General features: G+C 42.0%; 4 protein-coding genes across 6 annotated transcripts; 3 read left to right on the forward strand and 1 right to left on the reverse strand.

The window, feature by feature from the left end:
• Positions 1-2,281: 2,281 nt before the first annotated feature.
• On the forward strand, positions 2,282-29,134 carry RRN3 (RRN3 homolog, RNA polymerase I transcription factor; the record flags this gene model as incomplete). Of its 2 annotated transcripts, XM_079718718.1 has the most annotated exons (18): positions 2,282-2,370; positions 3,649-3,754; positions 4,896-4,952; positions 9,675-9,764; positions 9,877-10,006; positions 10,395-10,454; positions 10,854-10,917; positions 11,910-11,979; positions 14,484-14,582; positions 16,621-16,713; positions 17,711-17,849; positions 19,048-19,178; positions 21,189-21,319; positions 22,273-22,457; positions 23,844-23,952; positions 26,532-26,684; positions 27,945-28,032; positions 28,938-29,134. In XM_079718718.1, 18 exons carry the CDS (start codon positions 2,282-2,284, stop codon positions 29,097-29,099), a joined length of 1,956 nt encoding a protein of 651 aa, XP_079574844.1. In that variant the 3' UTR covers positions 29,100-29,134. The 2 variants fall into 2 exon arrangements, with proteins under 2 accessions (XP_079574844.1, XP_079574845.1); XM_079718719.1 differs by lacking the exon at positions 9,675-9,764.
• A 3,487-nt stretch (positions 29,135-32,621) lies between these two features.
• NTAN1 (N-terminal asparagine amidase) lies at positions 32,622-46,590 on the forward strand. 2 transcript variants are annotated; one of them, XM_079718720.1, is made up of 10 exons: positions 32,622-32,793; positions 38,295-38,397; positions 38,474-38,539; positions 38,824-38,932; positions 40,803-40,876; positions 42,415-42,468; positions 43,226-43,279; positions 44,292-44,389; positions 45,727-45,840; positions 46,241-46,590. In XM_079718720.1, the coding sequence occupies exons 1-10, from the start codon at positions 32,713-32,715 to the stop codon at positions 46,418-46,420; spliced, it is 933 nt and encodes a 310-aa protein (XP_079574846.1). In that variant the 5' UTR covers positions 32,622-32,712; the 3' UTR covers positions 46,421-46,590. The 2 variants fall into 2 exon arrangements, with proteins under 2 accessions (XP_079574846.1, XP_079574847.1); XM_079718721.1 differs by lacking the exons at positions 38,295-38,397; positions 38,474-38,539 and having other exon boundaries at positions 32,624-32,793.
• PDXDC1 (pyridoxal dependent decarboxylase domain containing 1) lies at positions 45,784-84,578 on the reverse strand. The gene is made up of 23 exons (XM_079718717.1): positions 84,508-84,578; positions 83,480-83,545; positions 80,804-80,884; positions 78,942-79,088; positions 77,573-77,762; positions 75,796-75,864; positions 74,893-74,971; positions 69,580-69,664; positions 68,644-68,692; positions 68,390-68,491; positions 67,387-67,512; positions 62,904-62,954; positions 57,618-57,681; positions 55,864-55,952; positions 54,310-54,415; positions 52,656-52,827; positions 51,939-52,057; positions 51,548-51,669; positions 50,478-50,570; positions 50,293-50,389; positions 49,307-49,411; positions 48,565-48,791; positions 45,784-45,894 (listed from the first exon to the last, which is right to left on the reverse strand). The coding sequence occupies exons 1-23, from the start codon at positions 84,555-84,557 to the stop codon at positions 45,835-45,837; spliced, it is 2,349 nt and encodes a 782-aa protein (XP_079574843.1). The 5' UTR covers positions 84,558-84,578; the 3' UTR covers positions 45,784-45,834.
• A 32,528-nt stretch (positions 84,579-117,106) lies between these two features.
• On the forward strand, positions 117,107-124,033 carry MPV17L (MPV17 mitochondrial inner membrane protein like; the record flags this gene model as incomplete). Its single annotated transcript, XM_079719032.1, has 4 exons — positions 117,107-117,416; positions 120,190-120,260; positions 123,711-123,740; positions 123,824-124,033. The coding sequence occupies 4 exons, from the start codon at positions 117,107-117,109 to the stop codon at positions 124,031-124,033; spliced, it is 621 nt and encodes a 206-aa protein (XP_079575158.1).
• Between the last annotated feature and the right edge of the window lie 19,656 nt (positions 124,034-143,689).

Consider the following 143,689-nt stretch of genomic DNA (forward strand, 5'->3'; position numbering starts at 1 on the left):
AGCACCAGCTCTAGGTAAGTGGGCTCAGTAGTTGCGGCTCTGGGGCTCTAGAGCGCAGGCTCAGTAGTTGTGGCTTATGGGCTTAGTTGTTCTGCATCATGTGGGATCTTCCCGGACCAGGGCTTGAACCTGTGTCCCCTGCATTGGCAGGCAGATTCTTAACCACTGCGCCACCAGGGAAGCCCTCCATTATGTTTTATCAGAGGATACTGAATACAGTTCCCTGTGCTATAAAGTAGGACCTTGTTGTTTATCCATTCTATATATACCAGTTTGCATCTGCTAATCCCAAACTCCCATGGAAAGCTCTTTGACTGTGTCTTGTATACCCCCCAAGCCAGCAACTCTACCCTAGAAAAATTCTTGCACATATGAATCAGGAGACTATTATAAGAATATTCATAGCAATGTACATAACAGTGGGAGGGAGTGCGGAAAGGAAAAAATCTAAATGTTGGAGATAAGAAAATGGATTTATAAATCATGGTATGTTCATATAATGGAACACTACAAAGCAGGGAAAACACAATTACATACAACAGGGATGGATTCTAGAAGCATGTTGATTGAAAAGAAGCAGCAGCATAATACAGCATGGAAGTAATTTTATCATTGAAAGACAAGTGAAAATAAACAGTATATTGTCTGGGAATATATATGGTAATTGCATAAAGAAAAGTTGAAATGATTTTTAAAAAATCAGGATAGTGATTACCTTGAGAGGAAGCAGGGAGAAGGTGGGATATGGAAGGAGCACACAGGAAGAATCAATAATACAGGTTGTTTCATAAGTTGGGTGTACATTCACAGGTGTTCACTTTACTATGTTTGATAACTTACATTAATATATATTCTTTTTTACATATCAGACTTTCTAAAAATGAAAGAATAAAGTAATTGTCAAATTGCTTGACAGTACAGAGTTCTACTGGCTGAGAGTGCAAAGAATTGTTTTGTTTTGTTTTGTTTTGTTTTTAAGCTCTGGGGGTGGAGGGGTAAAGATTCCCACTTAAACAGCTGTCTTGAACATCTTTGTGAGCTAGGGCGTAATTTCCTCTGTTTTGGGGACATGAATGATTTCTGCCCAGCATTCCGCAGGAACTCTAAAGCAGTGAGCGAAGAAATGGTGAGACCATATGGAGACAGCAGAAGGACAGTTACACTGTTGCAAAAACAGAACAGTGCTTTATATTCAACAAGTTGCTGTAGCTGGTTTACGTCCTTTTTATATAGTTCTATACAGTTTCCAAAGGTTGCAACATTTTCCCTTCTTAGAAACTGAGGGGAGGGACACTCCCTCTTTCCTTCTGCCTCCATCCCACCCACCCTGCCTTGGCACCTGTTGTTCCCTATGCTTGGAAGACCCTTCCCTGCTTTGTTGATCGGCCGACTCGGTACCTCCTTTAAAATTTTAAGTTTAAGGGCTAATGCCTTTTGGGAACTGTCTTCTCTCACTCTGATTTCTCATCCCAGCATCATCACAGCTCTGAGATTTCTGGGTAACTCTCTTCGTCAAGCCTGCTTCCGGGAGGGTAAGATTAGCTTACCCAAACTAATCTGTGAGGATAGCGCAGTGGGGACGGAGAAGCGGGTTCCTGGGTCAAGCCGACTTGTTCAAACCCCGACCCACCTATCTCTCTGCGGGTTTGGATTAATCACAGGGCTTCGGGTTCTTCAGTTTGTGGTACGCGGGCCTCTCACTGTCGTGGCCTCTCCCGTTGCGGAGCACAGGCTCCGGACGCGCAGGCTCAGCAGCCATGGCTCACGGGCCCAGCCGCTCCGCGGCATATGGGATCCTCCCAGACCGGGGCACGAACCCGTATCCCCTGCATCGGCAGGCGGACTCTCAACCACTGCGCCACCAGGGAGGCCCCCCGGGTTCTTCAGTTTGATTGAGGAAGGCTTTGACTCCAAAAAGTTAATATTCGACATGCCCAGCCACCGCTTAGCACCTCCCGTTGTCCTCGCCCTTTCTCCGGGAGCCTCAGGGCTGGACCGAATCATCCTACAAACGTCTCCAGTCTGAATACTGGAGGTGCCCTCATCGCCGCACCTCGCTGGGCGGAGAAAGTCCTCCAAGCGGAAGGAGGGGCCTGATGCAGGGGGCCGAAGAGACCGCCTTGGCGGCACTCTAGCCCGCCGAGGTCACTCAGCTCTCCCCACGTGGGGTTCCTGATTGGCTGAAGGCCGTCGCTCGCACTCTCGTTTTCCGGGATGGAGGCGGTCCTAGAAGGAGCACGACTTCCGGCGTAAGGTGTAGTCGTCGCGTGTGTGTGGTCAGATGGCGGCACCGTTGCTTCACACGCGGTTGCCCGGAGATGCCGCCGCTTCGGCAGCTGCAGTCAAGACGCTGGGCGCGTCGAGGACCGGGTAAGAACCCAGGACGCTTCCTTCTGCGCGTTTGGGACTAAAGCCCAGGACCGGGATTAGGGGAGCGGAGCTGAAGGGTCTGGGACAGAGCTAACGGAGTGGGGTGGGAGCAGAGGGAAGAGGGTCACTTCAGGTCCTCAAGAGTGAGTCCATGCCCCTTAGATGGGTAATAAAAGTGGGAGAGGGGATGGAAAAATGAACCTATTCTCTGTTCCATAGTCCCCCCTTTCTCCCCACTGGTTCCTTTATAGCATCCCAGGCCTGGGTACTGCATTCTGCTCCTTTACTCTTCCCTCCTGCTTCTTCGACTAGCTTTGGAAAGAGGTCCCTGGGCTATTTGGATTATTAGCCAAATGCTGCCACTGACGGAAAATTGCGTCTTACGTTTTGTTTGTTTGTTTTTTTAAAATTTGTTTTGACACACGTTTGTTTAACAGTGTTTCTGTCTAGCTCAGCTTTTAAAGCCCCTAACCCCCGTAAAACACTTCGGGGTTTAACTTTGAGAGTCCTTAGCAGGATGCTGTGTTTTTTCACTAATCTGCTCTGTATAAAAGAAGCAAACTTTGCGGAACACTTGGCATAATATCATTCATAATATTTAAGTGCCTACTTTTGGCGTTAGGCATGGGGGACAGTATTTCAAAAGAGACAGTGTCCCTGGTCTCAACAGACCTTCAGTCTAAGGAGGGAAAGACAGTAGATAAGTAAACGATGATTTCAGATAGCGGTAACTGCTGTGAAGAAATAAAACAGTGTGGTGGTAGGGGAGAGGGAGAGGATGGGTACTTTCGATTTCTGATGGGGAAGGTCTCTGACATTTGAACTTCAACTTGAATGAAGACAAGGGTCCATCCACCTACACATCTGGAGAGTGAGTGTTTCTGACAGAGGGAATAGTAAGTAAAATGGGAATCTGCTTGGCAGGTTTGAAGAACAGAAAGGACCCTGGCTGCAGTACAGTAAGTGGTTAGAGGTGAGGTCAGAGAGGTAGGCAGGGGCCAGATTAATGTAGGACCTTGAAGACGATAAAGAGTAGGAAACCTTTGGAGAATTTAAGCAAGAGAGTAGAGTAGCATGATCTGTCTTAAGCTTTTGAAAGATCATTAGATCACTGAATGAAGAGTGGGTTGCTGGGGGACTCAAGTGGAAGGAGGGAGGCCAGTTAGGAGGCTTTAGCAGTAGTCCCACTGAAAAATGTTGGTTCAGTAAGTGTTGGCTATTATAGCTTTTATTTTTCCCTGTCATGCACTTAATGTTTTGATAATCTTGGTTCTATAGGCTTTCAGATATGCTTGCATTAGAAAATGATTTCTTCAATTCTCCCCCAAGAAAAGCTGTTCGGTTTGGTGGAACTGTGGCAGAAGTGTTGCTGAAGTACAGAAAGGTAAGAGGTGATAATGTGAGGTTGGTGGGTTTTTTTCCCAGCTTTATTGAAATATAATTGATATATTGAGGTTTGATTTTTGCTGGTCAGAATATAATTATAGCTGTTATACTGAAACCCAGTAGATAAATAAAATGGATTTTAGATATCAATATTGAAATCAAGTAAATTTAACAACAGCACGGTGCTGTCAGTTCAAAATTAGAGTAGTAACCCCTTTGCTGAGGTTTCACATCTTCAAGTGCTTTATTTACCTAGTGTCTTAAAATCTTTAGCAAGTAGTAGAATAAAAAACCATTAGATCAAAGCATTTTTTAAAAAAATAAATTTATTTATTTTTGGCTGTGTTGGGTCTTTGTTGCTGTGCATGGGTTTTCTCTAGTTGCGGCGAGCAGGGGCTATTCTTCGTTGCAGTATGCGGGCTTCTCATTGTGGTGGCTTCTCTTGTTGCAGAGCACGGCTCTAGGTGCACGGGCTTCAGTAGTTGTGGCACGTGGGCTCAGTAGTTGTGGCTCGCGGGCTCTAGAGCACAGGCTCAGTAGTTGTGGTGCACAACTATGTTGTGGCTTAGTTGCTCCTCTGCATGTGGGATCTTCCCGGACCAGGGATCGAACCTGTGTCCCTTGCATTGGCAGGCGGATGCCTGACCACTGCGCCACCAGGGAAGTCCCGCATTTTATTTCTTAAGGAGTTACCAAAGCATTGCTTGGGGACAATAAACCAGCTCTATTAATGGGGATTTTTTTTTTTTTTTTGGCTTTGTTTTTGTGTTAGTTTAGAAGTGATTCTGCTGTATCTCAGCAATGGTGGGAAAATATGCATTACTGTCTATTTTTATATGTAACCTGCATTTATATCCATATATATGATTGGATAGTGTCATGGAATATTGACCTTATCATATTCAAATGTCAGTACACAAGTATAGCTAAATATGAATGGCCTGTTGTCATTTTCTTTTTTCAAGCCGCCTAGCTACACTAACATGAGTTTTAAAATTTTCGTAGTCAGGATTTTATAATCCGCAACTGATGTGTATGTTACAATGTTCTTTTTGTAAAAGTTAAAAATCCTGCCGTTGGTCTTTAACTGGAAACCCAAGCAAGGAAAAATTCATTTTTTTTCCCTCCTTCTTGTTAAGGGGGAAACAAATGACTTTGAGTTGTTGAAGAACCAGCTGTCAGATCCAGAGATAAAGGTAATTAATTTTGTGTTTGATTATTAGCAAAGTTGTTGCCACTTTGTAGAGACATTGGTTTGCACTTTTGGTCCTATTCCATTCTTTAGAACTTGCTCTATGATCCTTCTTTAATGGTTCTCAACCAGGGGCACTTTTGCCCCTGAGGTAATTTGGTGATGAACTGGAGACATTTTTGATTGCCACAACTGGGAGAAGGGAGGAGTGCTACTGGCATCTAGTGAGTGGATGATAGGGATGCTGCTAAACATCCTACAGTACACGTGGCAGCCCTTCACAGCAATGAATGATCTGTCCCCAAATGCCAGTAGTCCTGAGGTTGAGAAACCCTGCTTTAATTTTTCCTTTTCAGAACCTTTCTTCTATGCTGCATGCAACTCTCATGTCTCTCCAGTTCTAAAACAACAAAACAAAATAAAGAAACAACAAAAAATGACTTGTCTTTCAAACTACTATTTCAGTGTTTTTGGAAATGGTTCAAGGTATATACCTGTCATGTAGTAACACCTCAGTAAATGTTATTTCCCTTTTCTTCCTTTATTGCCCAATTTTGGAAAGAATAGTCTATTACTGTGGGCAGTGGTAGTCAGATTGCCTGGCATTAAAATCCCAACTCCATTGTTTCCCAGTGTGTGTTATTGGGCATGTTGTTTAACCTCTTTGCCTCTGTTTTCCTCCTTGTAAAACCAGAGAAATAAGAGAAGTACTTTAAATGTAGCTGTTTTAAGAGGATCCAATGAGTTAATATACAAGAAGCATTTAGAACAGCCTCTGACTCAGAGGACTTTGTAATTGTTAGTTGTTGTTCCTGTTGACAGTCTGCATTTTCTCATTTCTCATTCATGTTTAAATCCACTGTTAAGTCCACTGCTGTATTTACTATGACAGAAGTTACCAGTGATTTCTTATGTGTTGATTTCAGTGGACTTTTTTTTTTTTTTAAGCCCCATAGTAATTCCTTGTAGCAGTTTATACAGTTGACTACCCATTTCTTAAAACCTTTCCTTCAGGACTTCCCTGGCGGTCCGGTGGTTAAGACTTAGCACTTCCACTGCAGAGGGTGCAGGTTTGATCCCTGGTTGGGGAACTGAGATCCCGCATGCTGCGTGGCGTGCCCAAAAAATAAAATAAAATGAAAAAACAAAACAAAAAACCCCTTTCCTTCGGTTTCTTTGATCTTCCTGCTTTTTATCACTTATCTCTAATCATTCTCTTGACAGGTTCTTCTTAAATTTGGCATTGATTGGATTTCCAAACTTAACCCTTTCCTCACTTTACAGATTCTTCCTTATGCCCTCATGGCTTTGAAATTTATCTGTGTCCTGATAACTTCCAGATTTGCATCTATAGCTCAGATTGTGTCTTGTGGGCTCCAGACCTGTTTCTTTCTTTCTTTTTGTAAAAATCTTAAAATTTTCATTTCATTTAATTTATTTTTTATCGAAGTATAGTTGAATTACAATGCTGTACAGATGTCTTAACTGCCAGCCCACAGGTGTTACAAGTGCCCTGAACTTAGCATTCTCTCTCTCCCAAACCCACTTCTGCATCTTTCTTTATGTGCTTAAATGATCCGTTGCTTATCTCTGTCTCAGCCTAAGTCATCTCTAAAACACATTCTAAACATGTCATTGCCCTACTTCATGCCCACTGAAGAATAAAGGAGCAGCTTCTTAGCATGGTTTGCAACAAATTTTCAGTGTTCAGTCCCACTGGATACTTTATTTCTTAAATTTGCCATTTCTGTTCATCTTTAGGGCTTTGCATGTGCCTTTTTTTTTCTGGCTGTAAGAGGTCCTCTGTGTCTACTTTGTTTGCTACCTATTTGAGCATGGGCTCTGGTTACATAGCCTCCCTCCCTTACTGGCTTTGTGACTGAGGGCAAGTTACTGCATTTCAGTGCCTCAGTATCCCCAGCTATAAAATGGGAACCAATGGTAGTACCTATCTCATGGAGCGGTTGTAAGGATTAAACGAGTTAATATATGTTAAAGTCTTAGAATAATGCCTTGCACATAGTTAGTCTTATATTAGTGTTTATTATTATTTTTACTGTAATTATAAAACTCCTACTCTTTGAGATCCAACTGCAATATCATCTTCACCAATGAACTTTCTCAGGTTCTGTCTAAGCACATGGTTGTTCATTCAGTCCATACCCTACACTGCCAGCAGATCTTTCTAATTGTAAATTTGTCTTACAAGGACTTCACTGATTTGTCTGGCCCCTCTTTGCTCCCCAGATTTATCTGTTGGCTTGTTTGCTCACGATATAGTCCAGCCATACTGAACTACATTTGGTTTTCTGAAGACATGCTTTTACCTCTGTAAGGTATAGAGCCCCCAAGAATACTCACTCTGTTTAAAGACAGTGGAAACATCACTTCTTTAAAGCTTTCTTTAAAGACCTGTGCATTCTTCCACAGGTACAAAGAACCACATTCTTTGTGTTCTGCTGTATTTTATATCAGCACGTCTCCTTGGGATTTTGACAGACCAAGAATCACATCATTTGTGTCCACATTAGTTCAGAAGAGTGTTAAAATCATTTGTTTCTAATAATAGTTCAGTACTAAAGCACCAAAGTCTCTGATTGGTTTACTTTAAAAAGTGGAGCAGTTTAAATGTTGTCCTTATATTTTTGTTGCACTTGTTTTAGTGGAAAAGTGACAGGATAGAGCTAACTTATTTTTATTTGTGTGTAACTTAGCTTGTCTTCTCTGTTTCAGGCCTTGTTATCCTCAATGACTGTGGACATTATGAAGTTACTGTAGTGCAAATGAGTTGCAACTTACTTTATTTTATTACCAGGTTACTTAGGGTTCATCAGTAAATAGTCAGTGTCATTGAGGTTTGTCACATAGATAATGCATAGGAAGTACTCACTGGTGAACCGGTGGGGAAAACGTGGGGAGCTCCTTCATGTGGGGCAAGGCATTGTGGGAAAGTGGGCAGAGCGTTGATCTAGACGGACAGGTTTTTTTTTTTTTAAACATCCTTTTGGAATATAATTGCTTTACAGTGGTGTGTTAGTTTCTGCTTTATAACAAAGTGAATCATCTATACATATACATACATCCTCATATCTCCTCCCTCTTGCGTCTCCCTCCCACCTTCCCTATCCCGCCCCTCTAGGTGATCACAAAGCACCGAGCTGATCTCCCTGTGCTATGCGGCTGCTTCCCACTAGCTATCTGTTTTATATTTGATAGTGTATATATGTCCATGCCACTCTCTCACTTCGTCCCAGCTTAGCCTTCCCCCTCCCCGTGTCCCCAAGTCCATTCTCTACGTCTACATCTTTATTCCTGTAGGCGGTCAGGTTTGAACCTAGTTTTTTACTGGTTTGGTTGGGCAAATTGCTTATTAATCTTTCTTAGGCTCAGTTGCCTCAACGGTAAAATGGGAATAACAGTAATCCATTTGCAGCATTGTTAGGATTCGGAAAAGGTATATATGTACGGTGTTGAGCACCATGCCTGGCACATGGTGTGTTCTCACTAAATGACACTTCCTATAAATAGTCTACTGCTGTAGGTCCAGCCCTGTCTGCTAATAGTTTATCACTGTAGGTTCAACACTGTCTGTTTGTAGTCTGTTGCTAAAGGTACAACACCATATGTCTCTTTCCCCTACTGAGTCTTAGCATTAACCATTTTCTTTCAAAAATTAGGGCCTTTTTTTTTTTTCTTTTTTGGCTGCGCTGCCCAGCTTGCGGGATCTTAGTTCCCCAACCAGGGATTGAACCCACACCCTCAACAGTGAAAGCCACTGGGCCACCAGGGAATTCCCCAAAATTAGGGGCTTTAATTTTTTTCTTGTGTATGCTGTATATATGCATGAATACAAACAGTATCTTTATTAAATATAACTGATATCTTATTCTTTACATGGCTTTTTTGTATTGCTATTTAGGTTTTCCCATGTCACTAAAAGTATTATGAATAGTAATTTTATTGTCTGAAAAATATTTAATGGAGTAGTGGAACCATCACTTATATAGAACACATTTTAATTCATTTAAACCCATTTGAAGGTTGGGTTAAGAAAAAGTTACATTTATTGATGACTCTAGTTAATCAGCTTAGGTGAATGTTGTCAACATGCTTGCAGGTCAGCATGAGTATAGAGGAAGTAGAGGTACGTGTTGGTCCTTGTGGTCTTAGAATATTTGAATCTGTTACAATTCTTTAGTTTAAAGAAGTCCCAGGTGTCAGCATTTGAGGTGTTCTCACTTTTCTAGGGCAAACAGAAGTGATTAGAACTAAGTATTGCATTTGATTCTTTTTCCTGTATATCAGTTATTATATTACTTTAAAAAAAGGAAAATTTATTGTAACATCTTTTTCCATTTTGATACAAACTAAGAAATTTTCATCCCAACTTTGGCTTAAGTCCAAGTTTGTGACATTTTTTTTCCCCCAATTTAAATTTTTTTTTTTTTGATGTGGACGGGTTTTTTTTTAAGTCTTTATTGAATTTGTTACAATGTTGCTTCTGTTTTTTGTTTTGGTTTTTTGGCCACGAGCCATGTGGGATCTTAACTCCCTGACTAGGGATTGAACCCACACCCCCTGCATCGTAAGGTAAAGTCTTAACTACTGGACCACCAGGGAAGTCCCTAAATATTGTTGATAGATGATCAATGCCAGATAGATACCATTTCTCTGTTATTTGTGAGAATTTGTGATTTTGAACGTACTTTTCTTTGTTTAACTTAAGGATGACCAGATTATTAACTGGCTGCTGGAATTCCGTTCCTCCATCATGTACTTGACAAAAGACTTTGAGCAGCTTATTAATATTCTGTTGGTAAGTTCGCCATTTATTTCATCAACTATTATATGTAATTCAGTACTTTGAAAATAGTATATATTGTATCAGTAAAATGTTCCTTTTGTCTTTCTCTCCCTCCCACCTCTAGAGGTTGCAGTGGTTAAATAGAAGTCAGACAGTGGTGGAGGAGTATTTAGCTTTCCTCGGTAATCTTGTATCAGCACAGACTGTCTTCCTTAGACCATGTCTCAGCATGATTGCTTCTCATTTTGTACCTCGTAAGTGGCTGCTCTTTGCTTGCTTTGATTTTTAATTTTCTAAATATCTCTATTAAAAAGTTACCCTCCCACTATATTTTGGAGATTATGCCACCATGGAATATTCCAGGATGCTTATTGGCAGCAGTTCTGGTACATGTCTGTCCCCTATAATGACCTCTGTGGAAGTGTCTAGATTCATCTGTTGCTATGATTTTTATGGATTGTAATTTGCTTTAGTGAGCTTCTGACGAAGTCTTGGAACTCGGGGATTTTTAGCTACTTAAACCTCCTGCCCCCATTGTAAATTTTATTAAGTTTGGGCAATGGAAAAATCGCTTTTTTATGTAGGTGTTGATTGTTTAGATCAATATTAGAAGAATAACATATTTCCTTTTTTCCTCAAAAGCCCGAGTGGTCACTAAGGAAGGTGACATAGATGTTTCGGATTCTGATGACGAAGATGATAGTAAGTATAAAGAGGACTAAAGCAAAGACTTCCTCCTGTGTCCTAGTGACCGTGTGCTGAACTGTCCTAGTGAACGCGTGCTGAACTGTCCTAGTGACCGCGTGCTGAACGCTGAAGTTTCCTGGCACCTCCAGGACTTAATCTGATATGTAGGCTGCAACAAAAGGCAACCTTTGATGGAATCATTTTGTTATATTTAATGTTAATGTGCAATCAGTTGCCCTTAATGGCATTATTTATAGTCTTCATTGATAGTCGGTCATGGAGAAAACTCTTGAAATTATTATTTTGCTGACAAATGATTCAGTTTTGGTTAGCAGGCATTTTTAGACTTAGGTAGATAATTGTTCAGTTTTCAGTTTTATCTTGATGCTCATACTCTCCCTTTTCACCTTGTAGATCTTCCTGCAAATTTTGACACATGTCACAGAGCCTTAAAAATAATAGCAAGATATGTCCCATCGTGAGTATACTTTGGTTACTTATTTTGAATTGCGGTGTTTAAGTCTCAAGAAAATTATGATTGGTTAGTAGAAAATTGTAAAATATTCATAGCATCAAAACTGAAGTTATATGCTGCATATTTTTTGTATCCTGTTGATATCAGATCACATTCTATAAAAAATGGCATTTCAGTTCTCTATTCATTGTCTTTAACTATTTTTCAAAACTTGTATGCAAATTCTCCCCTCCAGCTTTTTATGGTGGTTGGAATTTTGCTTTTATCTTCAACAGACACGATATCCAAAACTTTTCAGTTAGAAGCCCCTGCGTTTGTGTCATGCCATATGAATAAAAATTAGTTCTAAGAAAATCTTTTAAGGTGTGTAGGTTTCTTTTGGAGGGGTGAACTTCAAATTCCCCCAGTAAGTTTAGCAAATAAGCTAACTTTAAAAAGTCTAGGGCTTCCCTGGTGGCGCAGTGGTTGAGAGTCCGCTTGCCGATGCAGGGGACACGGGTTTGTGCCCCAGTCCGGGAAGATCCCACATGCCGCGGAGCGGCTGGGCCCGTGAGCCATGGCCGCTGAGCCTGCGCGTCTGGAGCCTGTGCTCCGCAGCGGGAGAGGCCACAGCAGTGAGAGGCCTGCGTACCGCAAAAAAAAAAAAAAAAAAAAAAAAAAAAAGTCCAAGTTGATAATTTTTTCTCCTTTTTAAAATAATATATATGTGCAGTGGGAAGTGTTTAGATTTTAAACTGAAGCCTTCATTAAACTTTTGTGGAAGAAAGGATCCCCCTTTAATTTACTGTTGATATCAAACTTAATAGAAGCTTATTTTTCCCTCAGTTGTTACAGATTTTCTCTGAAGCCATGCATTTATTTTCAGTTCCAATTGCTTGAAGTAGGAGTTACCGTTTGCCTCCTGTATCTATATTTGCTCTTAGGATGGAAATGTTAACCTTCCAAGAATGTCCAGTTAACATGGATTGACTGCATGTTTTTTCTTTTTAAAATAGAACACCATGGTTTCTTATGCCGATACTGGTGGAAAAATTTCCGTTTGTTCGAAAATCGGAGAGAACGTTGGTAAGAAATCTTTTCATGGGGGAAACTAATGGAAAAGTTGTTTTTTGTGATGTAGTTTTAGGTGAGTTTAGGTCTTTTTCTTAAAAGTTGTTTTGTCTGCTGAATTTTAAACTCAAGACTAAGAATTTGACTCAGATTCCTTTCTAGCAAGTGACTGACTGAGGGTTCTCGGTGCCTTTTCTCTTATTCCTACGTGCAAGTCAAAGGCAGAGTCCATTGCAGAAATATCTAAATAGGCTTAATGCTTACACAGATGGGAATTACTAGAAGATAATAGTTCATTTACTACCAATTATAAACATGCTTTATTTGAACATGAAGGCAGAGCCTTCTATAGATGAAGTCTTAAGTTATTTGTGTAATATTTAGATCATCTGCATAACTTTCAATAGTGGTTCCCTTTTAAGCATAGATTATTTTTTCCTAAATAATATATTACAGGTATTAAATAAGGAGTTAATAACTTTTGCTGCTATTTGTGATGGTGTGCTTCAAGTGGAGTATTACAAATTCTGTATCTCTTACGAACATAATTGCAAAAATTCTCAACAAAATACTGGAAAATTGAACCTAACAACATATAAAAGGAATTATGCACCATGATCAAATGAAATTTATCCTAGGAATGCAAGGTTGATTTAATACCCCAAAACCAATTAGTATACTGTATCAGAATAAATGATAAATACCACATGGTCATCTCAATAGATGGAAAAACACCAGAACCCTTTTATGACAAAAATAGAAGGGAACTTTCTCAACCTGATAAAAGGCATCTATGAAAAATTCACAACTAACTTTATACTCAGTAGTGAAAGACTGAAGGCTTTCCCCTAAGATAAGGAACAAAACAAGGATGTCCACTTTTGCCATTTCTGGTCAGTATTATTCTAGAGGTTCTAGCCAGGTGAGTTAGGCAACAAAAAGAAAAAGGCATCCAGATTGGAAAGGAAGAAGTAAAACTATCTCTGTTTGCAGATGACATGATCTTACATATAGAAGAATCCTAAGGAATCCACAAAAACAGTAGAGGTAATAAATGAGTTCTGTATAGTCACAGGATATAAGATTAATGTATAAAAACTTGTTGTACAGGACAATGGGGAAAAGAATAGTCTTTTCAACAATTGGTTCTGGGACAAGAGTATGTTCACATGCAAAGAATGAAATAGGACTTGTTACACCATATACAAAATTGAACTCAAAGTGGATAAAACTCTTAGAAAATAGGTGAAAATATTTGTGACCTTGGATTAGACAACAATTTCTAGATATACCACAAGCAGCCATAGAAGAAGTTAAATTGGATTTCATCAAAATTAAAAACTGTTGTGCTTCATAGGACACCTTCAAGAAAATGAAAAGATGACTTAAAATGGGGAAATACTTGCAAATCATGTATCGGATAAAGGCCTTGTATCTAGAGTATATAAATAACTCTTACTAACTCAATAATGAAAAGTCATATAACCCAATTTAAAAATGGACAAAGGGTCTGAATAGGTGTTTCTCCAAAATAGTCATACAAATGGCTAATGAGCACATGAGAAACTCAACATCATTAGCCATTAGGGAAATGCAAGTCAAAACCATGAGATACTGTTTCTTACCAACTAGGATGGCTGTACTCAAAAAGATAGATAATAGCAAGTGTTGGCAAGGATATGGAGAAACCAGAACCCCCCTACCCTGCCAGTGGGAATGTAAAATGGTAAATGGTGCAGCTACTTTGGAAAACAGTCTTACAGTTCCTCAAAAAGGTTAAATGTAGAATTGCCATATGACCTAGTATTTCCACTGCTAAGTACATACCCAAGAGAAATAAAAATATATGTCCACCTGAAAACTTTTACATGAATGTTCAAGGCAGCATTATTCACGGTAGCCAAAATATGGAAACCAAATGTTTAGCAGCTTATGAATAAACAGAATGTGCTATGTCTATACATTGGAATATTATTTGGCAATAAAAAAAGAATAGTTTACTTTCTACAACATGAATGGACCTTGAAAACATTATGCTAAAACACCACATGTTGTAAGATTCCACTTATATGGAATGTCTGTACTAGGCAAATTCATAGAGAAAGAAAGTAGACCAGTGGTTACCTAGGGCTGGGAGGAGGTACATTATTAGAAGATACAAGGTTTTTTTTTAGAGTGATGAAAATGTTCTAAAATTGATTATGGTGATAGTTACACAACTCTGTGAATATACTAAAAACTATTGAATTGTACACTTTATAAATAGGTGAATTTTATATGAATTATATCTCAACAAACCTGTTTTAAAAACACTGTAGAAGTATACAAATCACAAACTTAATTTACTGGGGGTAATTAAATTATTCTAATATTGTGTATATAAACAGTGTTGTTTCTATGTTGCTTGATAGTCTTTTCTGTTTGAATAGTTGAAACTAAAGATTGTGTAATTGATGTTTTGCTTGCATAATTATGAAACATTTATTCTCTGTTGAAATGTTCATCTTTTTATGTTTTAGGAATGTTATGTTCATAACTTACTAAGGATTAGTGTGTATTTTCCAACCTTGAGACATGAAATTCTGGAGCTCGTTATTGAAAAGCTGCTCAAGTTGGACGTAAGTATTGGGTAATCTGTTTTTCTCTTTGATTTTTATTTATTAAATAATGTTATAGTGTTTGTTATCATCATAATATTTGAAACAGTAGTAGCAACAATGGAAAAAAATCCACAGTTCCACCTTTGATTCATTTCTTTGAACATTTCTTTGAGCATTGATGTGCTGGTGTTTATAGACAGTCCCATCTCTCATGGTTGAGGAACAAGGCATTAATTAAATAGTCACGTAAATGGAAAAGTACAGTTGTGGTAAATGCTGTGAATGGAGCACATGCGTTATGAGCTAGAAAACCTGATGTAGTCAGAAGAAGTTGGAAATGCATACCTAAGGAAGTTATTTTGGGGTTCTTTATACTTTTTTTAAAGAGGCTTGCAATAAGCTGCAGTGGGAATGAGAAAGTGATAGATTCTGGTGACACGGGGAGGAAAGGTCCTTGAGACTGGATTGGAAGTAGAGGAGTAGAAGGTAAGGGAAAGGAACCCTTCAAAGGTAGCTCCCTGTGGAAGGAAAGTTTGGTGTTGCGGTAACAGTAATGAGAAACGTCAGGAGGAAGTTGCAGGATGATGAGTTCCATTTTGGATGGATTGAGGTGCAGGTGGGGAGCTAATGGAGAATATTCACCAAGCAGTTGTAGCTGCAGGTAGGGCACTGAGAATGAGGCCAACAGGAGAGGGGAAGTGAGATCGGAAATGAGAGGAAAACCAAGAGTCTGGACACCCAGGGAGGATCTGGAGGGGGGAAGGCTTTAGTAGGTAGCATGAGATATTGCTAACCTTTCTTTCTTTCCTTTCTTTTTTTCTTTCTTTCTTATTTATTTATTTATCATTATTTATTTATTTTTTGCCTGCGTCGCGTCTTAGTTGGCAGCATGAGGGATCTTTTGTTGCGACACATGGACTTCTCTCTAGTTGTGGTGTACAGATTTTCTCTCTCTAGCTGTGGTGTGCGGGTTTTCTCTCTCTAGTGATTTACGGGTGTTCTCTATATAGTTGTGGCGTGTGGTTCCAGAGTGCGTGGGCTCTGTAGTTTGCAGAATGCAGGCTCTCTAGTTGCAGCGCACAGGCTCAGTAGTTGTGGCGTGCGGGCTTAGTTGCCCCGTGGCATGTGGGATCTTAGTTCCCTGACCAGGGATCGAACCCACGTCCCCTGCATTGGAAGGCAGATTCTTTACCATTGGACCACCAGGGAAATCCCCTATTGCTGAGCTTTTTAAGGAGGATGAGAACAGCAAAGTCCTTGGGTTTGGTGCTTAGGAGGTAGTCTGTTGCTGGAGAGAGCATGGATGGTTAGGAAGTGGGGCTGCTAGAGACGCGGTGAGGGTTTGTGGTGTAAAGAGGGGATGAGGCAGGGTGAGAGACATGTTTCAGGGTTGGGGAGACTTGAGGTTTGTGGACTAAGGAAATAGGAGTTGATGGGAAGAACACTGATTCTGTAGGAGGTCTAGGAAGGGCTGGAGGTTGGGTGGGCTGGCACATTGCTCACTTGGAGTTAAACCTCTCTGGTCAACTGCATAAATATATGCTTATGGAACGTTTTAGAGTATATTTAGGAAAAAGGTCATTTATAGACAGTTGAAAAGGCATGATTTGAGTGGTATGTTAAACAAGATATCTGAAGGGTTATATAGCCAAATAAATACTCATTAATTCAAAATTGATTGCATTTAATAATTTTCTCCTCAGTTGATTGATGATATGCTTCTTATACACCATGCGTGTGTCTTGTGCATAGTAAGAATTGGAATAAACGTTGAGTTTGTTGAAGCTATCTGTTTTAGACCAACATAGCACAGTTCATATTAATTTTATGTACATATGTAGTACAGGGAGCTTAATTTATAATCCTGTAAATTTCTCCACGACCCAGACCCATTTATAGGTTTGCATTGTGATTGTTTATTGAGTTACAGTGCTATATAGGGTGCTAATATGGACATCTTTAAAGCATGTGTATCAGATGAATTTCAAGTCCCTGAATAATGTAGTTATATTTTAAATGCTTTTATTCTTTTTTTTTTTTCTTTGTTGTAATGTAGGTGAATGCATCCCGGCAGGATATTGAAGATGCTGAGGAAACAGCAACTCAGACTAGTAGTGGAACAGATGCCACAGAAGGGCTCTTTAATATGGTGAGCATTTATTAATGAAATCAGACATACGCAGTTCACAGTCCCAGAGGGTGGGAAGAAACAGCTAATGGCTTCTTACCTTTTTCAAGGCTTTGAATTAAAACAGTAGTTCAGCAAACTTGAAAATGATTTTTTAAATGAGTAGTTTGCTTTTTTGTGGCTTATTGACTAGTAGAGCTTATTTCCAAGGCTTTGAATTTGGGTTTGGTGAAGTATGTTTCATTTTTATTCTTCTGTTTGTTCTTTGTTTTTGTAAACCACATATTGTTTGTGAAAGAGTGATAAATGGAAAAGCATACCAATGTAACTTCTGTGTTTTACAAATTGTATACCTTAATGCACTGCTTCTCTACCTGGGGCAGTGTCTTCAGTTGGGTTCACTGGGAGGAGAGCCTGAGATGGGGATTCAGGTGCCCTTGGGGCAGAGGGTGTGAGGAAGCTGGAAAAGATGGGAAGGAACTAAGTGAGAGTTCAGTCTCAGTTGGAAAGCAGCTACAGCCTGATCCCCCGCAGAAGCTCTGGAGCATGAGTTGCAGGATAGAGTTAGTCCTACCTTGAGACCAAAGAGATGGCCTCCTGTGACTTCATGTCAGTCAGTTCTGATGGGGAGGGAATGGGAGCAGCAAGGGCATTTCTCTGGAGAAGGGGGGCAGCTGTGAGCTGTCGGCAGCCAATACTCAGCAGCTCGGGGATGGGTGCCCTGTCCTGGGAAAGGAAACCTGGCACCAACAGTGGGTGCCAGGAGCTGGGGGAAATCTGTGATGTTTGCATGGCCACACTGTAAATGGGTGTCTAAATGAGAATCAGAGGCTGAATCTGTGCTTTCATTTTGAATTCCACGGGTGGTTCTGATTCACACCTCTGGTTGAGAGCCCCTGCCTGGAAAGGTCTTTGTGTATTTTATTTTATCTTTTAAAGGAAACGATTACCTCAGAATTTTCTCACTAAACTACTTTTACTGAGGCTTTTAATGTTAGTTTTTACTTTACTTTCAAAGGACGAAGATGAAGAAACTGACCATGAAACAAAGGCCGATCCGGGAATGCTTGATCAGATGGTCCATCCTGTAGCTGAACGCCTGGACATCCTGCTGTCTTTACTTTTGTCCTACATTAAGGATGTCTGCTATGTAGATGGTAACAACCTGTAGTAGTCACAGTAACCGCTGCTTTGTTGAACACCTACAATGCACTGTGCTGGCTATTTTTCATACTTTAGTACTGATAGAAATCCTGTCAAAAAATCACTGTTTTGAGTATGGGGAAGAGAAGGTTTAGAGAGATTGTTACTTGCCAACATGACATAGCTTGAGAATAGTGGAACTGGGATTCAGGCTTAGTTATGTTTGTCTTCAAAGCCCTTGATGATATTTTCACTGATTGCTGTATTGAAAGCTTATATATGGAGTTTGGACAGTTTTAGGCGGACCTCAAGTTCAAGACATTTAAGAAATTGTGTAGTAGACGTTGATACGTGGTACTTGGTGTTCCGTATTGAATTTAGAGAGTCTAGGTCCTTTGGTTTTGCCAGGTGTTGGTACTGTAGTGAACAAATTGAAATGCTTCTTGCCCTTACAGAATTTTTAGTCTAGAGGCTCTGCCATGCCACTCAGTCCTATTATTAGGACTTGAACCTGAATTAATATGTTACTACTTTAACTTTCTTGCTGTTATAAAAATAATACATATTGATTAGAGAAAATTTGGAGAATACAGGAAAGGATTTTTACAAAGTTTATACAGCCACATTCTTACTATTTGGAGAACCATTATTGGCATTTTTTTTTCTTTTCTGTTTGCATAGGTATATGTGTTTTTCTCAGTGGATTTGGGGATCACACTATATGTAGTATTTTATAATCTTTCCTTTTCACCTCTTGTGAACATTTTCTCATACCATTCACTGTTCTTCTAAAATAGTTATATGGATTTAACTGGTTTCTTATTTTTTTTTCTCCCCCTGCTTTTTTTGCCATTATAAATAACAGTATGATGAACATCCTTGTATATATATTGTCAATTATTTGCTTGTGATAAATTTCTAGCAGTAGAATTACTGGATCAGAGGGCTTCTGCTTCTAAATGGCAGTTTTACAATGTGTGGCATCACAGTAGTATGTATGAGATGAGAGCCTGCTTCCTTGCCAGTGCTGGGTTATTGTAATTAAAAAGGAAACTGTACAAAATAAAGATGGCATTCCCCCCCACCCCCCCATAGCTTAATAGATGATGTATGTCTTAATGGTGTTGTTTGCTGTTTACGAATTTGGTAAATGAAACTGGTAGCTTGAAAATAATGTCTTTATAAAACTGAAATGCCAAATTTTCTTTGTAGGTAAGATTGATAACAACAAAACAAAGGATTTATATCGAGATCTCATAACCATCTTTGACAAACTCCTGTTGCCCACCCATGCCTCTTGCCATGTGCAGTTTTTCATGTTTTACCTCTGTAGCTTTAAATTGGTGAGTATGTCATTCACATTATTGTAGCTTATTTTATTCTTTCCCAGAATTTTCCCTTAAAAAATGGGGGGTGGGGCTTCCCAGGTGGCGCAGTGGTTGAGAGTCCACCTGCCGATGCAGGGGACACAGGTTCGTGCCCCGGTCTGGGAAGATCCCACATGCCACGGAGCGGCTAGGCCTGTGAGCCATGGCCGCTGAGCCTGCACGTCCGGAGCCTGTGCTCTGCAACGGGAGAGGCCACAACAGTGAGAGGCCCGTGTACCGCAAAAAAAAAAAAAAATGGGGGGTGGAGGGAGGTGTGGAATAGAGACCATGAGGTATTTCTTTGTCTTGAGCTCATTTTACTTAGTGCCCCTGATGAAATAACAAGACCTTTTCAACCCATGGAAAGAGCAGAGGGCATTGCTGCTGCCCTTCAGCTTAAGCTGAGTGCTCTGAAAGTGTCATCCTGCATGTGGTCCACTAGGTGGTGCCCTTCCCTTTAGTTCAAGCCTTTATTAAAATCTCATAAGGGATATTTAACTGTTTATTTTCTTTATTCTCTTTCAGTTGATCTTAACTAGCCCAAACTAAATTTTTAATCTAGGATTTTAAAACTTTAGACTTTGTTTTTCTATTTTGAGAACAAAGCAAACCAAAGGAACACAGGACTCTTCTTTGCAACTATTTTGTAGCTTCCTAGAATAGTCCAGGAGAGTATTGGTCACGTATAGGAAGGTTAAACTCAATCTGCCCCAAAGCATGTGTTAGTAGCTTTTGAAAAGAGCTATTTGGGAGAAGTTGGAGGTTGCATCCTTTGTTGAAAAGAAGCGAATTGGTCTGTTTTTTTCCTACAATTAGCATAATTAGTCAAATGCCAACTATACTTTATTTGTTTATTTTAAAATATTTATTTATTTAATTTGGGTGCACCGGGTCTTTGTTGCAGCATGCAGGATATTTTAGTTGCAGCATACGGTCTCATATTTGGGGCATGTGTGCAGAATCTAGTTCCCTGACCAGGGATCGAACCGGGGCCCCCTGCATTGGGAGCTCACGGTCTTACCCACTGGACCACCAGGGAAGTCCCACCGACTATACTTTAGTCTCTATTTCTGGTTAAGTTTGATATGTGTAGTCTGAAAGGTAGTGCAGAAGGGGTTCCCGTGTGAGCGTGGTTAATCACTGGTTTCCAGTTATGGCTAAATATCAGAATCACTTACATAGCTTTATTTATTTATTTATTTTTGGCTGCGCCACTTAGCTTTTGGGATCTTAGCTCCCTGACCAGGGATAGAACCTGGGCCCTGGCAGTGAGAGAACCGAATCCTAACTACTGGACCACCAGAGAACTTCCGCTAACAGAGCTTTAAAAACTGGTGGATCCCAAAGCCCTGTCACAAATCTGTAGGGTTCCAAAGCCCTGAATCTGTAGGGTTGATTTTTTTTTTTTTTTTTTTTTTTTTTTGGCTATGTTGGGTCTTGCTTGCTGCGCACGGGCTTTCTCTAGTTGCAGTGAGCTGGGGCTACTCTTTGTTGCGGTGCATGGGCTTCTGATTGCGGTGGCTTCTCGTTGCGGAGTACAGGCTCTAGGCACACAGGCTTTAGTAGTTGTGGCACACAGGCTCAGTAGTTGTGGCTTGTGGGCTCTAGAGCTCAGGCTCAGTAGTTGTGGCGCACGGGCTTAGTTGCTCTGTGGCATGTGGGATCTTCTTGGACCAGGGCTCGAACCTGTGTCCCCTGCATTGGCAGGCGGATTCTTAACCCCTGCTCCACCAGGGAAGCCCCTGTAGGGTTGATTTTGGGATCCATTGAATTATTTAATGCTGTGGAACACCTTTTGTTTTTAATAGTATTATCTCAAGGTGTTTTAAAAATAAGAGCCATGATAATGTATTCATTATTTATCTAGCAGTATAACTGAGATACTAGAACTTTCCCATATTGGTGAGTTAAAAAACTTAGGATTCTGATCGCCAGAATATCTTAAGTGTTAAAAAAAGATGAGACCAACACCTTCTCTTTTTATAGGGATTTGCAGAAGCATTTTTGGAACATCTGTGGAAAAAATTGCAGGATCCAAATAATCCTGCTATCATCAGGCAAGCTGCTGCAAATTATATTGGAAGCTTTTTGGCAAGAGCTAAATTTGTTCCTCTTATGTAAGTAACCTAATTTTCCAAGTGCTTTTCATATCATGCTTTAAAAAGTATAGTATTGTCTCAAGTCAGAGAAATATCTGCCTTATTTTTTTGGTCTGTCTTTAAAGTGAAAAAATCTGTTCTCCCACTCTATTCAAGATGTTTATATTTCTGAGAGGCAATTTCAGAATAAAATATCTCCTTTTCAAAATGTAAAACCTCATACGAAAAGCTTTTGTAATCTGTTCTGTATGGTTGCACTTGAATATGAAGATCCATTTGTCTTCATGGATGGTGTACAGTGTTGTATACTGTTTTGATTCTTTTTATAGGTTTGTCATTTTTCATTTGCATTCCGAATCAATTGTATCTGTTAAAGCTGAAGGAAAAAATCCTTTTAAAGGTAATAGATCTATTTAGGAGGCCAGCTCTGGACCTGTTTCTTCTAGTTATCCATGAAGATATCTTTGGGCAAGGATGCTATTTAAAAACCCTTTCCTGACAGCTAAAAGCTATCTGGCTGTTCTGCCCTAAATTGTTGACCATGGGATTTCATCAGAACCCCTTAGGGAATGGTGAGGTCAACCGGACTGTCTTTCTCTTGTAAGATGTGGGTAAACATGCCCTGCTCTTTGGCCATATTCCCCCAAGAGGGCTGGGAGGCCATCGGAGAAGCCCTTCTGAGTTGATGAGGAGAAACTGTTCTCCAGCTCTTGGGACTTCAGGCATTCTTAGGGGCCTGCCTGTTGTTCCTAGGCGGTCCATGTGCTTGAGCTTGTAACTGGAAGGCTGTCTTTACACCTGCCTACCATTTTCTTTCCTTTCTTTGCTTCTCTGTGCCCATGGGTGATAGATACAGAAGCCAAAGGACAGACTTTTCTTAGTTTGTAAGGAGAGGCAATTGTGTGTTCTTATATGTCATTCTAGTTTTTTATGAAGCAAGTGAAGTTGACTTGAATTTTTCTTTTCTCTAGTACTGTAAAATCATGCCTCGATCTTTTGGTTAAGTGGCTGCACGTATACCTTAATAACCAGGATTCAGGAACAAAGGCATTTTGTGACGTTGCTCTCCACGGACCATTTTATTCAGCCTGCCAAGCTGTGTTCTACACTTTTGTTTTTAGACACAGGCAGCTTTTAAGTGGAAACCTGAAGGAAGGTCAGTGATGTGGGGTTGATGGATATGAACTGGATTTTCCTTTTAAGCCCCACTTCTAAAAAGATGTGGGGCTTAAAAATAGTTGTATGAACTCTAGTAGGACAAGGTTTTATCACAAGGTAAGTAAAATCACTGCTTTTTTTTTTTTTTTGTATAAATAAATGGTAAGCGTCTTGGTTAAAGAGGACCTATTTTATTTGGGAACATATGTATATGTATAACTGATTCACTTTGTTATAAGGCAGAAACTAACACACCATTGTAAAGCAATTATACTCCAATAAAGATGTTAAAAAAAGAGGACCTATTTCTTGTAAGCCATTACATTATGCCATTTTTAGTAATTTTTATCAAAATATACGTCAAAGAATCTCCTAACAAAAGACACTTAGGCACAAGTTGGTTTGCTTGCCTCTTAGAATAAGTGTGGTGTCTTTCTTTTTAACATAGGAGAGAAGTATATTTATTGGTTCCAAGACAGTAGTATCTACCTAATTTTTCCTTCTACCTCCATAGTTTTTTGTAAACAAACAAACAAAACCCTGAAATACAAACAACTAATGCACATTTGAAAAACATGCTCAACTTTACTGATAACTTAAGACATGTAAGTCTCTCTTGGTTTTGTTGGCTGTCGCATTGACAGATTGTGTGTGTGTGTGTGTGTGTGTGTGTGTGTGTGTGTATGTATACATATGGAATTTAAGAAGGAGAAATTCCATATTGTATAATCATTACCTCTAAGGAATGGAGAATCACTGTGTTGCCTCAGCTTTTTAATGATTCCATGATTGTTAGTAGAAATCATCACACAGTCTTTGTTTCCCTCTGTATGTTCAGCATGTGCTGAGGTTGCTTATATCTGAGTTCCAAATTGTCATGTAAGGTTATTGCCCACTGGGAATGTATGTTTACTTCCCGAATCTTTTTTTTTTTTTTTTTTTTTTTTTGTGGTACGCGGGCCTCTCACTGTTGTGGCCTCTCCCGTTGCGGAGCACAGGCTCCGGATGCGCAGGCTCAGCAGCCATGGCTCACGGGCCCAGCCGCTCCGCGGCATATGGGATCCTCCCAGACCGGGGCACGAACCCGTATCCCCTGCATCGGCAAGCGGACTCTCAACCACTGCGCCACCAGGGAGGCCCTTCCCGAATCTTTAAAAGAATAAACTCTTTTCTTTAGAAAAGTTGGTTTGGTCATAAATACATATGGTTGAACCTAGTGATATTCTTTGGGCTCTACGCTGTGTGACTGTCTACATGGACCTTTAATGCATTTGTGCAAATACCTTTTTTAAATTTGTTTTTTTTACTGTATAAAATCATAGGTGCTGCTTAGACTATTGTGTTTGTACCTTTTTAAAAAAAATCTTTTGTTTTTTAATCAAAGGTTTGAGGTACCTTCAAAGTCTAAATTTTGAACGGATAGTGATGAGTCAGCTAAATCCTCTGAAGATTTGCCTGCCCTCGGTAGTTAACTTTTTTGCTGCAATCACAAAGTAAGTTATTTATGCTTTATTTGTGGAAGTTATTTCAAAGTGAATTTATGTTAGTATTGTAAAATTCCGTTAAATTTCTGTGAAATTATTTAACAAAATTAATAACAAAAAACATTTAAAAACCAATAACCCAGTACTTGTGGAAAGTACTGCATTGAAGGTATTGTTTTTATACTTTGGTTGCACTGGAAATTGCTACTCCTTTTTAATCTAAGGACGATAATTCAGCAGAAGCTTAGGCACTTTGAAATAAGTAAGGCAGCTAGCAAGCTGAGAGGTACAAACCACAGATGTTTATTAGAGTGACTCTCATAATGGTAATAAAAATAGACTGGACATGAGATAAACATCCAACAATAGGAAATTGGTTCATTGAGGGCCTTGTGGCTACAGCTGATGTGTGTAGCATTTATTGTGTGCCCAGCACAGTTCTGATAAGCACTCTGCATAGAACTCACTTAATCCTCACACAATCCTATGACTGTATTATTAATCCCTATTTATAAATGACGAGAAGGGGGGCACAGAGAGATTGAATGACTTGTGTGGAGTCATGGCTAGACTCTGGCAGAGCTCAGGTTTGAATGCTGACAGGCCGGCTCCTTCATAAGCATTCACTGAATTATTCTGCTTCACGTAGAAAGTGAATTGGAGACCTTGGGTATCTTATCATGATATTGAGGGCAGGATCATAGCTTAAAATCTTTAACAGATTGAGCTATTAGAAGATAAGAATAATTTCTGCATCCCTCAGTCCCCTTTAGACATCTTGTTGCTCTCATTCAGCAGGCATATTTTTCCTTTGCTGGCCATCTAGTTCAAGGTATTCTCTCTCCCTCAGATCTCAAAAATGGTAGTAAAGAATTAAGATAAGAAACCAACAAGCAACAGTGTCCAGTGGGTGGACGTTTCCAGCACATCGCGGGAAGATAGGAAGCAGCTGGAAGAGTAGGACGGATGGAGCAAAGCAGAGGCAGCTGCCCGTAGAATATTCATGGGGTGGGAGAAGAGGGCTGCAGCTGAGGAGCAGACTGGCCAGAGAGGCTCTGGATCTGGGGGTGGGATGAGCACGGACGTTAGGAGTAAGACGTGAGGCTGAGAGCAAGAGGTCGAAATAAAGGTCTGTGTCAAGGAATTTATGGATCATTCTGTAGCTCCTGCTTCTGCTATATTGACTCATATAGCTGTATTTTGATTTCGACTGCTGCGTAATGTTCTCATAATTTTAAAACATCGATTCTTCGTTGGGATTTAAGCTGTCTTCCTTTTTCAGTGTGGGTGCATGGTTGTGTGTGTGTGTCCTGGTACACAGGCACATACTTCCTGTCACCCAGAAGTGCAGTTGCTGGGTTGTAGGAGGTGCACATCTTCACTTTTACCAAATATTACGAAGTACTCCAGTGTGGTTTGGCCATTTAACACCAAGAGTCAAATGTGATCCTTGGCTAATGGAACAGAAATGAACATATGGTGCTTAAAATAGCAGTAGTGACCTGGGAGCCTGAGAGCAGATACCTGAATGAGTACCGTGGGAGGGAGGGTGGGAGGGGGAGAGTTGGCAAAGGTGAGCTAAATCTTCCTCTCAAAGAAGTGGCCCAGTGACTGATTTTTGAAGTTCCTAAGTCATAACCACCAGGGAGTTTGACAACATATGGTCCTGTTGGGCTTTGTTGTTGTTGTTGTTTTAATTAATTAATTAATTAATTTTTGGCTGCGCTGGGTCTTCGTTGCTGCGCACGGGCTTTCTCTAGTTTCAGCGAGCGGGGGCTACTCTTCGCTGCAGTGCGAGGGCTTGTCATTGCAGCGGCTTCTCCTGTTGCGGAGCATGGGCTCTAGGCGCACGGGCTTCAGTAGTTTTGGCTCGTGGGCTCTAGAGCGCAGGCTCAGTAGTTGTGGCTCACGGGCTTAGTTGCTCCATGGCATGTGGGATCTTCCCGGACCAGGGCTCGAACCCATGTCCCCTGCATTGGTAGGTGGATTCTTAACCACTGCGCCACCAGGGAAGTCCTGGTCCTATTGGTTTTTATCGCAAGTTTTTCTGTCCATTTAACTGTTTTCACTCACTATGCCTTTTCTTTTCTTTACCATTTTCTGAGGTCGTGATTCAGTAAACCCCATGGCTCTCCCTTAGTACCCTCCTTAATTTCTTCAACAGCCAAGTGTCTCCACCAACAACCCATATCCCCTCTCAGTGAATCCTGAATCCCTTTTTCACCAACCCACTAATTCTTACAAACAGTAAAAAATAAGTAAAGACAGCTACATAATTCTGTAAACTAAAAGAATTACCGTGGATGCATTAATTTTTAGTGAATAGTGCCTAATTAGTAATCTAAGCCCACTCTCATATTCTTAAAGTGATAGCACATTTTCTTTCTCCTTAGCTAACTTGTAAATAGTAGACCCAGAGGACTGTACCCTAAAAGCATTACTTTCTACTTTATGTTATTTTCTTCTTGTAGTTGTTATGTTCAATAAGATCTATGTAGTCGGGGTAGTTGTCACACATGAACGGGCGTGTCCATGCAGAGTAATTCCAGCACATTAATGCCTCTGTCTGTGTTGGTTTTATTCCACAGCAAATACCAGCTTGTTTTCTGCTACACCCTCATTGAGAGGAACAACCGCCAGATGCTGCCAGTTATAAGAAACACTGCTGGGGGGGACTCAGTGCAAACCTGCACGAACCCACTTGACACTTTCTTCCCCTTCGATCCTTGTGTACTGAAGAGGTAGGTACACTTAGACAGTCAACCTTTCGATGGTGAATTTAAATGCAGTGTGTGGGCTTCCCTGGTGGCGCAGTGATTGAGAGTCCGCCTGCCGATGCAGGGGACACGGGTTCGTGCCCCAGTCCGGGAAGATCCCACATGCCGCGGAGCAGCTGTGCCCGTGAGCCATGGCCGCTGAGCCTGTGCGTCCGGAGCCTGTGCTCCGCAACGGGAGAGGCCTCAACAGTGAGAGGCCCGCGTACCGCAAAAAACCCCCCCCCAAAAAAAAAAACCAAAAAAAATAAAAATAAAAAAAAAATAAATGCAGTGTGTATGTGCCTTTACCAGGATCGGGATTTGGGGTTTCTTTGTGGTGAGTGGCCCTTCTGGCCGTTGATAGGGTCTCGTGGTCTCCTTGCGTGTTTTCCAGGCCCAATGTGGAGAAGCCTGTTCAAGGCTGCTGAGGGTCGTGGCACACGAGGGCTTGCAGGTCTCTCCTTCAGTAGGAGCCCAGATTGACACCAAGAGGTTTTTGTTTTTCTTGAAACCTGTTGGTTTAAAAATACAAGAGGCTGGGGATAGAGGTACCTGGATAGGGAGGATGCTGCCTTTTCTTGGCTCATAAATTTCTGCCTAATGACATGTTCCTTCTTATAGAGACCACATCCCATACTGTTGCACAGGATAAGCAAATGCCAAGTGATTTATCTGGATGGGTAGTTCTGGAAAACCCCCAGGCCAGTCTTAACTTCAAATGTATATATATATAAGGAAGCAGGATTTCTGCTTATGACAGTTTGTAACTAACAACACAATGATTTGGGATTATCTGGTCCCCTAAGTCTTGGTTGACTGAAACCAGATTGGTCTTTTTACCCAGATTTATTTTTAGTAAATGACTGTAGGAATATTAAAAAGGAATTTCCAGAATAATATAATTTCACCTTCATTTGTATATATTATAACTCACTGTTAATCTTTGCAAAGTTAAGTAATTTCACTTGAAAATGAAAAGTTGGAAAAAAATGAAAAAAAGAAGAAAATGAAAAGTTGAGAAACAGTAGGTGTAATACTCCATCTACGTGAGTGGATGAACTCTTACAAAGAAGGAGCCCCATTAGTTACAGAAGCTACATAGGATATTTTTGGACACTACTATTATTTGAGCGATAGTTTTTACTTCTTCATTTTGGGTAATGGGTCTTGTGAGAAAAGAGTTAAATATGTGGTGACCTTTGCTGTAGTATTTAATTTGATTTTGAAACCTGATCTTCTTGACAGGTCAAAGAAATTCATTGATCCTCTTTATCAGGTATGGGAAGACATGAGTGCAGAAGAGCTTCAGGAGTTTAAGAAACCCATTAAAAAGGTAAATTTATGATTCAACATACTTTCTGGGAATCTCCTACGTGGTTACAGAGCACAGTCAAATAGTTAATAGCAATGTTACACTTGAAAAATACTACATTTGTTCATTCTGCCTTTACAGAATTCCAAGCCCAGGTTGTGTTCTTACAAGAATAGTGCTTGTTTTTTAATGAATTGTTCAAACCAGACACTTCACATGCTGACTTTGGGAAGTGAAGGGTAATTAAAAGTTGGCTTAACACATTTAGATCTCTACCATTTGATCGTTACCACCAAGTAACAGTCTCAGATTTGCTTACTGTTGAAATGTTCCCAGAAGTTAACATTAATTTTGTAGGTTTTCATGAATAGGTGGTGAAGATGCAGGTCTGCAGCACGTCTTGCAGTGCGTGGCCATGGAGCTGAGGCACCTATTGCCAAAGGAGAAAGTTAGAATCCAATAATAAAAAATGTCACCATTTGTTTCTTTGTGGCACATTCATTTCTATATTAAATGTCAGCTTTAATGTGCCTGTCTTCTTTTTCATAAGTAATCATTGGAAAGCTCTTTTTAGTTTTATTCTTTCTTTAAATTTTGCGTTTGAGGAGGATGGTCATTCATTCATTCATTCATTCACATTATGTTAGATTGAGCAAGAATGACATATCATGTTACCTGCCCTCCTTGAGCTTAAAATCTGTTCAAAAAAAAAAAATCAGACTTTAAACAAACACTCACAACGTGTGATGAGCAGTTGTGCGGATGGTTCATAATAAAGAAGTGTGCATTGGGAAGCGTTCGAAGTTAAGATTCTTTTCCTTCACCTTTGTCTTTCCAGAAGTAGCACATTCCTGAGGAAAGGGATTCTTGACAGCATTTCAAACTGCCACTTGTGATCTTGTTGATAATCTCTGTTCTTTGTGCAGGAGGTGGTGGAAGATGAAGAAGATGATTTTTTGAAAGGTGAAGCTGGGATTACACCGAGCTCCTTTGATGTGCATTTCCGCAGTCCTTCAAGCAGTGTGGGCTCCCCACCTGTCTTATACCTGCCAGACCAGTCCCTCATGATCACAAGGATTTGTGATTGAGACTGACATTCCTCCCGTCGTGCCCTTCAGTACCAAGGTTCATACTGTTTGAGCATCTCGTTGAACTAGAGCAAGTACGTGCTTCAGGCATCTCACTTTCAAGTTAGACTTACTCTAATGTCTGAACAGACATGGTTGGGTTTTTTGTTTTGTTTTTGTTTTTTCTGTTTTGCTCCTGCACAGACAAAAGGAAAAGACAGGGATTCCTTAGTGGCGCAGTGGTTGAGAGTCGCCTGCCGATGCAGGGGACATGGGTTCGTGCCCTGGTCCGGGAAGATCCCACATGCCGCAGAGCGGCTGGGCCCGTGAGCCATGGCCACTGAGCCTGCATGTCCGGAGCCTGTGCTCCGCAGCGGGAGAGGCCACAGCAGTGAGAGGCCCGCGTACTGCAAAAAAAAACAAAAAAAACAAAGGAAAAGACAATATCATGTGCAATATTTTACGGTGGAGTTGATGATAAGTGTTGAAAGCTTGGCTCGTTTGTTTAATGTATACATTTTTTTGTTACAGCTTTTTGACATAATTATTGTGAAATTTCTAATATCAGCAACAGCCTATTTTAACAGATTGCATTTTTAACGAGGTTTTTGTCAGAGCCATACTTAACAGGACATTGTTGATATCTTTTCACTGAAAAATCCTCAAGGACACTCTTTGAAGTCTTCAGAATGAGTTTCTTTTGGATATGCTGTTTCCCCTCTGCTGTAACTGTATTTGTGTTCCGAGTTTTCAGTGGGGTGCAGAGAAGATAGCAGCAAAGTGTGGGGAGGGGGCCAGGGCTGGTCCTGGATGCTGCAAGTTGGAGCTGGCACTGAAGGAGATCTCCAGGGACTTCAGAAACTAATAAAAGCCTAGAGGGACGAGAGAGGATTTAGAGAAACAGAATCAGACACATCATACATTTGTGAGTGTAAAAATGGGTTTAAAAGAAAAAAGGAGTTCCAGGTAAATGTAATTCACATTGACTGAAGTGGGGTTGGACTTTTATAGAACACAGCTCGCAGTGTTTTACCCTGACGCTCCCAGAACCTCTGTCAGAACTGGAACTACTTGTAGTGGAATGTAATATTGATCATTGAGAATTTCTTTGTCCAAAAGTAGGGGAAGAGAGGGGATTTTAGGTTATTTGGTGGAATGGTTTTGCTAGCAACAGTAGGTCAGGGTTACAGCTACAGTCCCTGTCTGCTGGCTGTTCGTACCATGGATTCCAGCTCAGTGAAATCCTCCTCTGGCGAGGCTCTTTTTGTATTTTTATAACTAAACACTGAGAGAGAGGAGTCTAAACAACCTCGCTGTATAATAAATTTGTGCAAGCACTGCTAGTCATTTTGAAGCTCCTGCATATTTTAGCTTCATTCCTTATTTGTGTACTTGTTATTTGTGAAAATGGACACCTTTAAATATATTTATTTTTCTGCCACTTTCCTATTCTTTATTTAAAGACAAGTGATATTTTCTTGATCACAAATATTTTGTAATGAAATACTTTCTCTTTCCTAGGGCTTTGTATGCTCTCATATATTTACATTGATGGCAATGTAGAGTTTGAATTTCAGTCTGTAAATGTTTTTGGAAAATAGAAATTTTTATTGTTTTAAAAAGTTCTGGGTATTGGTGACTTGGTGGAAAGTCATTTGAGAGCCTTTAGGTTCTCTGTTTTTTTAACTGCTGACAAAAAGGTGGGATTTTTGTATAGTGGATAAAATGAGTAATTGAAAATGTGTCCGTAGAAATTAACAGTAAGTGGGGTCTTTGTGAGTTGAGAAGTAGTTTTAATGTAGAAGTATTTAGACAAATAAGTAAAATTTCAAAGGAGTTTGAGAAAAAAAAATACTGTGAAAATAAAACAATGACGTGGTTAATCTGGAACTTTTGTCCTTATGCCAATAAAGGGAGGTGCCCCAATAAAGAAGCTTCTCATGTAAATGTTCTTTTGACTCCTGTGTTTTTTTATTTTATATTTATTGATCTACTGTATTAAAGCACCATTTTGCAATAGAAAACTGCAACTGAGACTTTACTTAATTTATACTTTATTACAGAGGCAAAAGTATTGCCACTGTGATTGCAAGTACTCAAAAATAATTGCATACTGGTGATGAGAATGGCTTCCAGGTGCATCTGAAGTGTCAGTGACTTTCCTTGATCACACCCAATGGGTCCAAGGAAAACAAACACTTCCAAAAAGTTACATGCTTTTAAGGAACATCTGTGCAAAAAAAAAAAAAAGTTGTTTAATCTCCTTGGGAATTATATATGAAAACAGGATTTTCCTATCCCTCTTACTCAAAAGCAGGTTCTCAACTGGGGTAGGAATTCCAGGGTCCATCATTTTGTTTGTCTGCTATGGGCAGGTCTTCTTTAATGAGAAGTGGCTAATTCATACAAGTGTGAAAGGACCAGTGTCATGGGTGTCAGACCTGTCTTTTTCTAATCAGCTGTGTGACCTTGAGCAAGTTACCTAGCCTCTCTCTGAGCTCCACTTTGAAAATAAAAGTGGAAATTACTAATACCTACTTTATGGTTGTGAGGATTTGATGAAAATGCACGTAAAGTCAGCTGTTTGGTTACCTTGTGAGAAAGTCTAGTTAAGCTGGAAGCACTTTCATGGAAAGGTCTTTTCAAGGCAAAGATAACTTCCGTTTCACCTGTATTACCTACTTGGTACCAACTTAATCTCAACTGGAGGGGAGGGGCCAGAGGGCTCCACCTGCCAGGCAGTGCTTATTACAGCATCCTATAGACATAGTTTTTGCTCTGTGTGAAGTGGGGCCTCTTTTTCGTCTCACCAGTCTTTTGTAAAATTATTTTTGTTAATATGGAGTTGGATCTATTTGGGTAATATTTCCAAGTTTTAGAACAGCTAAAACTATTCTAAACTCAAATAAGGTGAGAAGTCTCACGCCAGGGTACCTGTCCTCAGTAGGGTCTGTAGGGTATCTTGCTGATTTTTACTCCCAGGGTTCTTAGCCCATCTATGAGTGCCTACGGAATGTCAAGCACCAAGTGTTACTAATGATTTCTGAATGTGTGGGGCTAGCAAACTTTAGGCTCCATTTTCCCAGTTTAAGACAGGTTGTGTTTACTATTAAATACAATCCTATGGAGCAGCACGGCAGGTTCGCAAACTCGGAAAACTTGCTCAAGGTCACTATGGGAAGTGGTACAGCCGTGATAAGAACCTAGGCAGGCGGCGACCCCAGAGCCCGCACTCAGGCCTGGTTGGCTGAAATGTGAGCCTGGCCCTGAGGGCAAGGGCCCTCGCGATGAGCACAGCTCGTCCACTCCCTCTTCCTCCCTCACGCTTTCAGAACTACATTTCCCAGAGCCCCTAGCGGAGGCGGGCCACTCCCTCCCGTTTGGACTACGTTTCCCATGGGGGCCATGCGCCCCCCGCCCCCCATAGATTTCCTCAGCCTCTTGGGGCTGCACCGCTTCCGTCGGACTCCACTTCCCGGTGGCACCCGCGGCTGGGCGCGGCGGCGGGGCGGCCCGAGAGAGAGGGTGAGGGTGAGGGCGAAGGCGAGGGCGAGGGCGGGGGCAGGGGCGGCGGGCGGCCCGTGGCTGAGGAGGCCGCCGCTTCCCTGGGCCTGCCGGGGCGGCCGCCTCCGCGATGCCGCTGCTCGTGGAGGGGCGGCGAGTGAGGCTGCCGCAGTCCGCTGGGGACCTCGTCCGAGCCCACCCGCTTCTGGAGGTGAGCAGGGCCCGGGCGGGGGGCTTCGAGGCGGGCCCGAGGGAATCCGCAGGCGGTCCAGAGCCCTCCTCACCTAGCCGCCACCACCCGCTCTCCCCGAATCAGGCTCGAAACTTGGCGCAGCGGAGGTGCTATCGGCACATCCGGAGCCCAGGCCGCCGGCAGCAGAGTTTCTGCCCTCGCTTGAGGCATCTGTGGAGCTTTTACCTTCTTTGGACCTTAGAGGGCATCTGCTGAGGCCCCTCTTTTCCAAAGGAGGGAACGGGGGCCCAGAGAGGTTAGGTGACTTGTCCAGGGTCGCCCAGCACCGCGGCTTGAGGACACCCCGGGACCCCCTTTCTCCAGACAGGGCGGTCCCAATCTCCAACCCGGACTTGGCCCGTTTAAGCAAATTTGGGAGGCGCCCTTGCTCCCTCGCCGGGGATCCCCACCTGTGGTGAGCGCGGCATCGTCCTTGGGTCCTCAGGAAGCAGGAGGTTTTCTGGGGTGGGCAGGGACATCCTGGCGGGTCGCCTACTCTTCTAGACCCGGGGCCTGGGGCTCCCGGTTAGTTTCAGTCGGAAGAAAGGGCCCTGTTTTCACCCAGCTGGGGCGTGTTGAGGAACCACACCCTGTGGAAGGGTTTTTTGTTTTGTTTCCTGCTTTTGTCCTTAGATGGACCTCTGAACCCTTAGTCCAAGCTTATGCAGAGACTGTTTAGAAAAGGGTTCCTACTGTAAAAAAAAAAAAAAAAAATTCCGAACCAAACCTCCCACTTGCCCCAGATCCAGTTAAGGGGAAATCAACCATTTCATTGATTTAAGAGATTCATGTTGAGCCTCTAATGTACGTTGCCTGTGGTGTTTGCCTCTTTCCCCACAATCAGGACATTTATAGGGTGGGGATGGTTTTTAATCACAGGGTGGCTCAAATACCGTGACTGTTAATTAAGTGCCATAAAGGGAAAAAAAAAAAAGCTCCTTTTCACTCTGCAAAGTGAAGCCGGGGAACCTGATTGAGTCTGTAGGCTTAGGGAATGTATTTTTGGGTTTTCTTCTGTAACAGTTGCAGGGTGATTTTGTCTGCATGCTTGTTTTGTTTATTTTCCTTTGGTCTCTCCCCCAGAATGTAAGCTTCCTGAAGGCAGACAGTGTGTCTTTGTATCCTCAGAGCCTAGGGCAGTCCCTGTCAGTGAATCTGTGCTTTGTAAATATTTGTTACACAAATGTCTGAGCAGAATGACCCCTGAAAATGACCCAAAAGATGAGGGGGGGTGTTACTGACAGGGAAAAGAGGACAACTCTGTGTGATTCTCAACTTGCATTTCAAGAAAACAATAATATTAGCCAACACATACTGGGCCCCTAGCAGACACTAGGTTAAGTGTTAAGCACTTTCCTTGTACTGTGTCACTGCCACACCATGAACTGGTGCAGTGGGGAGTACGACTCACCAAGGGAGAAAAATTGCAGCTGCCTAAAGAATATAGGTGGCACCCTATTCTTATGTCTGCTTGAAATTTTCTATGATAAAAAGTTAGATCAGTGTCCAAGGCAGCCCCGTAAGTGTGTAGAGAGGGGGGAATGAGATGAGATACCAGGGCGGCTGGCCCCCTAGAAGGGAGGTTTGGCCTCTTTGGGGAGAGATGTGGCCTAGAAATGCTGTGTAGTGGGGACTAGTTTGCCTTACAGGAATGGGGGAGCGGGGGTGGGGGCACTTCCATCTCAGCAGCCTAAGGGAAGAGGGGGAGGGCATTCTAGCTGAGCAAGCTGGACTGTGCCCCGTGGCCCCTGGGCGGGAGGGGAAGGCCCCGAAGGCAGGTGGACTGGCCCGTTTCCCTGGCAGAGAGGGCAGAAGGGGCAGAGTGGAAGATAAGCCGGGAGAGGTAGGTCGTACCTAGGTGGCAGGGGTTTAGATGGATCTTTCAGCTGACGTGCAATGTGGAGAAATGAAAGGTTTAATAATTTTTTTTTAATAACAAGTAGTGTCCCCTTTGTAAGAAAATAGAAATGATAAATCTCAAAAAGAAGAAAAAAGAATCTGTGACCACAACCATGCTTCACATTTTGCTATACTTTTTTACATGATAGCATACTATATATTCTGTTCTATAATGTGTCTTTTTCATGTGACAGTAGGTTGTGAGTATGCAGTAGCAGCACTTACAAGCCTGTCCATAGCTAGGCTTAGCATAGGATAATAGTAACAACAGCAACAATGATAGCAATGCAGTGGAACTTGCTGAGCATCCCAGCCCTAGGAAGCAGGTACTGCTGCTGTTCCCATTTTACAGATGGGAACTCTGAGGCACAGAGGGTGGAGTAAATTGCCCAAGATCCCACATCCTGTGAGTGGTGAAGCCTGGATCGCAACCCAGGCGATCCGCCTTTGCCTCTAGAGCAGCAGTGCTCAATACATTAGCCACTGGCCGCATGTGGCGATTTACATTTAAGTTAATTAAAATTTAAAAATCAGCTCCTCAGTCACACTAGCCACGTTTCAAGTGCTCCACAGCCACGTGTGGCCAGTGGCTGCTGTATGAGACAGGGCAGGTACAGATCCTTGCCATCGCTGCAGAAAGCGCCCTTGGGCGGTGCTGTCTAGAGCCTTTGTTCTTAACCAGTCACTGGACGCTCAGGGACTGGTCCTGCGACCTCCTGAGAAACAGTCCCATGGAATTCCACGTAACTTCGTTCCTGCCTTTAAGCATGCGCGATATTTATGCTCTTTCCCCATTAGGAACATTCACAGAGCTAAACCTTTATAAACCCCTGTAATTATTCCTCAGAAGGGTTTTTTTGAGCAGAAAAGCGGGGTCAGGACAGGGGACCAGAGGTGGGGAATGTTGACAGCCACCCCCTACAGACCTGCTGTCAGTTAATCCTCCCACAGCCTAAGGAGTGGCCGTCATCAGCCCCGTTTCCCAGAGGAGGGCACAGAGCACCGAAGCTCAGCCTAATGCCCAGGTCACTGGCTCAGGGAGAGGCCCCCGGGCACTATATTGCAGGAATTAGGTGTAAGGGAGGAAAGGACTGAGATGAGGTAGCGCCCGAGGGGTGGGAAGAAGGCTCAGTTCTGAGGGCTGCGCCCGGCGGCACTCTCATACTTGCTCTCCCGTTTTCTTCAAATTTCAGTGTCACTCATAAGTAGCTTTCTGGGGACACAGCCACGGCCACTTGTCATGTGTCGTCTATGCTGCTTTCACGCTGAGGAGCTGAGACCACGCGGTCTGCAAAGCCCAGGATACTTACTGTCTGGCCCTTTTCTGAAACAAGTGTACTGACCCCTGGGTTAAGAGAACAGTGCCATCCGGTAGGGACTGGGAAATGAGGATGAGCCGCAGCAGGAGAGACTGAGGGAAAAGATATTTTTTCGTGAACCTGAGCGTCCAGCGAATAATAAAAGTTCAGAAAAAGTTCAGAAAACGACTGCTTTTATTTCAGAAAGGATGCGAGTTTATAAAGTAGGACTGTGTGTTTTTCCACAGAGGAGAACTTTGGCTAAACTTTTTTCACTTTCTGGCCATTCTCTCTCCTGATAATTTGTGCTTCTGTTTCTCTGGGAAATAGCAGGAGCTGTGTCGATGAGAGACGTTGTGATTTTTGGTCTTGGGCACGCAAGTGATAATTCATTTCTCAGAAATAGCTTTGCTTTTGGGTGGTGACCAAGTTGTGAAAATGAGTGGTAAAAATTTGCCTTGACTTCTCCCTCCCCCTCCCCGAAAAGAACAAAAAGAGGTAAGTATTAAAGGCGTAATAAAAAGGAAATTCTGCATTCTCCTTTATCTTATCTTGAATTAAGATAAAAGGAAATTCTGCATTCTCCTTTATCTTATCTTGAATTAAGGTGAGAAATGGCGTGAAAATGAAAAGTGCTTACTGCTCTGAGGTGTTGTGAGTTTTTGCACGATTGGCTGCATCTCTTTTTCTCCCTGACTCGGCCGTCCGGTCACACACTGCACTTCACTCAGGCCTTAGTTCCTTTCTTCTTTAAAAAATTTTTTTTATTGAAGTATAGTTGATTTACATTGTTGAGTTAATTTCTGCTGTACAGCAAAGTGATTCAGTTACATATATATACTCTTTCATATTCCTTTACGTTATGGTGTATTACAGGATATTGAATATAGTTCCTTGTGCTGTACTGTAGGACCTTGTTGTTTATCTATCCTATATATAATAGTTTGCATCTGCTAATCCCAACTTAGTTCCTTTCTTAAATGGAGGGGCCAGTCTCACTATAACTGCTGCCTTGTTTCCAATTAATGAAAGTTTATTAAAAGAGAACCCTCTAGAACTCATCAAGCGTATCGTCATGTTTTTTTACATCTCTTGTATTTTGTTAAGTAAGCAAGTACTAACCTAAATTAGCACCAACAGTGAGGAATGGCCAGAAGCCAGTGTAAGACCATAAAAATGTTCCCTGGTCTAGACAGTTACACAAGCTCTGTATTTGCACATGTGGTTAGGAAATGGTTTATTGAGTTTATTTGTTGCAAGTAAGAAAATTATGAAACATTTTAGTGATGCCTCAATTTGATGTTTTTGAAAAAAAAAAGTTTAATTTAGTTCTCATGAATTAACCACCTGAGTTTTTTCCCCCCAGGCTTACTAATAATTTATACAAATATTCAATTAGTCAGAATTTTCACACCTAAAATTAACCTATCTTTTCATAAATTTGCTTATTTATGAGGGCTCCTTTTTGGTTTTCTACTTTAATAACATAATTACATCATAGGACATTTGGAGAATAGAGCGACAGTTAGATGACTTGTGTTTGCCCTGTTCTAACACAATCTTGGTTATATTGGTGAATTTCCTTCCAGTATTTTTCCCTATATGTGGCAACATTTTTAGCATTGTTGTATTAACAGCATATTTGCAGCTTAAATTTTTTCTTTTTTTACTCGAATCTTGCTCTTCAGTTTACATTTCCAAACTCTTTTCCCATAGTCTTCATTTTTCATGACTGTGCAGTTAGCAGTTGTGAGTTGGTTCTGCATAATTTACTTGCCTTTTCTGTGGTTGTCCCCAGCTTTGTGCCATTCTCGATAACACAGGGATTGAGTGCATTTTGGGTTATTTCCACCATACAGATTTCCAGAGGTGGGAATTACTAGATTAGGAGATAGGTACGGTCTGGATCCCTCCTCCTCTTTAAAGAAAGTGAAAAAGGTCTGTGATTTCTGGGCCACCCAATCCACTAGTCCATATGATCTGATTCTCTTTACAATTGTAAAGAATGGGGAAAAGATTTTTGCATCTTATTTCATAGGTACTAGGGTCTTGTTCTGTAGGGTGAAAAAAGAACAGAACTTCCTTGTTTCCTTCACATTGTTCCACATGGTAGTTACTGCTGCTGCCTTTTTATTTTAGCTTTTCTGTCAGATAATACACACACCTCAGACCTCACGAGTGTGTGTTTCCCACGTAGGGCACACTTTGGCTCTCTCCACCTCTCTAGTCACTCAATCCTCACTAATTTCCATCACTATTTTATTTTTTTTTTTAATTAAACAGGAAAGAGCCAGACTTCTCAGAGGTCAGTCTGTTCAACAAGTGGGACCCCAGGGCCTTCTGTATGTTCAGCAAAGAGAGCTTGCAGTGACCTCCCCAAAGGATGGTAGGTTAGGAAGCAGTGAATTGGGCGTTATCCCCAAAGGCTACTGGATATTTTATTTTATTTCTTTTTTAAACAGGCTCCATCTCCATTCTGGGTTCTGATGATGCCACCACTTGTCACATTGTGGTCCTGAGGCACACAGGTATGATGAGAGAGATGAAGGAAACCGTTAACTTAAACGGACCCAACACGTGGGACCATGAATTTCTCGATTTGCGTTTCCTGGCTCCGCTTACCTCTTCTCCATCTGCATGGCCCCTCCCTGTGGCCCTGGTCAGATGGGTTGGCTGGGCAGCCCAGACGTCTCTATTTTTCCTTTTACAGGCTGTTCAAAGATGAGGCGGTCCGAATGGACAGGCGTAGACCTGGCCTGCTCCCCGAGTTCTCATCGGGAATAACATGAGTCGTTTCACCCTTGTTCTTCAGGTAATGGGGCTACCTGCTTGACACATTGTGACGGAACTGACACCAAAGCTGAGGTCCCCTTGATCATGAACTCCATAAAATCCTTTTCCGACCACACTCAATGTGGAAGGTGAGCTCCACGCTACTCTGTTTTGTGATATTGGGAACTTGACACCATCGCGTAGAGGAAACAGCCGTGGCAGCTGTTCCAGCAACGTGGCCTGTCACCAGTACAGTGGCTGCCTGGTCCCCCTGGAGCAGAACGTGGCCCAGCGTCGGCCCCTCGTCAGTAGTTGCTGAGGGAGTGGATGGGTGGCGGGTACGAGGGGAGGTTTGACTTTGAATCTGTAGTTCTGTTCTCAGTAATGTCCTCTTAGATGTCCATTTTGCGGACATTGCCTTGGTACACCCCAGCAGTGGAATCTCTTCATTCCTTCAGCAGTTGTTTGTTGAATGTTTCCTGTGAACTAGAACTTGTTATAGGGACATAGCAGTGAATGGAGTAGACAAACCCTGCCCCGGCGGGGCTCATATTCCATAGCAAGGAGATGTCAGCAAAACAGGATTTTAACGATGGACAGGGCTCTGAGGAACAGGGCTGGGGAGGAGCCGGAGATGGCCGGGAGGAAGGGGGTGCAGTTCTCAGTGTCATGGATTCTGGACGAGAGCTGACGCCTGCCCTGGGTGTCCACCACAGCGCCCAATCCTCTCACCGGTGACAGAAAGCGTGACCACCTGTTTCACGTGTGTGGCCCCGAGATTCAGCTTCCCAGAGTCACAGGGTTAGTTAAACGGGAGGCCCATGACCCCGGCCTGGCTGGTGCTCACGCCTGTCCTCTCCCCTTTCTCTCCCGATGGCGGGCCTGGCAGGCATCTCATCTTATTTGAAGTCTAAGGCAGCAGTTCATTTGAATGAACTAGTCTAGTCATATGCAAGTTCTTAGAATCCCAGGGGTTTAAAAGACCAGCCTCTCTGTCCGAGTTTCACTAGTGTAACACAGAGCAGTTTTTAAATTTAACTCTTCTCCTGCCAGGTTTGTGACAGGCTGGGCTAGCCTCACGGCTTTGTAGCTTGTGCAGTTGCCAGACTGCTGGGCCCTCCAGGTTACGTAGCCGGACTGGCCCATGGGCCCAACTCCATGATTCTCAGCACACAGTTGTAAGATAGATGTCATGAGGCAACTTGATGCTTTGCCCTGTGCTGCTGATGCAGAAGATTCTGGTTCATTCCTCAGGAGGATTTTGTCTGTCAGTAGAAGGGATGTGAAATACGGCCACACTTTCCCAAGCTCTGGTTGCCAGGTTGTCACAGGCTGAGGACCAGGGGTTAGCAGAGAAGTGTGCATGGGGCACTCAGGGTTAACAAAGTTAGTGCGGTCTTTCCAGCTGTAGGGCTTCCTACGTGGAGCTTTGCTGTGCATGGTGACTCCCTTGGGGAGTAGGCAAGGCTTCCCAAACTTATTTAACCCCAAGAACACTTTTTTCTGTTTCATGAGGCCAGTGTTCAGGGGAACACACTTTGGGAAAAGCTGGTGTTGTAGATAAGCATGTGCTTTAGCCAGAGATGCCGTTTCCTTCTCCTTGAAACGGAGATGCAAACCCATCTCTCCACAACGCTGGGTGGTAGAGAAGACGGCGTCTGTGCAGGGATGGTGTCAGTCCCGCCCTTCCCAGTTCTGCACCCCAGGTCCTCTTAGGCTGAGACTTTTAAGAGGTTTTGGAAGCATCCCGCTCAGGGCAGGTCGATAGTGTGACATGGTTGTCTTCTTCCAGAGCAGCCTTTTTCACCCTGTGCCTCGAGGTGGCATCATGTTGGTGTTAAGACACAGCTCCGCTCGGCCCCCAGGAACCCGGGCAGGGTCCCAGTGTGCCGCATGGGTTCTTGTGCATGTGCTGAGGTGTAAACGGGGCCCGGGAGCCGAGAGCTGAAGTTCACAGCAGACCCAGCACACGCTGTCCCGTGCTGTTGGGCCTCTGACCACCTCCTGTCTCTTTGCCAGGCTGGAAGTGCACCTCGTGGGCGGCTTCAGTGATGACAGGCAGTTGTCACAAAAACTGACTCATCAGCTTCTTAGTAAGTTCACTTTTTTCCTCAAATTTGATAAAAATATGTATCTATTTTTGCTTAGATAAAAATCCCAATTAGTACAGAACCTATGAGGGGTGCACCTGCTTGGAGCCACACAAACTGCTCAGCTTGGAATCTTCCATAAAGACTGGATAGTAAAGAGCTAAATGCTTAGAGGTAATGGGATGGGGACAAGATTTTCTTTCAAAATAGCAGGTGATGCATCCCAAAATAGCAAGTGCTATGAACTGTGTGAAAACAAGAACCACCTTCTGGGCAGAAATGTCCATTTTAATCTGAAGAGAATTAAAACCCTGATAAAAGCCAATTTTTCCCGTTAAATTAGCAAATATTAAAAAAAAAAAAAAGATGTTCTTTGATTAACCATGAGGCAGCGAGGTGGATGTATTCCTGCAGCACTGGAACATACTTTGGTGTAACCTGTCAGGAAAGCCATTGGCATCATGGTCCATCATGGACCCAGTAATTCCCCTTCTGGGAATGTATTATTAGAAAATAATCTGAGATGTACACAGAGATTTATGCCCAAAGATGGGCCATAGAATGTTATTTACAATTGGAAATAATCTAATGTCCATTAGTAGAGGAATAGTTATATAGCCATTAAAAAATAATACTTATGAAGAGGTTTGAATTACATGGGAAAATACATATGTACAAAACAATCAGGATATAAAATTTTCTACATCTGAGCTCAGCTGTGCACGGACAAATATGGCGGGAAATATACTGAATGTTAACTGCTAGGATTATGGGCATTAAAAGCCCATACACTTATATCTTTAAAAACCCACATATTCTTTCCACTCTCCTGTATTTTCCAAATTTTTCATAATGATCAAATTTTGTATGACTGATAATCAGGAAAAAAAGTTATTTAGGAAAAGGGTAAAAATCTTATGAATGAGTTTGTCCCCCCAACCTCCCAGAATGGAGAGAAGAGTGGAAAGCCTTGGTCAAAGTTTCCTTTGAGCTTGAGGCTAGGAGCACGCCTGTCCCTTGGCAGGCAGGGTTCTGGGCATCAGCTCACGTGGATCTGACCTCTGATAAGAGGCCAGGTTGTGACCGGAAGGCTAGTGGATCCGACTCTCTGTCCCCTTCTTGACTTGTTCAGCATATGCTCTGCTAATTAAAGGAACTTTTTTTTTTTAATTGTGTGTCAAATGCCTGAAATCTTTTGAATACTGCCCACAGCTCAGAACTGGCTTATAAATTGGCAGATGGATTTTGTTTTTTTTGTTTTTGTTTTAGTATTTATTTTTTTTAGGCCGCGCCGGCTTAGTTGCGGCACTCAGGATCTTCCTTGTGGCATGCGGGGTCTTTTTAGTTACAGCAGCATGTGGGATCTTCTTTTAGTTGCAGCGTGAGGACTCTTAGTTGCAGCATGCACGTGGGATCTCGTTCCCAGACCAGGGATCGAACCCAGGCCCCCTGCATTGGGAGCGAGGAGTCTTACCCACTGGACCGCCAGGAAAGTCCCTAAAGGAACTTTTTTGACATCAGTTTTTAAATTCTCATTGTAGGTGAATTTGACAGACAGGAAGATGACATTCACTTGGTGACATTATGTGTGACAGGTAAGTTCTGCCATCTTTCCCAAAGCAAAGCTGTAGATTTCGGGGATGTTTTGCCCTTGCTCTTAAAGCAGGACCCAGCATCTGTTTCTCAGTCGTAGACGGCACTGTTTGTCAATGCTTTCATGCCTTCTGGCTTTTCCCATATCTTCTGGGATGGCCTTCCCCGCCCTCCCCACTCCAAATCCTGCTCAACCTCAGTTGAGATCCTGACCCCCCTTGAGTGCAACTCCTCCGTCCTTCCTTGGGATTCTCAGCAGCCTGCTCTGTACTCCTGGGAAGGAGGAGGGGCCAGATCCCGGAGAGGAGCTGCCGCCACGCGTGTAGGCCACTGGGAGGCCCGGACTCTGGAGAGGCAGTTTGTTCGCTATAACCTTACTGCTCTGGGGCTCAGTGGGGAAACAGGGACACAGTCCCTTTCATATTCTGATTTCCCCCCTTTTGCAGTGGGGGCTCCTTCTTGGCCTTTATTTATGGAAAATAAAAGCGATTGTTTGGGGCTTCCCTGGTGGCACAGTGGTTGAGAGTCCACCTGCTGATGCAGGGGACATGGGTTCATGCCCCCGTTCGGGAGGATCCCACATGCCGCGGAGCGGCTGGGCCCGTGAGCCATGGCCGCTGAGCCTGCGCGTCCGGAGCCTGTGCTCCACAACAGAAGAGGCCACAACAGTGAGAGGCCCGCGTACCGCAAAAAAAAAAAAAGTAATTGTTTGGTATTTCTTAAAAATTGATCTTAAAATTTCTTTTTTTTACGTGTTAGAATTAAATGACCGGGAAGAAAATGAAAACCACTTTCCAGTAATTTATGGCATTGGTAAGTAGCGTGTTGATCGGAGGGTTTATTGGTCTCACACTGACAAGACAAGCTCCGGTTAAAGGCCGATTCCACCAGCTAGTAAGCCCGTTGCTGTCAGTGTGTCACAGCGTTAGGTTCAGATCCTGACTTCTCGGTTTATTTGCTGGGCAAGAAGCTTACCTTCTCTAACCTTTATCTACAAAATAGAGAAAACATCCAAATCCTAAGACTGTGAAAAGAAACAGGGTAGCAAATATAAAGTGTAGGCATCACCCCCATTAGGGGAAAGCTGAATGTCAGTGGTCTCTGCTCCCCCAAGAGGCCTCTCTGCTTTCTTCCAGCCAGTGCTGTGGGGGCTGGAGCAGGGCATTTGAATTTGAATCTTCTTATACTTAGGGAACTAATTAAGGTTTTGATTGAGAACAAAGATCCTACAAAGGAAAGTGTGCAACCACCAGGCTAAAGAAAACCCAGAACTTTCCTCCCTCCTGTAACAGCCCCTAGGACTCCCAAGGCTGTAATAGGGTGAGCCTGGCTGTCTCTACAGAGGGCTCCTGCCGTATCTGTGACATTTGATTTATTTGGCTGGGTGTCCACTGCTTTATTCTCTATACTTTGTATGTCTGAAACAGTTGATAAAAACCTACACACAAACACCAGATTTGGCCCCAGTCCCAGGCCATGTTCGCAGCCGTGTTTGGTCACAGGGCTGACCAGGGAGGCTTTGCCACGCGCTGCCTGAAGAGATGGCGCACCTCCTGTGGGGGGGGCCCTTGGTTTGGAACCAGGTCTTACCTAGTCCAGCTCAGGCCTCAGCTCTTCTCAGCGAGATGCTTGGCTAAAGGGTTGCATTATCCCTTTCCAGGAAGGGAGACGCTACAGACACCTAAGAGTAACTTTGTTCAGTTTCCACTCTTTTCTCTCTGAGGGAGACTCATCCATATTCTATTACATGTGGTGGTGGAAGTGTGAGACTGTGCCAACCCTTGTGGCTTTTGTCAATTGGAAGTCATCCTGTTGTCCCTCACAGCTGTCAACATCAAAACCTCGGAGATCTACAGAGCCTCCTTCCAAGACCGAGGTCCGGAGGAGGAGCTACGTGCCGCACGAGCTTTAACAGGAGGACCAGTGAGTTTGATATCATCTTTGTGTTACAGGGTTAAGGAAAAAAGGGGGGCATCAAACCCCAAAGTCTAAAGTTTTATAGACCTTAGAAATGAAAAGTTTATAACACTTCTTTAAAGTTGTACATGATCAGGAACCACCACGAACACATCATGTAGAGTAAAGATGAACGTTTTCAGTTATAAACTCAAGACCCCAGTTCTCTGCCGTGAAGATGTTGGGGAGGTATGTGAACACCCAGCACCCAGATCCAAAGAGAACGAGCCCCTTTTACTTTGTAAGGACTTTACCAGTGAAGTTGCTGCAAAGAAAGGCGAGCTAAGGGGGAAGAAGAGCCTTCTCCCCTCTGCACCTCAGGATCACACTCTCCTCTGGACCAAGTAACTGAAGACCAGTTTGCTGGGCTGAACGGATTAACCCCAAGAATAATCAAATCACTTTAAAAGTCTGATTGCCTTAGGGTGCTTTTTAATTAAGTAACACCTTCATTTTAAAAGTTAGAAAAATAAAAACCTAAGACTTACACGTTGTTTGAGGAATGGGTGAAAGAATCCTTTTAAAATGCTTAAAGTGTGAAAAAAAATAGAAATCACATTCAGAGTACCCAAAAGAAATCTGCTCACTTATGAAATGCTGCCACTTTCATTGGAAATATCTGGATTCAATGGTCTGTTCTGCCAACCCTTTGACATTGTTAGGGTTCCTTCTGCAGCCTCTCAAGTAGCATAACAGCCTTGATTTAGCTAAGATTCAGGACATATTTCAGTCTCAGTAACCAAAATTGAACATTGCTGGTGAAGCTGAAAACTACCATTGGCACATTTAAGAATTCAGGGAATTGATCATTTGGCAAATTAACATTTTTACAAATTGGTTTTTCCCTTCTTTTGATGGGGCAACGGCATGTGTACTTTTAAGTTTCAGGGTTACTCGGGGTGTGAATAATGAGGCAGAGTTTCATGTAGCATTGAGGAGTGTGGACTTCAGTCAAACACACCTGGGTCTGGGCCTGGCCCTAACACTTATGGACGTGTGACCATGGGCAACGGGCCCATCTCTCTGAGCCTCGGGTTTCCAACCAAAATGGGAAAAATGCCATCTTCCTGCAGGACTGTTGTTAGAACTAAACAAAGTAATGTCGGTTTCCCACAAAGTGTAGTACCAGAGAGGTGCAAAGTATTCAGTAAGTAGCAGCTTCTGTTACTATGAGACAAAAATTGAAAGAAGCTTATCACCCAGACAAATGCCTTAATTTCAAGACTACACTGGAGCTTGCATTAAAGGTAGGGTTTAAGCTGATAACATTCCTTAAATTCTATCCTTGAAACGTTCTTTTTTAGATGATTAGTATTTACGATGCAGAGACAGAACAACTTCGTATAGGACCATATTCCTGGATGCCATTTCCCCATGTGGATTTCTGGTTGCAGCAAGATGATAAGCAAATACTAGAGGTGAGAATTTACAGGTTGGGTAAATCTTAAATCTGTGGACCTTGGTTTCCTCATCTGTAAGGAAAAAAAAAAGGGATTAGACTAGATAACAGCAGCTTTTCCTTCAGTGTTTGGAGGATGCCATTGGCAGACCCTGTTTAGCTGCTGTATCAGTCGGGCGTAAGTGGAGTCCTGGATGGACATCTACGCAGGGGAGCAGTAGGCAACCAACTGTTTTGTTCTCATTAACCCAGGACACCTCCTTTCTTATGTAATTTTACAAATTACATATATTTATATAGTGATCTGAGAACAGCCTGATTAATGTTTAAGGAGCACAGAGAGACTCTGACGTTTTTATCAAAGTAGGGAACGGAACAGGGTTCTTCTCACATGCCCCAAATCTTGTTTGTTTTTCCAGAACCTTTCCACGTCACCTCTGGCTGAGCCCCCCCACTTTGTTGAACATATTAGATCTACCTTGATGTTTTTAAAGAAATACCCTTCTCCAGCTAACACGCTGTTTCCTGGAAATAAGGCTCTACTCTACAAAAAAAATGAAGATGGCTTATGGGAAAAGATCTCTTCTCCAGGAAGCTAAAAATAAATAGGAATTACCAAAGAAAGCAACTTTTTGGCATGACAAAAGACCACTGGTGGAGGTAGGAAAGAATATGAATTTGGAATCTACATCCATTCAGTCTTAGGTCTCTTTCCTTGCTCCATGTTTTTCAAATGACTTTAAAATAAAATCTTATTTTGGCAAAGGCATTTGTTTAGGTTTACTTTTTGGTTAGTAATGAGAGGCAGAGGAGAAACGAGCTTTCTCACTGTGCTATAAGCAGCTATTTCAGATACGTGGGTAAGTCTAATTCTGCTAAATTAGTGAATAAGGGAAAAACTCATCTATTTTGTTTAAAAGAACAATATTTAAAATGCAGTAAAGTTCGGTGAGAATTTATACATCTCACAGAGATATTTTTTTTTGACCTCAAAATATTTTAGAAGCATCAAATCCAAAACTGATGTTATATTTTTAGAAACCTTTATTTTTCTGAAATTGTTATCCAAAAGGAAGGTACCATGCCCAATTAATGCTAAGATTTATGAAGTGAACTCAGTGGTAACAATTTCAAGAACCTTTATTGAAACCAACATTCAAATAGTATCTCAAGGGTGAAATTCTGTTTCAGCAAAACCAATTTAACAATTTCAAATATATATAAAAACATTTAAAAATTAATCTTGTTAAAGGTGATAATTTCCCCTTCCCCCGTTTTATCTGCTATACTTCATTGCACCAAATAAACAGGGAAGACTTTGCTTAATCATCTGCACCAAAAAAAAAAAAAAAAAAGGAAAATTGCATTTTGACAAGTGCCAAATGTCAGAAATCACATCAGATCAGAGTGTAATTATAGGCTTAATGTGGTATAACTAAGGCTTTCAGTACTACAGTCCACAAACCCAATGTGAATCCCCACCATCTTAAGGTCTCCCGTAGCTCGACTTCACTGGACTAAAAGGCACAGGGGCCGTTACCTATGATAAACGAAGTGATGCAGTACTTTTGGAAAAGTAGAAACAGGCCATAATCAAGGGTTACTTCCAATTATTTCAGCAGTAGTCTGGCATGATCAGCCTGAGAGAGATTACATTTCTGGTTCTTGTTTGAGTTGGGCCCAAAAGGGTGAGCGGCTAGTGGAACAGAAGCTACAGAAGCTCCCATGAGAACAGGTCAAAGGTGTACTTAATTTAGAATTTCAACGTAACGAGGTGCTGTACAGCATATTTAATACGAGGCTTTTAAGAGTAGCATCTATTGAGTTTTCAGATATTAAACATAGAAATAAGTACAGTCTGTACTTGTGTGCCAATTTAAAAGCTTTATCAGTATTTAAAAATATACATATATATATATATATAATATGGTCAAGAAGAGTCTTTACAGTTACTCTTAATAGATGAGTCCTTTAATTTGTTTACAAATAGTATATAAAGGGAGAAATGGATTTGTGGCAGAGCTAAGTCAGACAGAAGCACTGTCCAGTCTAACTTGCTTGACGACCCTGCCACAGCTTGAGCGGACACGGTCCTTCCTGACGTCTCCGGGGAAGCAGCAATTGGGGGTGGCAGGAGAGGGCTTCTGACACTCTTATTTACAATCCCATTGAAACCCACTCTCCTTCAAGCCAAACGCAATCCAGCTGTGTACTGCAACCTGATCAAACTAAACACCAAGCAAAACAGATGGCAAAGAACACTGTCTGTCTCCTCTGCAGCAGGACAACAGAGAACCCAGAGAGTTCTAAAGAAAGCTGTCTTACCAAAGGGTTATTATGTGCAACCTAGTAACTTCTTACACGTGTGTTTAGAAAGATAAGAGCAAGTGTTTCAAGTGGCAGGCACTTGAAATTCTAAGTTTTCTCTGTGAATAAAAAGTGTTTACGGTAACTGGGGGGAAAAAGGTATTACTACAGTTGGGCAGACAGAAACAGTAGTTGTTGGTTGTTCTACCAATACATACCCACAAAATTAGACAAGTCAATTGCCCTCCCAGAAGCCTGGCTTTCAGGCACATTTTTGTGCAAAAATCCCAGTTAAGCACAAATAACAGTAATTTCTTTCATACTAGCATGTGGCACAGTTCACATTTTCAGAATAACTTCATCTTCCCTGAAACAATATTCAGTACAGTCTCCAAGCAAACACTGAATTTTATCTTAAGCTCTCTGGCTCCTCTACCTGTGGGCAGTCATCTTCCAGGCGCTGGGCCCTGTCCTGGAGGGCCCCCATCTGCTCGGCTTCTGGAGGGGTGGGCACCCCTGGGTGCTGCTCAGGGCTGTTAGCTTCCGAGGCATCTTGCCCACCCGACAGGTGCTCGATCTTCTCTAAGTCCTCGATGTGACTGACTGAGCTGGTCTCGCTCACAGCATCTGAACCTCTTAGGGACCTTTTAAAAGGCTTCTGGCCTAGAAGGAAGATCAATGAACGGCACTGAACGCTCGGAAGACACCCCTGCAACGGAAGCTATCTGTGCTCTAAGTGATTGCTTTGTTTAATCATAACTGCTTCGGCAGAAACCCCTGGGATCACTGGCTCTGAAGCATTTAAGTGATGAGGTGAGAAATGAGAGCTGATATGACACTAACACGCCCCCAGTGCCGAGGACTTTGAGGGAACCTCAGTCGGGAAAAGCTCAGGGGAGTGAACACCAGGTTAAGCGTGACAGCTGTCCAGACCCTGACTTCCCCTGGAGAGTGCTACCCAGGTGTTTCCCCAAGGCTTTGAAACGGCTAAAGGGACAGTGACAGCTGTCCTTAAATGACGAGAAATAGGACTCTGGGTTGAAGAATCAAGAAAACAGAGGAATGCAGGTAATACCAAACGGGTAAGGCGTTACATGATGCAAAGGTCTGTTTTACCAGGGGAAATACCACCAGTTTTCTTCAGTGTTAATGAACTCAGACATGGAGACGTGATGTACCTGGAAGTCTCTGTTTAGTGCGAGTGCCTGAGGGGGTCTGAGGCGGTGTTACTCCCGAGCCTTGTACTTTGTACACGTATGTGTGTTCCGTGGACTCCAGGGAGCCTGCAGAAAAGAGGGGGGTGGGGAGGTGTGGGGGGGAGGTCCTGGCGCAGGCACCCTGGGGGAGGCCCCGGGTCTCCTGACACGTGCCGGGAAGCGACAAAGCCATCTCGCAGCTGTGCCCACGAGTGAGTCCCGGCCCTGCTGGGGTGTTTCAGCCTCGTCTCCCCACGTGTCCTGTGTACGTGTGAAAACAACCAGACAGCAGTGTGGCCCAAGTGTTCCTGGGGAGCCAGGCCCCAATGGGAAATGTCCTTTAGCAACAAGGAATGGATGCCTCTTTGCTAAAGGCTTGGCGGGTTCAGTGTCAGATTATCCCTTGCTGTCATATGACGAGGTAGTCATCATTTCCTGGGGAAGGGGCCCCAGGTTCAGGGAATTATTCCACTGGTAGAACAGGAAAGGAGGAGCCTGCAGCTCAATATCATCTTCCCCAAATCCCAGCAACTGGTAATACTTGCTGGTTGCCTGGTTTGAAATAAAAAGGCTCAGCGCTACAGACTATAATCTTTCACTTGCCCCTGGCAAAAAGCAGCTCTCTGCTGGGGCAAAACACTAATGAGGACTGCACAGAATGTTAACACTGAACCAAAACGTCCAAGACACACTGTCTGGAGGACTGAGCAGCTGAGTGAATGCGTTCTTGTTGACGTCAAGAGGAGTCTGCTGTGGGCAACAGGCATCTGCTTTCGTACTATTACAGCTGTCGGGGCAGGAGAGGGAAGATGACAGAGTCCCAGGGGCAGACAAATCTCGCCTCTTCTCACAAGAGTCCCGGCCCAGGGCTTGGTGTAAAGCCTGGGACACGGACAAGGCCCCTCAGCACGAGTGTGGGATCCCAGGGCATCATCTGGCAAAACTCTCCAGATGAAAGAGAGTCCTACCTGCCGTTAGGTTAAAAGTTCTTCCCTTTTGTGAAGCCTGTACTGGAGAAAACCAATTCAGCACGGATCCTACCACGGGAATCTGCCGTAACACCCCCTGCAAAACATAACCGTTGCTCAAGGCCATCCTGTGGAGGCTGGCGCCCAGCCTGAGGCCAGCTGGGGAGCCCACCCTGGAGCCTCACCTCTTCCAGAAGTCGCTCCTCATTTGCCTTCTGCAGTTGAACCTGAGCTTCCTGAATTCCTTTCCGAACCACTTCTGTCATGTTTTCCAGAAGCTGTGTTAAGACCAAGAAAGGCATTATTTGTCTAAGCTTCTTGCTGAAGGCCTAGAACTATTAACACAGCGCTGGGGACATTTTTCAAAAGTATATAAGTAAATGGCACTTTAAAATGTCAGTGTAAAAATAAAACAGAATGTCAAATAGAATAGGTCAAAATGTTAAAGGAGGCCTAGGCAGACGTACCTTGGTGACCAGCCTCATTTGCCAGGGAACAGCAATAACTGTCCCTGTGATCTGAATGTCATATCAATAGAAAACAGACATGACTCTCAACATTCATGGAGACAGAGGCAGAAGTAATATAGGCGGGTTTGGAAGAAACTTCAACAAGTCCACCCAAGAATGAATAAAGTTGGCTCCTAGGCTTCATTTCAAACTCCCTTCTCTTCCGCACCCCTACTACCAAAAGTGAATCACATGACACAGGTTTCTCCTCCTCTCAGACCAGTCTTGCTTTGGTCCCTTTTCTCTCCTTTTGAGTAATTTCTAGTGACTCGCATATCTGGTGTGGAGAGCGTCCTGTAAGTCTGACAAGCTTGGTCCTCCATGCCAACTGGCCAAGAGAAGCAGGTCTATTACTGGCGGGAAGTTCTGTTATCAAAAGCACCATCCCATCCAGCCTCAGGACCAGCTCCAATCAGGAACTCTTCCCTGGCCTTGTCGGGCAGAGGTGAACACATCTTCCTGAATGCACAGCCTCCCCTAACTTCTGTCCACAGCATTTACTACCTCAGTTGCTCACATGCGTCTCTTCCCCGCTCTGGCTTGTGAGTTCACTGAGGACAGTGACCGCATCACACCACCGGCATCCCTGATGCCTGCACAATGCCTGGCTCACAGGAAGCCTTTAAAAACTTGGGGAAAGAATGAATGAACAGACACTGCCAAGGGTAGCTTCTTCCTTTGTGACTCCAGCTAATTGCCCAGGGAAAACCCAGAAAAGGAATGAGACACTGATTAGTCTTACAGACCCTGGAGTTTTCCTCGATTTCTCGGGCTGTGACTGCAATGGTCTCCACTAGTTCAGAAACATCTAAGTCGTCACTTGCCATGCCAATGTAAATACAGCTCTTCATGCTTTTATACTCAGGGCCTGCGGGCAGAAACAACAGACCGACTTGGTTCCCAAGTCCTCAGACACGGGCCACTCCCTGTACAGCAGCGCGACCAGGCACAGAGGAGCCTCCCCGAGAGGGTGAGGACGTGGATCTAATGAGGAGATGGGACCCAGAGAGGCTGCAGAAGGGGCGAAGGGCTCTCTCACCCCGGGAAGATCTAAATAGCTAAGAGAGGCCATTTCCCTTCACACCAGTTAAAAAACAGCTTTCAAAGTTCACAGTTGACTTTAGAAGGAGTAATTACCCATTTTAAATGTAAGGTCAGATTCCAGTTCATTTAACTTTTTCAGGAGTCCAGCATGGATTTTTTCCCCTTCTGGATCCGATTTCAAACTGCTCTTATCATCATTAGCGTGTTCATACCTATAAACGATATCACATAACAGTACTTCAGGAATCTACAAGATCAAGTGTCTCTTCAGACACAGGATAACAGGTGGAATAGAAGCTACTGGAAGTTACCAAGGGCGAAGAATGAGACAAAGGGCAAAGGAGCCACTCAGAGGGTCTCAAGATCAAACCTTTCCAGAAAGTCCCAAGGGAAGCCCAAGTCTCCAGGGGCATGAAATGTAGAAGGAGGGGCAAGGCTGGGAAGTCCCATCACTTGTAAGAGGAACAGGAGGCTTCCCTGATCCAGAGAGGGGACGAAGGGGCCACAGGAGGGACACACACTGAACCAGAGGAACTGGGAACTGGCTTCTCCTTAGTGAGCTGTAGTTCTCTGTACACACGTCAGTGGTGCACCCAACGTAGTTCTAGTAACTTTCAAGCTGGCACAGAAAGAACACAGCAACTCCTATTTCACTCAGTGCGCGCTGGGCCGCCTGCCCGCTGTGCTCTTGTAAATGCCCAGCACATCTAGATGAACTTTCATCAGACATGAACACTGTCACTCCACGCAGTCATCTTAGATTTCTAAGCTGGTTCACAAAATGACCCACCCACGGTCTTTACACCGTACCTGACAACCCCTATTCCAGGCCAGTTTGGGTCATCAACGTATAAGAGACCTGCTGTTCCCGTCACCTCCTGCTTGAACTCCTCTCGCAGCTGCAGTGTACAGGTCAGGACTGGCAGCTTGCTCTGGATGCAGGCTATGAGCTGATCCACATCCTCTCCCCGAGTTCCTAAAACTGAGCACGTGCACAGAATGTTAGGGAAACGCTTAAGGAATGGCTAAAAATGAGGGAGCAGTGCTCCCACTTCTACTGTCAGAAAGTCAGCAGCTCTAGGTATAGCACATTAGCTGAGCTGAGGAGTTAAAAAAAAAAAAAAAGCCACTAAACCCAGATATGGAAGAATCAGGTGTTAAAAATTCGTATAGCTGGCTGCCCCAGGTGTAGACACATTTTTTCCTTACACTGAAGAATTAGCCTCTCTGATTTAATACACTATGAAACCCTACCATAGAAATCAGATTCTTCTCACAGGAAGACTCTGCTTAAGTCAGGTTATAAACATCATAGCACAGGTTAGAAACAAGGAGGCGACCACACAGTTCTCGCTCTACGTTCACATGGAGAGAAAGAGAGGGGTTTCAGGGGGCAAGGGTGGGGGCCAGAAGGGCAGGGTGATGATGGCGACAGTACCAAGTACTCCCGAAGGTCAGAGCCTGCGAGGTCTCAGGGTTCAGGGATGCAAGAGTCTTGGCAACATCACTGCGCCTTCACTTCTGCTGATTCCAACGCTTATGTGATCTAAGCCTCAACGTAGGTGGCCTGGGGTAGCCACAGCTAGCTTTTCCAGTTTCAGAGGCTAAGCCTCTGGGGCTAGGCCCCTGCATAGCAGGAGCAGAGACTCCTGGAAGGTCTGGAGGCCACTGGCTATCTTCACGATGGCTTTTCTGTGCAGGACAGTTGCCTGCACTTCACCACTTTGATGTTTTTGAGAAAATATCTTTCCAAATATGTTGAAAACACCTCATGAAAAACCATCAAACATTTTCTGAAAATGTTTAAACCGTCTCAGAAAAAAGCACAATTGGATTTTTAAGGTATCTCTTTTCAGCTTATTTTTAAGTGCCTAATATAAAATACGCCAACCACTACCCAAGCCATTTCATATTCATGATCTCACAGTTTAATCTTCACGTCACCACTATGAGGTGGTGGGGAACAGGTCTGGAGATAAACTTGCTCCAGGTCCTACAGGTATGAAATGGCCGAGGGGGGGACAAGAATCCCCAGGACTTTGTCATAGAAGTCCACGTGCTTTCAGCTCTATAGTTCTCTAAAAAGTCTACAACAGTGGTTCTCGACCTTCACTGGCCTATTGTGCCCAGGCTCCACTCCAAGTAAACCCAGTCAGTCAACCAGAATCTCTGCAGGTGGGGCCAAGGCGCTGGGAGTTTTCAGAGCTCCACAGGGATTCTAAAGTCAGTCTGGGCTGAGAACCACTGAACAGAGGGTCACAGGACATCAAAACACAGGAATTCAATTGACTTCAGAGGTCTCTCTTTCTGAGAAGTTACCCCGGTAGGTTAATCTACCTAAACTCAGCCCAAAGGAAAAGGAAAAGCCTCTCCAGGGAGAGAAGAGAATATCACAGCCTGGACTTTGACAGACACAGCACTGGTGCTCCCAGAGCAGCGAGGGCAACCCACGGAGACTGGTTACCTGCCGCAGTAGTCAGGGGGCTGAACCGCACGCACGTGCCCTCCACCTCCAGATCCATGACCGTGAGGCCACTCGCGGGCACCAGCTGCTTCAGCTGTTCTCCCAGCTGCAGGGAAAGGGGCAGAATGAACACACTTCCGCAAGGAGGGAACCCAGTGTCTCTGGACCTGCCCTCGTCCGCTCAGCCCAGACCCAAGAGGCTAATAGAGGCTAGTTTCCTTTCACCTTTGATTTTCTTTGAATACTTATGGTACCTTTTTTTTTTCCTTTTTAATTAATTAATTTATTTATTTTTGGCTGTGTTGGGTCTTCGTTTCTGTGTGAGGGCTTTCTCTAGTTGCGGCAAGTGGGGGCCACTCTTCATCGCAGTGCGCGGGCCTCTATCGCGGCCTCTCTTGTTGCGGAGCACAGGCTCTAGACGCGCAGGCTCAGTAGTTGTGGCTCACGGGCCTAGTTGCTCCGCGGCATGTGGGATCTTCCCAGACCAGGGCTCAAACCCATGTCCCCTGCATTGGCAGGCAGATTCTCAACCACTGCGCCACCAGGGAAGCCCACCACCTTGTTTTTAAAAACCATAAATTTTATCTTTTTTCTTACTCAAAAGTATAAGTTCACTATAGAGAGATCTAGGCAATACAGGTAAAGTAAAAAAAAGAAAATTTACCCACAGTACACCACTGAGAGACACACACTGTTGACATGTGGTATAACCATCCCCCACCCCTGGATCTTCTGGGTGTGTATGTGTGTGTGTATGTATGTGTGTGTCTTCTGTTGTCATAAAACATGACATTCTACATGCTGTGTAGTAATCTGCATTTTTTTCACATAATTTACAATGACCATTTCCCCTCTGCCGTAAACATGCAGCTATGTGGTTTATATTGGCTGTTCTGAATGTCACTGTGTGGATGTACCATAATTTATTCATCAAAACCCCTAGGTTGGGCATGTCCAGTGTTTTTTGTTTTGTGTCTTTTTAGGCCGAGCCGTGCAGCTTGCAGGACCTTAGTTCCCCGACCATGGATCTAACCCTCGCCCCCTGCAGTGGAAGCGTGGAGTCCTAACCACTGGGGGCTTGTCCAATGTTTTGCTAGGATTGGTACTGCTCTGGTGAACATCTTTACATTGTTTAGAATATTCTTTATACTCAAATCCAGGAGGTATGATTTCAGTGTCAAAAAGCAGCCAAAGCGTAATGCTCTTGATCCATGTCGCCAGACTGCCAGAGGCGTGCAAGGGTCTGGCTCACGTGCTTCTGGTATCACCAGAGCTCCAAAGTGGCTGCACCACAGGGCACGTTTTGCGTGTTGTTGTTCAGCCTTACACAGCAGCAGGGAAACAGTCCCATGAGGAACCAGCGGGAACAGTGTTGACAGGACCTGCTGGAAGTCATGCAGCACGTGGGGCTGTGGTCTGCTTAAGAAGCCCAGGACGAAGCCCCGCACCCTCACAAGAGGCTCCCCCTGTGGGTTTCTGATTTCCCAGGCAGGACCATGTGTTATCCCAACCATCCAGGACGCAGAAGAAAGGGCACGTGACAGCCGTTCTTACCCAGCGGTTCAGTGCATCGCAGGAGTGCCTCTCCTGGCTGACGGCTGACGGGGCCATGTTGGGCGCTGGGATGGCATTAAGTCCTGGATCTGACACACAACACAGAGAGGGGATTCGCCTCCCAGAAACACAGCTAACTACAAAACACCCCTCCAACCCCGTTTCACTTAGCTCGCAGCGTTAACCTGAGAGAAATGTCTCAACCGGAAATCAAATGTATATCTCACCACGAATGAACAAAATGGCACATACATACGACGGAGTACATACAGCCGTAAGAAGGAAAGTCTGTCACATGCTCAACATAATGTACCCTGAAGGTGTTATGCTAAATGAAATAAGCCAGTCACAAAAAGACAAACACTATATGATTCCACTTACATGAGGTCAAGTTGTCTAATTCAGAGAGACAGAGAGTAGAATGGTGGGTGCCAGGGGCTGGGGGGAGGGGGCAATGGGAGTTAGTGTTTAATGGGTATGAAGTTTCAGTTTTGCAAGACGAAAAAATTCTGGAGAGCTGTTGTCTAACGATGTGAATATATTTAACACTATTAAACTGTACACTTTAAAATGGTTAAGGTGGAAAATTTATGGGTTTTTTTAACCACAATTACAAATTTTTAAAAATATATATGTTACAGAGGGTTTAAAGCTTTCACATTTTTTTCTCATGAAAAATACAACATTTGAATATATTCTCACAAATAGAATTCTTAATTTCATTTAAAAAGTTTTTCTTTCAAGGAATTTTGAGGGAAAATCAAAGCATAAAATTACGTTACCAACCAGTCTACCAGCACTGAGCACCGTGCAGGGAAATCAGAGACCCAGCAGCACACCAGGCCTCAGAACACAACTGGCTTCCTTTTGTTAAACGGTTGAGGGGCCTGCTTGTTCCAGGCACTGTGCTGGGCACGGGGTTATGGTATGAGGCAGACAAGGTTTTTGTCAGGGTGGTGCTTACCTTCTATTGAAGAAATAGCATAAGGAAATGAAATGAAATCACCATACATTGTTGTTAGGGCCTTGAAAGAAGGCGGGAGCTCTGATATAATGTGAGGGAGTCACCTTGGACAGGACAGGCAGGGAGGGCCTCCATGAGGAGGTGGACGCTGCAGGGACCTGAATGGTGAGAAGGAGCCAGAAGAGCGAGGGGTACAGCAGTGCAGAGGTCCTGCTCTAGGAGACGGTGGAGTGTTCTAGAGACTCAGAGAAGACCAGTCTGACTGAAGAACAGTGAGCAGGAAGAGGAAGTCGGAGGGGAAGGCAAGGGCTAGGACCCGCAGGCCTTCCATCTGGAACGGAAGGTACGCAGGCTTCTGGGCAGGGAGGTGGCAGGATGTGGAGAGCGGACTGGAATGGAGCGTGTGGAATGTATGGAAGTGAGAGGTCAGGTGAGGGGGCACTTGGGACATTCTTTAAAGATAGAGATTCCTAGATCCAGCTTACTGAGTCAAAATACTCAGGAAGGAGGGCCCCCAACTCCGTTTTCAAGGGACTCTCTCTCATTCATCCCAGCACTAGTCCAGGGACTGGTGTTTGGAAAACACTGGTTTAATCATAGGAAACTGTCAGGAAAATGCTAAGGCAAATAGGTCCGGAGTTCTTGTGAACATTATTAAATTCTTTTTTGAAATGATGATAAGATTCTAGCAATCAAAATATTTTGGATTACTTAGTTAACTTGAAGTGGTTTAAAATTCAAAGCCCTTAAACACAGATAGAAAAATAACCCCCTTTTTAAAATCACCTACCTGAGCCTGGTAACTCCTGGAAAAATCTGAACACCACCACTGGCGAACTGAGCTCATCCTCCACCTAAAAAATGGAATCTGATTATTACCAAGTAACAGTAAATTTCAAACACCTACAAAATCAATCAGTGAGCTTGAAAAATAGGCTACAGACATTGGCACTTAAACACATAAAGGGAATTTCCTGGTGGTCCAGTGGTTAGGACTCGGTGCTTCCACTGCCTGGGCCTGGGTTCAATCCCTGGTCAGGGAACTAACTTCCTGCAAGCCGAAACACACACACACACGCACACGCACGCACACACACACACACCCCACCAACAACAAAAAACCACATAAAAAAGTTCAAAGGTTAATTTCATTTGCTAGAGAAACAAAAATCAAGGGTTTAGTAAAATTCTTAACACATAATCATAAGCCAGTCCCGAGAATACACAGCTGAATTATAACATGACACTGGTACCTTGAAAATGAAAAGTGGGAGGAAATTTTAATAACTATGGATAAACATGGGTCTAACATGAAAGATCAAAAAAGGCAAGGAAAAAGTGGCACTAGAATCACTGTCGAGCGTCCGGGTTTTCAAGAATCCAGAAGTGACGCCACCTCAAGCAGGACTGACTGGAGCTTTTTCTACTCACCCTCTACTCACCCTGTAAAACTCTCTGAGCAGGATGCAAGTCCTGCTGGCAATGTGGGTAACCACAGTCTAGAACTGAAGCTACGTTTTTCTAAATCACTGAAGCGGTACTTCTATTCAGGACAGGCATCAGGCAACTATCTTCACTAACAGATTTCATAACAGATGAAGACGTCCACTGCCTTAAGATTGCACAGCACTAGGTTCATGTTCTCCACTGAAAGAATGTACAGTGAGCCGTCAGCTTTCCCGTGGGGTCAGGACACAAAGGGAGCGGCAATGCCCTTGACAGACTGTGGTATTTGAAGTGGGGGGAGGCGGGAGAAGGGAGAGAGGATCTCTAAGCACTTAACAATTCCAGAACTACAATTCTCATCTTGAAACCACTTCCCAAGGCTCTGCCAGTGATGGCTCACTCGTAGGGCCACAACAGGATGTGCTAACCGGAGAGACAGGAAGTAGCTGGCGCAAGATCTTCTCTACTAAGCTTTTCAAAGGGACAGTGGATGTGATTCAGATCAAGCAAGAGGTACATTCAAAGCTGCCAATTATTTACTGAGCCAATTCCTGTGCTTTCATAGGGACTATCTCCTTTAACTTTCACATAAACAAATAAATCTATTAATACCTTTAAAATTAGAGGAGGGGTTTAATATTTATATAGAATGGAGTAAGCTCAATAACTAAAGAGGAACAAAGTGACAAAATTCTACACCCGTTCCCCTATTATCAGTTAGGATAAGGCAGAATGACTTGAGTGCCAAGACTTCTATAGTCTTTTGTTTCTTATTTCTTTGAGCTCAGTGGTCTCAAATGTCAGCCTGCACAAGAAATCCTGTACAGGGTTATATACATAGAATTCTGGTTCCGGCAACATGGTAGACCAAGCTAATACTTAAGTCATCAATTCTAAATACCTGAAATGCTTGATTAAATGTCACCAATAACCAAAAGAAGTTCAAACCATTGCTAGGCTCACAAAAAAAGGTGAATCCAGAAAGAAGAGAAAACAGAAAGAATAGTGTAAGCTGAGCTGCAGGGGCTGGGGGGAGGGGAGCACGGATGGGGCCTGGAACTTTGCTTTAATGTCTAAGGTCATGGGTTTGAAGCCCATGTGAGGGATAGTGCTGAGTTTACATAAAGCCAGGACCCTTGAAAAACACTCTTCATGAAAAGAGAGAAAAACTCCACCCACTGATCAGTAAGAAAGCTTAACTCTGCCTGATGCTCTGTAGAGAGAAAAAATTCTCTCACGAGAAATCAAAATGTCAGGCGTGCTCTGCACCTGGGTGTGATGTCCTCTGTAGTGTAAGACTCCTAAAGCTGTGAAACCAACATAAATAAATGGACCTAGGCCAGTCACAGAAGAACAAAAAAATCTAGCTCATAACAGAAAAATTACAACACACACAGGGAGCAAGAGTCAGCAGACACAGCTGAGAGGACAATTTGTGGCCCCAAGAACCGAGACACTGAAACAACCATCAGAACAGACATCGATCACAGTGTTTAAACAGAAAGGAAGGACCAGAAATCTCTCTTTTTTTTTTTTTTAAAGATGCTTATAAAACAGAATAACTTGAAAAAGAACTAAAGAGAATATCCTGAAATGAAAAAGAGATCACTGAAAGTAAAAACGCAGTGAATAGGTTAAACAGCAGATTAGATGCAGCTTCGGAGCAAATTACTGAACTCCAAGAAGGATCTGAAGGGCTACACTAGAAAGCAGCAGAGAGATGGAGGTATCCAAGAGACTGATGGGAGGTGGGATGACAAGGTTCAATACGCAGCTCACTGGTGTTCCAGAAGGTACGACCAGAGAAAGAGGTCATGGCTGAAAAAATGAATTTTACAGGATTAAAAAAAAGAATCCTCAGGTTCAATTAGCACAAGTCCCAAGCAAGATTAAAAAAAAAAAAAAAAGCCTTACTTAGATATACCATGGTGAAAGTGGCAGTACACTAAGGACCAGGAAAATCTTAAAAGCCAGCAGAGACGGAAACACGAAACCATGTTAACTGCCCCCCAGAGGCATTCTGGAATTTTCAGGTGTAAGGGTGACAATATTAGAGTTTCCCCTCACATGCTGACTTTAGAATCTACTCCATGTGCTGGATAAGAGTCCTGTGAAACAACAGCCTTATCAGAATGCAGCTGCAGAGGAGACTGAATTGGGCACTGATAAAGCGGGGCACAAGCACCACCCCGGGCCCTGGAAAAGGCCTTGGTGCTGGAGGTGGTGAGCTGGGGCAGTGGGCCTGTGCTTCTGGGATGGGAGAGGCTCCTGCAGGGCCGTCCAGGTGGGAAGGAAGGTGGCCATGGACGCCCGGAGAAGGGAGTGGCTGAGCAGCAGAGAAGCTCTTCTCTGATAACCTGGGGTCACGTCCTGGCTTTGCCACATACTAGTTCTGGGACTCTGGACACACGACTCATCTGAGCCACAGAAATGGAGATAACGCCACTCTACCCAAGAGACTTACTGTGAGGATTCCGGAGTCAGTACCTATGAAAGCACTAGACTAATACTGTGGTGTGGAGCAAAAGACACTTAATAATTACTCCTATCCTACGGTGCCTGACAGTCTTCATTTTGCTTTCCCACACGTTATCTGATATAACCCTCATAATGAGCCTGAGGCAGGAGGAATTCATTCTCCTGTAACTGACCTCAGAGGGATGGTCCACTGACTAAGGTCGCAGGCTCTGAGTGTGCATCCCAGCCCTACCACTGCCTCGCTGGGCAGCCTGGGCATGCACTCAACCTATCTGTGCCTTAGTTTCCTCACTAGTAAAAAGGGAATAAACACTGTGTCCAACTCACAGATTCTATATATTTATTCACACTCGCATGCCTACTATATGCCAAGTATCATACTTGGCACAGGACATAAAACCATGAAAAAACAGGCAAAAGTCCTTGCCTTTACAAGGCTTCTTCAGGGGAAAAACAGACAACAAACAAATATAGACCACGATTTCAGGTAATAATAAATTCAATGAAGGAAAAAACCCAGAGACCAGAGAGTGATGGAAGGTGGTGGGTGTTATTCTAGGTAGGGTCGGGGCTCAGGGAAGGCCTCTCTGAAGAGGTGATATTTGAACTAAGATCTGATGGATAAGAAGTCAGTAATGAGAAGAATTAGAGGGAACAGTGTTTTCAGGTACATGGAACAGCATGTACAAAGGAGACTTGTGAGGGTTAAATGAAATAGGCATGTAAGGGACTTAGTACCACGTATGCTACACAGCAAGCATTTCACAAACAGCAGCTGTGATGATGATGATGATGATGCTGGATTACCGACAGGCCACAATGCCACATGGTGTTTGCCAGTTACTGTGCCCCCTACTGAGTAAAGCAGCCACAGGAGGGAGGGAGGGAGGGAGCAGGGTTATGCCTGGGCCATACGTGGCCTTACAAAGATGTTCCAAACCAACTGGAGGTCAATTAGCACCATCAGCTCCTCCCTGCTTGGAGGAGAATGAGGAAGGAGAGGACATGAAGAGGAGCCCCTGAGGGCTCAGCAAGGGCGGGACAGGAAGTACACAGGCCCAGCACTGCCTTCACCCCACCAGCGCACTCATTCTAGTCCATAATTTAGGTCTCTGTTTGCAGTCAAGGGCGTCCAACCAACATACCTTCACCGACAGCTGAGCTCACAGGCTTAGGAGGTTAACAGAATGAGTCAGTGTCACAGGGCCCCAGTGGTACTGCTGAAATTGGAACCCAAGTCTCCTGACTTACATTCATCCCTCTGCTTCTCCGGAGGGGCCACTGTCCTCTTCCAAGCTAGGACTTGAGTCACCTCAGGTCAGCTGAGTAGGTAGCTCCAAGCTCCTACTCAGAAGGCAATGCGAGCAGCCCCCATTCACGCACTTAAACCGAACTGTGTACTAAAGTGGAAATAAACTACATTCACCGAACCCCAAATAAACTCAAACATTCGTTTTAAACTTAACTGTGTCCTGCAGAATTGTCAAAGAAACACCAGTGACCCTGTTTAAATTAGAATCTGATCTACATATTTTTGAAATCCTAAAATACAATGAAGCAAAACATGAAAACATTCAAACCTGAACTGATACTTGGTTATCAGACCCCCTAAATCCTCATCTACTTGTCTAGTTACCAGCCTTAGGGCACAATCTCTGACAGATGGTAGTATCTTTCAGGAAGACACCAGGGCAAGAGGAGCACGGCCGCCCCCTTTTCTCTGCCTTATTCCCCTTCATGCAAATGCCAACTCTGGGGTCAAAGGGTTTCAGAAAAAGTAGTGCAAAGCACTCACAGACAAAATGATTTTTCATTTCAGGAAAATGGGTGTTCTAAAAATCCTTGGGCAGGTGAAAATCAATGGTACTTATTACATCTTTGTGCAATGCTAAATTTTAACAGAATAAAAACTGCAAATGGATTACACGAAAAGCACTGTATGGGTTCAAACAGTATATGGGGCAAATTTCTAGGCTTTCTGCTAACTGCAGAATTAGGTCATCAGTACATGCATGACTCTCTCCCAAAGAATGTGGTTTTACTGGAGCTGCCACAATTCCATGGACATGCATCAAATCTGGAGAAAATCATTCTAAGTCACTGAAATTAAGAGTTATTTACTTCAAAAAACAGATCAAATTATATACTATACCAAGATTTTGATGTGGTTCACTTTCTTCAAACTTTCTTGCAATCGCTGACTCTGCAAATGACAGAAAAACAGCTTATGTAATTTCATATTAAGAAGCGTTTTTTTTTTTTTTTTTTTTTTTTGGCGGTACGCGGGCCTCTCACTGTTGTGGCCTCTCCCGTTGTGGAGCACAGGCTCCGGACATGGAGGCTCAGCGGCCATGGCTCATGGGCCTAGCCGCTCCGCGGCATGTGGGATCTTCCTGGACCGAGGCACAAACCCATGTCCCCTGCATCGGCAGGCAGACTCCCAACCACTGCGCCACCAGGGAAGCCCAGAAGCGGTTTTTATGAGGGTCTTTGCAGGTCTGCAAACAAGAATCTCAGGCAGATAAAGCCATCTGCAACTTGATGATTTCTAATTTTGGCTGCCAATTTTTGCATTTAAACATCTGCAAATATTCCCCAATATTTCAGTTACAAGTTACATTTAGTGGTTCCAGAAAAGCTTTTTCTAATGAGACATATGTGAATTTGTCATATTAGCAATATAGGTCATTCATTCATTCAAAAACTACTGAGTGCAAGGCAACAAAAGCAAAATTAAACAAGCAGACTATGTCAGACTAAAAAGCTTCTGCACAGCAAAGGAAATAATCAACAAAATGAAAAGGGAACCTATGGAATGGGAGAAAATATTTGCAAATCATTTATTTGATAAGGGGTTAATATCCAAAATACACAAACAACTCATACAATTCAACAGCAAAAAACCAAACAATCCAATTAAAAAATGGGCAGAAGATCTGAATAGACATTTTTGCAGACATACACATGGACAGCAGGCACATGTAAAGATGCTCAAATTCGCTAATCATCAGGGAAATGCAAATCAAAAGCACAATGAGATATCACCTCACACCTGTTAGAATGGCTGTCATCAAAAAGACAAGAAATGACAAGTGTTCACAAGAATGTGGAAAAAAAGGAACCCTTGTGAACTGTTGGTTGGAATGTAAATTGGTGCAGCCACTGTGGAAAACATATGGAGCTTCTGCAAAAAATTAAAAATAGAACCACCATATGATCCAGCAAGTCCACGTGGGTTATCTGAACTGAAGAACATGAAAACGCTAATTCGACAAGATATGTTCACTGCAGCATTATTTATGATCACCAAGATACGGAAACAACTTAAGTGTCCATCAAAGGATGAATGGATAAAGGAGATGGGATACACACACACACACACAAACACACACACACACACACACAAACACACACACAATGGAAAATAATCAGCCATAAAAAAGAATGAAATCTTGTCATTTGCAACATGGGTAGACCTTAAAGGCATTATGCTAAGTGAAATAATTCAGACAAAGACAAATACCATATGATTTCACTTACATGTGAAATCTAAAACAAAACAAAGCTCAAAGCTACAGAGAAGACTGGTGGTTGCTAGAGGTGGGGGCTGTGGGTGGGTGGGTAAAAGGGATCAAAAGGTACAAACTGCAGTTATTAAAAACGAGTCACGGCGGGGCTTCCCTGGTGGCTCAGTGGTTGAGAATCCGCCTGCCGATGCAGGGGATATGTGTTCGTGCCCCGGTCCGGGAGGATCCCACATGCCGCGGAGCGGCTGGGCCCGTAAGCCATGGCCGCTGAGCCTGCGCGTCTGGAGCCTGTGCTCCACAACGGGAGAGGCCACAACAGTGAGAGGCCCGCGTACCGCAAAAAAAAAAGAAAAAAAAAAAAGAGTCATGGGGAATATAGTCAATAATACTGTAGTAACTTTTTTTTTTGGCCACAACTTGCTGCTTGCAGGATCTTAGTTCCCCGACCAGGGACTGAAACGGGGGCCCAGCAGTAGAAGCGCGAAGTCCTAACCACTGGACCACCAGGGAATTCCCAATACTGTAGTAACTTTAATACTGTATTGCATGTTTGAAAGTTGCTAAGAGAATAAATCTTAAAGGTCTTTATCACAAGAAAAGAAAATTTTTTGTAACTATGTGTGGTGATGGATGTTAACTAGACGTATTGTGGTGATCATTTCACAATGCATACAAATATCAAATCATTATGATGGGGCTTCCCTGGTGGCGCAGTGGTAGAGAGTCCACCTGCCGATGCAGGGGACACGGGTTCGTGCCCTGGTCCGGGAAGATCCCACATGCCGCGGAGCGGCTGGGCCCGCGAGCCATGGCCGCTGAGCCTGCGTGTCCGGAGCCTGTGCTCCGCAACGGGAGAGGCCACAACAGTGAGAGGCCCGCGTACCGCAAAAAAAAAAAATCATTATGATGTACTCCTGAAACGAATATAATGTTATATGTCAATTATACCTCAAAAACAAAAAACAAAAAACCAGGGACTTCCCTGGTGGTCCAGTGGTTAAGACTCTGTGCTTCCAATGCAAGGGGTGTGGGTTCAATCCCTGGTCAGGAACTAAGATGCCACATACCACATGGCGTGGCCACGAAAATATTAAAAAACAAAAACAGAAAAAACAACAAAACCAAACTACCGAGTGCAAGTGTGTGCAAGGCACAGTACCGATACTGGGAGGAAGAGCAAAGGTAAATGAGAGCGCACAGCACCGTTAAGAGCTGGTCAGGAGCACAGGGTCTGGAATAACCACATCGGGGTTCAAAACCTGGCTCTGCCCCTTACCACCTGTGGGACTGTGGGTAAATTACTTATCTGCCACTTACTAGCTATGACCTTGGACAAGTTTTTCAGTCTCTCTGTGCTTCCGTTCCCTCAACTACATAGTGGGGTGACAGCATCTATCCTCCACGAGTTGATATATGTTAGGTGTCTAGAACGTGGCATGCATGACGTAAGTGATGATGACTGTCATCATCGTTAATATCTCAATCCCAGCTCTCTCATCATTAATGTGGGGACAAAATAATATATACTGCATGGCCTGGGGGTCATTAATTCAACAGATGTTTATTTGAGTGTTGGACACAGGAAAACCCCTCATGAAAACTAATTCTTAATATGTTATCAGTGGACCTTATATTCTGGGGAAGCTGTAGGGACCAAATGAGAGCCTGCATCCACAGTGCTGCACAGCGCCTGGCACTGAGTAAATGCTCATGAACTGCTTCCCACGAAGACGAAGATGAGAAGGAGGAAGAAAAGAAGGAGGACACTGATTTTTGCTCTCAGGGAACATGTGACCTGGTGCGGACTACAAGGCAGGACTGGACACAGGCGACCACACCTGCTAAACCTCCATGCGGTTTGCACATGTGCATTTAGCAGCGGTGAGTCAGCAGCAGAGTCAAGTGCTCAGGAGGGTTTGAGATCCGCCACAGCGTTTGCTGGCAGGAAGATGCCAGAGCTGCAGTGACCTCAAGTGTTCGGTGGCTAATTGTCATCATTATTTTCCTGCACCCCATAAACCAAAGGGAATTGAAAAACTCTCCCTGGAGTGCCCAAACCTTCCCCAAACTGACTTAGTTACCATGGCAATGAAGGCTTCTCCTTCCAAAGGACCAAACCTCAAGATGTGAGCCAACAGCCCAGTGAGAAAATGTTTTTAAAAATGTGGTGCTTCTGTAAACATAATGAACATAAATCTTAATATTACTTAATATAAAAATGAAACTACTTCATTTAGAATGTTTCTATTTCATTAGAAACTAATGTTAAAATGAACTATCCTAATATTATAAACCAAAGGACTCCTGCTACAGTAACATGAAAATACTAATTTTTCTTAAATATAAAAATGACACGAGGAAGTGTCAATTCCAAGAATATATTTAAAACAAAGATTTATTTTTAAAAGTATCTGCATACCTTACTATATGACTAGGTGCTGCTATAAAAGCTTTACATGTACGAACTAAGTCCTCATAACAACCTTCCATTACATCATCACCCCTATTATACAAGTGAGAAACTGGAGGTACAGAAAGGTGACATCATGCTTTAGACTTAGGTAGAACTCAGCTCTCAAACTGTGTAAATACGGCATTTTTTTTTTGCTTTCTAAACTACAACATAATTATATATTTTTCACAGTTAGAACACCTCAAACAGAGAATTAAAATTGTCCCTAGAGCCTTGCAATTTGGGAGCCCAAGCCAGCGGGTGTTAAAAATATCCATGCCAGCCTTACTCCCCCCAGCCATCATATTCCTTTACCCTCAAGAGCCGGTCAGTCAAGTGGAACATTTATCCCGGCTTCTGCATTCTTCTCCACTCCTTCGCTGTCACCTTGTGATTTCTTTTCTCCCCCATGCTGACACCAGCATTCATTTTAATCTGATTTCATATGGACACAAATGCTGGGACAGCCCCAGCAGTCTCTCCCAGAACTTTGAACAAGAAACCTATATATTCAGGGAAATTAGTCTGCTTGCTTATGAGATGGGAAATCCAGACAACAAGATATTGGGGGGAGGGTAAATCAATGAAGCATTTTTCTGTCTCTGTTTTTGCCATGGAGTATCTGTGACTCATTTGAACTTCAGGTTTCTACTCACCAACTGACAGGCATGCTTAATCCTCTCCACAATCCCATCAAGTCCCAAGTATTGTAAAGACAACCACAGTGGCAGGGCACGGAGCTTGTCTGTTGGCTTATTTGATGTAAGACCGGCAACTAAAGTCTAAAAAAGCCAATATGGGTTTATTAATCAAAGCCAATGAAATCACATAGCAGAACTAACTAGTTACCATTTACTATACACTTAGTTTGTGTCAGATGCTATGCAGGCGCTTGGCTTGCATTATTCATTTGATCATCAAACAACTCCATGAGGTAAGTATTCTAGGCAACTTAGCTCAGAGACCTTGCTTTGTCTAAGGGTTCACAGCTAAGGTGTGGCAAAGCCGGGATGAGAATCCAAATGGGCTCATCCCAGAGCTGGAGCTCTTAGCCATTCAAGAGGCAGCCCCTCCCAAGGCTGTTCTGGGCATCCTCAAACACCTGGCCATTATCACCTGAGCAAGGTATTAACTGTTTAAGAAGAATCAATGAAAGCTTATTTTGCATGTGCCTCTCACTAACTGATCCACTAACAAGAACCACCACTATGCTTTTAAAAACTATATCATGTTACAACCTTTTAGACAACGTGGATCAAGAACCTTAAAATACTCTTAGTCATTATTAATTCCACTTCTGGGAACCCAGTCTAAGGAATAATTTGAAACACAGAATGATGCTCATTATTTTAGTAACAAAAATTTGAAAACAGCCTAAAAGTTCACAAATGGAGAATGATTAAATAACTGTGGTACTCAAGTGATGGAATATTACACAGTGATAAAAGGTTTTTCATACACATGGGGTAGTATGGGGAGACTAAATAGAAAAATATATATGGCATAGTTTCATTTATGTTAAAAACATTTTTTTCAAAAAAAAAAAGTCACAGAGGTAACATTAAGGAAAATGTTCACTTTTTCCTTCTTCTGTATTTTGCCCCCAGACCCAATGATTATTAGCCACTCCCCACTCCCTCCCAGTGAGAGTAAGCTTACCAAGGCAGGATCGTCGTGCTTATAAAGCGTCACAGCAGGAACTGCTGGCAAACCCAGCCATGGGCCTGGAGTCAACGTCATGCTGTCACATTTGGTTGCAGCCTACCACAGAGAGAACAACTTCTTGTTAGACTATCAGGATACACTAAACCCAACACCTTTCTCCATTCATAAAAACTGTGAAAAGCCATCAGGGATTAAGTGATGTTAAATTCCTTCTTAAAAACACAGTATTTAGTAAATCAACAACATACCAGCACTGATGAGGAGACATAACCTAGAGCCAATGTCGCCAGATTCACACTGGAAGAAAAAACACAGACCTAAGAACTAATTATTTACTGCTGCTTATTCACTAAGTACATACTTTAAATTAAAAAAAATTTTTAAAAAGGGCTGTGCTGTTCCACACTGACATTTACATGTCTTTCAGCTGTGTTGGTAGCTTATATAACAGCAACATAAAGTGTGGTACATATACAACTTTCAGGAAAACCTGGAAAATGCATTTTAATCAAAACGTATTTCAGGGGGTGACTTCTACTTACTTAGTGTAATGGGTGTCTTATTTTATATTATTTTATATCTTTGGTAGATACCAGTATTATTTCCCAGTCATCATTCTCTCCCAGAGGGACAATATTAAAAAGCAACGCACCGTGTATGTGTATGATGTCCTGGAAATGGACTACTTGGGCTGCCCTGCATCCTCTCCCCTCTCTTCTCTTAGCAGCGCTCCAACGGCCTTCTAGGAAGCCACCCCAATCTCCTCTATGAGACCACAGCTTCACAAATCACCTAAACTATTAAGAGTGTTACATTTCCCTGGCCACAGCAATTGGCTCAGTATGAGACTCCTGCTGGGACTTCTGACCCTCTGCACACATCTGGAAAGGCAGATGGAGTTGCTGTAGCAACTCTGCACCAGAACAGGAAAGCCTATCTACAGACGGAGCCACCACCATGGAGGAACTTCAGCCAAGTGACCTGGCTGACGTGGTGCCTAAGGCCAATCCTAACACTGGTCTTCTTAGCTATGGGAGCCAATAAAACCTCTTCTTGCTTAAGCCAATTTGGGTAATTTTGTAACCTGCAAGCCAAAGAGCCCTTAGTGATATATGTGACGACAAAGTGAGCTCCTCCTGGGCACTCTGCCAGCCCACCATGCAGCCAGATTCCCCTCCACTCACCCTTTCACGTGGAGCCATATGCCGTACTGCTCACAGAGCTCTTTCAAACGCCCAATCTTATCTGTGTGCCCTACTGCTGCAGTTCCTAGGATAAAACACACAAGAAAGGATACTAAAAGAAACAAGTATGTTCTGAGTCTTTGCAGCATGATAAAAGCTTCTATATACATTATCTCCCTATGAGAGAAGTAACACTGTGTCTCTGTTTTATTGAGATTTTCTTTGTGGACTGGCTTAAAAGCAACTTTTGCAAGCTGGTTATTCAAGTTTTGAAGAGTGTGTATTGTTCACTATATGTATCTATAAAATCAAACTTGTTAACTGTGTTATTTAGATCCTCTATATACTTATTTTCTATTTACTTGATCTGTTGTTTCATGAGAAATATATTCAAGTCTCCCACCAAGATTGTGGTTTTGTCAATTTATACTTGTATTCTATCAACTTTTCCTTTATATATTTCAAAGTTATATTCATAAGCATTCATACCTGTTATATCTCTGAGTAGATGCCATGAATTATTAATATGAAGTCTATTTTATCTCACAGCAACCTTGCTACAGTACTTTTGTTTCGTTAGCATTTGCCCAAGATACCCCTTTTCCACACTTACTTTTTGTCACTTTCTGGGTTATTTTTATTTAGGTGTGCTCTCTATAAAAAATACATAGATGAATTTGTTTTGTTTGTTTTAACCCAATTTGAGAGGTCCTTTGTGGTTTTTTTGCTTGTTTTGTTTTTTGGTTTTTGCTGCACTGCACAGCTTGTGGGATCTCAGTTCCCTGACCAGGAATTGAACCCTGGCCATGGCAGTGAAAGCGCAGAATCCTAACCACTAGACCACCAGGGAATTCCCGAGAGGTACTTTGTTTTAATGTAGAAAGCATTCTGAAGTCAGTTGAAACATATTACACACTTTAACCCATTCCCTCGGTGATCTGTTTACACTGCAGGCTTTGCTGGGCAGATCCTCCTCACAGAGCCTTTAGTAAAATGCACAGTCACACATTCTCCCAACTGTCCTAAATTTCCAGTTAGCAGAACCCACCTAACAAGGTTTCAAACGCTCATCAACAAACACAACTAATACAAGTGCTTCTTTTGCAGGGGTTATGCCGGAAAAGGGCTGACAACTCCACTCCTCCCCCTACCCAAATTTGTCTCAAATTAAAAAAAAAAAAAATCTAAAATGACACATTTAGTTTAGCTGAAACAAGATCAAAGGCCAATGCATGGGTTGTGTCACATGAGCCATCAAAACATAAAGCATTGTGCCATGTTTAAGTGACTGGACCACATTCAGACTCTCTTCCTTTTTTGGCAACGCCCGCTTGCTAACCACTGGGATGTGCACTCTGGTGACGGCAATGTAGTCACACTGGTAAACCACTCAATCACGTGTAAACTGCAGCCTCTCCCATCTATTAAGTGATTGATAGTAGACTGGTTGTTTCTTTTTAAACATACAATATACTAAGGCAGGCAGGAAGTAGTAGTTTTTCTGCTGGCAACAAGGTGGATATGTGTTTTTTCTGTTTATTATTATTTTTTAAAATAATTAGCTTTACTGATTGAAGTATAATTTACATACAATAGAATCCACTCATTTAAGGGTATGGTTCAATGAATTTTGACAAATACACTGTGCAACCACCATCACCCCAAAAGTTCCCTCATCCCCCCTGAAGTTTCACCCTTCTCTCTACTCCTCACTGGCCCCAGACAACTGTGATCTGTTTTCTGTCACTGTAGTTTTATCTTTCTAGAATTTCATATAAATGGATCCTACACTATGTAACTTCTTTCATGTTTGGATTTTGGCACTTAGAATGCTTCTGAAATTCATCTGTGTTGATATGCGTGATCAGTAATTTCCATTTATTGCTTAGTATCCCATGATATGTTTATACTACAATTTGTTTATCCATTCATCAAGGGAAGGGCATCTGGGCTGTTTTCAGTTAGGAATATTGCATCCTTAACTGATGGGATAGTTCCAGTTACTCTGCAGCCTCACCAGTGTTTGGCATTGTATTTTTTTATGTTCTCCATTCTAACAGATATATAGTAGTAGCTCATTGTGGTTTTATTTTGCATTTCTCTAAGCATCTTTGCAAGTGCTTATACGTTCATATATTTTCTTTGGCAAAGTGTCTACTCAAATCTCTTGTTCACTTTAAAAACTGTACTGTTTACCTCCATAATACTGAATTGTAAAACTTCCTTATATATTTTGGATATAGTCTTTTGTCAGAAAAATGTTTTGCAAATATTTTCTCCCAGTCTGTTATTTGCCTTTTCATTTTCTTTTTTTTTTTTTTTTTTTTTGTGGTACGTGGGCCTCTCACTGCTGTGGCCTCTCCCGTTGCGGAGCACAGGCTCCGGATGCGCAGGCTCAGCGGCCATGGCTCATGGGCCCAGCCGCTCTGCGGCATGTGGGATCTTCCTGGACCAGGGCACGAACCTGTGTCCCCTGCATCAGCAGGCGGACTCTCAACCACTGCGCCACCAGGGAAGCCCTTGCCTTTCCATTTTCTTAAGAGGGTCTTTTGGATAGCAAAAGCTTCTTTTTCTTTTCTTAATTGAAGTATAGTTGATTTACAATGCTGTGTTAGTTTCAGGTATACAGCAAAGTTATTCTTTTTCAGATTCTTTTCCATTACAGGTTATTACAAGATACTGAATATAGTTCCCTGGACAGCAAAAGCATTTTTTTTTTTTTGAAAGCAGTATTGACTTTATTGCCTTTTTGAAATCTGATTCGATCATTGTAATGTAATCATCTGTATAAATCTGTGCTTATCCTAAAGATAATCAGGATACCACAGGGACTATACAACTTTTTTTTTTCTGCTTTATAACAAATTTAGTCAGTTATACATATACATATGTTCCCATATCCCCTCCCTTTTGCGTCTCCCTCCCACCCTCCCTATCCCACCCCTCCAGGCGGTCACAAAGCACCGAGCTGATCTCCCTGTGCTATGCGGCTGCTTCCCACTAGCTATCTACCTTACGTTTGGTAGTGTATATATGTCCATGCCGCTCTTTCGCTTTGTCACAGCTTACCCTTCCCCCTCCCCATATCCTCAAGTCCATTCTCTAGTAGGTCTGTGTCTTTATTCCTGTCTTACTCCTATGTTCTTCATGACATTTTTTTCCTTAAATTCCATATATATGTGTCAGCATACAGTATTTGTCTTTCTCTTTCTGACTTACTTCACTCTGTATGACAGACTCTAGGTCCATCCACCTCATTACAAATAGCTCAATTTCGTTTCTTTTTATGGCTGAGTAATATTCCATTGTATATATGTGCCACATCTTCTTTATCCATTCATCCGATGAAGCAAAAGCTTTTAATTTTTTTAAAAAATTTATTTATTTTGGCTGCGTTGGGTCTTCTTTGCCGCACGCGGGCTTTCTCTAGTTGTGGCGAGTGGAGCTACTCTTTGTTGCGGTGCACGGGCTTCTCACTGCAGTGGCTTCTCTTGTTTTGGAGTGGGGGCTCTAGGTGTGCGGGCTTCAGTAGTTGCGGCACGTGGGCTCAGTAGTTGTGGCACAAGGGCTTAGTTGCTCTGTGGCATGTGGGATCTTCCCGGACCAGGGCTCAAACCTGTGTCTCCTGCACTGGCAGGCAGACTCTCAACCACTGTGCCACCAGGGAAGCCCAAAAGCTTTTAATTTTTGATAAAGTCCAATTTATGGTTCTGTCTTTTGTGTCCTAAGAAATCTCTGTCCTAAGCCAAGGTCATAAAGATCTTTCTATATTTTCTCCTAGAAGCTTTATTGCTTTGGCTCTTACATTTAGACCTATGAACTATTTATAATTAACATCTGCATACAGAATGAGGTAAGGGTTGAGATTCAATTTTTTTCTGTATGGGTATCCAATTGATTCCAGACCACTGGTGGAAAATATCCTTCTTCTCTTAAATTATCTTGGCATCTTTGTAAAAAAAAAAACCAAGTGACCATATTTCTATGAGTGAGTCTGCTCTCTTCAGTTAATCTCACACTCTCTTATTTGTAGCTGTACAGTAAGTCTAAAAGTCAGATAGGATAAATCTTCCAGTGTTGTTCTTTTTCACAATTATTTTGCTCTTCTTAGATCCTTTTATGTCCATATAAATTTTAGAATCAGCTCATCAATTTCTATAAGAAATTGGAAGTCTGCTGAGATTTTGATAAGGATTGAGTTGAATCTATAGATTAATTTGGGGAGATGTGACTTAATAATATTGCATCTTTCAACCCATGCACGTGGCATATTGTTCCATTTATTTGGGTCTTCTTGAATTTCTCTCAGCAACATTCTGTAGTTTTCAGTGTACATATCTTGCATTATTTTGTTAAATTTATCCATAAAGGTTTTTTTCTTGATGCTATTATGAATGGCATTTAAATTTCAATTTCAGTTGTTCATTGCAAGCTTGATAGATCTGCTTATTAGTTCCAATGGCTGTTCTTTGTGGTTTCCTTAGGACTTTCTACCTATACAATCATGCCATCTGCAAATAAAGACAGTTTATTCTTCCTTTCCAAACTGTATGTCATTTAATTATTTTTCTTGCCTTACTCCACTGTCTAGAGCTTCAAGTACAATGCTGAATACAATCTGGTGAGCACAGCAGAAAGTGGTAGTTGACCTGCTCTCTCAAAGGTGGACATTTAAATGTGACATTAAAAAATTTAATTTAGGGCTTCCCTGGTGGCGCAGTGGTTAAGAATCCACGTGCCAATGCAGGGAACATGGGTTTGAGCCCTGGGCCAGGAAGATCCCATATGCCGCGGAGCAACTAAGCCCGTGCGCCACAACTACTGAGCCTGTGCTCTAGAGCCTGCGAGCCACAGCTACTGAGCCCATGTGCCACAACTACTGAAGCTTGTGCGCCTAGAGCCCATGCTCTGCAACAAGAGAAGCCACCGCAATGAGACGCCCACACATGCAACGAAGAATAGCCCCTGCTTGCTGCAACTAGAGAAAAACCCGCGTGCAGCAACAAAGACCCAATACAGCCAAAAAAAAAAAAAAAAAATTTCAATTTAGAAAGGAAGCATATGAAGGAACAGAGAAGCACAACCTAAATGAAAAAGTATATACACACAAACAAGAACTCCCAAAACAAACCAACAATTAAGGGAATCTAATGAGCTAAAACTTTAGTATTGTAATTCTCACCACAGTGCTGATACCAACCTTCCTTAAACATGTGGCACACAAACATTCTTAAGACTTGATCTCTTTTAGGCTAACTACCTAGCCTCTTTCTTATATGTCCAAAATGGAAGATTCAGGTTCATGATACCTACCAGCATTTGCAACAAGCAACAGGGGCAGTTTTCCTCGTTCTATGTCATCTTTAATCAGTTTCTCCAGGAAGGCAACGTCCTGGGATTGAAAGACAAACCACAAAAACATGAGACAACCAGCATAAGAGCATATACACTGGAAAATTATAACTTCTAAAAGAAGCAGATGACTCTCAAAATTTATCAAAGCAATTCTTTTCTTGACAATTTTCCTTTTTTCTCCAATCATAGTTGTGAAAATAAAATCGTTTTCCTTGAAGACTAACTAGAAAAATCAGTTAAATGAGATTAAAATTAGAAACTGCATATACAGAACCAACATGTCTCTAGTTTTAAACATTTACAATAAAAAAAAATGTTCTCTCAACCCCCCCCCAAAAAACAACCAAAAATGTATCTCTGATATTACTCATTGATGTATCTGAACCAGAAAATCTAACTACCTTGAAAAAGAAATGCAGAACCCTAAAACCTATCCCTTTTGCTTCTGACTTCAGTATGGGAAGGCTTATCACTTGCATGTCTAAAAAGAAGCAGAATCCAATGCCAAGGATTACAATAATCAAAATCTGCCCATTCATAAATCCAGGCAACAGTGATAACCATTTGAAAGAATGAGCTTTAGAAGATATTCCTGAGGCTTAATTGGAATCCATGTTTCTACTTAAAACAGGCGATACAGTGATTACAAGATTCCTTAAGAGCCAGGTGCTCCTCACCTTTATGCCAGCCGACCTTCCTGGACATTCAAACCCGGCAGCATGTATTATGCAATGGGAAGGTCTAAGCAATTCATGAATAAGCTAATAATTATCTGGAGGCCAGCAAACAGAACTGCATTTTAAAGGAAGGTACGGTTTCAAAACACAATTCTTTATTATTTTATAAACCTAAAGAACTCACCATCTGATGCTGGGATCCAAACACAGTGTTACAGGGCACACGACACAAACAGGGGAAGGGCAAGCCAAGCTGCAAGAAGAAACATGCAATTTTACAAGAAAGATCTTTGTCACCGTTCCCTTATGTCCCCAGAAGATTGTGGCTCTAAGTCACAATTATTCTTTTTAAATATTCTCTCTCCTTAGGAACTCTTAATATGAGCATTTGGGGGGATAATTTAGAATCCTTCCTCCAAGGATTAGTGGTAAATAACACCGGCTAAAGGCATTCAAAGTACAATATCTTACTTATGGGTCCACCCATTCCTAAAAAGCAATAGATATGGACTAGCAGATGTACATATCTTGAGAGAAATGAAGTCAGCGTTATGGAGACAGTAATTGTCAAATAAATTTTATATTCCTAATTTTTAGCTTCCAAATCCTTAAGGAGTATATGTTTTAGGAATTTTTTTTAACATTTGCAGCATATTGCTCTGTATAACTAAAACTTGGAAGCATTTAAGGACCAAAAATTTAACGAGCACTTTATTCACACTTTTTCCCCTTAAAGAATTTTTCTTTTAAATTATGAAAGTGAAACCCAAGTAAAACACACAATAAAAAATTATAGAAATTAAAAGTGAAAATTCCCCCCCATAAGCCACCAATCTACTGCTGTTAACAGGTTAGTATAGAACCTTGCAGATAATTGCTAGGCAAAAATATATATATTTATATAAATATATTTTTCTAGGTATAAAAAACATATGCATGTAAGCATGTACACACTTTTTAAAACATGAACATGGCTATTCTGCCACCTACCTTTCCCCCTTAACAGAACACTCTCACACATCTTTTGCAGATTGGACTGCTGTTCCAAGGGAGCTTTGGGTCCATAAGAGCCTGGCCTACAGTAGGTACTCAATAAGTAATTTGTTTCATGTTTCTACAGAGATATTATAAAACTCCTTATTTTGTACACCCTCAAGAAGAGGACATAATTTCTTGCCACCAATGACCACAGCTCAGAATCAACTTAAGCCCTGAAGTTTCCCCTATGTATCTCCCTGGACTCCTCCATCTTACAAAAGACAACCCCTCCAATCCTATGGGTTTTACTTTAAAACATTCTTAGCCAAGAGGCTTAACAAGTTCTTGACTCAAGGTAGTCCCGTAATCAGGCTACCATGAACTTTAAAAAATGGTAATGCTCTTTGATCTAATAATTCTAGACTGGCTCTGAAAAATCCATCTGAGGAATACAACCCAAAGTATAGAAAAGCTTCATGCACAAAGATGTCCATAACAGCACTATACAAAGAGCACTTCCTCAAAATGGTCATAAAAAGCAAAAGAATGGAAACACTCTAATTGCCCAAAAGGGAAACAGTTAAAATACTATACACTCACTTGAAGGAATATTATGAAGACATTAAAAACATACTTTACTTTGGAGAACTGGTAAAACATGATATGAACCTGTATAACAGTAAGTGAAAAAAGCCAGATATAGCTATGTAAAAACACACATACTTTCTGATTAAGCCAAGTCTGAAAAGAAATAAAGTAAAATGTTGACTGTGGTTGCCTTTGGGCAACTAAAAAAAAATACATATATATATATATATCTATATATCTAAATGTATTAATACACATTTATACATAATAATGACAAAACAAGCATATAAGAAAATCACCTTTCTTTTCACTTGAAAAAAACAGCAGCTAAAGAAAAACTTCCAGGACAGAACAAAACATCCTTTCTTTAAAATATCCACCTTATGCCACATTACCTGATTACAGAGGTACTGGCCCAGGCCAGGCCTAGCAGCAGCACTTAGATATATAACAGGCGTCTTGTTATATAACACATTGAACCCATCCACCACAAAGTCTTCATAACGGGAATGAATGGCAAGCCTACAGATCTTTGCAAGTCCTTCTCTTTCTTCTTCATGGAAATAAGCACAGCCATTTTCATACCTGTTAAGAGACACCCATATGTCAGTATGTTCTTATCTCTGATATTATATCCCAGTCTTATAACCATGGAAGTAATTCTTTTCTCAACCTGGAAACTGTTACCCAGATCAGTGAAAGGACATAGGAATCACCCTCATCTCAGAGGGCTGACACCTCACTGCAGCTGGAGGTTATAAAGAACAGAGGCAATGACCCCTCATCCACACCCAGCTCCAGAAAGAGCAGAAACTATGAAAACCAGTAGAGAATGGGAATCCCTCAGATATAAAAAGGCTGAAGATCATGGACTGGCTTACTTTACAAGAAAGCCAGCACTGGATAATGCAGGCATGGTTCTTAGTAGTTTCAGCCCTAAAACATCCAAAGTTAAGTAAAACTGTCAAAAATGCTAGTCAGGCTAACTTTTGTTTTCACTAATATCTGCCTGGGACATTTTATTCTTCTCAATCTCCAAAAAGAAGGACAGAGAGATTTTCAGTTACAGGTATTGGATTTTTATTAGAACAGAAGAAAATTTCTCCTTTGCCATATAGTTAGGCAAACTCATACTCTCGCCAGGTCAAGCTCTTTCCCAGCATCTGAAAACAAGTCTCCCAAGTTAAATGTTCCAACGTTAGGTAAACATTCCTTTTCCATAAACGTAATAGCATAAATAAACACAGAATACCATTGGTCCCATTTCTTCTACTGACTCCTTCGTCTGCTAGAATTCCTTAATAATGCCAATATTATCACAGTATAAAGCAAATTTCAATTTCATAACACATACTCATCTTCCTTATGACAGCATTTCCTTTCTACTAAAGCACGGCTAATACTTTGATTAAAAATACCTGAACCTATTTCACTGCTGTACCTTCTATCAACATGTGCCAATTAGGAATCTTAAGAACAAGTAACTGTGGACATTATCCAACATGTATGTGCTCATGTTCTCAGCTCTTTACATATGTTAATTCATCAGTTCATTTAATCCTCACAACAATGTCATCAAATAGATATTAAGGCTATCCCCATTTCATAGATAAGGAAACTGAGGCATGGAGTGGTTAAGCAACGCTTCCAAGGGGAAAGGGAAGAGGCAGAGCTGAACCCAGGTAGCATAGCTCCAGAAAAGAGATCTCTCACAGTCTATACCCAACGCATAAATGTCTTTACCAGAAACTAAAAACTTATTACCTGAAAATTCTGCATAGCCATAAGGTAGTGTCTGAAAGTATCCTAGTTGTAAGTTTTCTCAGGTTCTCTTTGTCCAGAGTTGAAATGTAAGCTCCCAGACTGTGCCCCAACAAAGCTATATGACCTTGTTCTCCAATATTCTGGATTCTGTTAATCAAAATTTATTAGATTAAAAAAAAAGTATTAGTCAAAGCATAAATAAATAAAACATAGAGACACATTATTCCACAGAAATTTCTGTCAGACTTGAAATGCATTTAATGGCCTAGAAGGCAGACACTGAGATACATTTAGAAAATTCAATGCATAAGGTATTAATAGTTTGGGGGGAAATTTTTTTTTTAATTCAAGTTCTAGGAGATAAATATCCTTTTTTATTGAATACCAATCAAATACACAAACTGTTTTTGAATAATTTTCTCCAAAAAAGTTTTTTAAATTAAATACCAGTTGAAGAACTATGGAGAGTACAGCTAAAATGTGCAGAAAATTTAAGAATCAATAGACGAAGATCAATTCCCTGCACTAAATAGCTATTTATAACAATACAGCACATTCAAGGGGAACTAGGTATTGTTTTACACTTTACTAAAGTGGATGGACTAATTTCCCTTATAAAGAATAAATGTAAAAAGAAAAAAACAAAAAATTGACAGGATACTGGGCAAAGGAGACAGTTCATAGAATAGGAAATATAAATGGGTCTTAAAACATACAAAAAGACACTTAATCTGGTTCATAAGAAAAATGCAAACTAAAACTATGCTGAAATATCATTTCTCACCTATCAGACTGGCAACGATCCTTAAGTCTGCTAATACCCTTTCGGGCAAAGGTGTGGGGAAAGACGTACTCTCACACATTATGGGTGGGAATGTGAAGTGGCACAATTCCACGAAGGGAAATTTGGCAAATTTACAAATACACAAACTTATATGGCCCAGCAATCCCACTTCTAGGACTTTAATCTACAGAAACACTTCTTCTATGAGAAATGACACATGTACAGAGTTACTGGCTGTAGGAATGTTTTTAAGAGTAAAACATGAAAAGGAGACTAGTTAAATAAAATATGGCTCATCCATTCAGAGTAACACTAAACAGCTCTTAAAGGAGAAAGCTCCTTGTATACTGCTATGCCAGGAACTCCAAGACATAAATGAAAAAAGCAAGGCACAGAACAACATGCACAGTATTTAGGTACTGGAGCGGGTGAGCACAGACATTTTGCTTGGGTGTACATACACATGAAGTATCTCTGACGAATACACAAGAAACTGGCAACTTATCTCTAGGAAGGAGAACAAGGTAGGGAGGCAGAGGTAAGAAGGAAAATTGCCTTTGTATATACACCTTTTCTATCTTTTGAAATTTGAACTGGAAGAATGAATTACTTACTCCAAAAAAATTAAATTTAAAACTATTAAAGAGGGAATGAAACTAAATAAATTGCTTGATAGATGCACAAACAGAAATAAAATAAACAGATGATTCACAGACAACATGGCCTGCCACCAATGAATTCAGCTGCAGCACTTCTCAGCAATCAGAGGCGGAAGCACAGGAGCAGAAGCAGTCAGAAACAGAAAAGCACACAACAGCTATTCTCTGGCCCCTGTGCCAGCCCCTCCCTAAGACACAAGACCATAAAAACGACAAGATTTTAGTAAATGACTTCCTTTTACAAAATATATTATCTAAAATATGTCAATGTCTCTCTGAAGAAACTGATCATTTTAATATCACATGTAACTAGGAATTAAATATAGCTTATTACTGCAGCAACTTGTGAGAATGCAATCATTATCAAAATCAAGAACACATATACTTTCAAACAGAAGCTGCCAACTGTTCTCCATTACCGGGTACTCTGGGGCTCCTCATCTTCATCTCCGTGCATCAGATTCTGAACTAACTGGAGGATGCTCACCATGTCTTGTCCACTGCGGAACAGAAAAACAGCTGACAAACAGGTGGAAACAGCACACATCCCTCACCGGTCTCTCACTATTTTCTCTCGTCTAAACTAGCTTGACATGCTTTCTTTTTTAACTGAGTAGCTACGAAAGAAATAATGTGTTTTGAGATACAGTATACATCATTTTTAAAACAAACCTCAAATTATCAACTGAATTCTGAATATAACCTTATTTGTGATTAAATCTTCTGCCTAAATATTAATTTGATTTTTAAAAATTTCACCAGCTTTAGCAATATTTCTCTACCTGTTCATTTGAACCTTGGAGACTATTTAATAAGCATGTAATAAGGGCCGAAGTAGTCCTTATAAGCTGTTGGAAGGTCACAAAAGCAGCAAGAATACTCCAATGCCACTGGTGTATCTAGGTTCCCTCCACGTGGGAGTCTCGTCTGTTTGTTCTAACAGAGCTAAACATGAAATGCAAACATGATTTATTATTACCTCTTCCCCAAGCTGGGGAAACTGCAGATTCGCTTGCAGTGTAAACGCTTACTTCTACCCAAGGTATGTTTTTAAACGCTCATCACATGAGGAGGTGGAAACTTAAGAACATGAAAGGTGAAGTTCTAAGCAATGGCAAGGTGACTTGTAAAACATGTGATGTTAAAATACTATCACTCTATTAATGAGAATGTGACTAATAAAAAGTTCTCTCTTTCGGGCTTCCCTGGTGGCGCAGTGGTTCAGCATCTGCCTGCCAATGCAGGGGACAAGTGTTCGAGCTCTGGTCCAGGAAGATCCCACATGCCGTGGAGCAACTAAGCCCGTGTGCCACAACTACTGAGCCTGCGCTCTAGAGCCCGTGAGCCACAGCTACTGAAGCCCGTGTGCCTAGAGCTTGTGCTCTGCAACAAGAGAAGCCACTGCAATGAGAAGCCTGCACACTGCAAAGAAGAGTAGCCCCCGCTCACCGCAACTAGAGAAAGCCCATGCGCAGCAATGAAGACCCAATGCAGCCCAAAATAAATTTTAAAAAAAGTTATCTCTTTTCGAAAAGCACCATCAAAACAATGTCCCCAAACCTATCCTCCTCAAGGTGCTGACCTTCACGTGTGAGGGACTGTGATCCTTGGACATTGTGTAGAGATGAGGCCACATGACCTTGAGCAAGCTACTGAAACTCACGAAGCCCTACATTATACAACTGTGAGGATGCGGTTAGTCCATGGAAAGCACCGAATGCCACGCCTGGGGAAGTGCTATCTCAGGCGCTGGCTATTAGCATTATTAGTGTGAATACTCCTGACCGGTGCCATTAATGCCCTCCCACTCTGAGAATTACAGATGTTCTTGGTAGTATGTCTTCTAGGGAAACTTCTGTGGGATGAGTGGAACCCTTTAATTCCCTTCAGTAGGCCTGGGATGAGGAGACTTATAAGATTTGGCTCCTGTTCTCAGTTGGAGAATGAACTTCACCCATAGAGGACTTCAAGTCAGCACCCTTCTTCTATAAGCAGGAGTGCTTATTTTAAAATATTAGTATCTGGGGACTTCCCTGGTGGCACAGTGGTTAAGAATCCACCTGCCACTGCAGGGGACACGGGTTCAAGCCCTGGTCCGAGAAGATCCCACATGCCGCGGAGCAACTAAGCCCGTGCACCACAACTACTGAGCCTGCGCTCTAGAGCCAGCGAGCCACAACTACTGAGCCCACGTGCCACAACTACTGAAGCCCGCGTGCCTAGAGCCCGTGCTCTGCAACAAGAGAAGCCACTGCAATGAGAAGCCAGTGCCCTGCAACGAAGAGTAGCCCCTGCTTGCTGCAACTAGAGAAAGCCTGTGCACAGCAACGAAGACCCAACGCAGCCAAAAAAAAAAATTAGTATCTGGGTGTGTTAGATGTGACATTTATTGGCATACTGGGATCCTTCCTCTATACTATTCTTTTGCAACATACTTATTGTACATATTTATATTCCGGTCAAAGGACAACTTAAGGGAGTTGTACTATTTACCTACGTACAGTTTCCTGGTTATAAAAAAAATAATAAGTTTGTCTGAGGGAAACTGGGCCAGGACTTTAACTCCAGATTGAGTGCTAACATCCTGTGAAAATGTTAGTTGGATAACTACTTATTTTTCTGACCTCTTCCCTGCTAGCTCAAGTCACAAACACTTGACAGACTTGCTTTAGTTGCCAAAAAATAAACCACTCTGCTAATAAATTAGAGTTGACATTTTCCTTTCATTTACTATATAATAAAATGATAAATCTTATCAAGTTAAAATAACTCTCACAATAAAGCTCAGTCTACCAAATAGATTACTGGTTTCAAGGATGAGTCAAGTGTGACAGTTGAGGTATAATTAGGAGTTTGCATATCACTTTTGAGTTAAGAGGTTGTGTTAAACTCTGAATGGGAAGGGGGAGAAACAGTAGGTTCAGCATCATCACCAACCAACCAGTGGCAGTTCAGTTGTCTGATGTTATACTGCACATAACTCTCAATTTGCTTTGTGCTCATTAAAACGAAAATTGTAAGTCAGTGATGGTAAAATCTTGGTTTAAAGAAAGTGTACACCCTAAGTAAAGGTACTTATCTGCATTGCCACCTACCTGCCTTGCAGTGGCCCTGGAATATCCCCTGATAGGAGCTTCTTTCCATTTTCCTCCTCTGTTCTTCTAATTTAAAGGAAATAAAAAACTGTTAACCTTCTAACATTTGAGCATGAACATGTGATAATGTTGCTCACAACCTCTTAGTACCTGATGTGAGATTTGAAACACACATCTTGCCTTCTCGTCCCAGCCCCCAGGCTGGGGTAGGGTTTAGTTTCAGGAAAATAATATTAAAAATATAATAACACTTCAACCCACTTCTTGGTTAGCTGATGCCCTATATGACCTGAATATACAGTAAGAAGTATTTATAGATGCAAGTCAATATATTAAATAAATGAAACTCTTAGTAGGCAGAACTGAAAATTGTAAGTTCTGCCCCTTAATTTCAAAATCCTTTAATTACAAAGCACCTTATACCCAAGACAAATACCAATTTTAAAGTCAGCTGAAGCTAAGTGTGACATTCTGAAACCAAGAGGTGTCTTTTTTTTTTTCATCTTTATTGGAGTATAATTGCTTTACAATGGTGTGTTAGTTTCTGCTTTATAACAAAATGAATCAGTTATACATATACATATGTTCCCATATCTCTTCCCTCTTGCGTCTCCCTCCCTCCCACCCTCCCTATCCCACCCCTCTAGGTGGTCACAAAGCACCGAGCTGATCTCCCTGTGCTATGCGGCTGCTTCCCACTAGCTATCTACCTTACGTTTGGTAGTGTATATATGTCCATGTCACTCTCTCACTTTGTCACAGCTTACCCTTCCCTCTCCCCATATCCTCAAGTCCATTCTCTAGTAGGTCTGTGTCTTTATTCCCGTCTTACCCCTAGATTCTTCATGACATTTTTTTTCTTAGATTCCATATATATGTGTTAGCATACAGTATTTGTCTTTCTCTTTCTGACTTACTTCACTCTGTATGACAGACCAAGAGGTGTCTTTAACAGAAGGAAACTAGTGCCGCCAGTTTCATAGCAGGTTGAACACATTTAATGGGTTACTTCTGTTCCATAGGCTCACCTCTGACTGTCCTCTAGCATCTTCATGGCCTCCTTCAAGTTTTTTCCCATTTCAGCTAGGGTAGGGTCTGCTATCTGGGAAACAAATTTTCAAAAGGTTAAATTTTAACAACCCTCTATTACTTCTGCAACATAATTCATCCAGAAAAACTAAATGCAAGTCCATTTTCTTCTGGATTTATTATAAAATACCTGGATTATTAAAGAACATGTTTGATTTTAAAATTCCAACAGTACAAAGGTATAACATAAAAAAGTCCCACTCCCCAGGGGAGGCCACTTTTAAGTTTGACATGTATCTCTCCAAAGTTTCACTTTGCTCATATGCCCCTCTCCAAATTGCTTTTTTCTACTTTATAGTGAATATGGTTCCATGTCAGCAGGTCCACTTCATTCTTCTTAGTGGTTACACCTTTTTGCATCTGATGGATGTATTATAATTTACTGAACCAGTCCTGAATTAATGGATCCTTAGGTTATTTCAGTTTTTCACTATTAGAAGCAAGGTCCAGAAAAGTATGTATAGTATACTATTCATTTTACTGTTGTAGTAGGCTGAAAAATAGCCCCCCAAAGGATATTCACATCCTAATCCCTGGAATTTGTGAACGTTACCTTATATGACAAAGTCTTTGCAGATGTGATTAAGGATCTTGAGATGGCACGATTACCCTGAATCATCCAGGTGAGCCCTAAGTTCAATCACATATATCCACATGAGAGAATTGGAGGGAGACCACACAGAGAGAGAAGACTATGTGAAGGCAGAGCAGAGAGAGATTTGAAGATGCTGGCCTTGAAACTGGAGTGATGGAGCCACCAAACAGGGAAGGATGGCTGGCAAGCAACATAAGCTGGAACAAGAAAGGAAGGGACACTCCCTCCGAGCCTCTGGAGGGAGCGCAGCCCTGCCAGCCCTTGATTTCAGCCCCAAGACAGTGATTTCAAACTTCTGGCCTCCAGGACTGAGAGAGAACATATTTCTGTTGTTCTAAGCCACCCAGTTTGTGCTCATTTGTTACAGCAGCCCCAGGAAACTAATACGCTCAAAGATCTGCAAGTGCTTCTAAAAACTCTGGGATGCTTACACAAGCTAGCAATAGTGATTGCCTCCAAAGAATGGCTACAGGGGTCAGAGGGAGTCTTTTTAGTTCATATCCTTTTGCTCCTTTTGGAATTTAGTAGCACGTGTACATCTATCTCCCATTCAGAACATAAACGAAACAAATTTTTAAAAATTCTTGCAGAATTGAAACACTCATTTTCCTTTCTTTCTTCTTACATCTCCGTAAAAATTTTTAGAGAGACAATCTTGTTGCCCTGAATCTCTATATAGTATGAATTGGGTTATAAACAATCACAGAAGCTCTCCCTTGTTCCCCCCTTACTCTTCAAATACACTTCAAGTGTAGTTATCTGCTTTTCTCTTCATATTGTCTCTTGTACCTCGTAATAGTTTACACAATGTAGATGTGCAATGAGTGTATATTACCTTTAGTACTGTGTTACCTCCTCAAAATTGTTTTTTTTAAAGAAATTCTACTGTTTATCAATGTAAGTATCAGAAAATATTAATTCTAGAAGGGACCTTAGGGGTCTAGCCCAGGGATTTCCCACCTGTGTTCTTCTCAGCCTTAAGACTCCTGGAAAGAACTTTGGGGAGAAGAGGTTGGGTAGCTGTAAAGTTTCACTTGTAAAAAGTTTCATTAAAAAGAAGAAAAAAAAGTATAAGCATGAAAACCTCTGATTCTGGTATAACATTTTAGAGAAGAGGAAACTAAGACTTAGAGAGGTACACTGACTTGCCTAGGCTCATGGAACTAATAAATGACAGAGAGGTGCCAGAACCCTGGTTTCCTGATGTGTTTCTGCCTGTTTCTATTACATCACACTGATTCTACAAGAGATTAGAAAATAATCACATAGCCACATCTGACCTGATTTTTACACGAGAAAAAAAAAAAAATCATTAAAAAAAACAGGTGTTTCCAATAAAAATCACGATTTAAATGTAAGCACCAGATGGGTTAGAGAGTAATCTAAAAGGGTCTCCATGCTCTCCGTTAACAGTTCTGAGTAGGATGAGGAACAGATAATGGTCAAGAGAATTGATCTTGCTCCTCAGTCTGCTGGTCATGGTCCTTACCACCCTTATCTCCTGTGACACATCAATCCCTGATCATCTGGCCAAATGAAAAGATAAACAGTTTGCTTGATCAATTACACCTCTGTGTTTCATGCTTATAACATCTGCCCCATCTGAAATGTCCTTGTACCTTTTATCCACCTCTAACTACCTATTAAATCACAATTCACTACTTCTAAGAAACCCCTATGGATAAAACCATTTTCACATGTTCACATCCCCTCTAATGATATCGATACCATTTTTTCCTAAACCAAAAACCTGAACTCACTGCCTGACAAATGATTGTATTTATGGGAACAACAGGACGAAAGGCTTGAAACTGGGGCCATTCTAATATGCAACTGCCATTTATCCTCACGATTCTTTACATTCTTTACTATGAATTGTTTTATAGATGATCTTTCCAGTATAGGTATTCTCCCCAATTAGATTATACGCTTTTTGAAAGCAGCCATTCAGACTCCTACTAATTTTGACTTCTCTTATAAGACCAAGAATCTAAAGTCAGCTTGATTCCTGGGTTGTCATATTACCTCTGAAACCCCTTAGGAAGGCATGGCATATTGGGTATCAACATACTGGCTCTAAATTCAACACGGCTAACTTCTCCTATAACATTGAACAGATTTTTCAGTTAAGAATAGACAAAATAGTTGACTTAGTTTAGAAGCCACTTCATATAACAATACTTATTTTTAAACACCAGAATCACATGTGATGACAAGATGCTTACACTGAGAGAGGCAAGAGGGAAGTGCAGCTTCACATTTCTCCATTTGAGTCTCTCAAGACAGCAAGCACACACTCATTGAATGGAAAGGCTGACATTTAAATTGTTCTTGATCCTACTCTCTTTTAGGGAGTGAAGTGGGGACAGCGGGGAGTGGGTAGCGGGTGCGTAGGGAAAATAGCACTTTTAGTTAAATTTGAGTCAATTAAATGTGAATATGATGTAGACCCTCACGTGCTTGTGTTAACGGGATAATCCAAAATATAAAATGCTATCCAGTTGCAGGATATTAGGCCTTAAGTCAAGAAATACTCTAAGGGGCTTCCCTGGTGGCGCAGTGGTTGAGAGTCTGCCTGCCGATGCAGGGGACACGGGTTCGTGCCCCGGTCCAGGAGGATTCCACATGCCACGGAGCGGCTGGGCCCGTGAGCCATGGCCGCTGAGCCTGCGCGTCCAGAGCCTGTGCTCTGCAACAGGAGAGACCACAGCAGTGAGAGGCCCGCGTACCGCAAAAAAAAAAGAAAAAGAAATACTCTAAGAAAAATATTTATAAATTGGTTCCTTAAACCATGCCTCCATAAGCTTCTATTAGGGGCAGCAACTACTTTCTTATTCACATTTCGTATCCTCAGTACCTGTTACAGTGACAGAGTACTTGTGTGATAAATGTTAATAAATAATAGCAGGGTAACAGCCAGACACAAACCAAAATGAGTGAAGAATCAAGTTGAATAAAGATGTCCATTATTTGGTATTTAGAAGGAGGCTGTTTTACAATATTGAAGGAAGAAAAAAAATAGTATTCTATGCCAGGTTCCCAGAAGAATGTCATATTTTTTCAACCCTTAGCATCTAACACAGGATCTGGCACAGAAAAAGGGCTCAATAAGATTTGTGATCCTTAATAATTACTAACACTTACTGAGTTGCTTGCTATATTCAAGCATCATCTAATTAACACCTTTACATGCATTACTGCCTGGCTAACCCAAAGGCACAGAGTTAGTATGCTTCGGAGCCAGAATTTAAAACAAGGTCTGTACTACTCTAGAACCAGTGCTCCTGACCACTAGGCAATACTGCTCCTCAAGTTCATCAAAAAAATAAACAAAGCAACTCACATTTTGAAAAAGCTCTTGTCTCAAGAACCATAATTAGAGCTAAGTAAGGCCTCATTTTAAAGATAATCCTTGGGACTTCCCTGGTGGTGCAGTGGTTAAGAATCTGCCTGCCAATGCAGGGGACACGGGTTCAAGCCCTGTCCGGGAAGATCCCACATGCCACGGAGCAACGGAGCCCGTGTGACACAACTACTGAGCCTGTACTCTACAGCCCACGAACCACAACTATGGAGCCCATGTGCCACAACAACTGAAGCCTGTGCACCTATGGAGTGTGTATATCCACAGGTTCACTTTCTAATGACAAAACTACCACATGTTCACTACTGAAGATTCAGAAACCATTATTAGACTGTTAGTCATTAGATTGCAAATTTGTAAATTATATTTCAGCTATGTTGATTCTGTGTACTGAAGTGGATTCAGTATTTTTGCTTCAATTACATCTAACATAGATGCATGGCATGGCTTAAAGCAAGTTCAAAACTCCTAAGGAGAACCATTCAATTGTTCATATGAAAACTGTCACAGAACTAGACAACTCATTTTGTAAAACCAGCCCTGCCATTCATTCTTTTATAAGCATCTTTTCAACAATCATTTTTATACTAGTTGATTTCCATCACTTTCAGTCAGTGTGGGATATTAAATATTAAATATTAAAATATCCTGCGACTATCAGAAGAAGAAATAGTATATACGTAATGGTGAAATAGCATTAAAATCCTCACAATTTAAATGTTGGAGGAGAAAAACTGAAAGTCAAATGCAAGTTAAAATAGTAAAGGAGGTCAGAAAGTAATTCACTATTTTTCAAGCTAGTAGGAAATTATAAATTTATTTGGAATAAGGCAACATGGGTTAATGAAAAAAATCACTTATTTTTGCTTTTGGCTAGAATTATATCAACTTAGTTATGAGGTAACAATGGTACTATTCCTACCCGTATTATTCGGAATACATTATATTTATCATTTTATTCTACTTCATTAAAAAAAAAAGCTGCTGGTCATGACCTGCTAAATTGATTTGACATCTCATATATAGGATGTAATCTGCAGTTCGGGGGGGAAAAACCCACACTATTTTAATGGATGTTATTGAAAATTAACATCCAGTTATTAGTAATGGAATAAACAATCATTTGTTAATAAAGTTTATTAACTGAGAAGTTGTTTATAATAACCTTTCAAAAGTGGAAACTACATGGGCTTCCCTGGTGGCGCAGTGGTTGAGAGTCCTCCTGCCGACGTGGGGGACACGGGTTCGTGCCCCGGTCCGGGGGGATCCAGCATGCCGCGGATCAGCTGGGCCCGTGAGCCGTGGCCGCTGCGCCTGCGCGTCTGGAGCCTGTGCTCCGCAACGGGAGAGGCCACAACAGTGAGAGGCCCGCGTACCGCAAAAAAAAAAAAAAAAAAAAAAAAAAGTGGAAACTACAGCAGAAGAATAATAAAATCTTAGGGCCTAAGATTTGGGAACTACTGCTCTCCAGTCACTTAAAATTTTCTCAGCTTTCAAATGCTTAATCAAGCTCTTGTATACATTTTCTTCAGTTAAACCAGCCTATCAAAGTGTGACCAAAAACTATATGATTTACTTTCACATGAATTAGGGAAAAAATAATACCTCAAACCCTGAATTCATAAACATTACTGTTTAGCACAAATCTAAGTTTTAAAAAAAAGGGCTGTAGTGACAGAAAGCAGATCTGGGATCCACTTGCAAAGGGGCACAAGGGAACTTTTTAGGGAGATGGAAATGTTCCATATCTTTTTTTTTTTTTGCGGTATGCTGGCCTCTCACTGTTGTGGCCTCTCCCGTTGCGGAGCACAGGCTCCAGACGCGCAGGCGCAGCGGCCACGGCTCACGGGCCCAGCCGCTCCGCGGCATGTGGGATCTTCCTGGACCGGGGCACGAACCCGCATCCCCTGCATCGGCAGGCGGACTCTCAACCACTGCGCTACTGGGGAAGCCCCTGTTCCATATCTTGATTATGCTGGTGGTTATATGACTATACACAACTGCCAAAACTCAAACTGTACAATTAAAGTGCATATTTTTATTGTATATAAATTGTTCCTCAATTTTAAAGAAGGAGGTCGAATTGATTTAGTCGACTGAAAAGAAATATTAAGCAAATAACAGTAAAAGTGGTAACTGATGTGACAAAATTCACAAAGATGGTATATGAATAACTGCTATTTGAAAAATACAGAGCTAAACATTTAAAAAGAAGCAACGTCCAGAAAAGGGGAAGTTTAAATAGTAATTTTAAAATATATAAATCACAACATTCATTAATAATAGAAGTATACAATACCATGTTTCAATAAACGTTTTTCAGGGGAGGAATGTTCATTTTGGGGGGTTCTAGGACTATTGACAGAAGAAAAACTAAAGCATGTGAGAATACCAGCTGATCGTACCAGATAGAAGGCCTTGATGTTAACAAATGCTAGTTTCCAACATTTGCATTAGACTTACAAAAAAAAATCACTAAACAGAAATTACCACAACACTATAAATCAACTATACTTCAATAAAAAACAAATCACTACCTTTCTTCAATTGATCAACGTGATCAGATAAAGCTCTGAATTGATGTTTCTAACATTTCACCTACTCTTTTGCCTTCCACAGCTTTCTAAGCAAGGTTAATCCTGGATAGTGAAAAGCATGCACGTATCAACTCTCCAAAAACCATATATTTTCCTCCCAGGTGAAAACACAAAGAATGCCCACTGTCTAGCACTAAACAAGTGCCCCAAATACTACACATCTCAGAGAAACAATAAGAACAGCAGCAGCTGCTTCAGAACACAGCTGTCCCTTATGGGTCAACAATGAGAGAAAATGTAGGGATTCTCCAAGGTAATAATAGCACCTTGCAAACCTGACTTACTCATTGGAGCCTCAATTTCTACACCTGTAAATACTTTTGTGTAGTTCCAACAGAAAAGTATTTAATTAAGAACAAGGCACTCGGACTTCCCTGGTGGTGCAGTGGTTGAGTCCGCCTGCCGATGTAGGGGACGCGGGTTCGTGCCCCGGTCCGGGAAGATCCCACATGCCGCAGAGCGGCTAGGCCCATGAGCCATGACCGCTGAGCCTGTGCTCCGCAATGGGAGAGGCCACAGCAGTGAGAGGGCCGCGTACCGCAAAAAAAAAAAAAAGAACAAGGCACTTTCGTCTATGTTTGTCTTTTAAGAATTGGATACTCTTGGAAAATCTTATTTTTAACTACGCTTGAGTGTGGACTTTATGCTTGAGTGTGTGAGAACATGAAGACATACTGTACTTATTGGCTCATTAAGCAAAATATTTTAGTTGAAAAGGGATTTGCAAATATTGCATGAGGTGTTAGTATTTAAACTTACAAATCCCTCATGAAAAGAGGCAAAAAAGAACATATAGGGGAAAAAAGGGCCAAAAATATACAAAAGAGCGGGGAAAATCTGGTAGCGATAAGGAGGCAGCAAAGTTAGTAACACCAGATCAAACCTGGCATCAGTAGAAGTACACAGGGACTTCCTTGGTGGCGCAGTGGTTAAGAATCCGCCTGCCAATGCAGGGGACACGGGTTCGAGCCCCGGTCCGGGAAAATCCCACATGCTGCGGAGCAACTAAGCCCGTGTGCCACAACTACTGAGCCTGTGTGCCACAACTACTGAAGCCCTTGTGCCTAGGGCCCGTGCTCCACAACAAGAGAAGCCACCGCAATGAGAAGCCCATGCACCGCAACAAAGAGTAGCCCCTCCTCCCCACAACTAGAGAAAGCCTGCATGCAGCATTGAAGGCCCAACACAGCCAAAAATAAATAAATAAATAAATAAAACAGTTAAAAAAAAAAACAGAAGTACACAGAAGGAAAAAAGGGGCATTCAATTTACTTGCCTTAAGATACATGATGGGAAGGCCAGGGATCGAAGTCTAAATTTCAAAAAATGTATTCCAAGAGAATCAATTCACTTAGACATTTTATTTTATTTTTTAAATTTTTATTGGAGTATAGTTGATTTACAATGTTGTATTAGTTTCAGGTGTATAACAAAGTGAATCAGCTATACATATACATATATCCACTCTTTTTAAAATTCTTTTCCCATATAGGCCATTACAGAGTATTGAGTAGAGTTCCCTGTGCTATACAGTAAAGTCCTTATTAGTTATCTATTTTACATATAGTTCATTTAGACATTTTATTATGAGCGTCTGCTGATAACTACATGGATGGAAAAATACCACGACAGGCAAGCTCTATTTCTAAGAAGTTTACTAGTTTATCTGGAATCACATACTTATTCTGGAACAAAAAGAAAATTGCTTAAAGCAAAACATGCTATATTCACTGGAAAAAATAAGTCATTAAGATATGCTTCTTAAAGAGGTGTTTCCTAGGACTTATTGGGGGATCAATTCAGAAAGATAAAGATATCCATTACCCTTATCAATATCATTATTTCCAAAACTGAATTGGAATTATGCAGGTTTAATGTTGCCAACCTTATCTTAAAAATAATAATTCTAAGGAAAGGAACCCGTCAATTCCTTCCTTCTATGTATCTTCAGACCTTTACTGTTGTAAAACTGTAAACTGTGTAAAACTGCCAATATTCAGATATTTCTAGGGGACAAAAACAGCAATTTCATATGACTGCACCAATACAATGTCCAGTCTAATAAGTAATTCAGTCTCACTAGGCTCCTGAAAAATCTCACTGAAGCAAAATGTTCAATGTCCCTGAGTTGCACCTTCAGATTGAAGGCTTTACTTTGCTGTTTCTGTTTTTCTGCGCATAGGAAAGAGATCTCAGAAAGGTTTACTTTGCCCTCAGTCATTTGAAACTCAGAATGCCTTTTCCACAGGCACTGGGGGAAAAAAAAGTGGACAGGGCCCCAGGCTGGGCCTCAAGGACTAACTAACCTTAAGGCAGCTAAACACTTAGCATTTGCCACAAAAAACAAAAACTACTGCAATAGTAACAGAAATTAAATAAACAAAATATTAAACTCAAAATAGTTTTATGGCCCTCGACTATTGTTTGGAGAGAATGGATTTAATTTAAGCTAGATAAATTTCTGAAAGGAATTTTTAAACATTTTCAAAGTGACTGGAGGCATATTTTTTATATCTAACTTTAAAAGGTAAAATGGCTTCCTTTCTCTTATGTTCTACCAGCAATAACATTAGGCACAAACATATTATAAAGTAAAAATCTACATTATATTTACATTTAAAACAAACCTAGAAAAGCCATGATTTTGAACTAAATATTCTACCTAAAGAATCTCTTCCACATACTCTTTCCTGGTCACTGACTCGATGCCCTTTGTTTCTTAATTCCTGTGATTCTTTTGCTATACAAGGCTTTGCCTAAACTTGAATGCCCCTTACTATAATGTAACCTCTCCCAGGGATCATGTCTTATTCACCTTGTGTCTCTCTCAGCACTCAGCACTGGGCTTTGACCATAGTTGGCCAGCAATAAAAAATTTAAGTCAAAACAGGTTTCTGCTTCGGGTGAAAACAGATGACTTTAAGCTCAAACAACTGCTATCTATAATTATAACTCATAATTCTAGATAAGGTGGAACACACAGGACTGGGGACCACCAACAGCTCTGCTAACTACTGCTGAAATTTTGAATAACTCGAGAACCACCAACGCCATAAATTTTTAGGATCAGGAACTTTGTGCCATGTTTTCCCTGACACCCAGCATTTGATAATCATTTACTGCCTTAGGCACCATGCATCTGTATGCAAAACCCTCAATCATGATGATACAGAGATCAGCTTTAAATGAACAGTAACATTATAGGCTATCATATCCTCACAGAAGTCCTTCTATTCTAGGTAAGAGAGGGATCTATAAAGGCTTATCACAGAAACTGGTCATTTCAAGCTTGGCTAATAGGGGTTCTTTTCATGAGCTTTTTAAGTAAAGAGCAGGAACAGAAATTCTGGTAGTCCTTATCAGTAATGATCAGCAATGTTCCATCCACGCAGCTCCTATTGCCCCTTATAAACAGTAAGGTGGTAACAGAATTTTCCAAAATCAGGTCCAAGGGGGTAGGGGGGAACTTAGCTCAGGATGAGTACAACAGTAAAAAATGGGTTTGGTTGTAATTATTTACGTCAGAAACAGGCTCGAGGTTGCCTCTTTTAGAGACAAGAATTAGATATACGGTACAATAAATAAATTGGCCCCGCTCTATAGCACTATCCAATAGAACTTTCTGTGGTGAACATTTCTATTATCTGTGCTGCCCCAGTACTGCAGCCTAAAACCACATTGTGACTGTTGAACGCTTGAAATGTGGCTAATGTGACTGAGGAACTAAATTTTAAATTTATTTAATTTTAATTAATTACATTTAAATTTAAATAGCCAAATGTGGCTGGTGGGGTTTCCGTGGTGGCACAGTGGTTTAGAATCTGCCTGCCAATGCAGGGTACACGGGTTCAAGCCCTGGTCCAGGAAGATCTCACATGCCGCAGAGCAACTAAGCCCGTGCGCCACAACTACTAAGCCCACGCACCACAACTACTGAAGCCTGCGCACCTAGAGCCTGTGCTCTGCAACAAGAGAAGCCACTGCAGTGAGAAGCCCGTGCACCGCAACGAAGAGTAGCCCCACTGGCCACAACTAGAGAAAGACTGCACGCAGCAACAAAGACCTAACGTCGCCAAAAATAATAAATAAATTAAATAATTTTTTTTTTTTAATGTGGCTGGTGGACAGTGCAGCTCTAGATTCTCTAAGTCGGTGGTTCTCAACCAGAGAGGATCCTCTCACCTCCAGGGGACAACTGCCTCAACTGGAGATGTTTTTGGTTGTCACACTGGGGGGAGGGGATGGTACTGTCATCTAGTGGGTGGAGGCCAGGGATGCTGCTAAACATTCTACAGTACACAGGACAGCCTCCTACAATAGAGAATTATCCAGCCCAATGTCAGCGGTGCCAAGGTTGAGACATCTGCTCTAAGTTTACTCAAGGTTGGAATTAAAAGTGCAAAACAAACTGCTATACACCTTGTCTAAACATAATACCCAGGAAGAATGAGATTTTTCCAAGCAGCAGGAAAAGATCTGGGCTGTTCTACAAGTTTAAAGTAGCAAGTTTTTACTATCAGGTGTTATGTAGGTGTGTTGAATACCTTATTAAGATCTTCAGCATCAGTGTTATTACTTCCTGTGGCATTTTAAAACTTGGATATTAACATAAGTAAACACTGTGAGATTTGTTCCTTATGAGTTGGACGTACAGTATTGGGGGGGGCTGAGGCGCCTACTCTTCTAGCTTGAATTCCTTGTCCCTATAATTAACCTATCTCTAGTTTCTCTGGATGTCATTAATTTTGAATACAAAAAGAAAACATATGTTGTGAAAGAAAAGCAAATCAAGGCAAGAAAATGGCTCTGTCATCGCAGGTCTGCATGTCTACATATCACGTAAAGAAAAAGCAAGGGTACAAAATTATATTTGGACCAAAGGAAATGTACTGAGTGATTCTATTAAACAATGATAGCACACTACATTTTAGAGTGAGAGAGATTACTTGACATTTTAGAGGATGGGTATCAAATAACATTGTGGTTTCTGTAGCCAGTCTAAATTATGCAAGGATTAGTTTAAATGGGATCAGAACTGCTCAAATAGTTCTTAAATTTATACTAGCAATGTAGAATTTAACCCAGCAGTCTATTCCTCAAAGAAACCAGAATAATGGACACAATTCAATGTTTTACTTTGATTCAAACTATTTTTCACAACACAAAATTTTCAACATTCATATTACAGCAATGCCTTTTCTTTTCTGCCCACTTAGCACCAAGAGAAATTGTTCATTACAAGTAAAGCCCTGTATTGCTTCAGGGAATATAAAAATAAGACACAGTACTAGTTCTGAAAAACTTACATTCAGAATTTACACACTGGCCTAAGGCAGAGACTTCCAGCCCACACATTCTGAATTCCTGAAAGATCCCTGCAATTTTTGTGAATGTGCCAGGCTTAAGCACACTGGAGTTTCAGTACATCTTCAGATCTTCATCTGAAGAGTTTAAGATCTTTTATCATCAATTAACATTTAGGGAGCAACCACTGTAATCTAGTAATCAAATACCAGAAAAGTAATATTTGAAGCAGGATTCCAACCCATTCTGTTTTGCAGATCTGCCTATAATGAACTATTCTTGGAGGAAAGAACACTCCAGTTCTTTAGATTTCTAACTGAAATGCCACAAAGCCCCTCCCATCTTCTTTATGAAATTGGAAAGGAAACAACACTGAAGGGACATTTTTAGCATCATTTTGTATTCAACCACTGGCATTTGTATTCAACTACTGGTCCACACATGGTGCAGACTGGGGGTTCTCAGCCTCAGCACTACTGATAATTCTCTGGTACAGGCTAGGTCTTGTGCAATGTCGGATGTTAGCAGCATCCCTGGCCTCTACCCACTAGGTACCAGCAGCCCCTTCCTAACGCCTGATTGTGACAATCAAAAGTGTATCCAAACGTTGGCCATATATCCCCTGGGGAACAAAACAGCCTGGTGGTTGAGAATCACTGATTTAGACTGAAACTCAAAGCACCACAGGTAGACACTGTGCTCATCAAAAGCCTGGGAAGACTTTATTCCTAGACAGAAAAACACGTAACATTCACCACAGAGGCGGTGTAAGAAAAACATATTATCTTTGTCCTTTCTTGATTCCTTCCACCCAATATATGAGAAACAACGGAGGCGTAGGCTATACCACTGTGTGCACATGAAGACATCTGGCTCAATTTGTACAATTACTCCCTTCAACTCTCCAGTGACAAGTGAACAAATCCACAGCAGCTGCTGCATTGAAAAAATGACAAAATGTTACTTCTGCCAGTTCAAAATTAAAATAAAGCAGTCTTGAAACACTAGCATTGCTCCTGAATTCCACATATATGAAAAACCGGGTCTGGACAAGCAGACTCCCAAGCTTGAAAAGAAAGAAGGACATTGAGGGAGGGCAGAAAGTCAGGGTCTGAAGGCAGGTATCCGTGAAGAAATCCAAGCACTGATTCTCGTTTACTAGCCCTAAATCCAGGACAATTAGAATCCATTTCACATGCCAGAGCGGTCAGCCAGGTACATCACGCTGCTGTTCCCCCAAGAGGAAACCAGAGTAAAACGCTGCTACCAGTGGATTTCCGACTGGCCCCAGGGTCTCCCCTCGCCACGGAAAGGGGGAGCCAGAAAGTTGTGGAGCAGCAGCATCCCCAAAGACGAAATGCACAATCTACAGAAGCCCCGCCCCTTTCTGGACCTCAGGGGTCTTTCAAACTACTGCATTAGAATCACGTGGGGACCTCGTTAAACCCACAGATCCCGGTCCCGCCCCCCGAGGTTCCGACCCGAGGGCTGAAAATCTGGATTTTTACCAAGGGCCCCAGGTGATTCCTAGGCTCGCTGAAGATGGCAAATTACTGCTTGCACATCTCCCTTCCTAACTTGGAGACCACAGACAACCTACAGGTTTCCAGTTGGCTCCGAAACAACTGGGGCTTCATTCCAGGCGCTTCTGCGGCCGCAAGTTGTTAGCTCTGTCATCCGAGAGGGTGAGCCGAGCTCTCGCAGGCCCCAAGGTCGGCCCCGCGGCCCCCGACTGGGCTCCGGGTCGTTCGCGGCCCCGGGCAAAACCCGGCTCAGCCTCTCCCGGCCCACGGGGACCCCAGAGACCCCCGGCCCCGTGACGTGACCAGGCCCCAGCCTCGAGCGACGGGCCGGACGCCCCCGCGACCAGTCCTCCTCAGGCGGGCCCGTTAGCCCCCGGCCCCCTCCCCGGTCACAATGGCAGCTCGCGACCGGGAAACAGGCGCCCCGCAGGCGGGGGCCTCGGGCCGCCGCTCCGCGTCCACCCCCGGTACGGACCTTCTCCAGGGGCGCATCCATGGCTGAGGCGGCCGGTGGAGCCCGATGGAGGCCGGCGATCCCGGGCACTACTTCCGCCTCCCGCGCCCCGCCGCCGTTTCCACGCTGGCAGCGCTGACGTCCAGCTCGCCCGCGGCCGGCGGGGCGGAGAAGAGAAGGAACTTCCTGGCTGCACAGCGGGGAGTGGAAAGCGGGTCTCGGGGAGGCGGGGGAGGCGGGGCCCACTAGGTAGGCGGGGCCCACGGAGTGGGCGGGGCCCTCCAGGCTTCCGTACCAGGCCGTCACGCCGGCCAGCCCAAATGTTCCCAGGTGAGAGGGGGAGAATGGATGGTGGAGCCGTTCCAAACTCTCTTCAGAAGCCTGTCCTGGAGTCAGAGTAGAAGTATAATAATTATAAGGACTCACTCATGTAGAAAAATGCTGGAGATACTAGTAACACACCTGTAGTTCCGGGCCTAGTGTTCCAAGTTCCCCCCGCTATCGACATTCCTCAGGAATGGAACAGACCATTCACCACGGAGAGGCGGGGCGAGCGAGCGCCCCCGCGCACGCGCAGCTTCGGTGGTTTCCTAGGTGCTCAGGGCTTCGCGGGTTTCAGGTATTGGACTCCTGACCAGTGGCCGCTACTCTAAAAAGGCGCTGATCAGAGCTGAGGTATTTGTCTCAGACCTTACCGCAGAATTCTAGACGGAAACGACTTTGAGACAACTGGCTCAGCCACTTTCTTCGTGTCAGGCCACAATTATGACTTGTTAGGTAATAATGATAATAATAGATCAGTTGTTGCTATTCCATTTTATGGTACAACAGCCCTGTGATGTAGAGATCATTATTATCTCCATATCACAGTGCCAATCTAGGTAGGATCCAAGCACCCTGACCCCAGCGTTTGTACACTACACATACTGCCTCTATAACCGCTTCCACCCCTCCTGTATAATCATAAGGTGTTTCCAGGGAATAAGAGAGGACATAAATTTCCTTATTCTTCCCTCTAAATGAGGAAAACTGAAATGAACTAGTCTATCACGGTTACAGTCCGTAAAACAATTCACCACTAGTGCACCGATGACGTTACAACCGCAAAACCATACCTCTTCTCTCCTGTTTTGCGCGCCTCTCTTCCGAAATCTGTGTAAATGACTGGGTTGCATTTTCAGTGTAGTAATTATATTTTTTGAGCTCTCTAAATTGTATTAGATAAATTGCCCAGTTATGTTAATAAAATTATTTTCTACCAAAAGAAGCTTTGTGTACAGTGGGAACTATTCAGATTCTCCACAGAGCTCTGCAAACAGAAAAGGATGATAGATTTATGTCTTCCAAGATCTAAAAGTGGAATGTAACTCTTTGAGCTAAACAAGTCACCTTTTCCAACGTGTTATTATCAAGCATTTAGAAAAGTTGAGTTATACCATGAACACCCATATGCCTATCCTACAATGAACATCTACCTGTATTTGCTTTACAAATATGATATTTACATAAGTATCCATCTATCTATCCATCAATACGTCTTATGCTCTGATACATTTCAAAGTTGCAGACATCAGTACGTTTCACCCCTTAACACCTCAGCCTGGGTGTCATTAAAAACTCCTAATTTTTAAAACCACCTCCAAGTATCTGGATTATATTAAAAAGTAGATTCTACAAAACAAATACTAGAGAGATGAAACTTACATTTTCTATTTTAAAAGTAGACTTTAAAAGCCAACATGAAGAAAGTGGGAATAATTGGTTCATTCAATATTTATCCAAATGTTTATCGACTGCCATCTTGGACAGTTAGGGGCTAGAAATACAAGATCCTGCCCTTAAGAAAATGCTGTTTAGGGCAGAGGTTTTTACTTTGGGACCCAGGGGGAGGTCTGTGAAACTCCTGAAACTATGCTCTAAATTTTGCATGAGTGCATTTTTCTGGGGAGCATTGCATAGCTTTCAAGATCAAGTTGGACACACACACACACACACACACACACACACACACACACTCCTGTCAAAATAAATTAAAACCACTTGGCTTGTAGATAGACAGATAAGTAAGCTGATAAATTATAATGCAGCATTCTATGGGCTAGAACAGAGAGATGATAAAAATATTGTAGGAAGCCAGAACATGAAACCACTCATTGTGGGGACAATTTGGCTTATATGTTCTGATATAGACCCTTCCTGATTAATAGGCAAAAAACAAACCAAATAAAGGAAGTTTGTGGTTATTTTTCCTTTTGGGTCCATTCACATGATTTTTGTTGTATCCTGAATAATATTTACATACCCATATTGTAGATGTTGTTTTTAAGTCTTTAAGTTTTAGAATCAACCAAATTACATATACGGAAGATATAGTTATTATTCACCATGGTAATGTAAAAATAATAAATTAACAAAAAGTGGGCAGGAAGAGGCGAGGTGAAGAGGAAAGTAATGTCCTCAACTTCATTCCAGGAAGTAAGTAGATACTCTCTAAAAGGGCTAAATCAAGGACTTCCCTGGTGGCGCAGTGGTTAAGAATCCACCTGCCAATGCAGGGGACACGGGTTCGAGCCCTGATCCGGGAAGATCCCACATGCTGCGGAGCAACTAAGCCCATGCACCCCAACTACAGAGCCCACATGCCACAACTACTGAAGCCTGTGCACCTAGAGCCCGTGCTCCGCAACAAGAGAAGCTACCACACTGAGAAGCCCAAGCACCACAAGGAAGAGTAGCCCCGACTCACCTCAACTAGAGAAAGCCTGCGCACAGGGTTGAAGACCCAACGCGGGCATAAATAAACAAACAAAAGCATTTAAAACAGTAAATAAAAGAGCTAAATCAAGATTCAAAGTTTTAACTACAATATTTAAAGACATAAATGAAACCTCGGGAGAAATAAAATTAACAAAAACCAGGAGTTGGAGAAGATAAGAAAGCTGATGCAAATGACAATAAATTTCTCATTTTTATAGTAAGGAGTCAATATATTCTTTCTGAATTAAGAAACAGATATAAGGATATTTTTTACAAAGTAGAAGGTAAAGGCTTTGGAGGAATGGGACTAGGAGTTTGGAGATGAAGGAAAAGAAATGGCAATATTCCATTTTATATTCTTCTGCACTTTGAATTTTTATCATTTGCATGCATTTTCTCTTATGAATTAAAAAATTTAAATTAAATTGCCTGTAAAAAATAGATTTCAATCATTTTTTAATATTTTAAAATTTTGAGAGAGAAGTCTGCAGTCCCTAAAGGCGACTTGAGGTGGCAACCCTGAGACCATTTGTATCCTACCTTACTTCATTAGTTACACCAAGTTCACTAACAAAATTCTTTTTAATCTTTCTATTGTTAAAATATAGAAAACAACTTAAAAGAAACAAATTGTCATTGACTAACACTCTATAATCACTAACACCCTATAATCACCATCCCCCCATGAAAGGAACCTTCTCAGATACTCCATAAGCCCCAAAACAATCCCAGTCCCCTCCCAAGAAAAAATAACCACTTTTCCACATTTATAGTAATCATGAACTTACGTTTTCTTTGTAGTTTTATCACCCAAAGATGCATCCCTAAACACTACAGCTTAGCTTCATCTTTAAAAACAAAAACAAAAACTGAAATAAAGCCCCATCTGTATCTGTATCTATATATCTTTTTAGTCTCTTTTAATCTATAGGTTTTCCTATACCTTTTTCCTCCTTTGTAATTTATTTGTTGAAGACACCAGATTATTGTTCTAGAATTTTCCTTAGTCTGGGTTTTCCTCTGTTCTCTATATTTCCTGCAGATTGGCAGTTGGACTTAGGCTTAATCAGATTCAGATTTGAAGTTTGGGGAAAAGTATTCAAAGATGGTGTTGTTCTCTTCACCAAGAGGCACATAGTACCTGGTTTTCTCTCTTTTTGTGTTGTTAGCAGGCACTGATATTCTTTAACTTACATTAATCCTGACTTGAATGGGAAGGACTGTGGATTTTCTTATACCGTATACATTTTTATGTCTGAGGAAGGTTCTCCGAGAGTGTAAGTCCGAAATATGATTTCATATCACCCTACTTTCATTTTTGGGTTTTTTTTAATGTAATTTCAAACTTGTAGGAAAGTTGTCAGAAGAGTACAAAGAATTTTTTAAAACTCTTCACTCAAATTCCCCAAATGTTAATATTTTACCATACTTGCTTCATTGTTCTCTCTCTCTCTCTAAATAAATATGTATACACACACATTATTTTTTTATGAATCATTTCATAGTCAGTTGCAGATGATGCCCTTTGGTTTCTAAATAACTTAGTGTATATTTCCCCCCAAAGAAGGACATCCTCCTTCACAACCACAATACAAGTAATAAAATCAGGAAATTAACATTGATACTATTTCCTCTTTTAAAAAATTTTTATCGAAGTATAGTTGATTTACAATGTTGTGTTTAATTTCTGCTGTACAGCAAAGTGACTCAGTTATACATATATATTTTTTTTCATATTCTTTTCCATTACAGTTTATCACAGGATATTGAATATAGTTCCCTGTGCTATACAGTAGGACCTTGTTGTTTATCCATCCTATATATATAAAAAAATAGTTTGCATCTGCTAATCCCCAACTCCCAACCTTTCCCTCCCTCCCCCTTGGCAACCACAAGCCTGTTCTCTATATCTATGAGTCTGTTTTTGTTTTGTAGCTAGGTTCATTTGTGTTGTATTTTAGACTCCACATGTAAGTGTTATCACTTGCTGTTTGTCTTTCTCTATCTGACTGACTTTGCTTAGTATGATAATCTCTAGGTCCATCCATGTTGCTGCAAATGGCAATATTTCATTCTTTTTAATGGCGGAGTAATATTCCATTGTACCTATATACCACATCCTCTTTATCCATTCATCTGTTGATGGACATTTATGTTGCTTCCATGTCTTGGCTATTGTGAATCGTGCTGCAATGAACACTGGGGTGCATGCATCTTTTTGAATTGCACCTTTCTGAATATATTCTCTGGATATATGCCCAGGAGTGGTATTTCTAGATCATTTGACAACTCTGTATTTTTAGTTTTTTGAGGAAGCTCCATATTGCTCTCCATAGTGGCTGCCCCAATTTACATTCCCACCAGCAGTGTAAGCGGGTTCACTTTTCTCCATACACTCTCCAGCATTTATTTGAAGACCTTTTTTTTGTAGTAGTAGCTTTTGTTTTTATTTTATTTTATTTATGTATTTTATTTATTTATTTATTTTGGCTGCATCGGGTCTTAGTTGCAGCATGCAGTCTCTTCGTTGCAGTACTCAGGCTTCTCTGCCTCGTTGTGGCGCTCGGGCTTCTCTCTAGTTGTGGCATGCGTGTTTTCTCTCTCTCTAGTTGTGGCGTTCAGGGTCCAGCACGCGTGGGCTCTGTAGTTGTGGTGCACGAGCTTTCTCATTGAGACGCACGAGCTCCGTAGTTGTGGCACATGGGCTTAGTTGCCCCGTGGCATGTAGGATCTTAGTTCCCTGGCCAGGGATCAAACCCGCGTCCCCTGCATTGGAAAGCAGATTCTTTGCCACTGGACCACCAGGGAAGTCCCTATTTGAAGACTTTTTAATGATGGCCATTCTGACTGGTGTGAGTTGGTACCTCATTGTTGTTTGATACTATTTTCTAATCAATAGACTCTATTCAGATCTTGACAATTATCCCATTAAAGTCTGGTAGAGTAAAAGTCTGGAATAGTGTGTTCTGGAGTAGCTCCTCCATCTACCAACATACAGTTGTTGGATTTCCTCAGCACTCAGCCCTAAAGCCCCTTTCTTTCCTTATTCTACACACTCTCATCCTCCATTATTCAAGTAACATCTATACCTGCGCTCTTAAACTGAGAGTCACTTCATTAATGCGTTGTGAAATGAGTTTACTGGGTCATGTTTAGCAATTTTTAACAAATCAAATGGAATAGAAAACATCAGAGCACATGACATACGGAATAAGAATAATTAGGAAAAACTCCAAATGTCCATCAACAGGTGAAGACATAAATTGTGGTCTGCCCATACAATGGAATGGACTATTACACAGCAATAAAAGGGAACAAACCGCTGATATACAGAATACCATAGAGCAGGGATCAGCAAACTTCTTCTGTCAGGTACCAGGTAGAAAATATTTTAGGCTTCGTGGACCATTTGGTCTCTGTTGCAACTACTCAACTCTGTGTAGTGTGAACATAGCCATAGATAATACGTAAGGAAATGAATCATGACCATGTCTCAATAAAACTTTATTTATAGGCACTGAATTTTGAATTTAATATAATTTTCACATCATGAAATATTCTTATTCTGATTTTTTTTAAAGTTGTTTGAAAACATAAAGCCATTCTTAGCTCTTGAGCCTTTAAATAAACAGGCATTGGGCCAGATTTGGCCCACAGCCTGTAGTTTGCTGATCCCTGTTACAGATGAATCTCAGAAACATTATACTGAGTGAAAGAAGCCAAATACAAATTGACACAGATACTGTATGTATACTGTGTGATTCCATTTATATGAAATTCTATACCATGCAAACTCATCTATAATGACAGAAAGCCTAGGGCCAGGGGTCAAAGGGAATTGAGTACATAGGGGTGCTAGGGAACTTTTGCAGGTGATAGAAATGTTCTGTATTTTAATTGTGGTGGAGGTTCAGAGGTATACACATTTGTCAAAACCCACTGAACTGTACAAGTAATATGAATGTATTTGATTGTAGGTAAAACATACTTCAATAAAGTTGATAAAACATATCAGAGTGCATCAACTGTAGTAAGGGTAATCATTGTTTCTGAAACTTCTCTTCCAGTTATGTATATATAGATATGTGCAGTGACTGAATTGAACTCATCCTCTTTCACCCCAAATTCCTCAACATTCCTCATCCCAGTAAAGGCACCATCATCCACCCAGTAGTTCAAGCCAGGAACCCTGGTATCTCTCTCACACACAAATTTCCTCTTCCCTAGTCACTTTCAATCACTGTTGCCACCTATACCTCCTAAATATCTCCTAAATCTGTCTATAAATCTATCTCTGTTGCCACACCTTGAGTACTGCCATTATATAAGTGATCTCTGTAGCCACACAGAACCCAGAGTGTAACTGAGCCTATGGGGCCTTCCCAGGATAGACCCTTATCCTATATCCTCTGCTGTAGCTCCTCTCTGAAGTACCCAGATAATAGTATCTCATGCATATCTCCAGAGTTTTTCAGATGCTAAAAACCACCACCTTGGGACTTCCCTGGCAGTCCAGTGGTTAAGACTCCATGCTCCCAATGCAGGGGGCACAGGTTCATCCCTGGATGGGGAACTAGGATCCCACATGCTGAGTGGCATGGCCAAAAACAAAAACCAAAAAACTCACCACCAAATGAAAGAAATTAACTACGTGTTGATCATGAGCACATAGCCCCCAGACCTACTGATGCCTCGGGATAGATATAGATAATTTTAACCCCTGTGACACCTCCCTGCTACCTCACCATCAACGGATCAGAGAACTGTGCACAAGCTGATCACATACTCTAGGATGCCCCTCCTCACTTTGCCTTTAAGAAGGCTTTGTTGAAACCCTGCAAAGAATTCAGGGGCGGTGTTGGGGGGGGGCGCGGGAGGGCGGGCAGGCATGAGCCACCCGTTCTCCTTGCATGGCCCTGCAATAAACGTTTCTCTGTTCCAAACTCTGACGTTGAGGTTTTTTGGCCTCACTGTGTGTCGGGCACTTGAACTTGTATTCAGTAACAAGAGTAGTCTGTTAAACAGGGAAACTGGATCCTCTGCTTATAAGCCTTCTGTTGCTGATAGAATAAAGTCTGCATCCTTCACGTGGCCCACAAGTGTGGTATGACCCCTTTCTACCTCTTCGGTCTTGGCTGTCATTCTATGGGAAATGTCTTACGTACATATAGGCGCCTATAGGCCCCTATGTCTCTCTTTTAATGTACTTAACATAACTGTAATTAATTAGTTATTTAATGTCTTCCCCCCAAAAGACTATATAAATGCCATTTCTGCAGAGATGGAGTCTGTCTTTAATGTTATTTTGTCCCCAGTGACTCGCAGGTAGGCTCTAAAAATTATTTGTGGAATGAATGGATGAATGAATGAGTGATGAGTCTACATACTGGCATGATGTGCAGATTTTATTCCTAAACATTTCCATTATTTTCAATCTAGTTTTAATGGGTATCACATCTTAAAAAAACTTCACAGTCCAAGTGGCGGTTTTACTTCCCAAGTCTAGCCAGGTCAGTGTCTAGGATGCAGTGGGAGTTCAATTAGTGAATACTGAATGCATTGATTCAACAAATACTTTCTGAGAGTCCACTATACGCCAGGCAGTATTCTAGGAATCGGGGATACCATGATTAAGAGATTGTCTCTGCATTTGTAGATCTTACATTCTTTTGGAATGAGGTGATAAAAAATGGCTCTATAATATATTAATTTGTTGTAAGTATAATAAGGAAAATTAAGCAGGATAAAAGAATGGAGAGTAAATTATAAATGAATCCATGCCTCAGGACGTAAATTTGAAATCTTTGTTCTAAAACATTGAAAATATTTGTTCAGTGATAACTAGCTGGAAATAGAAGAAAATTAAGAAAAGCCAACTTACTACCATCAACAATTTACTAATTTTCAAGACCTTGAGGAAGGCATTTCTGTTGATTCCTGTTACTTAAAGGACTTTTCTTTGACCTTTGAGCACCTCTGGTAATTTACACTGTACCAATTATCCCTGGAGCAGGATTGGGCATGATGTCTTGGAAAATCTGAAGCAGATATGTTAACATTGATACAGCCATATGAAAAAAAATTTTGCTAATATTTTAAACTATGATTTAATTTATGTTTAAGACTTTCTTCTAGGGACTTCCTTGGTGGTCCAGTGGGAAGACTCTGTGCTTCCAATGCAGGGGGCCTGGGTTTGATCCCTGGTCGGGAAACTAGATCCCGCATGCATGCTGCAACTAAGAGTTCGCATGCTGCAGCTAAAAAAAGATCTCATATGCTGCAACTAAAGATCCCACATGACGCAACGAAGATCCTGCAACTAAGACCCAGCACAGCCAAAATTTTAAAAATAAATAAATAAAAAAAATACTTTCTTCTATGTAAGATTTTAGAGTATACTTAAATTTTAGGTGATGCTGTAAAAAGGTGAAATAGTATAAAAAGATGATTTCACCTTTCATTTGTTTCAGATTTATTTATATTTTATGAAAGAATTCAGCCTTCTCTAAAACTGTGTACCCCAAAAGAATGAGCAAAGACATTAACAGATGATATAAGAAAAGAAAAACATGTGCAGATGCTCAATTAACATGAAAAAGCATCAACATTACTAGTGATTAAAAAATGCAAAATTCAAGTGAGTTTTTTTGCCTATTAAATTAACAATTTTTTTTTTGCTTTTAGTAACAACATCTACAGTTTATTAGAGTAGGAGAGAAGAAATACTCTCATGCATTACTGGTTGAATTTCAAATTGTTATAAACCTTTTATAGGTTTCAATTATATTCAACTGAATGCAATTTGGCATTCAGTAATAACAACCAAAAAAGCCTAAAATATACTTATCTTTTGTCCGCAAAATTCTGCTCCCAGAAATTTAAACTAAAGACATCAAGTTAGGGCCTCCCTGGTGGTGCAGTGGTTGAGAGTCCGCCTGCCGATGCGGGGGATACGGGTTCGTGCCCCGGTCTGGGAGGATCCCATATGCCGCGGAGCGGCTGGGCCCGTGAGCCATGGCTGCTGAGCCTGTGCATCCGGAGCCTGTGCTCCGCAACGGGAGAGGCCGCAGCAGTGAGAGGCCCGCGTACCACAAAAAAAAAAAAAAAAAAAAGACATCAAGTTAAAGACTTTACTATAAGAATGTCATATCAGATTGTTTATATTGGTGAAACATTTTAAACAATCTGTGTATTCAATAATATAACAGGGCTTCCCTGGTGGCGCAGTGGTTGAGAGTCTGCCTGCCGATGCAGGGGACGCGGGTTCATGCCCCAGTCCAGGAAGATCCCACATGCTGCAGAGCAGCTGGGCCTGTGAGCCATGGCCGCTGAGCCTGCGCGTCCGGAGCCTGTGCTCCGCAAGGGGAGAGGCCACAACAGTGAGAGGCCCGCGTACCGCAAAAAAAAAAAAAAAAAAAAAAAAAATAACAAAAATTGGTTGTTATGGTAAACTTGGTCAAAACACACCTTCACAAACAATGATGTAGATAACCTACTTATTGACATGGAAAGATGATATGTAGTTAACTCAAAAAGATATCTAAGAAAATAGCATGTATAACATTAAATAGTACTTGTGCTAGTTATTAATTTGTAATCTCCTGGCTCCAAATCCATTCTTTTTGCCTGCTCTGTAAAAATGGATCTGGGCCCTTTAAATATTTCTCCTTTGCCAGCTGGCACAATGTTAAGTTTTATCAGTAGAGGGCGCGGGAGAGACATTGCAGGAGGAAAGGGGTTTGCTTCCAGGTTCTTGCTGGTGGGCTTCTCCCGTGCCCTGCAAAGCTTCCCCCGGATGTAAGGAAAAACTTACTCCTCCTCTGTCTCCTCTACTCTCGACACCCTACTACAATCCTACTTCACTTCTACCAGATGTGCGGGTTTTCCACTCATCAAGCAGTTCTGTAACATCATCTGGGTGTCCTAAGTTTAACCCAATCCTGACACTATCTACCTGGGGAGAGTGTCTGATCTCATAGATTAGGGTCTCACTCCCACGAGACTTCCTCCCACTTCAGACGCCAATCACAAGTCCAGGTTGTTACCTGTGTTTCTGACCAACTGGATATAAATCAGAGGTTCCCACAGCCTCCTCACTGGGTTCGATTAATTTGCTAGAGTGGCTTACAGAACTCAGAGAAACAGTTTTTTCGCTAGATCACCAGTTTACTATAAAAGGATATAACTCAGGAACAACCAGATGGAAGAGATGCACAGGGCAGGGTATGTGGGAAGGGGTTCGGACCTTCCATGTCCTCTCTGGGGGCCACTCTTCCCCAAATCTCCACATGTTCACCAACCTGGAAGCTCTCTGAACTCCATCATCTTGGGGTTTTATAGAAGCTTCTTTACAAAGGTGCAGTTGATTAAATCCTTGTTCACTGGTGATTGCTTCAATCTCCAGTCCCCAGCCTGCATCCCCAGATGTGGGTGTGGGACTAAAAGTTCCAACCCTCTGATGATGAGATTGGTTTCCCCTGGCAACAAGTCCACCCTTAGAAGCTTTCCAAAAGTTACCACAATAACATAAGCTCAGGTGTGGTTGAAAGGGGCTTGTTATGAACAACAAGACACTCCTTTTATATCAAGGACTCAAAGCGATTTCAGACAGAGTACAAAACTGTAGACCAAATACTACAGCAAAATGATGCTCCCATTGCTCTTATCATTCAGGAAATTCCAAGCATTTTAGGAACTCTGTACCAGAAACAAGACACAGACCAAATAAATATTTCTTATTTTAAATCACTGTATCAAACCCTGGTACCCACTCTGGTGGTTTTGTAGCTGAGTACCTCCAATGAGTTCCCACAACAGTTTACCCTAGAGAGCAGATCTCCAGCAAATTCCGCTGGCTGTCAGGGCATTAGAGCAACTGACTTCTTTGTCATTCGGTGAGACAGGGCTGTACCCTCCCAGTAAGATCAGGATTTCAGCCCTAGAAGGCAGGGAGGGTTCTTCTTGGGTGTTCTATCTCAGTTCTAGTGGTAGTGGCTGGTCCTTATGCTTGCTATTTCTATACTCTTTAGGGTTCTCTTATTATTCAATCCCTCATCATTCCAATTCCCTGTTAATAATTCTTTATACAGTTGATAATCATTATTTGGTGATTCCATATTTGCAAATTCACCGACTTGCTAAATTTTTTTTGAAACCCCGAAGTCAATACTCCTGATGCTTTTGCTGTCATTTGAAGACATTCACACGCTCAGAGCAGCAAAAAATTTGAATCACCCCGCTTGCACGTTCCCAGCTACAGTCAAACAAGGTGATGCTTGGCCTTTTTGTTGTGTCTCTCATACTGCAAGCAAGTGTCCTTTTCACAGTCTATTCCCACATTTTTTGAGCTTTTTGTCAGGACTTTCATTGTTTTAAATGGCCCTCGAGTTTAGTTCTGCAGTGCTCATAGTAACTTTATAGAATGTACCTACTTCAAGTAATAAGAATCGACTGTATTAAACTTTCCCTGTTCTAATTACAATGTGATTTCTCCCTCCTGATTGGATCATACAGAGTACTAAAATCATCTCTAAACCATTATTCCACTAATTAGTTATTTCTTCCACATGTTAGTAGAGTCACACATTTTCTATAGTAATTGAAGTTTCAGAGGTTCAAAAAAGCATAATTGGAGAAGAAAACTCTCTGAAATTAATTCCACCTTTTATGTGGGAATTCTTAATCATTTGCATATTTGAATATGCAAGATCTTTAAAGCTACCTCTAATGTTGGGTTTTTCATAATTTCAGATTTTTAATTTTATCTCTTCTTTATGTATTTTAGAACTTAAAAAGGTATTTCTTTTCCCAAAGCTTAACAATGAAAAAATTAATGAAATAAATATAATTGGCTGCTCTATTATCCCACACCAATGTGGGCAGAATAGTTTCTTAAAATAAAACTGGTGAAAACAGAGTTCCTGAACACTCTACTTTGAATATTTCTTCCAAATGGCAATTTTCAAAGCACCAAGTCAAAGGTGGAATCTCTGATGGCCGCCATCCCTCTTAAGAAATCTGTTGCCACATTTTCGTACTCTACTGGGGGCAGGATAGAAGGATGGGGAAGTGTTCCAAACTTCTAAACAAGAGCAAAGGACGGGTACAATTCTCACCGTAATACTGTTTTAGTTCCAATGTTAAGATGGTCTGAAAATGACCATTTGGAACCAAGCACCTTTCACATAATTGGTGCCAACGTCAAGGGCATAAGAGTTGCCTAGGTCATAGAGACAGAATTCTTAGGCATGGTTTTTCCATAGTAGAGCTGAAATGCAATGATATCTTGAAGGAATTGTTTAATATCATTTCTGTTAACAGGAAAAAAAAGGCTCTGGTGGGAACCAGGCTTGTATCTTCTTTCTAATAACCGCCCCTCCTGACCTTTTCCAGCTGAGTACCCTTTCCTTCTCTCCCGTGAACATCCATATAGGGAGTCAGCAGTGGTGGTGCCTTCTACCCCCACCTCCATCAGTTCAATCCCACCCACTGGAACTCATCCAAATAAAAATAATTTTTGAAAAAGAAAATCATATTTACATTTGCATAAAGCATAGCTCTATTTATTCATCTGTAGCCACACTAAACAAAAACCTTGTGTTTACTGGGCACGCCCAGCTTCAAGTCAAAGTACCCTCTTCCATTCAGATCAAACCTGGAGAAATTCCATTAAGAATGAAGGGTTCTGGGGCTTCCCTGGTGGCGCAGTGGTTGAGAATCTGCCTGCTAATGAAGCGGACACGGGTTCGAGCCCTGGTCTGGGAAGATCCCACATGCCGCGAAGCAACTAAGCCCGTGAGCCACAACTACTGAGCCTGCGCGTCTGGAGCCTGTGCTCCGCAACAAGAGAAGCCGCGATAGTGAGAGGCCCACGCACCGTGATGAAGAGTGGCCCCTGCTTGCCACAACTAGAGAAAGCCCTCGCACAGAAACCAAGACCCAACACAGCCAAAAATAAATAAATAAATTTTTAAAAAATTAAAAAAAAAATAGAATGAAGGGTTCTGGAATGAAGGGATGGGTGGGTGAGAAAATCTTGAAAGAAGGAGGATTAGATAAGGGTTTTTATTGCCAACCTCACTTCAGGTGACAAGGAGGAAGACAGTTGCTTCAGTTTCTGGCTCTGTACTCACACCCTCAGAGACAATTGATATCTCAGAGGTGATATTGAAGGGGCTGGAGGAACGTCCATGACCTTTTTTGAAGGTCATGACTGTTTTTGAAGCTGATTGCTTTCTCTGTTCATTGGAAAACAGACCTGTTGGTCTTGGAACCTGTTAAAGAGTAGTAGCCTTTTGTTTATCAGTAGAAATTTCCAGATTAGCAAGAGAAGGTAGAAGATTTTAGACACTGCAGCCCACTTGGTGGTTCTTATTAAGCCCCCATTCATTTAAATAAAATGAAATAATAATGGTTACAAATAAGCTTCATTGTAATCATCTTAATGTATGTTTAATGTGATCCTTAGTTGTAAATTGAAGCTCAGTTCCCACATCAGTACTTTATTCCCTGCTGAAAAAGCTCTTACAAAACACCTCTTTTCCGTTTTAACACAGCACTATGTTCTCTGGTTATCCCCCAGTGTTCAGAGATATTTATGTCGCATAAATGTGTTGTCCATTATTGCCAGAGGGCTCTGAATCACAGCTTGCACAGATGATGAAGCATCAATGTAATGAATTAATCTTAGAGCATCTCTTCCTTTTGAAGGCCAAGCAGGTTCTTTAGCATCTTTACTGAATGAGATTGTCTTTAACTACTGCATTTTTTGTTGCTTTTAAGAAGAGACAAATATACAGCAATAGTCGTAAAACCATCTCAGCCTTCGAAGTATTCATTCCTCTTTCTTTCAATTCCCATTAAGTAAATACATTGAGCTGCTTGATAAAGATCACCATAGATTTTGGAGGATATTTGCCTCTACAGATTGTTACCAATCCCCAGCCTCACTGGCTTTCTGTGAAGAGAAAATGAATTCATGTAGTAAAGTGCTTAGTAGAAAATCGACACCTGCAGTGGGCTCTCCGTAAATGTCAGTCCCATCCCTTCGGGGTTGCCAAATTTAGCAAAATAAATTTTAAAAATACAGGATGCCCTTGGGACTCCCCTGGTGGTCCAGTGGTTAGGATTTGAAGCTTTCACTGCAAGGGGCATGGGTTTGCTCCCTGGTCAGGGAACTAAGATCCTGCATGCTGTGAGGCCAAAAAAAAAAAAAAAAGAAAGAAAAATATAGGATGCCTAATTCACTTCGAATTTCAGATGAACAGTGAAAATTTTTTTAGTGTGCCCCAAATATTGCACTGGGACATACTTACACCAAGTAGTTATTCTTTGTTCATAGGAAATTCAAAGTTAACTTGGCACTCTATATTTTACCTGGAAACCCTAATCTCTCCCCCCTCCCTACTTTCCTGAAATTTTCTCCAATTTTGCTCTATTTTTCTCTCTAAAAACTTTGGTTAAGGGAATTGCGTAGGAATCATTAGAGAGATTTTCTTGTTTTCATAATGAACACCACAATTTTCTCTAATTTAGGCAGGAATTAGTTTTTTGGTTTTTTTTTTAAGCACTGCAAATACAAATCCTTCCCACAAGCCCATAGTTTAGTGCCTGGCACATAATTGTGCTCAATGAATATTGATCAACTGGATGAATGAATGAAAGATTGCCTGGAAAACCCGATGGTCCTGATCTCAGTGTGTTGAGAAATGGGTAGTTTGATTTCAGCTAATGTGATCAATTGCTGTTAGAGGAAATCAAAAGGATTACAGAGAAGAAAGGCACGAATAATGGCCCTCCAAAGATGTCCATGTCTTAATCCACAAAACCTGTGAATATGCTATTTTACATGGCAAAAGGAACTTTACAGATGACTCTTAAGATAAGGATCTTGAGATGTGGAGATCACCCTGCATTATCCAGGTAGGCTGAATGTAATCATAAGGGTCCTTCTAAGAGAGAGGGCAGGTGGGTCAGAGTCAGAAAAGACTATGTGACAATGGAATGACAGAGAAATTGGAAGATGCTATGCTGATGACTTTGAAGGAAGGGGCCATCCAGGAATGCAAGGGGGACTCTAGAAGCTGGAAGAGGCAAGGAGATGGATTCTCTTCTAGGGCCTCTGGAGGGAATGCAGCTCATGGACCCGTTTTTTTTTTCTTTGGCTGCGCTGCGTGGCATGTAGGATCTTAGTTCCCCAACCAGGGATCCCTGCAGTGGAAGCATGGAGTCTTAACCACTGGACTGCCAGGGAAGTCCCCATGGACCCATTTTAGACTTCTGACCTCCAAACCTCTGAGGACAACAAATTTGTGGCAACTTGTCACAGCAACAATGGGAAAATAATACAAGGGGAATGTAAGTAATAAACAAAGAAAGGTGCGTGCTAGGAGCCTGCTTAGCTGGGACAAGTCTGACAGAAAGATTTGCTTGGGACCAGTAACAAGCACAAGGAGAGGGGAGGGATGAGAATCAGCATATGGGCGGATAGAAAGGGTCAAAGAACACAGAAATTGGTAGATTCCCAAAACTGAAGAGAATGGGTGTATTAATCTGCCCTAGCGCTGTCAGAACAAAATGCCACAGACAAAGTGCGTTAAAAAATGTATTTTCTCCAGTTCTCTGGGCTAGAAGTCCAAGGTCAAGGTGTCAGCTGGTTTGGTTTCTTCTGAGGCCTCTCCCCTTGGCTTGCAGGTGGCCTCCCTCTCACCGTGTTCTCACATGATCTTTTCCTCTGTGCATGCACTGCCCTCGTGTCTCTTTGTGTGTCCAAATTTCCTCTTCTTATTAGGACGCCAGTCAGATTGGATTAGGGCCCATCCTAAGGGCCTCATTTAAAAAATTTTTTTTAATTAATTAATTTTTGGCTGCGTTGGGTCTTCGTTGCTGCGTGCAGGCTTTCTCTAGTTGTGGCGAGCTGGGGCTACTCTTCTTTGCGGTGCGCAGGCTTCTCATTGCAGTGGCTTCTCTTGTTGTAGAACATGGGCTCTAGGAGTGTGGGCTTCAGTAGTTGTGGCACGTGGGCTCAGTAGTTGTGGCTTGCGGGCTCTAGAGCACAGGCTCAGTAGTTGTGGTGCAGGGGATTAGTTGCTCCACGTCATGTGGGTTCTTCCCGGACCAGGGCTTGAACCCATGTCCCCTGCATTGGCAGGTGGATTCTTAACCACTGCACCACCAGGGAAGTCCCAGGGCCTCATTTTTAACTTAATCACCTCTTTAAAGGTCTTATCTCCAAATACAGTCATATTCTGAGGTACCGGATGTTAGGGCTTCAACATATGAATTTTGGGGGGACACAATGCAGCCCATAACAATAGGGTTGACAAACTGAGGAACAATCTACAATATAACTGATTAGTGCCCCAGATTGGAGACTAAGGTGATCTATGACAATTCAATACAAGGCAAAGTGATCCAGAATTGAAAGCCAGTCCTTGAAAAAGGACTTTAGTGGGACAATTGGCAATAGTTTGAATAAGGTCCGTAGATTGGGTAACAGTATTACATCAGTTGTTCTGAAAATTGTACTATGGTTATGTAAGATGTCAATATTTGGGGAAGCTTGGTTGAAGAATATATGGGAACTCTGTACTATTTTTGCAAGTTTTCAGAAAGTCTGGAATTATTTCAAAACGAAAAGTTAAAAATCAAAAGATGAATAATTAACTAAAATAAGGTAAACAAATAGAAGAGAGAGGGAGAAAATGAGAATGGAATTGGGTGTGACAATGAAGGAAGGAAAAATGGAGGAAAAGAAGCAAAGAGGAACTGATTTCCATGAGGTCAGAGGTTACATCTGCTGTTTGGGTTTCCAATGACCCCCTGCTTCTGGGAGCTCAGCGTATGATTTGGGAGGTAATATTCATTGAGGCACAGACTCTGAAGAGAAGGCAGTAGCCCCATTGAATCCCACTTCACATTCATGAAAAGCCTCAAAGTTTAACTTCTGACATTGTCTCTAAAGACTGTTACATAGTCAGTGTGTGTGTCGAAAGTGTGAATTCCTTGTATGTTAAGACATTTAAAATACACTGCCATCTTGGTAACTGAGTTTTGGTATTCCCCCCACACACGTTTTTCCCCCAATTTTCCCCTTCTTTTTGACCTTTTTTGGTTCGTTTTGAGATATAATTCACATACCATACAATTCACCATTTTAAAGTGTAATTAGGTACTTCCCTGGTGGCGCAGTGGTTAAGAATCTGCCTGCCAGTGCAGGGGACACGGGTTCCAGCTCTGGTCCCCAGAGCAACTAAGCCCGTGGGCCACAACTACTGAGCCCACGCGCCACAACTACTGAAGCCCGTACGCCTAGAGCTGGTGCTCCCCAACAAGAGAAGCCACTGCAAGGAGAAGCCCGCGCACCACAACGAAGAGTAGCCCCTTCTCGCCCCAACTAGAGAAAGCCTGAGCGCCGCAATTAGAGAAAGCCTGCGCGCAGCAACGAAGACCCAACGCAGCCAAAAATAAATAAATAAATAAATAATTTTTTTAAGAAGTGTCTTTAACGGTTTTCCGCGCAACCGTTACCACTATCTAATTATACAATAGTTCATCACTCCAAAAAAGAATCCCACACCCGGTTAGCAATCACTTCGCATCCCCCCCATCGCCCAGCCCCTTAAGTCTGTGACGATTTGCCTCTTCTGGACATGACTTGTAAGGGATCATGCATATGCGGACCAGCAGTATTTCAAAAGCTCAGCCTCCAGGATCGCCAGTGGCCGCGGGATTGGTCGGTGCAGTTGAGTGTGCGCGGGGTGCCCAATCGCCTTCGAGCGTGGAGAGGAGGCAGGTGCAGGTGGCGGGAGGCGGTGCGCCGGGGGGCTGGGGGCAGAAGGCGGAGGGCGGAGGGCAGAGGGCGGAGGCCGGGGGGTAGAGGGCAGGGGGCGGTGGGCGTGGCCTGGAGCTGCCGGCGGCCGTTGGTCGGCGCCCAGAGCACGGGCATGGCGGGCCTGTGGCGGGAGCTCCTGCGCACCGACCGGCGCTACCCTTGGCCCACTAACGTGCTGCTCTACGCCGCGCTCTTCTCAGCCGGCGACGCGCTGCAGCAGCGGCTGCGGGGCGGTCCTGCCGACTGGCGGCAGACGCGGCACGTGGCCACCGTGGCCGTGGCCTTCCACGCGAACTTCAACTACGTGTGGCTGCGCCTGCTGGAGCGCGCGCTGCCGGGGCGCGCGTTGCGCGCCGTCCTGGCCAAGGTGCTGTGCGACCAGGCGTTCGGCGGGCCGGTGTACGTCTCTGCCTTCTACTTCGGTGAGTAGCCGGGCCAGGCACCTGGGGGCCGGAACTGGGGGACGGAGGCGGATCCGGAATTGGGGGACGAGAGGCAGGGGTCGGGGTTTCAAGAGGCTGGGACCGGGCAGGAGCCTGGGGCTCTGGGGGCCGGGGACCGGGCCTGGAATCCTGGGGTGGGGGCCAGGGTTCAGGGGACTGGGAGGGTCTGGACGAGGGCCGGAGGTCGAGGTGCGAGGGTCGAGAAGTCTGGAGACCGTGAATTAACAGGATTGAGGGGAAAGAAATTGAGGGGCGGTTGCCGGAGAGGCCAGGAATTAGGGGGCCAGGGTCGCAGTTCGGACGCTGGGTTGCCCGTAGTCTGGGGCTGGAGGTTTCAGGGGGCCTGGGGCGTACGTAGGCCGGAAGTGGGGAGGCAGGGCTGGGGATCCATTTTCCCCTGACAAAGGTCCACGGGAACGTCGAGGAGACCCCAGCTTGCTACCATGTCAGCTGTGAGCCCCGTGACCAAGTTGTGGGGCGGGGCCGGTCCTGCTCCTGGAAAGATCCACCCGGGGGCTAGGGGCCTCCTTTCCACTGGCGGGATACTCCTTTCCATACAAACAAAAGGTGAGGGGATTCAGGATGGTGCGGGCAGAGCCGGTGGAATCTGAGGTGCGGCCCGGTTCCCCTCAAAATGTGTGCTCAGGGCGGTAGTCCTGCTTTTGTAACAAGATTTCCCCTGAAGGGGGTCCCGTCCCCATATCAAAACCCACAGAAAATGTCAGGAGACCTCGGACCCCTGCCGTGAGAGGACTCTGTACCTGTGAGGGTCTGGGGAGCCCCCTCCTCAAAAAGTCCACCCTGGAGCCTGAGGGCCTGACTTTGGGAACCTTTCTTAGTGCCCTAAATTCTAAAAACGATGGCAAGGACTCTGTGTGGCCTTCTTCTTCATAGCGTTTTCTATTGCTTGGAAGGGAGTGGGCAGGGGAGGGGCACCCAATCCCCTAAGAAAATTCAAGGGTCCTGGGCCTGGCCTTGGCATTGGGGATCACAGATCCCCCAAGGGATCTTGTCAGTGGCTGTTGGTGCTTTCTTCTAAACTGTGTTGAAGTGGTCAAGTCACCACTTTGAAGGAACCTACACTGCCCTATGGACCTTATTTTGGGGGCCAGAGTCACTCACAAACTCCACAGAAAACATGCCTGATGCAGTGCCAACCACATGGCCCATGGGGTCTGTGAGGTTAGGGGATAGAGGACCTGAGAGCAGGAGCTGCCTGATTGATCAGAAGATCTGTGCCTGATCCCAGCGCGTGACTTCCAGGCCAGATTGGCAAACAGGTTCCTCATGCCTGTTACTGCAGTGCCCTTGTACTCTGGTGATGGGATGGAGGGTTGGGGGCAGCTGGCATTTGGGAGTCAGATTCCTATCTAGTCCTCAAACAACCCAGTGAGGCAGGTATTGTTATTCCCATGTTACAGACAAGGAAACTGAGGCTCAAAGGGATAAACTACCTGCCCGAAAGCAACACAATCCATGTCATGGTCTTCATCTCCCTTGGGGGATGTCAGCATTCCTGAAACCAGAAAGATGCTGCAGTCACAGGGCTGCTGGGGCCTGTGGTTCAAGCCCGAGGCCCCTGAAACCGATTCCTGCCCACATTGCTTCTTTGTTTTGCATTTCAGATTTCTGGGCCCTGTTTCCCTCTCCTCATGTTAAACTGAAGGGGGAATGGTGGGAAGGGGGTGGGTTGGATGTGTGTTCAAGGCACTTCAGACTTGGAAATTGCCTGTATCAGATGTTCCTTTGTGCTGGGGCTGCCTTGGGCGCTAGAATAGTTGTGATTAAAAGGTCTGGCTCGGAATCCACACCTAGGTTGGACTTGGATCACTATCAACCTCTCTGAGCTGAGCTCTTTTTCTCCTCTGCAACTCCACCATCCTTAGCTGAGGGTTAGGAGGGTCAGATGAAAGAAAACACATCAGGTGCTTAGCCCTTAATTAGTGCTGGGTAAGTGGAATACTATTACCAATATTGGGCTCGGTTTTCTTACCGGTCCTGTCCTAAGAATCCCCTGCAATTGACTAAAAATATTTTATTTCCCCTTCTTCCTAATCAGAGTTGGGGGAGAATGCTTTAAGAATGCTTTAAGAATCCCCTGCAATTGACTAAAAAAGATTTTATTTCCCCTTCTTCCTAATCAGAGTTGGAGAGTGCTTTAAAAAGCACTCTCATTTTCACACCTTTCCTAAAATAGGAGGGTTTTGTCCTTGTTCCCTGACTTCCTTTTCAGGGTTGTTGAACGTCAAAGTTTTCCAGATGTTTTTAGGAAGTCTGAACTGGTGTTCTGCTTTCAAATTCCGTTTAGAAAGCCTCTTAGATGGGAAATCTGTAGTTGCTAGAATACCCAGAGTCCGGCAGCCTTTTTGTAAAAGAAGGAAATTAAATTTTTAAAATTTTAAACATTTCACAAAATGTTTTGAAGGGAGAGAAGAAAAGTCCCCAGTAGTCCCACCATGCTGACACTGAGGTTTTTATGAATTCTCTAACAGCTTTTAAAAAAAATAATCGTTCTGCTTTAACTCGGTACCCTGCTATTCTCACTTCGTATTTATCATCACTTTAAAATTTACCTAACTTTAGAATGGAGATTATCTTTTGTTTTCACTGTTGGGTCACACAGAACATACTAAGTTAGTGATAGTGGTGGTTACCTTGCATATTGGAATAGAAAACTTGAACATGAACTGTTATACAGTATACTTCGTATTAAATCTTTTAAAATTCTTTTGGCGTGTGTTTTTTCAAATAGGTATGAGTATTCTCCAGGAAAAGGATGACATATTTTTGGACCTGAGACAGAAATTCTGGAATACATATAAGGTAAGACAGACTTTTGAAAATACGACCAGGATGTTTTTAACATTAAATACATTTAAATAAAAATATTCTTGGGTTTCCCTGCTGGCGCAGTGGTTGAGAGTCCGCCTGCCGATGCAGGGGACGCGGGTTCATGCCCCGGTCCGGGAAGATCCCACATGCCGCGGAGCAGCTGGGCCCGTGAGTCGCGGCCGCTGAGCCTGCGCGTCCGGAGCCTGTGCTCCGCAACAGGAGAGGCCACAACAGTGAGAGGCCTGCGTACCGCAAAAAAAAAAAAAATCTTGAATTAGGGCTCCAGTTGGTTGGCACAGGGTACTATATATTTTGACAGATCTTAAATTTGTTTTGATAGTTGAATGAGAAGCTTTAAGAGTGTCTATATGTGTCTCTGAATTTTGGTCAATGTTCACAACGATTTCTGACATTCTTATGTTTATTCTTGTTAGTGACCACAGTGATTTTTTTGGAGCCAAAGAAGTTATTGCAAAATAGGAATAGTAGAATGTGAGTGGCTTAATGGAATCATTCTCATATTTAGAGCTGATGTTTCCAAGTGTGCATTCTGCTGAGTCCCTATGAAAGGAACCTTCTTGACATCACAAAGGTATTTACAGAAAAGGAAGATGTTTCCCAGGGTTATCCTGAGGCTGGAATCAAGTCACCTCTTGTCCTGTTTGCTCAGTACAAATATATATATAATCCAATCCCACAAATATCTATTCCTTTATTCAATGAAGATTTATTGAGCAGTGTCCTCAAGACCTGGCAAAGTCAGGGATGCTTTCCATCTCTGGCCTAGTGTGATTCTATTAATGACAATGTTTGATTCTATTAATGACAATGAGGTGAATTTTCAGGATTCCAGAATATACACAGCCTTGTCTAGGGCTCCACATCTACTTAATTCCTGAACAAAAGCAGTGGCAAGCCACCCCCAGCCATCCCATCACCCTCACCCACAACCCCAGCATCTTCTGTTGAACTGTTCTGAGCACGAGAACCATTATCACCCACTTGGTGGTTGAAGGCAGATGACAGGGAGGGTGGAAGCCACATGCTGCCAAGCCCCTCCCGGGGGGAAAGCATTCAGAATTCTTGTTACTTCTCTTGAGGCAAAATTGATGGGCCCATGGTGACATGCAAATATGATTTTCTTCTGCTTTACTTTGGAAAAGGAACAAGTTTGCCCACGATGTCATAGATCTCATGGAGATAGGTACATCTGACATTTATACATTTATACGAAGAGCAAGCCAAGCAGAGTTGTAAAAGAAAGGGGCTTTGACCAAGAATTTGCAGATATTTCAGATTCTCCTTCTTTAATGAAGACATACAGGCTATCTTCATTGGGTAGAAACGTGGCGACTTTTACACACCTTTTTAAAAACAGTGGTTCTGGGACTTCCCTGGTGGTCTAGCGGTTAAGACTCTGCACTCCCAATGCAGGGGGCCCAGGTTCGATCCCTGGTCAGGGAACTAGATTCCACATGCCGCGACTAAATATCCCGCGTGCGGCAGTGAAGATCCTGGGTGCTGCAACTAAGACCCAGTACGGCAAAATAAATAAATAAATATTTAAAAAAAACAAACCCCAAAAGCAAAACACAACAAAAACAGTGGTTCCAAATGAGTAAGTTGTATCTATGCCCTTGAGAAGAAAGAAGGTACCGGCAGTCTGATGCCCAGCACCATTTGGGGGCTTTCCTGAAGATCTCCCATAACAAGAAACTCTCTGCTAGGCATTGCACTAGGTGTTAGCGGACGATAACACAAAGCATATATGTAGATGATATATAGAGAGAGATATACACGCACACACATTGCTACTGTCTTTGAGGGACTTACAATGTAGTGGGATGGATAGACAAGTAAATAGACAAACATTAACCTCAGTGCCACGAGCAGCGCTCAGAGCATGCAAACGGGTACTTAGCACAGCATGGAGATGTAAGGGTGCGGCTCAAGGAAAGCTTCCAGGGGCAGGTTATGCCTGAGCGGAGTCTTAAAGAACTCAGGGGAGTTAGGCGGATACCTGGGGCCTTTCCAGGGGCAGAAGGAGCCGAGGAAGGAATGCATAAAACACTGTGGTGTACCTGTAAGGGAGAAACTACAAGGGATGCTATTCATAGAATATAAAATATGAATTGAGGAGCAACTGCAAATGACTTTGGATCTTGGAAGGTGTTGAAGGCCATGCCAAGGATCTTCAACTTAAGTAATTACTGGCAAGGGAGACCAGTTAGAGGGCATTGTGACCAAGTTCACGTAAGAAATCATGAAGCAGTGGGCAGAGGAAGGATTTCAGAAATACTTAGGAGATAGAATTGGTAGGTCTTGATGATGGATTGGAAGTAGGGTTGATGGGCAAGGACACATCTACGGTGACCCATCCGCATTTACTGGGTACCGCGCAGCATTCTGTAAGCAAGAGCCCACTTTTCTCTCCCAGTTATTTGCTTATTTCTCTGTTATCAGTAGGGACTCAGGGATTCCCATTTTATCGATGGTTTATAATTCATTGCTGTGTTTAATTATTTTGTTTTGCAAATGTCCCAGACTTGGTCAGTGAGAGTTGCTTCAAGCTGGCGCCTATTTCCTTGTGATACCTCCCCATCTTTTTTTTTTTTTTTTAAGCCACTTCCTTACTTTATATCATAAAGATAGATGTTCTAGGCTCATCTTGTACCTTGTACCTTGTACCTGCCCTACTCTGGCCCTGGAATCAACCATTTCTTTGAGGAGTCCTTTTTCCTTTTTGTGGGGAATGGCATGGGAGACCAAGATCTGCAAACTGAGTGATGCTACATTCTGAAGAAAAAAAATTGCTGTAAGAGGGCTTCCCTGGTAGCGCAGTGGTTGAGAGTCTGCCTGCTGATGCAGGGGACACGGGTTCGAGCCCTCGTCCAGGAAGATGCCACATGCCGCAGAGCAACTAAGTCCATGAGCCACAACTACTGAGCCTGCATGCCACAACTACTGAAGTCTGTGTGCCTAGAGCCCGTACTCCACAACAAGAGAAGCCACCGCAATGAGAAGCCCGCGCACCACAACAAAGAGTAGCCCCCCCCTCGCCGCAACTAGAGAAAGCCCGCACGCAGCAACGAAGGCCCAACACAGCCAAAAGTAAAATATAAATAAATTTAAATAAATAAATATGTGTTGTTATTTTGAAAGCAGTTGTCTTCCAGAATTGGTACTGATTCAGGTAGACTTTTTATTGTAAATTTGTGAATATAATAAAAATCTTTATTCTTGCGCCTAACAGCTGTTTGTACAACTCCTTACCCTCTTCCACTCGAGACCATAAGTAGTCTCATTTAATCTGCATAGTCTGAAATATAATACCGCATCCACATTCCACCTGCCTGGTGTTTCTTAATGCTTTATAGAACGAACTGTGTGATTGTGTTGTGCGATTAAAAAGCATCCTAATAAAGTTTTTCTTTATTCCAGAGTGGTCTGATGTACTGGCCTTTTGTACAGGTGAGTTTCAAACTACTTAGAATGCCAACTCATGGGTCTGGTTTATATGGAGTCCTAAAAGACTCTTTCTCTCTCTGTTATAGCTGACCAACTTCAGCCTCGTTCCTGTTCACTGGAGAACAGCTTACACTGGGCTCTGTGGTTTTCTGTGGGCCACTTTCCTCTGCTTTTCACAACAGGGTGGTGATGGTACCTTGAAGTCAGCTTTTACTTTCCTTTGTGTAAAGGGAACAAATGAAGTTGAAAGACCCCCCAGAGAAATGACAAGTCAAGAACTCCCTGAAATTGACTAATTTTTTTCCCTTAAATGCAGAGGATTGCCTGCAGATGAAGTACCCTGCTTACCAGTTATGTGCTCCATTTTGAAGAATTACTATTCTGTAGACCCGATTGTTTTTTGTTTTTTTGGTTTTTTGGTTTTTTTTGCGATATGCGGGCCTCTCACTGTTGTGGCTTCTCCCGTTGCGGAGCACAGGCTCTGGACGCGCAGGCTCAGCGGCCGTGGCTCACGGACCCAGCCGCTCCGCAGCATGTGGGATCTTCCCGGACCGGGGCACAAACCTGTGTCCCCTGCATTGGCAGGTGGACTCTCAACCACTGTGCCACCAGGGAGGCCCCCGATTGTTTTTTAATTAGCAATGATAACTTTCAATTTTATTCAAATCTCCTTTTTTTTCATTCTAATCCAAAAGTATTATTGATACTTCTCTAGTATTTTCACTTCCCTAGTACTTTGGTTAATATCAATAACAGTGGCAAAATGGCAGTTTATAATCTTTACTATTTCTGGTCTAATATTTTATTGCCAGTTGATTTAAGGAGCTTCCATTTTGATTGTATACATCTCGTTTCTAAAATATCAGGTTATCTCTTAAACACTTTTGGCTCAGATTACCTTTTTTTTTTCTTTTTTTTTTTTGCGGTACGCGGGCCTCTCACTGTTGTGGCCTCTCCCGTTGCGGAGCACAGGCTCCGGACGCTCAGGCTCAGCAGCCATGGCTCACGGGCCCAGCCACTCCGCGGCATGTGGGATCTTCCCAGACCGGGGCACGAACCTGTGTCCCCTGCATTGGCAGGCGGACTCTCAACCACTGCGCCACCAGGGGAGCCCCTCAGATTACCTTTTATACCAAAAATAGTCCTTATAGTTAATTTCTGTTTACACAGAATTCAATCAGGAAGATGGAATAACCAGATTTTCCCCTAAAATGCTGTATAATAATTTATTGTTATTCTAATACTAAAGTTCTGCAAGTACGTTTTATGTAAAAAGAAATGTGCACAGTGTATGATTAGTGTTCTGTGTAGAGTGTATTTTACTGGATTTTCAAAACAACTTTACCTAATACGCGTAGAAAACAGAAGGGAAATTTAGAGGATGTTGAAGCATTTTTTTTGAAACAAGTTTACAGAATATTGCTTTTTGATCCTGGGTCCTGGCATTTGAGGTATTTACCTTGTAACTCTAATGACACCTACCCAGCTTTCCTACTTTTCTGATGCCCTGATGGTTATCGTATGGTTATGCCATTGGCCACCACTACCGGGGAGTTGTCCTGCTACCAATAAAATCAAGAGTGCCCAGTCCCATCTTTTTGGACTCGTGGTTTCCATTTCCAATCTCAGATATAGGCCTTTTACCCAGATAACTGAAAAATGATTTCTCAGTTCAGGGGAGATCTTTTCCTTCTATACAAGTGGATGCAACCATCCTTATAGTCCACCAGGATAACTATAGTAGATAAAATTTCATAACCCTTATGTAAATAATAAATGTTATTAAAGCGCCACTGTAGGGATGTGAAGAGGGTAAACAACAAGGCGATAACTGTTAAAAGAAGTCTGTGGTCTAGTTGGGAGTATAAGTGAAGAAATTGATAATCAGGTTCTCAGGACATCTAATCCGATTCATCATTCATTGCTTGAACAGCATCCGTGACAAGTGGTCAATAGAAAGCTATTACTCAAGTAATGCCTCCCAGCTGTAGGTTAGTGACATAAGCAGTAGGTACTTTGAAATCATGGTGCCCGAGGCAACCTGGGAAGGCTCCATGGAGGAGATGCCTGAGCTGGGTCTTGAAGGATGGAAAGTCGCAAGACTGAAGGTCTGTGAACTGGAGTGGTGATGGTAGGATCAGATGAGATCAGATCTTGAAAGAGAGAGAAGAAAAAGAAAAGGCATTTAAGTTCTAAATTAGAGGGAAATTTCCATTGGGTGTTCCTCAACTTTGAATAAAGTAGATGTTTCTGTCCAGCTTACTTGTAATTAAAAATCATGCATAATTTGTAACCTATCAGTCTTTTTCATTTGTAGGAAAATTAATGAAAGTTATTCCCTTTTAGCTATATCATAGTGGGTTTGGTGAGGAAAAATTAGGCAATGTGAGAGTCTTCATGTGTTTAAAAATTTCTGATAACAAGTTTGAGAGTGGCATGTAAGAATATTTTCCTCAAAATCTGTCAGTAAGGTGATTCAGCAGACAAAGTGATTATCTGCCCACTACACAGTCAGTGAAATTTTGCATTTAGGGGTTCATGAAGGGTGCTTTAGGAAAAACTTTATCTTATTTGTATTGATGGTTTGGGGGGCCAGAATAAGAAAAGTGTTTAATGAATCAGAGGAATTACACTAAAAGATAATTCAAAGAGGAAAACATTTTCACATTCTAGTACTTCATTAATAATTGCAATTTTGGTTTTTAATACTTTGAAGAAAATTTTGTTTCACTTCTTTCACTATAAAACACATAGATACAGAGATTTAACTTTGGTATTTCAGGTTGTGTCTAAATAAGGCCTCCGAATCAACTGTGTTAACCACAACCAAATTAAACATAGATAGTCTCTCTCATTGAGGTAGATGACCCAGAATTACAGTTTCTAACTCACCCATACTTTATTTCTCTCCAAGAATTGTCATCCTTTAGGATTCATTTGAAGCTATTGAAAAATATCTTTTGCTAGGTGGGCAATTTACTTTTAGTTCAGTGAAATTTTTGTTGTTGTTGTTGTTTTTTTGTGGTACGCGGGCCTCTCACTGTTGTGGCCTCTCCCGTTGCGGAACACAGGCTCCGGATGTGCAGGCTCAGTGGTCATGGCTCACGGGCCTAGCTGCTCCACGGCATGTGGGATCTTCCCAGACCGGGGCACGAACCCGCGTCCCCTGCATTGGCAGGCGGACTCTCAACCGCTGCGCCACCAGGGAAGCCCTAGTTCAGTGAAATTTTATGTGAATTTCTGTAGTGTTTGCCAAAACAAATTATACCCAGAACATGCTTAACCATATGTTCTGGAGGCAGCTTTCGTTTGAAATTAGGTTCATCTTCTGAAACTATTAGAAATTTAATGGATTTTTTATGCCTGAAGATCTTGACCTTGCATTGGCTACACTTAACCTAGTTTTACCCACAATGTTTAGAATCTAAAGGAACAGAAAATGCAATTAAACAACTATTGAAAATTTTTCTTTTAATAATGGGGAATAAGTGAAAGGGGAAATCTGGAGATTAACAATAAAGGATGTACTTGGAATTTCAAGCTACTGTGAGCAGTAGCCAACCAAGTGAATAAAAGGGAATAGTTAGTAACTGAGTAACATTATTGGCATATATCAGTTAGAAGCGTATCTTTTTTTTTAGTTCTCTTCCCCATTGTGTCTTTCCTTAAATCTTTATTTATCCATACCTTCCTTCCTTTCTCTGTCAAAAGGCCATAACAAGCCCCCTCCTCCTGTCCTTCATCCCTCCCTAACCCTGACCACCCAGACAGTCCAAGGGGACAGAATAACTGTGATGAAGTTAGGGATCAGACTACTTAAGTGACATGATAGCCATGATGTAGATAGAGAGATGGTAGCAGAGCCTCCTCTTTGGATCTTTTCTTCCCTCTGGGGGAAGAAAATGAGGAAGGATCAATCAGCCCTAGGGAGAATTTTGAAGTGACTGAACATTCTGGAGGCAGCTTCCATTAGAAATTAGGTTCATCTTCTGAAAGTATTAGAAACTTAATGGGTCCTTGTACTTGAAGATTTTGACCTTGAAGTGTCCTCTTTCTTTTCAGAGATCCTCTCCTTCCTCTGGATGCCCGTTCCCTGCATTCTCTCTGACGTAGTGCAATATCTTCCAAATCAGTTCTCATGTCTTTTCCTCACCTCTCAAAAATCCCATTCTCTCTATCTGACTGATTTCAGCTACATTTAGAAAAGTAGGTTTATTAAGCTCACTTACTGAGATGTGGATGACAGCCTTTCTAGTTGAGTTTTGTTTTGTTATAATTGCTAACACAAATGAATCTCTGGATGGAATTTTAGTAACTATTGCTGTGGTGGGAGGGGGTGGAGATAAGAGGGTATTTTTTGGCAGAAGCCCTCTGAGACACTTTATATTATGCTGTCTTATTGCAATGTATTGTGAACCTTCACAATGGATGATCATTATCTGTTTGCATATTTGTATTCCCTTCTAGACTGAGCTTCTGGAGGGAAGAATATATTTCTTATTCATACTTGTATCTGAAATGTCTAGCACAGTGTTGGGCATGTAGCAGAGGCCCTGTAATACTGCTGAATGAATGAATGTAATTTGGATTTCTCATCTTTGTTTTTTGCCTCTGGACTGCTGCTGAGCAGTCTGGACTGATGGCCCTTTCATTTTCATCCCCATGTGCAGGCAGCTGTTTCTGTCTTAAGCTGGGCACAGTCCAGACCTTCACCTACTTTGGCCTCAGGCCCATAAAATTGTATTTTCTTGGAGATGGTTATGACTTGTAGGCTTTGATGCCCCTGGCCCAACTTGCACATACCCTCTGAAAACCATCTCATCACACCTCTCCCCAGCTCTACAAAGACTGGATTGTTTGTCTTTAATAATTGGGTGGGGGGTGGTTCTCTGGTGGCACAGTGGTTAAGAATCTGCCTGCTAATGCAGGGGACGTGTGTTCGAGCCCCGGTCTGGGAAGATCCCACATGCCGCAGAGTGGCTAGGCCTGTGAGCCATGGCCGCTGAGCCTGCACGTCTGGAGCCTGTGATCCGCAACGGGAGAGGCCACAACAGTGAGAGGCATGCGTACCGCAAAAAAAAAAAAAGAATCTCCCTGCTAATGCAGGGGACATGTCTTCGAGCCCTGGTCCGGGAAGATCCCACATGTCGTGGAGCAACTAAGCCCGTGCACCACAACTACTGAGCCTGCGCTCTAGAGCCTGTGAGCCACAACTGCTGAGCCCACACGCCACAACTACTGAAGCCCATGCGCCTAGAGCCTGTGCTCCGCAACAAGAGAAGCCACCGCAATGAGAAGCTCGTGCACCGCAATGTAGAGTAGCCCCCGCTCGCCACGACTAGAGAAAGCCCGCGTGCAACAACCAAGACCCAACAGAGCCAAAAAAAAAAAAAAAAAAAAAAGTATTGGGTGGAGGGAATTCCCTGCAGTCCAGTGGTTAGAATTCCATGCTTCCACTGCAGGGGCCCTGGGTTTGATCCCTGGTCAGGGAACTAAGATCCTGCAAGCCATGTGGCGTGGCCAAAACAAAAAAGGGGGAATTGGGTAGAATTGTGATAGTTGGGCCTTCTCCAAACCACTAAATTACCCTTTGTGATGGTTAGTTTTATGTGTCCACTTGACTGGGCCACGGAGTGCCCAGATATTTGGTCAAACACTATTCTGGGTGTTTCTCTGAAGGTGTTTTTGGATGAGAGTAACATTTATATTGGTAGACTAAGTCAAGCAGATTGCCTTTCCTAATGTGGGTGGGCCTTGTCCAATCAGCTGAAGGCCTGAATAGAACAAAAAAGCTGGCCTCATCCCAAGTAATAGAATTCTTACTGCCTGACTGCCTTCAAACTGGGACATTGGCTTTTCTTCTGCTGTTGGACTCAAAACATTGTATATATATACCACATCTTCTTTATCCATTCATCTGTTGATGGACATTTAGGTTGCTTCCATGTCTTGGCTATTGTAAATAGTGCTGCTATGAACATTGGAGTGCATGTATCTTTTCGAATTAGAGTTTTCTCCAGATATATGTCCAGGAGTGGGATTGTAGGATCATATGGTAGCTCTATTTTTAGTTTTTTAAGGAACCTCCATACTATTCTCCATAGTGGCTGCACTGATTTAACATTCCCATCAGGTCCCTTTCTGTTGTTTCAATATTATAATTGAAATAGTAAGTGGCTGTCAGGAAGTTAACTTGGAGGGTGGGAGATGGAATTCCTTTCCTTGTACCCATCTGTTAGCTTTTAGTTCTAGAATTTGAAGGGGGACAGAACAAATGAAATAAAGTAACACGTAGAGTTCAGGTTTGTTAAGTTTTCATGGGTCATTCTTTCTGAATGTCTTCTTCATAAGGGTTGTAAATTGGAAAGTTGAAACAGAAACTGCTAAACCAAAGTGAAAATATTCCCCGTCCACTTGATTTCTTCAATAGCAGGCCTCTAAATTGAAGATTAAGAGAATGTTCTTAAGGGAAAAAAAAGGTATGTCTGTAAAGTTGTTGTACATTTGGCCAGTTTAACTTTTTGCTATGAAAGGAAAACGGGAAAAAGTCAGTTTATGCATGGGTTGAATGCCAGAGAAAACAATAATATTCAGAGGATTTAATAAAGGGACATGAAGTATTAAATTAATATACTGAACAGTAAGATACAGACCCACCACACAGAAATTATAATTTGCCAAGTTTTTGCAGTCTGTTTTTTCTCCATAATGATAAGTATTACTAAAGTGAACCACAATTTCCAGGCTTTTGGCCAATAATAAATTTGTGAGAACAGTATTAGAGAATCTTCTGCAGGTGATGTGTGAATTTTTTTTTTAAAGGGTGATAGGTAAGTTGCTTGTAATATGTTATTTATTTACCTCTTTATTTATTTATTTATGGCTGCGTTGGGTTTTTGTTTCTGTGTGCGGGCTTTCTCTAGTTGCGGCGAGCAGGGGCTACTCTTTGTTGCGGTGCGCGGGCTTCTCATTGCGGTGGCTTCTCTTGTTGCGGAAACAAGACCCATATATATGCTGTCTACAAGAGACCCACTTCAGACCTAGGGACACATACAGACTGAAAGTGAGGGGATGGAAAAAGATATTCCATGCAAATGGAAATCAAAAGAAAGCTGGACTAGCAATTCCCATGTCAGACAAAATAGACTTTAAAACAAAGACTATTACAAGAGACAAAGAAGGACACTACATAATGATCAAGGGATCAATCCAAGAAGAAGATATAACAATTGTAAATATTTATGCACCCAACATAGGAGGACGTCAATACATAAGGCAAATACTAACAGCCATAAAAGGGGAAATCGACAGTAACACACTCATAGTAGGGACACCCCACTTTCACCAATGGACAGATCATCCAAAATGAAAATAAATAAGGAAACACAAGCTTTAAATGATACACTAGATGGACTTAATTGATATTTATAGGACATTCCATCCAAACACAACAGAATACACTTTCTTCTCAAGTGCTCATGGAACATTCTCCAGGATAGATCATATCTTGGGTCACAAATCAAGGCTTGGTAAATTTAAGAAAATTGAAATCGTATCAAGTATCTTTTCCGACCACAACGCTATGAGACTAGATATCAAGTACAGGAAAAAACCTATAAGAAATACAAACACATGGAGGCTAAACAACGCACCACTTATTAACCAAGAAATCACTGAAGAAATCAAAGAGGAAATCAATACCTAGAAACAAATGACAATGAAAACACGACCCAAAACCTATGGGATGCAGCAAAAGCAGTTCTAAGAGGGAAGTTTATAGCAATACAATCCTGCCTTAGGAAACAAGAAACATCTCAAATAACCTAACCTTACACCTAAAGCAATTAGAGAAAGAAGAACAAAAAAACCCCAAAGTTAGCCGAAGGAAAGAAATCATAAAGGTCAGATCAGAAATAAATGAAAAAGAAATGAAGAAAACGGTAGCAAAGGTCAATAAAACTAAAAGCTTGTTCTTTGAGAAGATAAACAAAATTGATAAACCATTAGCCAGACTCATCAAGAAAAAGAGGGAGAGGACTCAAATCAATAAAATTAGAAACAAAAAAGGAGAAGTTAAAACTGACACTGCAGAAATACAAAGCATCCTGAGAGACTACTACAAGCAACTCTATGCCAATAAAATGGACAGTCTGGAAGAAATGGACAAATTCTTAGAAAGGTATAACCTTCCAAGACTGAACCAGGAAAATATGAACAGACCAATCACAAGTAATGAAATTGAAACTGTGATTAAAAATCTTCCAACAAAAGTCCAGGACCAGATGGCTTCACAGCCAAATTCTATCAAACATTTAGAGAAGAGCCAACACCCATCCTTCTCAAAGTCTTCCAAAAAATTGCAGAGGAAGGAACATTCCCAAACTCATTCTATGAGGCCACCATCACCCTGATACCAAAACCAGACAAAGATGTCACAAAGAAAGAAAATTACAGACCAGTATCACTGATGAATATAGATGCAAAAATCCTCAACAAAATACTAGCAAACAGAATCCAACAGCACATTAAAAGGATCATACACCATGATCTAGTGGGGTTTATCCCAAGAATGCAAGGATTCTTCAATATACGCAAATCAATCAGTGTGGTACACCATATTAACAACTTGAAGGAGAAAAACCATATGATCATCTCAATAGATGCAGAGAAAGCTTTTGAGAAAACTCAACACCCATTTATGATAAAAAACTTTCCAGAAAGTAGGCATAGAGGGAACCTACCTCAACATAATAAAGGCCATATATGACAAACCCACAGCAAACATCATTCTCAATGGTGAAAAACTGAAAGCATTTCCTCTAAGATCAGGAACAAGACAAGGATGTCCACTCTCACCACTATTATTCAACATAGTTTTGGAAGTCCTAGCCACAGCAGTCAGAGAAGAAAAAGATAAAAGGAATACAAATTGGAAAAGAAGAAGTAAAATTGTCACTGTTTGCAGATGACATGATACTATACATAGAGAATCCTAAAGATGCCACCAGAAAACTACTAGAGCTAATGAATTTGGTAAAGCTGCAGGATACAAAATTAATGCACAGAAATCTCTTGCATTCCTATATACTAATGATGAAAAATCTGAAAGAGAAATTAAGGAAACACTCCCATTTACCATTGCAACAAAAAGAATAAAATACCTAGGAATAAACCTCCCTAGGGAGACAAAAGACCTGTATGCAGAAAAGGATAAGACACTGATGAAAGAAATTAAAGAGGATACAAATAGATGGAGAGATATACCACGTTCTTGGATTGGAAGAATCAATATTGTGAAAATGACTATACTACGGAAAGCAATCTACAGATTCAGTGCAATCTCTATCAAACTACCAATGGCATTTTTTACAGAACTAGAACAAAAAATCTCAAAATTTGTATGGAGACACAAAAGACCCTAAATAGCCAAAGCAGTCTTGAGGGGAAAAAGCGGAGCTGGAGGAATCAGACTTCCTGACTTCAGACTATACTACAGAGCTACAGTAATCAAGACAATATGGTACTGGCACAAAAACAGAAACATAGATCAATGGAACAAGATAGAAAGCCCAGAGATGAACCCACGCATCTATCGTCAACTAATCTATGACAAAGGAGCCAAGGATATACAACGGAGAAAAGACAGTCTCTTCAATAAGTGGTGCTGGGAAAACTGGACAGCTACATGTAAAAGAATGGAATTAGAACACTCCCTAACACCATACACAAAAATAAACTCAAAATGGATTAGAGACCTAAATGTAAGGCCGGACATTATAAAACTCTTAGAGGAAAACATAGGAAGAACACTCTTTGACATAAATCACAGCAAGATATTTTTTGATCCACCTACTAGAGTAATGGAAATAAAAACAAAAATAAAGAAATGGGACCTAACGAAACTTCAAAGCTTTTGCACAGCAAAGGAAACCATAAACAAGACGAAAAGACAACCCTCAAGAAAGGGAGAAAATATTTGCAAACGAATCAATGGACAAAGGATTAATCTCCAAAATATACAAACAGCTCATGCAGCTTAATAATAAAAAAAAACCAACCCAATCCAAAAATGGGCAGAAGAGCTAAAGACATTTCTCCAAAGAAGACATACAGATGGCCAAGAAGCACGTGAAAAGCTGCTCAACATCACTAATTATTAGAGAAATGCAAATCAAAACTAGAATGAGGTATCACCTCACACCAGTTAGAATGGGCATCATCAGGAAATCTACAAACAACAAATGCTGGAGAGGGTGTGGAGAAAAGGGAACCCTCTTGCACTGTTGTTAAGAATGTAAATTGATACAGCCATTATGGAGAATAGTATGGAGGTTCCTTAAAAAGCTAAAAATAGAATTACTATATGATCCAGCAATCCCACTACTGGGTATATACCCAGAGAAAACCATAATTCAAAAAGACACATTCACCCCAATGTTCATTGCAACACTATTTACAATAGCCAGGTCATGGAAGCAACCTAAATGCACATCGACAGATGAATGGATAAAGAAGTTGTGGTACATATATACAATGGAATATTACTCAGATATAAAAAGGAACGAAATTGGGTCATTTGTTGAGATGTGGATGGATCTAGAGACTGTCGTACAGAGTGAAGTAAGTCAGAAAGAGAAAAACAAATATCGTATATTAATGCATGTATGTGGAACCTAGAAAAATGGTACAGATGGACCAGTTTGCAGGGCTGATACTGAGACACAGATGTAGAGCACAAACGTATGGACACCAAGGGGGGAAGGTGGCGGGCGGGTGGGGGGTGTGGTGTGATGAATTGGGCGATTGGGATTGACATGTATACACTGATGTGTATAAAATTGATGACTAATAAGCCTGTTGTATAAAAAAATAAATTAATTAAACAACAACAACAAAATCCAAATGTTTATTGAACTGAGTACCTACTCTATTTTTAAAGTTGTTTTTCAAAGCCCAGTCCCTGACACCTTGCTATAAAGCCATCTCTGCCTGTTCTGGCTTTTGTTACACTTCTTTTCTCCTGACTCTGAGAGCATTTATAGTCTGTACCAGATAATTTAGCACTTTATTTTGTTTTATTCTCTATTTGTGTGTATTATATTTTCTCCCAATGAAATTGGAGCTCTTCCAAGTTAAGGGTTATGTTTTATATTTCTACTGTATCCCTGTAGCCCAATGCTTTGCCCGAAGGAGTTCAAGAAATACTGGTTGGTTGACTTCTGTGTAAATGAGTACTGACAATGTCACTAATTGCATTCATGCATAGAAACCCCCTGAAGTTGAAGAAAGTAGATTTCTTTGACTTTACTAACCAATGTAATAAGTAATATACCATTAAATCTCAAGCATAGAGAGAAGGGAAGGCGGAGGTGGGAATTAAGATCGAGGGCAATGGTTCTCATCTGGGGATAATTTTTCTCTACAGGTAGGGTTGCCAGATTTAGCAAATAAAAGTACAGGACACCCAGCTAAATTTGAGTTTCAGACAAACAGTGAACACTTTTTTAGTATAATTATGTACCAAATGTTGCACTTGGGGCATATGAATAAAAGTGATTGGTTGTTTATCTGAAATTTATATTTAAGTGGAAGTTCTGTATTCTATCTGACAGCCCAACACCCAGGGGATATTTGGCAATGTCTGGAGACATTTTTGGTTGTCACAATGGGGTGGAGGGGAGAGGGTGTGCTACAGGCATTTGGTGGGTAGAGTCCATGGATGATGCTAAACGTCCTATGATGCACAGGACAGCTCCCACAAGAGAAAATAATCTGACTCCAGATGTCAATTGTACTAAGTTGAGAAACTGTTCTACAGGATATAAGGAAACTAGTTTCAGGTTATCTTACCTTTTGGGCACTGTAAGCACGGCGATTAGGGTCTTTGACCTTTAAAGGTTTATAAAGATGTTTAAAACTTGAAGTGTGTGTGTATGTGTATACACATATACATACATGCATATATACATATATGTCTATACATACATGCATAAATACATATATGTCTACACATACATAGGTATGGCTTCAAAATACAAAAAAAACTCAGAAAATCAAAATGAATAAGTTTAAATCTCTTGAAAGAGAATATAATGTTGGCCAGTAATCTGCAATTCAATTCACATAATTATATCGTCTATATTAAATGTGGGATGTGGGTGCATTTCAATATGTTTGATACAATGTAGGGTAATCCTCTAAAACAAAAAGTGTCTGGGTTTTACAAAGGTTTAAAAATAGTTCTGCTGAAGTCAGGCAGCATCCAAAATATTGTTTCTGGATGGGTTCCTGAAGGGAGAAGGACAAGGTTTTGAGATATGGAAGATGCTAGAATGTAAGGTCCACATGGAGTATCCAAGGAAGACTTGGGTGAAAACCCAAGGCTGACAGGATAATCAAGGACAGAAATTAGAGGCAAGGGAGAAAAAAAGAAAAAGCTTTTCTCAATCATCATGAGTATGAAATAATTTGTTATATAGTGCTAAAGAAATCCTACCTTTTTCAGTTGTCAGACCAGTAAGTCATCTCATGTCACTCTTCTGAGAATGAACCCTGGCAGTGGCTCTCCATCTCACTCTGAGGAACAACCAGGATTCTTATAGAAGCCTGGAGATCCTACCACATCTTCACCTTGACCCTCTGTTCTCAGTTCCTACCACTTCCCTCTCTGCCTCACATTCTCCAGGCACAGTCTTATTTAGGGTCTGTATTATTTATCTGTTGCTGTGTAACAAATTACCCCAAAGTGTAATTAAAAGAAAAAGCATACATTATCTCACAGAGTTTCTGTGGGTCAGGAATCTGGGAGTGGCTTAGCAGGGTGGTTGGAGCTCAGGATCTTCCATGAGGTTACAGTCAAGATGGCAGCTGGGGTTGCCGTCTGTGAAGACTTGACTGGGGCTGGAGGACCCACTTCCAAACTCACTCACCTGGCTGTTGGCTGGAGACCTCAGTTCCTCACCACATGAACTTCTCCACTGGGCAGCTCCCAACACAGCTTTCCATAGAGTGAGATCCGAGAGAGAAAGAACACTCGAGAAAACACCAACACATGCCTTTTATGACTTAGTTTTCAAGTCACACACTTTCACTTCTGCCACACTCTCTTCTCCTCTCTTCTAAATTCAGCCCTCAAGAGCATGAACACCAGGAGGCAGGGGTCACTGGGGGCCCTAATGGAGGCTGGATACTGTAGGATCCTTGCACTGGCTCTTCCCTACGATAATCTCATGGCCAACTCCCTCAACTCCTTCAATTCTTTGCTTAACTGTATCTTCTCAGTAAGGTCTGCCCCTACCACCCTGGTTAAAATTGTCATTGGCCCCCCTTTCCGCTATACTCTCCCAATCCTCCGTACTCGGCTCTCCTTTATTTTTCCATAGCTGTAACGTCTTCTACTATCCTATATGGTTTATTTATTTATTATGTTTATTGTTGATTGCCTGTTTCCACCCTTCTCTTCCCCCAAGCTCCAGGGGGGCAGGATTTTTGTCTCTTTTGCTGACTGATGTATCCCAAGCTCCCAGAAAAACACCTGGCCTACAATAGGTACTCAAGAGACATTTTTGATTGAATAAATGAAGACCATAAAGCAGAAACAGTTTATTTTTAAATTGCACTATTAGGAAATCCCTGGTGGTCCAGTGGCTAGGACTCCACAGTTTCACTGCTGAGGGCCTGGGTTCAGTCCCTGGTCGGAGAACTAAGGCCCTGCAAGTGTGTGGTGCGGCCAAAAAAAAAAAATTGCGTTATTTACAATAGCCAAGATATGGAAGCTACCTAAGTGTCCATCAAGAGATGGATGGATAAAGAAGATGTGGTATGTATATGGTGTGTATGGCAGTAGAATACTACTCCACCATAAAAAAGAATGAAATTTTGCCATTTGCAGCAACATGGATGGACTTGGAAGGCATTATGCTAAGTGAAATAAGTCAGATAGAGAAACACAAATATTGTATATCGCTTATATGTGGAATCTAAACACTACTACAAGCTAGTGAATAGAACAGAAAAGAAGCAGACTCACAGATACAGAGAACAAACTAGTGGTTACCAGTTGGGGGTGTGCAATATAGGAGTGGGGTAGAGGGAGATACAAACTATTGGGTGTAAGGCTACAAGGATGAATTGTACAACATAGGGAATATAGTCAATATTTTGTAATAACTAAATGGAGTGTAACCTTTAACAATTGTATAAAAAATAATAAAAATTTTAAAATTGATTTAATTTCTCAATGTCTCAAATAGACAACTACAGCATATATCAGAAACTCTTATCTCAAAAAGAAAACTGGAACCCAAGCAAGTTCAGACTTCCATAGGATAGAAGAAGACAAAAATGAGAGATGAACTAGGAGTCTTTTAACAGAGGCATGCAGGGGAGAATGGACAAATCTGGCCCACAAGAGTGCTTTTATGGCAATCACACAGTTTGAAGATGGGGAATTTCATATTAAAAACCTGGGTTTCTGGCATCTCCTGAAAAATCTACTTCCATTGGAGAGTTCACTATAGACTTCACTCCCTACGTCTGACAACCAGCCCAATGTGTTCATTTCCATTACCCACCTGGCCCCTGAAGGCATTGAGTTTGCAATCCCCTTTTTGGATGGTACACTACACTGGTGTCATTGGCCAGATAACCACACACTAATTATAAGCTTAGTTGATAAAAACATAATACAATGTAGGGACATAGTACCATGACATTTCTTGGATCTGTCCACTGGTAGAATGATGAACCTGTTGGTCAGAGATGGTCTGATTCCATCTTGCTCACTATTCAGCATATTATATTAATAGTGTTAACATCTGATGTAGTACACTGTGATTCAGCTTTTCTCTTGCACTTCTCATGGCAACAACAAATGTTTCCCTTCTGAGTCAGCATTTCCTAGATGCTACTGCTGACCAAAATTAGACCATATATTTTCTTTTTTTTTTTTTTACATCTTTATTGGAGTATAATTGCTTTACAATGGTGTGTTAGTTTCTGCTTTATAACAAAGTGAATCAGTTATACATATACATATGTTCCCATATCTCTTCCCTCTTGCGTCTCCCTCCCTCCCACTCTCCCTATCCCACCCCTCCAGGTGGTCACAAACCACTGAGCTGATCTCCCTGTGCTATGCGTCTGCTTCCCACTAGCTATCTACCTTACGTTTGGTAGTGTATATATGTCCACGCCTCTCTCTTGCTTTGTCACAGCTTACCCTTCCCCCTCCCCATATCCTCAAGTCCATTCTCTAGTAGGTCTGTGTCTTTATTCCTGTCTTACCCCTAGGTTCTTCATGACTTTTTTTTTCTTAAATTCCATATATATGTGTTAGCATATGGTATTTCTCTTTCTCTTTCTGACTTACTTCACTCTGTATGACAGACTTTAGGTCTATCCACCTCATTACAAATAGCTCAATTTCGGTTTTTTATGGCTGAGTAATATTCCATTGTATATATGTGCCACATCTTCTTTATCCATTCATCCGATGATGGACACTTAGGTTTTTTCCATCTCCGGGCTATCGTAAATAGAGCTGCAGTGAACATTTTGGTACATGACTCTTTTTGAATTATGGTTTTCTCAGGGTATATGCCCAGTAGTGGGATTGCTGAGACCATATATTTTCAACATAAATAAGAGCAATTAAAAATGTTCTTAATATTGATTGAGTATGTAGGTCATGTAATTAGCCTATGTTCATAGTTCCTGTGCTCTGAGCCAGAGGCAGAAATACAACAGCATTCTCTGCTATGCAAGTATCCTTATATTGTAATGAATGGGTAATATTAAATTGGGCTAATGAGTCATATTACCGTAATCCAATATTTCCCTTATAAAGCCCCTGAGGTTTATACAAGGAAATCTTTTCTAGTAACAAGAAGAGTGGTTCTGAGGCATGTGCCTCTCAGCACCTGGGTCTTTATTTATTAGTTGTGTGATCCTGGGTAAGGAGCTTAACCTTTCACAGCCTCAATTTACTCAGGATTAAAAGAGATCACATTTGTGAAAGCTTGAAGGACAGCACCTGGCACATAGTGGGATTAATCGATGTTAGTGTCTTTTTAATTGACATTGATTCTTAAGATCCACAAAATAATAGACTAGATCAGCCGTCCTCTTGAAACTTATTTTCCTATATAATATGGGATCATGTAGCGCATGCTCAAGCAACACTTCTTGAATAGATTTTAAGGGGGAAAGAAAAAGGTTGATCTTTGCTTCTACTCCCAAGCCAGGCAAAGCAGATAAAGACACTTCACTTAGCATTTCTTTTCTGAATTGACCCAAAATTAGAGCAGACCCCTAAAAATATATACTGAAATTTATTCCAATTTTAACCCCAGTCTGTAATTCAACTATATCCAGCTTGATTATCTTATCAGTGTCGTGGACCAGCAACAATGTATGTTTTCATATTCCCTTAAGTCATACGATACTCTTTTTTTTCTTGTAATAATTTCTATAACTCTATCACATTGTATTTCCCATTCCAACTGATAACATTAATTCAACAAATATTTACGCTATGTCCCAGGTGCTGTGCTAGGCATGAGGGACGCCTGAGCTGAGAAGGACCCCATTCTCAGTTTGCTTCTGGTCTAGTAGATAGACTTATAAGCAAATTACAGCTACCACTTACTGTGTGCCCACAAACTGCAGACAAGATCCTGTGCCACGCCCTTTGTATAATGTACTAATGGGTGTGATGTAGTGAGTAGTTGTCAGCTGCCTCTCCAGCATCCATTTTCCACCCTCCTTCCCTACAGCTCCCAGTTCCTGTTTGTAGATCCTCAGGGAGGGTGATTCCACTCCTGGCTCAAAGGATGGGCTTTTGAGCTGGGCTTTTCTGTTTCAGTAGCTGATAGATTCTCCTCCTTGAGTAAACCACTGTGAATTAGGTTTCCTATTACTTGAAGGAAAGCATCTTGAAGGCTACACATGACCTCACAGTAAATGGTGCCTCCATTTTTACAACTGAGGAAGCAAAGGTACTTGTCTTCATCATCAACCCAATACATGGCAGAGATATGATTTGAGCTGAAGTTTGATTGGCTCCAAAACCCACACTTTCTATGATTGTAGAATTGCTTTCAGCATTTCCAGTGCAGTGTGATAAGAAGTATATTAAAGATGTGGCAGTGACACAAAGGAAGAGATTGTTAATTCGTGTGTGTGTGTGTGTGTGTGTGTGTGTGTGTGTGAGTGATGTGGGCATTGAGATATTCAGGAGAAGGAATAGCATATGCAGAGGCATGGAGTGACTGGCTCATGGTATATGCTGAGTAAATGTTTTCTATTTCTTCTGACTTTATGCTTTTGAAAAATTTATATTGCCAGAGAATCTTAACTGGAGGGTACCAATATCTCCATGGATCCTTCAAGATAACATAAAGGACTGAGAGTTACTTCCAAAAAGCTATCATTCTAAAGCAGAGTTGCACAGATTAATTCAAACATCCCTTCTGTACTATTCGCAGGAGCTGTGTCAACTCAGTGTGGCTACCTCATGCTCAGGTAACCTCAGGTAGCTCAGGTCAACAAGTCATGTCTCTTTAATATCTCATTAGTCCATGTCCTCCTTTTGATTCCACTGTCAGTTTTTGTTTCAAACCCTCATTGTTTCTCGTGTAAAGTCTTGCTACTCAAAAATTGCGGTCCATGGACCTGCAGGCTTGACATCACTTGAGAACATCTAAGAATCTCAGACCCTCACCCCAGACCATCTGGATCAGAGGGTCCATTTTGACATGTTAAACTTTGGGAAGGGGCTTCCTGGTGGCACAGTGGTTAAGAATCCACCTGCCAATGCAGGGGACACAGGTTCAATCTCTGGTCCGGGAAGATCCCACGTGCCGCGGAGCAACTAAGCCCGTGTGCCACAACTGCTGAGCCTGCGCTCTAGAGCCCGTGTGCCACAACTACTGAAGCCTGCACGCCTACAGCCCATGCTCTGCAACAAGAGAAGCCACCGCAATGAGAAGCCCGCGCACCGCAACGAAGAGTAGCCCCCGCTCGCTGCAACTAAAGAAAGCCCACGCACAGCAATGAAGACCCAACACAGCCAAAAATAAATAAATAAAAATAAAATAAATTTATTAAAAATAAAAAACTTTGGGAAGTACTTATGTATTTTACCACTAGAGTCTCTCAACTGATATCACTACCTCTAGTTTTATGCCACCTCCACTCCTCCATCCCATTCTCCTTAGGACCATCAACTGACCTTTCAGGAGTAACACTGAATATATCTCTAGCCTGCTAAAAATCAGTGATGAAAATTATTGTCAAGGGTAGCGATCATTTGAGCCCAAATTAGTTCAATGGGAGTAGAAGTAGGGAGGAAGGGATAGTCTAGGTTGATAAATTCAGATGTACCTAGGCAATATCAGTAAGATTTATAGGACAAAATACACATTTTCTGGCTTGACTGACTGGCTGGAAGGAAACTTAACACCTGTGGAAGGTTCTGGAAGGACGAGATTTAAATTGAGGTGCTTTGGGGACATTTATTCTAGCAGAGCTGTACAACAGAGAGATGCATATGCAGTCGTCCCTCGGTATCCCTGGGCTTTTGGTCCCAGGACCCCCTGGATACAACAGCCACAGATACTCAAGTCCCTTATATAGAATGGTGCAGGTTTTGCTTATAATCTACACGCATCCTCCCATATACTTTATTTTATTTATTTATTTAAAAAATAAATTTATGTATTTATTTTTGGCTGCATTGGGTCTTCATTGCTGCACGTGGGCTTTCTCTAGTTGTGGCGAGCGGGGGCTACTCTTCATTGTGGTGCACGGGCTTCTCATTGCAGTGGCTTCTCTTGTCGCAGAGCACAGGCTCTAGGCGCGCGGGCTTCAGTAGTTGTGGCACGCAGGCTCAGTAGTTGTGGCTCACAGGCTCTAGAGCGCAGGCTCAGTAGTTGTGGTGCACGGGCTTTAGTTGCTCCACGGCATGTGGGATATTCCCGGACCAGGGCTCGAACCCGTGTCTTCTGCATTGGCAGGCGGACTATTAACTACTGTGCCACCAGGGAAGCCCCCTCCTGTATACTTTAAATCGTCTCTAGAGTACTTATAATACCTAACACAAGGTAAATGCTGTGTAAATAGTTATAAATATAATGTAAACACTATGTAAGTAGTTGCCAATGAGCAGCAAATACAAGTTTTGCTTTTTGGAACTTTTTGGAATTATTTTCCCCCAAACATTTTTATTCTGTTGTTGGTTGAATCTGCAGATGTGAAACACACAGATACAGAGGGCCGAGTGTACACATCCAGAAATATAGACTTGTGAAATTTTAGCACCCTTTTACTCATTTTACTATTTAGGTTAACTCCTTTCCAGATAGCCTCTAACCTGCATAGGTGATGATGGAAAATTGAAGAAATTGCAATAAGATTGGGTCTGTACATGTGTAGTGAATATGGATAGGAAGCAAAGATTTTGTTCCCTGGATGGAGCACTGTTGTGGAACATCCCATAAATATCAATCTCATGTGCAAAAGGATGCTACTGGATTAATTCTACATGAAACAGTCAGATTTAGACAACATTTAGAAGTTGTGTTACGATATGCTTATTTTAAGCTATACACAAGTTGGGGAGTGTTTCACAAATGGACTTTTCTTTTGTTTATTCAGTTCATTCATTCAGCAAATATTTGCTGAGTACCATGTGCCGTTCAGTATTCCAGCTCTGATTATTTGAAAGTGAATAGAACACATTTCCACTCCGTGGGTATACCCATGAAAACATGTGAATTCTAGTAAGTTGTAGTACACACTTCTGGTGAGTGTAAGTTAAGTATGGCATTTCTGGAGAACAGTTTAATAATAGGCATCAAATGCCTTTGACAATGTGCATATCCTTTGATTTAGCAATTTCACTTTAAGGAATTCATCCTAAGGAAATAAAGGACATCTACAAAGCTTTAACT

This window comes from Hyperoodon ampullatus (assembly GCF_949752795.1).
Source record: "Hyperoodon ampullatus genome assembly, chromosome: 14".
Classification (NCBI taxonomy): domain Eukaryota; kingdom Metazoa; phylum Chordata; class Mammalia; order Artiodactyla; family Ziphiidae; genus Hyperoodon; species Hyperoodon ampullatus.

Excerpts from the sequence above, each read along its gene's own strand:
- NTAN1 (XM_079718720.1), top strand. The coding sequence starts at position 32,713 with ATGCCGCTGCTCGTGGAGGGGCGGCGAGTGAGGCTGCCGCAGTCCGCT. Across the intron at positions 38,398-38,473 it reads AGTGACCTCCCCAAAGGATG|GCTCCATCTCCATTCTGGGT; the intron begins GTAGGTTAGGAA and ends TTTTTTAAACAG. Across the intron at positions 40,877-42,414 it reads ACTGACTCATCAGCTTCTTA|GTGAATTTGACAGACAGGAA; the intron begins GTAAGTTCACTT and ends TTCTCATTGTAG.
- PDXDC1 (XM_079718717.1), bottom strand. The coding sequence starts at position 84,557 with ATGGGAAAAAACTTGAAGGAGGCCATGAAGATGCTAGAGGACAGTCAG. Across the intron at positions 80,885-83,479 it reads CCAGGGCCACTGCAAGGCAG|TGGACAAGACATGGTGAGCA; the intron begins GTAGGTGGCAAT and ends TCTGTTCCGCAG. Across the intron at positions 45,895-48,564 it reads TGGAAGATGACTGCCCACAG|ATGAGGAAACCAAGGTCCAC; the intron begins GTAGAGGAGCCA and ends TTTTCCTTACAG.